The sequence below is a fragment of the Oncorhynchus gorbuscha genome, linkage group LG09, assembly GCF_021184085.1.
Source record: "Oncorhynchus gorbuscha isolate QuinsamMale2020 ecotype Even-year linkage group LG09, OgorEven_v1.0, whole genome shotgun sequence".
NCBI lineage: Eukaryota > Metazoa > Chordata > Actinopteri > Salmoniformes > Salmonidae > Oncorhynchus > Oncorhynchus gorbuscha.
This window is the reverse complement of record NC_060181.1, coordinates 63,476,083-63,620,261: the sequence shown is the minus strand read 5'-3', so window position 1 is coordinate 63,620,261 and position 144,179 is coordinate 63,476,083. Positions and strand designations below refer to the sequence as shown.

Here is a 144,179-nt window from a genome sequence, read left to right as displayed (position 1 = left end):
ATCAGATGATCATGTACAGGTAGAGATATTGGTGTGCAAAAGAGCAGAAAAGTAAATAAATAAAAACTGTGGGGATGAGGTAGGTGAAAATGGGTGGGCTATTTACCAATAGGTTATGTACAGCTGCAGCGATCGGTTAGCTGCTCAGATAGCTGATGTTTGAAGTTGGTGAGGGAGATAAAAGTCTCCAACTTCAGCGATTTTTGCAATTACCCAGGAGACAGGGGAGGGACTATCAATGACATGGACTCAATGCATGGACCAAGCCTTGTGGGAAACCTGACCACATGCAGCCTCCACACACATCAACTACAGTATGGCACAACAATGAGATTGTTGAACCAAACAATTGAGGCCAAATAGGGCAAGTCAACTTGGGATCAGTGATTTTGTCTCAATATATTTCATTCAAAGCCACAAGCACATGAAAATAATCTTCTCATGGATATTTAAAAAAAAAATGTAATGCAATGTTAGGTCATATTAACGTAATATGGTGCTTACCAGTCAAGCACAACATACCCAAGCTGGCACCTGAGTGCAGGTACTGGAAATCACATTCTCCCAGAGATCAACATGTAGGGACACGCTGACATGTATGTGCATCCTCAATATTACATAAACTATTAGTTTCACTAGAACATTGTTTAGACTTAGAATAATACCCATGGAACAGATCTTTACCACACCTCACCAATTTTTGTTTTTAATTTGTTTAATTTGTTTATAATTAAAATAATTCTATCTCTTGAGATGGATAGGCACAAGAGAAGAAACACATGTTATACCAAGGGGATGCAAATGCCAAGCTGTTACATGTCCTCCGTATAATGCATCTTAGCAGCAGGTTTCCACACTATGTGTGGCACAGAGCAGAAGTCTCATAGCAGTCAGTGAAGCTCTCTCTTTCACACGGTCACGCCAAACCAAGCAAAGGGATTTCCAGTCCACCCCTACAGCTGTTATGGTACGTCCCTAGGAGACGAGACAGCACAGTGTTCTGGACTGAAATCAACCATCATTGCTTTTGCTAGGGATCATTTTCGTTGGCATTCCCGAAATGCTATCCCCACCCTCCTCCTTCTCCCTACTGAGCTTCTTACAGTAATCCACAATGATAATGGTGTTGGGTTCCCACCAGTGATGTACAGTATATAAACATGTAATGTACTGTATTTCTATGATTACCAGGTTAGAGTAGTTTGAGTAATCTGCCCAGAGACCATACAGAGTATCTGGAGATTCATCCCTCACTCTGAAGTGCAGTAAGAAGAGGAGGGCCCGGTTTTCAAATAGCGATGGAATTTAGGCTTAGGAGTGTTTTAATGATGCATCGTTCCTACAAATGCCGACGATGTAACATGCGTTTCCCTCAACACCACGGCAGAGAGTGTAACATTAGAGCATGTGTTGATACTAACAGGATCAAAAGAAAGGGAGCGCTGCTCTCAGATCAGCTTTCACCATTCAAATTTTTCCTTCATATTATAATTATTTCACAATACTGATGACGGATCAGCTCCAAGAGAGATATTACTGCATATGGCTGAAAATATTGAGATGGCTTATTCTAAATCCTTACTCAATAAAAATGCATTAAATCACTCATTTGGTACATCATTGCGCACATGTTAGGCCACAGATCATAAAATATATTGAGATAAATTACAGACAGTGGCCTACAAGTAGCATAATAATACTCAATTCAAATGTATGTCAATATGATTGAAATAGCCCTAAAGCCTGCTGTTATTTTAATGCAGTCATCTCGGTTTTCATTTGAAGCATATTTTTATACGTCATTTGTTTGTATCAATTCCAAAGACATTGGCACCTTTGTATTTGTAGTCAACATTGTTCTGAGGTTATCAGTGGTCACCAGTGCCGGTTCTAGCTTGTATGGTTCCCTGGGCGAACCCCCCCCTTCAGTCCTCCCTAAGAGTCAGTATTAAACCAAAGGTAGCATTTCGTAGTGTGACTGATTTTACTAATTGCATTGGTACTGTACTGGTACTAGAGGTGCGCTATTTAATAGATTCTCCGGCTCCCCCTACCTCGGGCTTCCAGTGGGGAGACCTGAGGTCAACTTACCCCCGCCCCCCTCCCCATCTCGTACTTCTGAGTGGGAGACCTTTCCAGGCAATAGCCTGTCTAGCTTACAAACTAGAATCAGGGTGCCCACTCCAACAAGGTTAATTGACCTACAGTCCCACACGGTGACATTATATCATTGACTTGATGTGCAACTGTTTTTGTGCGGGCGCCCTGTGCCGCCCCCCGGCAAGATGCCGCCCTGGGCAGCTGCCCATGTTGCCTATACCTAAATCCGCCACTGGTGGTCACAGAGATACGGATAAACCACCGGATTCTAAGTTTAGTGGAGAACTTCTGTGTATAAACTGACACGGGAGGGCACAAAAGCATCTAACGACCCACTTAGCTGTTCTACGAGTGGTCTGAGGAAGGCAATAGATTACGATCATTTTCAAGTGCAATGTTAATACCAATGGTTTTGGGAAACAGCTCAGAGATTTAACGATGTTCCTATTAGGTTCTAATGATGAACTTAGCCTTTATATGCTTTTGGGAAACCGGACCCAGGTGTGAGACTCTGGATGTGAGACGCTGGAGATGGAATAGATTATATGAAGAGCCTTGAAAGTACTTCTTTGACCAAGAACAGAAGTGGATGTCTTCCTCTCCAAGACTAGGGCTGAAGGTCTTCAATAAATGTGCATATGCCTATCTATAGTCCTTGACCTTTGTAATAGAAATATTCAACACAACAACACATACTATAAAAATACATTACATGGAGTGAATACTGGTGAGTGTTACAGCAATGCCATAGAATATTCATTGTGGAGGTCAAAAATTAAACCCTGCCGAAACTGGAGCGATAATTACTAACCCTTTAATTTCCAGGCTCTCTGTACAGGCCTAGTCTCATACACACCAAGGCTAGTCACAGTTAGCTCTTTACCAGGAGATGGGCAAAAATAACAATCAGGCACCTATAATGGCAGGGCCTTGAACTAATCTGACCATGTCTGAACTGTGTGACCCACCCACACATTTAAGAGTGCTGTTTGCATAGTATAACATACTGTATGTCATGACTAATCCATCAATTAAGGCTAGAAATCAGTGGATGAGAAAATGCTACAAAACAAGACTGATATAAAATCAACATCTCCACACAGGGTTTCCACTTCACTGCGGTGTGCAAAATTTAGCAAAATTCCAAATCCCAACCCCCCACCAACAGTTGACTGAATCCATCTGAAAATGCATACTGTAGCTTCCTGTAGAATGAAGACTGCATGTCATTTACAAGACGCTCATGTTTTTGTGTTTTTCCCCTCTCCTGCATATGGCAAGCTTATGGAGGTTGCCGTAGCAACAGACTATAATGACTCCCCCATCCTCAATCCCCTCAACTATGGCTGTAGAGCCATTACCCACATTCCACTACTCCCCACAATGGTACTGGAGCACTTTACTTCCTCATGCCTGGGGGTGCCATTAGGTTTTATCAGGGCGGGTTGGTTGGGTGGATGCGGTGTGAGAACCTAGGCATCAGCATGGGGGATTCTAGCGGCTAGCAAACAGCAAACAACTTTTGGTTTATCTCACTGACCCCTAGGGCCCTTGCTGGCTACCTGCAATTGAAACAACTTGGCCAAAATCCGCAGTTGTGGCTTTGTTTAGAGCTAAAGGTTTGCTGTTACTTCTGCTTGGCTTGAGGCACTGTGAGACCAATGACATTCTGCCACAGTGGACAACAGCAGGGGAGAGCCTCTCGTTGGGCTTTGATTAAAAAAAGAAAGAAAAGAAGATGTTCTCTATAGTTCAATAAATTATATGTATTTTTGTGCCATATGTAGTCTTGTTTAAGTAGTCTGTTGGAAAACACACACACACACACACACACACACACACACACACACACACACACACACACACACACACACACACACACACACACACACACACACACACACACACACACACACACACACACACACACACACACACACACACACACACACACACACACACACACACACACACACACACACACACAAATGGTTATCAAGTTAATCAAATCCAAAGTTCCCTATGATGCTCTCTGCTGCACTGTACATAAACAATATCCCTCTTGATGAAACCCCTCCTAAGCAGTCTGCCCGGGTCTGTTACATTACCAGTTACTTTCACCCATTAAAAGAGGGTCACTAGACACCACAAACACAATAGCTTAGATTGTTGCTTTTGAAAACCCAAAGAAAAACTGCATAATATAAAGTTTCGTACTCTGAATCAAACCCAGTCATCAGAGCACTCTCTAAACTGGGTCACTAGAGCTGAATGCCCCCTCCCAAAACAAAAGGCTACAAGGCAAGAATAAGCTACTTAAATGACATACTGTAAATTTGTCACTGGAAGGTCCCCTGACTAGATATCTTGAATTCATTTTCTATTCCCTTAACGTTGCAACTAGGGGCAGGATACAGTGTTTTATTGCCTTTGAGTGAAAGGATTGCCCAAACATGAACAAAATTAGAATGTGATTTATCAGTGGGGTTTGTATTCCCATACATGTGCCCCTCCAGTATCAGACAGTTACATAATATCCCATACTGAACATGTACTGGATAAGGTGGTGTGACGATAGTTTAAGCTTTCAAAGGAGAATGTATGTTTTTCCCCCTCATATCTGATGTTAGTTTATCACTTACTGCACTGAATCAGTTCAATGGCTTGTTCTTTTTCAGTCACGGTAAAATAGTATTTGCACTTTCTTTAACCATAACTGACTGTGTCAGATCATGATCCTGATGCCACTCGTACTGTAAACAGACACCGCTTTAGAAAATACCAACATGGATGCGACATCGTAAATGCAAATCCGCCGCCCTCCATTTAGTATCATATGTTACGTTTCAAATGGTATGTATTAATTAGTGGATGTCCATCATTAATTTCGTATGATATGGTACCAAGTGAAAATCGAACAATATGTTATGAAATTGCTAAACATATGATATGTTACAAATTTCAATTTGAATGGGATAGCATTAGCTATGTGGCTAACGTTAGTTAGGATAGGGGTTAGGGCTAAGGTTCGGGTTAAGGTTAAAAGTTAGGTTAAAGGGTTAAGGTTACGGAAAGGGTTGCTAACATGCTAAGTAGTTGCAAAATAGCTAATAAGTAGTAAGTAGTAGCAAAGTTGCTAATTAGCAAAAATTCTAAAGTTGTCCGTGATGAGATTAGAACACACAACCTTTGGGTTGCTAGACGTTTGCGTTATATGCATACCCATCCACACTGTCCAACCACCCTACTTTAGTTTTTTACTTAAGTAACCTTCTGTCTGATATAACCATGCCAAACATAACATATCAAATTAAATTGTGTATCCCGGATTTACATTTACTATGTTACGTCTAGTCAATGAGACCAGGATGAAAATACAGACCATGTCAAAATACCATCACCACACCTGATCAAATCATGCAAAAAAAGTCTCATTCATTACAAAACCTTTAGATATTGCCATGTATAAAATACCTAATAATTTAACAAAAGCAATGTTATTTTGAATTCTGTGAAGTTTTTATTTATTTATTTATTTATTTTATTTAAACTTTATTTAACCAGGTAGGTAAGTTGAGAACAAGTTCTCATTTACAATTGCGACCTGGCCAAGATAAAGCAAAGCAGTTCGACACATACAACGACACAGAGTTACACATGGAGTAAAACAAACATACAGTCAATAATACAGTATAAACAAGTCTATATACGATGTGAGCAAATGAGGTGAGATAAGGGAGGTAAAGGCAAAAAAAGGCCATGGTGGCAGAGTAAATACAATATACCAAGTAAAACACTGGAATGGTAGATTTGCAATGGGAAGAATGTGCAAAGTAGAATAATGGGGTGCAAAGGAGGGAGTTGTTTGGGCTAAATTATAGGTGGGCTATGTACAGGTGCAGTAATCTGTGAGCTGCTCTGACAGTTGGTGCTTAAAGCCAGTGAGGGAGATAAGTGTTTCCAGTTTCAGAGATTTTTGTAGTTCGTTCCAGTCATTGGCAGCAGAGAACTGGAAGGAGAAGAGGCCAAAGAAAGAATTGGTTTTGGGGGTGACTACAGAGATATACCTGCTGGAGCGTGTGTTACAGGTGGGAGATGCTTTGGTGACCAGCGAGCTGAGATAAGGGGGACTTTACCTAGCAGGGTCTTGTAGATGACATGGAGCCAGTGGGTTTGGCGACGAGTATGAAGCGAGGGCCAGCCAACGAGAGCGTACAGGTCGCAATGGTGGGTAGTATATGGGGCTTTGGTGACAAAACGGATTGCACTGTGATAGACTGCATCCAATTTGGTGAGTAGGGTATTGGAGGCTATTTTGTAAATGACATCGCCAAAGTCGAGGATTGGTAGGATGGTCAGTGTTATAAGGGTATGTTTGGCAGCATGAGTGAAGGATGCTTTGTTGCGAAACAGGAAGCCAATTCTAGATTTAACTTTGGATTGGAGATGTTTGATATGGTTCTGGAAGGAGAGTTTACAGTCTAACCAGACACCTAAGTATTTGTAGTTGTCCACGTATTCTAAGTCAGAGCCATCCAGAGTAGTGATGTTGGACAGGCGGGCAGGTGCAGGTAGCGATCGGTTGAAGAGCATGCATTTAGTTTTACTTGTATTTAAGAGCAACTGGAGGCCACGGAAGGAGAGTTGTATGGCATTGAAGCTTGCCTGGAGGGTTGTTAACACAGTGTCCAAAGAAGGGCCAGAAGTATACAGAATGGTGTCGTCTGCGTAGAGGTGGATCAGAGACTCACCAGCAGCAAGAGCGACCTCATTGATGTATACAGAGAAGAGAGTCGGTCCAAGAATTGAACCCTGTGGCACCCCCATAGAGACTGCCAGAGGTCCGGACAGCAGACCCTCCGATTTGACACACTGAACTCTATCAGAGAAGTAGTTGGTGAACCAGGCGAGGCAATCATTTGAGAAACCAAGGCTGTTGAGTCTGCCGATGAGGATGTGTTGATTGACAGAGTCGAAAGCCTTGGCCAGATCAATGAATACGGCTGCACAGTAATGTTTCTTATTGATGGCGGTTAAGATATCGTTTAGGACCTTGAGCGTGGCTGAGGTGCACCCATGACAGGCTCTGAAACCAGATTGCATAGCAGAGAAGGTATGTTGAGATTCGAAATGGTCGGTAATCTGTTTGTTGACTTGGCTTTCGAAGACCTTAGAAAGGCATGGTAGGATAGATATAGGTCTGTAGCAGTTTGGGTCAAGAGTGTTCCCCCTTTGAAGAGGGGGATGACCGCAGCTGCTTTCCAATCTTTGGGAATCTCAGATGACACGAAAGAGAGGTTGAACAGGCTAGTAATAGGGGTGGCAACAATTTCGGCAGATCATTTTAGAAAGAAAGGGTCCAGATTGTCGAGCCCGGCTGATTTATAGGGGTCCAGATTTTGCAGCTCTTTCAGAACATCAGCTGAACGGATTTGGGAGAAGGAGAAATGGGGAAGGCTTGGGTGAGTTGCTGTGGGGGGTGCAGTGCTGTTGACCGGGGTAGGAGTAGCCAGGTGGAAAGCATGGCCAGCCGTAGAAAAATGCTTATTGAAATTCTCAATTATGGTGGATTTATCAGTGGTGACAGTGTTTCCTATCTTCAGTGCAGTGGGCAGCTGGGAGGAGGTGTTCTTATTCTCCATGGACTTTACAGTGTCCCAGAACGTTTTTGAGTTAGTGTTGCTGGAAGCAAATTTCTGCTTGAAAAAGCTAGCCTTGGCTTTTCTAACTGCCTGTGTATAATGGTTTCTAGCTTCCCTGAACAGCTGCATATCACGGGGGCTGTTCGATGCTAATGCAGAACGCCATAGGATGTTTTTGTGTTGGTTAAGGGCAGTCAGGTCTGGGGAGAACCAAGGGCTATATCTGTTCCTGGTTCTAAATTTCTTGAATGGGGCATGTTTATTTAAGATGGTTAGGAAGGCATTTAAAAACAATATCCAGGCATCCTCTACTGACGGGATGAGATCAATATCCTTCCAGGATACCCCGGCCAGGTCGATTAGAAAGGCCTGCTCGCTGAAGTGTTTCGGGGAGCTTTTGACAGTGATGAGTAGAGGTCGTTTGACCGCTGACCCATTACGGATGCAGGCAATGAGGCAGTGATCGCTGAGATCTTGGTTGAAGCCAGCAGAGGTGTATTTAGAGGGCAAGTTGGTTAGGATAATATCTATGAGGGTGCCCGTGTTTAAGGCTTTGGGGAGGTACCTGGTAGGTTCATTGATCATTTGTGTGATATTGAGGGCATCAAGTTTAGATTGTAGAATGGCTGGGGTGTTAAGCATGTTCCAGTTTAGGTCGCCTAGCAGCACGAGCACTGAAGATAGATGGGGGGCAATCAGTTCACATATGGTGTCCAGAGCACAGCTGGGGGCAGAGGGTGGTCTATAGCAGGCGGCAACGGTGAGAGACTTGTTTTTAGAGAGGTGGATTTTTAAAAGTAGAAGTTCAAATTGTTTGGGTACAGACCTGAAAAGTAGGACAGAACTCTGCAGGCTATCTTTGCAGTTAGTGTGGGAAAGGTGGAAAAATGTATAGTTATCCATCAATAATGAGAAACCACCTAGAATTGACAACTTAAATGGAAAGCTACTGAGGATGGCGGCGAATTATATTGCCACTCTTGTTTGTCATATCTTTAATCTGAGCCTGGAGAAAAGTTTTTGTCCTCAGACCTGGAGGGGAGCTAATGTCATTCCGCTACCCAAGAATGGTAATGCTCACTTTGCTAGTTCTAACAGCCGATCAGTCAGCTTGCTGCCCACGCTTAGCAAACTTTTGGGAAATGAATTGATAATAAGAAGATTGTGGGAGCTGTATTATTACGACTCAGTGCAGACGTCGATATTATCGACCATAATCTATTATTGGAAAAACGTATCTGTTATGGTTTTACTTCCTCTGCCATATCATGGGTTGAGAGCTATCTATCCAATAGACCACAGAGGGTTTTCTATAATGGAAACTTCTCTAATGTAAAACATGTCAAGTGTGATATTCCTCAAGGCAGCTCTCTTGGCCCTTTACTGTTCTCTCTTTTTACTAATGATCGACCACTATCATTAAACAAAGCCTGTGTGTCTTTGTACACTGATGATAGTGAAATCCCTTGTAGTCAGTTTTGAAATGGTTGGCAAGTAATAAACTAGTCCTCAATATATCTAAAACTAAAAGCATTGTATTTAGTACAAATCATTCCCTAAGTTCTATGCCTCAGTTGAATCTGGTAGTGAATGATGTGGCTGTTGAGCAAGTTGAGGGGACTAAACTTCTTGGTGTCACCTTAGACTGTAAATTAGCATGGTCAAGACATATTGATTCTATTGGTGTAAAGATGGGGAGATGTCTGTCTGTGATAAAGAGATACTCAGCATTTTAACATCACAATCTACCAAACAAGTCAATCAGGCTTTAATTTGATCTAATTTTGACTATTTCCCAGTGATATGGTCAAGTGCTGCAAAGAAGGACCTAGAAAAACTATGGCTGGCCCAGAACAGAGCAGCAAATCTTGCCTTTCAATGTACACAGCAGGCTAACTGTCACGAAAGTCATCTTGAAAATGACCGGACCAAGGTGCAGCGTGGTGAGTGTAAATTTTTCTTGATTTTTAAATGTCGCCAACATAACAATAAACAACAAAAACGAACGTGAAGCTTACTAGGGCTATACATGCATTAAACGAAGACAACAACCCACAAATGAGAAAAGGCTGCCTAAGTATGATTCCCAATCAGAGACAACGATAGACAGCTGTCCCTAATTGAGAATCATACCCGGCCAAAAACAAAGACCCAGAAAGCATAGACTTTCCCACCCTGCAACACTGATAATTTCTTTCCACGCTCAACAGTTTCCCGTATGTATCAAGACTGGTCCACCACCCAAAGGCCATCCAGCCAACCTGACACAACTGTGGGAAGCATTGGAGTCAACGTTGTCCAGAATCCCTGTGGAACTCTTTTGGCACCTTATAGTGTCCATGCCCTAACGAATTGAGGAACTGTTCTGAGGGCTAAAGGTGCTGCCTCTCAATATTAGAAAAGGGTTTCTAATGTTTTGTACACTCAGTGTGCACGTCTAACCATTTTTGGTTATATTGTTCATATTTTGAATTTGTGTAGTTCAGTCCTTGAGTTAACTAATTTCTATTGACGTTCTGTATTATGTCATATTTTATGTTTTGGGTCGACCCGAGGAAGAGTAGCTGCTGCTTCAGCAACAGCTAATGGGGATCCTAATAAAATATGAAATACTCACATTGTACTGGTGCAGGAAGAAATGTGCAGTTTGAGTGATTATGCATTATATCTCACATGATAGTGTGCCATAGTATTGTGCTGCATATTAAGACAGGAATTAAACTTTGCCACTGACAGAAAAAGCCACCCTTTGCCTGCCACATGGGAAATGATCAATATTTGCTTTCATGTGTGATTTCGCTGCTCAGCAAGCCCCCTTGTTCAAGACTTAAAAGGTTGAAATGTACTTTAGCAGCTTTTCTGGGATGTCTGTGCACGGTAGTACACACACCCTCTGAACCAACTACACCTCAGGAATAAATTCCTCTTAACCGGGGGTTGGCCGAACCCTGCTGTTACCGTCGTTCTAGAGAGAGAGAGAGGTACAGAAGATGAAGGGGTAGAGAGAGGGGTAGTTAGTCTCCTGGCCTTCGCCATTGACCCACTCAGCAGGAGGATGTTGCATGGGAGAGATGCTGTAGCCTATATCTGGACTACAGTGATGGGCACTGACTCTGTGTCAGTGAAACTAAGCTCCACAGAGTGAGGACAGAGTACACTGGGGAGGTGACCATACAGATGTATCTTAATTTTCTGCCAGTTTGCTAAAGCAGGAAAATAATCCTCCAGCAACAGGAAATGTGAATTATGTGGATTATAATTAATGTACGTACATTTTTGAAGAGTTGATACATTTTCTGTTAGGGAAAATCAAGTCTGAAATTTCAAAGTGGAAATTGCAAACTTCAGAAGCCTTTTTAAACTTCAAATACACTATAAGTTTGACATTTTTTTACATTACAAAGTTCTCCTGCAACAGGGAGATCAAATTAAGATTCTACATTTGTATGGATAACAGGTTTATGATTTGTGGCATAAGTACATTTGGCTGGAAAATACAGGAATGTATTTCGAGCGGATGATAATGCAGATAGTGAAGCCCATCTGATAAGTCCTCTCCAGCACAGCTCCATCTCCCAGTGCTGAATCCGCTTCCATCAGCACAGCGGTATTACTGCCCTTCTATTTCAAGCTGTATTTAAATACCGGCCTGACATTCCCCCTATAACTCATGTCCTCTGTCTCGGTCTATCTATAGGATGAGATGTATGGAAGCGTCGAAGCACGTGAGGGGTTTGTCGGAGTCTGGACTATGCAGAACGCTGGACTCTGCATCCGTACATCACCCCCCAAATCAAAAACAACAGTGCATGGGACAGCTGGTCCGAAAATTCCCTGTATGCCTGTCAACTCAAGGCCTTGCACTTGGGAAGGGGGTCAGGTTATTCAAGCAGCCAGAGGCTGAGAGCCTAACTGGATTAGAGCCATTCCTGGTGCTGTGGGGGCTATATATATGGAGGCCGAACCCTCACTCTAAACTTTGTCAGCACCGAGCTGAGACAGAACCCCTGTTACATTCTATCTTTCACCATGCCTCGAAAACTAAAGGATGATTCTAGAACCCTCCAAGCTTGCACTGATACACCCATACCCACTGCTATGATTGCTCAACTCATTTGCACATTTTCAGAAAACTGACTGTGGACAGTATTGCTAGCAATCAGATATGGCTGAAATGAGCAATGTGATTCTGAAACCTTTGTTGGGTATATAGACTATCAATCACATTCTCTCCTATGGCACCTGCCCATTTCCATTGTGTGGATCAAAGATGGGAATGGGTGCTAGGGAGACTGGAGGGGCTGATGTGTGGGGTTGCTCAAAGCTGTGCCAGAGGGGTGACACAATGCCAAAGCCAGATTAATGACAAAGAGTTTGTTGTTTTGGTTAGCATAGATGCTCCATGCAAGGAAATTTGTTGATTACTCATGAACCTATGCTGATCAGACAGACAACGTAGCAGCAAAATCCAAACACACTGGATATTCAATAGACTGTCACCCTCAACTAATGCACTGTCAGTGATTATAAATTAAATAGGATTCAGATGGACCTTTAAACATGTACTCTGATAAAGGCTTATGTATCCCTAATAAAACTGTTCTGTCCTAGCTTGCTTACAACCAGACACACAGCCATGTTTTGAAACGTCTTCAACTGCTGAACAAGCTGTGGCTTGTCTCTTCAGCTCGAACACACGAACACAGCTGTTTTCTGGTCTCACTCCAGTTGGCCTCCCTCAAACCTACCTTTGTCAAAACAACATCATCACCGCACAACAGTCTGTCACATTGTCATTGTATGTTTTGACATGTTTTGGCATCCGTTTGTGCTCTTCCACTAGTTCTCATGGAATTTTGGAGACTATAACAAAATCCTATTCATGCCATGGCTTCTACATGGAACCCAAAAGCGTTCTACCTAAAACTGTCACTACAGCGTGATCCTATATGGGACATACACATTACTATGTTGGATCTAAGCAACACGTCAGAAGAATGATGATCCAGGCTTCTTTGAAAATATGTATAATAATAAAGACTCCAAGCAATACAAGACTCTATTATTATGGTGGGAGACTATAATACGGTTTTAAATAACTCAATGGACTGTAAAGGAAATCACACTACAATCACACTACAAACTATTACCCTTGTGCACTGAAGGAAATCACAAATATCATGGATATATAGTGGATATATGCATTCAGTTTTACAGATGCTTAAATATCCTGACATAGTGAGATATACATGGCGGGGGCTCAATCAAGCTAGCCATCTTGACTACTTTCTTATGTCATTCTCACTGGCACAAAAAGTTTAAAAAGTGTTGATAGGGGCAGAATGTGGTCGGACCATCAAATAATCGGCATATACATTACCATTCTAAAGTTGGACAAACTTTTGTCTGGTACTGTTATTACTCTTACTGAATTCCCACGTGGGCGAGGATATTGGAAATTGAATTAAAGTCTATTGGATTACAACTTGTTTTTAACCAGGACCGAACTATTTACAAGTGACTTTTCTGACAAAACATAGGTACAGCAGATCCCCTTATTGTATGGGACACCTTTAAATGTGCCTTTAAATGCCACACCGTTTAATACTCGTCTTTTTAAACAAATAATTTTAGGTCACAAGATTTCATATTTAACCATGGAAATAGAGGGACTAACGGTACAGATAGATAGTGATACAAATTGTACCATAGAGGCATAGAATAAGTTGAAAAACTAACTTATTTAATAAAGATCAAGTGAAATATATTATAAAACTAAAGCGAACTGGATGGAATACGGAGGAAAATGACAAAATTATATTTTAATCTTCACCATAGAAATGCTACCAAAAATAATTTACTGAAACTTGTTACCTAGATGACAGTCACCCATGGTTCACCAAAATATATTTTGAAAGAGGAAGCAAAGTACTTTAAGCATATGTTTTCATTTCAGTCTCCTCCATTTCCACTAACCAATGTAAACTGTAAAGCTTTTTTATATTAATAACGTAAAATGAACTGCTGTACAGGAAGACTCATGTGAAGGCCAAATTACAGAAGAGAAACTTATTGATGCAATTAAATCTTTTAAATGTGGGAAAACTCCAGGGCTGGATGACATACCAGTTGAGGTACACCAAACCTTTTTTGATGTACTCAGAGGACCGTTATTAGCATGTTTCATCTTTCTGGCCACTCCATAAAGGCCTGATTGGTGGAGTTCTGCAGAGATCGTTGTCATTCTGGAAGGTTCTCCTATCCCCACAGAGGAACTCTAGAGCTCTGTCAGAGTGACCATTGGGTTATTGGTTACTTCCCTGATCAAGGCCCTTCTCCCCTAATTGTTTGGTTCCAAACTGCTTCCATTTAAGAATGATGGAGGGCCCGCTGTGTTTTTGGGGGACCTTCAATGCTGTTACCATTCCACAGATCTGTGCCTTAACACAATCCTGTCTCGGAGCTCTACAGACAATTCCTTCAACCTCATGGCTTGGTTTTTTCTCTGACAGGCACTGACAAATGTGTGACCTTATATATAAACAGGTGTGTGCCTTTCCAAATCATGTCCAATCTATTTAATTTACCACAGGTGGACTCCAATTAAGTTGTAGAAACATCTCAAGGATAATCAAGATGCACCTGAGCTCAATTAGGAGTCTCGTAGCAAAGGGTCTGAATACTTATGTAAATAAGGGTATTTTTTTGTTTGTTGCCATTATAGGGTATTGTGTGTAAATTGCTGAGAATTGTTTTATGTAATCAATTTTAGAATAAGGCTGTAATGTTAAAAAATGTGGAAAAAGTCAAGGGGTCTGTATTTTCTCTGAAGGCACTGTATAATATACAACCATCCCAGTTGTGCTGATTTTGCGAAGAGACAGAATCATTAGATTATTTGTTTTGGTACTGTCCATATAAAGCTTGTTTTTGGTCGCAGGTTTCGTTTCAAGGTTTAAGTTAAGTTATAATGTCATATGCACAAGTACAGTGAAATGCCTTTCAGGAATGGCTGAAGAATTGCAACACCTGGAGCGAACTCTGCAAAAAGTACTGCTGGGTGATTTGAAAAGTCCTAGTCAAGCGATCAATAATATAATAATACTCTTAGCAAAACATTGAATCATTCATTTACAATCTTTAGAAAATATGAGAATAGAAAGGTTCAGAACTTTTGGGAAAAATCACAGCACATCTGAAAACCATACACTACTGTTCAAAAGTTTGGTGTTTGAAGTTTGGGGTTTGGGGTCACATGTCCGTGTTTTTGAAAGAAAATAACATGTTTTGTCCATTAAAATAACATCAAATTGATCAGAAATACACTGTAGACATTGTGAATGTTGTAAATGACTATTGTAGTTTGAAACGGCTGATTGTTTTACGGAACATCTACATAGGCGTACTGAGGCCCATATCAGCAACCATCACTCCTGTGTTCCAATGGCACGTTGTGTTAGGTAATCCAAGTTTATCATTTTAAAAGGCTAATTGATCATTAGAAAACCCTTTTGCAATTGTGTGAGCACAGCAGAAAACTGTTGTTCTGATTGGTCTTCTTTAAACTAGTTGAGTATCTGGAGCATCAGCATTTGTGGGTTCGATTACAGGCTCAAAATGGACCGTAACGAAGTACTTTCTTCTGAAACTAGTCAGTGTATTCTTGTTCTAAGAAATGAAGGTTATTCCATACGAGACACCAGTCTCAAAACACCAATATCAACGACAACAGTGAAGGTGCGACTCCGGGATGCTAGCCTTCTAGGCAGAGTTCATCTGTCCAGTGTCTGTGTTCCTTTGCCCATCTTTTCTTTTTATTGGCCAGTCTGAGATATGCCCTTTTTTTGCAACTCTGCCTAGAAGACCCGCCTCTTCACTGTTGATATTGAGACTGGTGTTTGCGGGTACTATTTAATGAAGCTACCAGTTGAGGACTTGTGAAGCATCTGTTTCTCAAACTAGACACTAATGTACTTGTCCACTTGTTCAGTTGTGCACCGGGGCCTCCCACTCCTCTTTCTCTTCTGGTTAGAGCCGTGCTGTGAAGGGAGTAGTACACAGCGTTGTACGAGATCTTCAGTTTCCTGGCAATTTCTCGCATGGTATAGCCTTCATTCCTCAGAACAAGAATAGACTGATGAGTTTCAGAAGAATGCACTCCATGATATTCAGGCACCTTCTGGTAGATATTCATCTACCAATAGGTGCCTTTCTTTGCGAGGCATTGGAAAACCTCCCTGCTCATCGTGGTTGAATCTGTTTTTAAATTCACTGCTCGACTAAGGGGCCTTACAGATGTACATGTGGGGTACAAAGATGAGATAATCATTAAAAAATCATGCTAAATACTATCATTGTATTCAGAGCGAGTCCTTGCAACTTATTATGTGACTTGTTAAGCACATTTTTACATAGGCTTGCAAATGGGTTGAATACTTTCTGACTGAAGACATTTCAGCTTTTAATTTTTTATTAATTTGTCAAAAATTCAAAAAACATAATTCCACTTTGACATTATGGTGTATTGTGTGTTGGCCAGAGACTAAAATACAATTTAATCATTTTTAAATTCAGGCTTTAACACAACAACATGTGGAAAAAGTAAAGAGCTGTGAATACTTTCTGAAAGCACTGCATATGATAAGTCAGGAAACACACAAAATAATATTACTCAACGTTCAAACTGCTTGGAAACCCCTTGGTGGCACCTTAAATGGGGAGGACGGGCTTGTGGTAATGGAGCGGAATTGGTGGAATGATAACAAATACATCAAACACCTCAGCAGCCTCCAATGGTGTGATCAATAATATAGGAAGTTGGGTGTAATAGCAGCATTATAACTCAGAAGGTCAGTATTTTTTAAATCATATAAAAAAGGAAGCCAGTCCCTGGTGGTGTTCATTTAACCCAGTTTAAGTAGGACATCATCAGTGTTAGATTGTTGTACCCTGGGACTTTTGTAAGCCCAGAGGGGAAGTTATTTTATAGGCCAGGCTTGATCTCAGCTAACAGGGGGCTCCAGCTCCATGCATCCATTCACAGCCTGGTGGTTTGGACAGGTTTGGATTTACGTTCTCCATCTGGGGACCTCTCCGGCCCCCTCCCCTGACCCCTTTGCTCTCACCCCACAAAGGGAGGGTGGAGGAGGGTAGGGTGGGCTCTTATCAGGAGCATGGCTCTGAATAGAAATGTTATCCTGGGAAACCTCTGCTGAAATGAGAGCAGACAACAGGTCCTTTGTGTTGTGGGTTCCCTATACCCCTGACCTCCACCACCATACAGGAGCTGCTGGGACTAACTGCAACTATAGACTGCCTCCCATAGCCCCATACCCGGCCATTCTATCCCAAGGGAGCGGTCTCTCTCTCACTCTCTCACTCTCTCTCTCACTCTCACTCTCTCACTCTCACTCTCTCACTCTCTCCCACACTCCCTCCCCTTTCCTCACTCCTTCTCTCTCAAGTTACTACCTGACTAAAGACCTACCAATACCTCCACTCCCTCACCCAAATCTCCCCAACTGGTAAGAATCCAACAGGGCAAAGTACTCCTCCTGACGGATGGCATTTCACCCCAGGATCAGCCATTGTGATTTAGTCCCGAACTCTTTGCTGTGGAAACAAAGGCGGTAGGTCCACCTGTCCCGTCAAGCACAATGGCTGAATGAGGCTCCCTCTATGTAGGGGATGTTTACACAGGCTCTGTAAAGGTAGCCCTCCCTCAGTGCTTCAGTATTAGTCAAGCCCACAGAGGGCTTACGTTACACAGCATATGTTTCTGGGACAGAGGAAGAAAGCCTGGGAAAGTGTCTAGCAGCTAGACTCAAGCTCGTTCCAGACAATTACCTAACCTTATTGTTATATGCACTTTGGCCCTTTATTGGGTAAGTGTCCAACCAAAAAGCTGTAGTCCACACTATCTACCTGCAGAGTTTTCATCTATATTTTTCATAGCTGTCTACATACCACCACAGACTGATGCTGGCACTAAGACAGTGAGCTGTATACCGCCATAAGCAAACAGGAAAATGCTCATCCAGAGGCAACACTCGTAGTGGCTGGGGATTTTAATGCAGGGAAATTTAAATCTGCTTTCCCTCATTTCTATCAGCATGTTAAATGTGCAACCAGAGGGAAAAAACTTTAGACCATCTTTACTCCACAAACAGAGACGCGTACAAAGCTCTCGTTTGCCCTCCAGTTAGCAAATCTGACCATAATTATATCCTCCTGATTCCAGCTTACAAGCAAAAATAAAGCAGGAAGCACCAGTGACTGTCTATAAAAAAGTGGTCTGATGAAGAAGATGCTAAGCTGCAGGACTGTTTTGCTCGCACAGACTGGTATATGTTCTGAGATTCTTCCGATGACATTGAGGAGTACACTACATCAGTCACTGGCTTCATCAATAAGTGCATTGATGATGTCGTCCCTACAGTGACTGTACGTACATACCCCAACCAGAAGCCATGGATTACAGGCAACATCCGCACTGAGGTAAAGGGTAGAGCTGCTCCGGACAACTGTGTGATCATGTTCTCCGCAGCCGATGTGAGTAAGACCTTTCAACAGGTCAACATTCACAAAGCCGCAAGGCCAGACGGATTACCAGGACGTGTACTCTGAGCATGTGCTGACCAACTGGCAAGTGTCTTCACTGAAATTTTCAATCTCTTCCTGTCTGAATCTGTAATACCAACATGTTTCAAGCAGACCACCATGGTCCCTGTGCCCAAGAACACTAAGGTAACCTACCTAAATGATTTCCGACCCGTAGCACTCACGTCTGTAGCCATGAAGTCCTTTGAAAGGCTGGTCATGGCTCACATCAACACCATTATCCCAGGAACCTTAGACCCACTCCAATTTGCATACAGCCCCAACAGATCCACAGATGATGCAATCTTTATTGCACTCCACACTGCCCTTTCACACCTGGACAAAAGTAACACCTATGGGAGAATGCTATTCATTGACTACAGCTCAGCGTTCAACACCATAGTGCCCTCAAAGCTCATCACTGAGCTAAGGACCCTGTGACTAAACACTTCCCTCTGCAACTGGATCCTGGACTTCCTGACAGTCCGCCCCCAGGTGGTAATGGTAGGTAACAACACATCCGCCATGCTGATCATTAACACAATCTCCTCAGGGTTGAGAGCTCAGTCCCCTCCTGTACTCCCTTTTCACTCATGACTGCATGGCCAGGCATGACTCCAACACCATCATTAAGTTTGCCAATGACACAACAGTGGTAGGCCTGGTCACCAAAAACGACGACACAGCATTAAGGGAGTAGGTCAGAGACCTGGTCTTGTGGTGCCAGGACAACAACCTCTCCCTCAACGTGATCAAGACTAAGGAGATGATTGTGGACTACAGGAAAAGGAGGACCGAGCACATCCCCATTCTCATTAACGGGGCTGTAGTGGAGCAGGTTGAGAGCTTCAAGTTCCTTGGTGTCCACATCACCAACAAACTAACCTGGTCCAAGCACACCAAGACAGTCGTGAAGAGGGCAGGACAAAATCTATCCCCCTCAGGAGACTGAAAAAATTTGGCATGGGTCCTCAGATCCTCAAACGGTTCTACAGCTGCACCACTGAGAGCATCCTGACTGTTAGCATCACTGCCCGGTATGGAAACTGCTTGTCCTCCAACCGCAAGGCACTGCAGAGGGTAGTGCGTATGGCCCAGTACATCATTGAGGCCAAGCTTCCTGCCATCCAAGACCTCTATACCAGGCGGTGTCAGAGGAAGGCCCACAAAATTGTCAAAGACTCCAGCCACCCTAGTCATAGACTGTTCTCTCTACTACTGCACGGAAATCGGTATCGGAGCACCAGGTTTAGGTCCAGAGGCTTCTAAACAGCTTCAACCCCAAGCCATAAGACAAATCTAATCAAATGACTACCCAGACTATTGGCATTGCCACCCCCTGCCCCCTCTTTTACTCTGTTATTATCTATGCATAAGTCACTTTAATAACTCTACCTACATGTATATATTACCTAATTTACCTCGACTAACCGGTGCCCCCACACATTGACTCTGTACCAGTACCCCTTGTATATAGCCTCGCTATTGTTATTTACTGCTGTTCTTTAATTATTTGTTACTTTAATTATTTTTGTTAAGGTATTTTTCTTAAAACTGCATTGTTGGTAAAGGGCTTGTAAGTAAGAATTTCACTGAAATTGATTTGAAATGTTGCTTTTAGAGAAGGTATAGGTTTACAGCATTAGTTTGTATTTTTGCCTTTATTTGAACAAAATAAAGGCACACAGCAATGAAAGCCATAATGCAAATCAAACAAGTCTGATCTCTTGCATTATGGCCACACGGCTAACAGGGAAAATAAACTAAGATATGGTAAACAGGCAGGTGGTACAAGGTCATTCAGTGTTACACACAGCCGATAACATACCATGGGAACTATGCATGACTGACCAAATATTTATTTTGTAGCTGTGGTGCAAATCATTCTCCATTATTGGACATGTAAGGCTTATGCCACTTTTCATTTTTCAAACCTGGTGGGAAAGAGGAAAGAGAGGTCATGGAGATCTGATAAAGTCCTGCTGGAAAAGCATGACTGACCACATGCATATGGTTTACTCGCCCTACATGAGTGTGTGTTTGTGCATACTTGCAACCAAGAAGGAAATAGTGAATGAGAGAGTGACAGAGAGAGAGAGGGTTGTTACAGTCAGAGTAGGGGCAATGGTCCTCTTAGTTCCCTTAGAAAATAACACAGTCCTTGCCTGAAGAGTATGGAAGCTAGCACTGTTTTATAGTTGAACACAGAGCCTCCCCGTCCATCACCCTTTCAGGGACTGGAGAACAGGGAGCTTTGTCTCTGGCTAATATAGGAGTGGAGGGCTAAGACTTTGTGTCCACAGAAAGTCAGTTATTTGGCACTGACAGACAAAATCCTGCTCAAAGCTGTTGATCTCTACGTATTAGGGCTTCAGTCCAGTTCACTTCTACCCTGTCAATACAACGATTTCATAGCTGGATGGTAGTATAAGCCAATGTGGATTCGGATGATGATGACAAATAGATTTCTCATCTGTGAGAGCAGGAATGTGCCAGAGAGGAGGATCAATTCATCTGAGTTGAGTGGAGTTAAAAAAACAGGACTGGATTAGGGAGTAGGTATAATGCAGAGGAGGCTGGTGGGAGGAGTTATAGGAGGATGGGCTCATTGTAATGGCTGGAATAAAATGTTGTTTCCATGTGTTTGATGTGTTTGGTACCATTCCATTGACTCCATTCCAGCCATTACAATGAGCTCGTCCTCCTATAGCTCCTCCCACAAGCCTCGTGTAGCATTAAAGGCATAGGAACAGTACAACGACAGAACTTTGGTGGGGGCTTTCACCGACTTCCATCTTTTGGCAGGAATCTCCATGTGTTCCTCTGTTGCTGTTTTCCAGATAGCGTCAGAGGCATCTCTAGTAGTTGAATAATTTAAACTCTCAGCCGCCGGCATTTAAGGCCCATCTCACAGCTGGGTGGGTAGGGTAGAGGAAGCTTCTGGCAGAGTGGGTCGGGGGGGGAAAGGGGGAGTTCTCGTGAAATTTCTCAATGATTCATGGAGCAGAGCTCATTCAATAATTCAAGGGTGGGCTTTATGAATGTGTTCCCCCTGACTTTGAACCGGAAATATCCCTACTACTCCCATAATCCCAACTACTATTGTGCCGTTGCCACTGTGTGACATCAAATTGCACGCACATCCTGATATTGCCATGCTGGGGGTGTCCCAGGGTTAGCAACAATAAAAACATGGGAAGACCGTCAACAACCAATAAAAACATTGGAAGACAGTCAGCAACCAATGAAAAGATTGGATGCAGTGTGACATCAATGTACATCTCAATCATTTGGAAGAACATTTAAATTGTCCATTTGTGGTATGAATATAATAGTAAAAGGACACTAACAACACCATATAGACTGGACAAAGATATTATTTTATACATCACATGGACATCCATTCCTCATTAGTCATGTGACAAGGGCTCTGTTAGAGTAAATTATGTGAAATTGGTCAGATTACTGCCATTTCCTCAAAAGCCATTAGGCCAGTTTCAAATAATCAATTTTCACATCAATAATTTACTTTGAGAATGAGATCATGCCTCTGTGCCTCCTGAAGTGAATGTAGCGTGTCCCCAGAGGAGGGTGGAGGGTATTTATCACCCCCTCATTTCACCAGACAAACTAGACATAATTTCACCAGACGAGACACCAGCAGACGGCAGGCTCTGGCTTTGGGGAGGAAAATGGCCTCCAGTCCCTAGTCTAAACAAAAATAAAACCATCAGCTTTTAATTGTCAGCGAGAGTCACGTCTATTTTTCTCTTCGATGCGTGTGATTTTCATCTGCATCTCTTCTCATGTTGATTGAAGTACTGGCTACTGTACTTCCCTCCTCATTTCCGTTACTCACGGATTTTGAGAATAGAGTGAGTCAGATGACCACAATGACAATACTTCTGAGGTAGATTAGTACCTTTCATCAAGGAAATTACAGCGGTGTCCACCAGGATATTCAGCATGTAACCTCTAAAGCAACTCTTCCCCTCTTCCTGACAATAGAGCATTGGTGGAGGATCATAACCATATTGGAGAGTGATTCTTGTGCCAATTTCCCAACCCTCTATTCTCATGAGAGGACTGCACACTTACCAGAAGCATGACTAAGAGCAAGTGGATACTTCTTGGTCCAGATGACCACAGCTGTGACTGACTGATTTCTATACCTTATCCACCCTTAAATGCCAAAGAAAATCTCTGCTAAACCTTATCCATATATCTTTTATCTCCCCTAAATCTTGTGCAGTTGGCTGTTGGCGATGAAACAGTTTCCCCTCCTAAAGTTAACCTCACGGGTAAACGGAAGACCAGCCTGAGGTAGTGTACTGTATATGCACCAATGAGTCATAGACTAGCAATTAAACTAACTATACAAGCCAGGATTAAATCCAGGACAATAAAATACTCACATAATCAATTAAAAGTCATAAACCAAATGTGATTCATAATAAACTTAACCAAACAATCCCAGAGGATTTACAGTGAATGATTATGATGTAATGGATTGCATCATGTCCACTCACTGTATATCATTCTTTCTCAAGATGAAGGCAGAGATGCAGAGTAAAATAAAGGTCTTATTGAAGACAGGTTTGTGTCATCAATGACGTGAGGTCCCTTGTTTAGCTCAGCAAAGACCTGGAAGGGTAAAGAAACCTTCAGAACTTTGGATAACCAATTCACTTACATGTGTTTTGCTTGGAATTAACATGATATATTTTGGGAATTAAATCATATTTCATGCCATCTTAACTGCCTGTATAATAGATCCTTTACTACAGCACTGATAATATCCAACTTAGACTTGAAGAACATCTTGTACAATAAATATTTTTCTAGCTAGCTGCCTATTGTTAGCTGTTTCCATCCTGCAGCTAGGCAGGATGGAACTGTATAGCTAGCTAGCATTACAGATCGACAAACAAAGCAAAAAGTATTATGCACACAAGATAAAGCTAGCTGTCAAACTTAACTAGATGGGCTATGAAACTAATGCCTAATTCAAAAATAGTTAGCTAGCTAGATAGTTCGCTGTCTTTGGGTTGCTTGAAAGCTGTAACGTTCAAAATGCTCAACAGCTAGCAGTAGCTTGATCACTCACTTTCAGCCGTGCAGGCCTTCCCAACCATAAAACTCATTTAGGTTATTCAAACCTGATCTGTCATCGACGACAACTAGCTGGCCCGGGTCATTGAAATGGACAAAGTGGTGATGTCGTTTTCTCATAAATAGTTTGGGATTTATGCTGATGAAGAGTGGTACTGCTTTGCCTAGTTAGGTATACATAGCATGCATGAATCATGACACTTGACAAATATTCCTCTTTTTGGTTTTGTCTCGTCAATATTGGCTAGCTACTAGTAGTACGTTTACTTAGCAGCCATTTTCATGACTGGCTGGCTATCCAACCAGTTAATGTGCACAATATATTTCCAGTAAATATACTGCAGTGAAGAAGAAGCAAAGCAAAAACGTTACCAGCCACACTTGATATGGACCCAGCAAATTTGGCTGTTTTTACAGTTTTTACACAGTTTATGATCCTCCACTAATGCTCTATTGTCAGGAAGAGGGGAAGAGTTGCTTTAGAGGTTACATGCTGAATATCCTGGTGGACACCACTGTAATTTTCTTGATGAAAGGAACACAGCCTTTCTAAATTGTCCAATCAATTCAGTTTACCACAGGTGGACTCCAATATAGCTGAAGAAACATCTCAAGGATAATAGATGGAAACAGGATGCACCTGAGGACAATTTCAAGCCTCATAGCAAAGGGTCTGAATACTTATGTAAATAAGGTATTTCTGTTTTTTGTTTTTACTTCATTTGCAAACATTTCTAAAACCTGTTTTTCCATGATCTTTTATACAGTATATACTTTATATTTGTATTAATCATTTAAGTTTACACTCAGTGTTTTTCCATCCCAAAAATTGTATTTCTAAAAAGTTTTTAAATAGTTTTCTATGCACAAAAAATGCCATCCGGTGACCCATCTGGACCCCGACCCACAGTTTATAAACCACTGCTCTATTGGATCACAACAGTGCTCTTTGAACTGGCTGGATGATTAACCAACATGTAGTAAGTCAGTCTGGCTGGGAAGGGGCTTCTATAAACATTATTTAACAGGGTGAGGCTTGACGATGAATCAGACATGCCTCAGGAGAAACCATGACACCACTGTTGCGTCACCTCCCCCTTTCCCTCTACGCACAGAGACCTTGTGAGCATTTAGGGATGTTTGCCTGTCTGTAACCCTGACCTATGTCTATCTGGGATTCTGGGATGGAGATAAGGCAGGACTATAGGCAGTGGTGTAAAGTACTTAAGTCGTTTTTGGGGGGTATCTTGTTACATTTTGAATGCTTAGCAGGACTGGAACATGGTCCAATGCACACACTTATCAAGAGAACATCCCTGGTCATCCCTACTGCCTCTGATCTGACAAACTCAATAAGCACAAATGCCTCGTTGTAAATGATGTCTGAGTGTTGGAGTGTGCCCTTGGCGGTCCGTAAATTAAAAAACAAGAAAATGGTGCCATCTTTTTTTGCTTAATACAAGAGATTTGAAATGATTTATACTTGTGCTTTTGATACTTAAGTATATTTTAGCAATTACATTTACTTTTGGTACTTACGTAAGTATATTTAAAACCAAATAGTTTTTTACTTTTACTCAAGTAGTATTCTACTGCGTGACTTTCACTTGACTTGAGTCATTTTACATTAAGGTATCTTTACTTTTACTCAAGTATGACAATTGGGTACGTTTTACATGAGTAAAATATGTCTCGTGAGTTCTCTCTCTCTTCTACATCAGATTTGCTACCTTTCTGTTTACACTATCCTTGGATGTGGTGTGACGAAAGCCACATTCCTGCTTCATGTGTGAGTGCAGCTATTAGCATACCGTAAATACCATAGTATACAGCCAAACAAAATAAGGATAGCAATTCAAACTATACAAGAGCTTCTCTTCTAAATATTGCACATCCTGCAATGATTCACAGATGTGTGGATATTTTAAAAGCCTGTCATTTTAGGCTAATAGAGCAAAGATGCAGTCTTCTGGTATTACGGTAATGGAGGTAGTGTTGGAGATATCTCTTAAAGAGATATTTGAGTCTAGATCCGTATATTTACACTACACAAGTATCTCCCCTGGACCTAGTTTGTGTCGTCAAAGTAGTGTAAAGAGACCCTAAACCTTTAAAAGCAGACTGGATCAGAGAGCTGTAGTATATGATGTAAGGGATTTTCCTTACACAATCTATCCCTGCAAAAAATCACTTAACAAAATGTAAAAAACTGAACAAAGAGATGCAGTCAGTTTCCGAATGGGTGTGAAGTAATAAACGTAGTCCTAAACATATCAAAAACTAAAAGCGTTGTGTTTGGGCCAAATCATTTGCTAAACCCCAAACCTCATCTAAATATTGTAATGCATAATGTGGCAATTGAGCAAGTTGAGGGGACAAAATTGCTTGGTGTAATCCTAGATTGTAAACTGACCTGGTCAAAAACATATTGATGCAACGGTAGCTAAAATGCGGAGAGGTCTGTCCTTGATAAAGCACTGCTCTGGTTTCATGACATCCCAATCAACCAAACAAGTCCTACAGACCCTAGTTTTATCATACTTGGACTCGTGCCCAGTTATATGTTCAAGTACCACAAAAAAAAGAACATCGGGAATTTACAGTCGGCCCAGAACAGAGCAGCACGGCTGGCCCTTACGTGTACAGGAAGGGCCAAAATCAATAACATGAATGTCAACATCTCCTGGCTCAAAGTACAGGAGAGATTGACCGCATCGCAACGTGTCTTTGTAAGAGGTATTGACATGTTGAAAGCACTGAACTGTCTATCACACAGCTCAGACACCCAGACATATCCCACAAGACATGCCACCAGATGGCTCAACACAGTCCCCCAAGTCCAGAACAGACTCTGGGAAATGTGCAGTACTACATAGAGCCATGACCACATGGAACAATGTGGACCGTGAAAAGACAAACACACACACATTGTAAAAAACTGTTATGTTCTACATTTTGAATAATAATGTCTATTTATTGTTTGATATACTCTGTTTTTGTGTTTTGTTGTGATGTAATTGTTTTAACCCTGTTTGGACCTGAGGAAGAGTAACTTTTTTTTAAACTAGGCAAGTCAGTTAAGAACAAATTCTTATTTTCAATGACAGCCTAGGAACAGTGGGTTAACTGCCTTGTTCAGGGGCAGAACGACAGATTTTTACCTTGTCAGCTCGGGGATTCAATCTTGCAACCTTTCAGTTACTAGTCCAATGCTCTAACCACTAGGCTACCTGCCGACCCAAGCTTCTAATGGGGATCGTAATAAATACTATCCCCATTTGAAATATAGCGAAAAGGATAGTTAATCATTAAAGAGTTAAGATTAGGTGGATGTTAAACCTACTATACATGGCTCACTTTCTAATCCTTCATTGCTCGTTCTCTTTCAAATCTCTTTTCATTAATTAGCTTGGTGCGGCTTAGTGAGAGAGATATCCAGACCCAACCACGGCTCCAGGAGAGATCAGCTCTGCCACCGTAATTAAATTCATAATGAGAGTCCAGAAATCAGTCAAGGACACAAGCACTAATGATGTCCCCTCCACCCCTCCACTTTTAGAAATGCTTCACCACGGAGGAATAGGGATATATATCCCTGTCGAATAAGATCTGTTGTGTCAGATATGCCATTTCATTCAACCTCAACTGAACTATATGCTTACAGCTAGTAAGGGAATGTCCTTTTGCATTTAAAAGCCTATAGGCCAAGCTATGCCTTGGTTGGTCATTTGGTATGTCTTATTTACAAAATGTCCTTTTGGCGATTGGATGAATGACAAGTCAAGATGTTGTCTATCATGCCCTTCTTAGAAGAAAAGCAAGTCCAAACTTTCCGGATCCTATGTGGGAACAGTCCACTCCAAACAGTTTGTACACAGTTGTACTTCTTGGTGTTGGGCTTTGTCTGATGACTGAGTGCAGTGGGGCTGATTGGCTCACTAAACTGGAGATGTCACCATGGAGAGAGAGAAAGGGAGACACACCCACAGAGAGAGAAACACAGAGACAGAAGCAGAGAGAGAAACAGTGAGCGAGAGAGGAAAGAGAGTGAGAGAGAGCGTGAGAGAGAGAGAGAGGCAGCATGGCCTTGCGATTGAGAAAGGTGGCCATAGGCTCTCAAGAGAAGACGGACTATGTGCACGCTGCCCACAAAATGAGGTGGAAACTGAGAAGCACTTCCTAACCTCCTGCTAAGTGTATGACCATATTAGAGACACATATTTCCCTCAGATTACACAGATCCACAAATAACTCCCATATCCTCTGAAGGATCGTACCCTTTTCGAAAAAAAATTGTGCCTAAAATGGCATACCCAAATCTAACTGTCTGTAGCTCAGGACGTGAAGCAAGGATATGCATATTCTTGATTCAATTTGAAAGGAAACACTTCAAAGTTTGTGGAACTGGGAAATAAATGTGGAGAATATAACACATTAGATATGGTAAAAGATAATACAAACAAAAAAAACATGCGTTTTCAATTTTTTTTGTTCCACCATCTTTGAAATGCAAGAGGCCATAATATAATATTGCAGTTTAGGCGGAATTCAGATTTTGGCCATTAGATGGCAGCAGTGTGTGTGTGTAAAGTTTCAGATTGATCCAGTGAAGCATTGCAATACTGCACAGTATTTTGTATCAAGTCTGCCCAAATGTGCCAGATTGGTTAATTGACACATTTTCAAGTACATAACTATAGAGAACATACAAAAATTATATAGGAATACAAAATGTAAGTTTATACAGTCCCAGGAATGTCATACATGATGGATCATTAGCTTATACACTAACTTTCACACATCTAGATGGCCGGGCGGGGTGGGTGTGGAGCCAGAGACAGCAGGGGTTCAAACTGTAGAACCCAGTTCCTACATTTGAATATAAAAATGGATTTTATCAAACAAAACTCTGCCACATTTTATCTCTGGGACCCTCAGGATGACAAATCAGAGCAAGATTACTGAATGTAAGTAAATTATTTACCTTCAGAGGTGAATGTATCAAACCAGTTGCCGTGATAAGTGTTTTGTTGTTATGCACTCTCCTCAAACAATAGTGTAATACCCTTGTTTGAACTAGGTATTGAGTTTATTCTTGTTGGAACCAAGTATTGAGTTTATTGGTTATAATTAATTGGAATTATATTTAACAGGTGATTGAATTGTTACTAAATTGTAATGTTAATGCATTTCTTCTTTTTTTAGCTCCAACGTGCGCCAACGGATTATTAAGCAAGCTTGAACTAATTTGGACACGGGTTGTGCCCGACTCGTTGGGGTTTATTGTTTTTATTTCTTTTGATGTTGTGCTATGAAAACGTAATAATACACATATTGAACCTTATGTATGTTGCATTGGTGGAGTCATGTAAAGTTTCAAATCTAATTTAATTCATGGGATAGCCTATCCTGATACAATAACAGAAACCTATACTCATTTCATCTGAAGTTAATACCCTATTGTCATCACCCTAGATAGTTAACAATAAATGTCCCTCTCACCTAACATCCAATGCTGTTGAGATACTCTACGTAAGTTAATATTGAGAGAGTCAAATTCGAGCCTGGTGAGAGGATTATAATAGCATGGTATTTTTTCACTCTTATAACTACTGTAAATTGGACAGTGCAGTTAGATTAACAAGAATTGAAGCTCTCTGCCCATATAAGATATGTATACGTCCTGGATAAGTTTGCTGTTACTTACAATGTCATTCTAGTCACAGTAGCGCACGTTAGCGCATGTTAGCGCACGTTAGCGCACGTTAGCATCAACCATCCCGGTATAGGGATATCTATCCCACAGAGTAAATACCACAGTGTGCCATCAAAGCAGCAAAATTTGCACAGCGTTACAATTTTTTTTAATTTGACCTTTATTTAACTAGGCAAGTCAGTTAAGAAAAAAAATCGTATTTTCAATGACGGCCTAGGAACAGTGGGTTAACTGCCTGTTCAGGGGCAGAACAACAGATTTGTACCTTGTACCTTGTCAGCTCAGAGAGAGAGAGAGAGATAGAGAGAGAGCCGCCAGGGCACTGAACTCTATTCACTAGTAATCCGCTGCATTCCGACGGCTGCATAGCCTCTCCTAAACACCCCTCCACCCATAGACAGCTGGACTAAGACCAGCTGACTGGTTGCTATGTCAACCTCTTGTACCCTTTCATCCTGAAACAAATCGGGCTGACCACAACAATCCCCCTTTAATCCAATCCTCAGTCTGCCAGTCCAAAGTCATAGACTAAGGGCCCAGACTTTTTAGATAGCCTGTTTTTGAGCTGTGGTTCTGCTCACACCAGTCATTAATTGTATCATTAGACAATTCCAATTCCAATGCTCCACTTTCTACAACAAGGCAATGACATCTCTACAGACCCAAACAAATTGACAATAAGACAGACTCCTTGCTTTCATTTACATTCTTCCTGCTCTATCCCAAACCTCTCTGTTGGTCTGGTTGCTGGGGAAACAACTCTGCTGATCCACTCGCCAGACAGAAAGGAAATCGATAGAAGGCTATATCTAGCATTACTCCTCACTAGTCTTCAGAGGCTGGTTATAGAAGTGCTGGAGCACTAACATCAGTTTTGCATTGCCACAATGCAATACTATAATGGCTCTATGTTTCCTTGAAAAGACAGACAAATATAAGAAATTCTCTCTGCATATTTTTTTTCTTCCCTGCCTAGAAGTGATAATGACTTCTTCTTGATCTCCTCATCTCGCACATGGGAAGTGCGACTCTGGTAATCGCACTTCCGAACTATTGATATCTCCTCTTTACACGTTGGCTTCTTTTTCCACTCTCCACATCACCACGACAACCGCCTGCTGTCAGCAAAAAACAAAGACTTAACTAAGATTAGGAAAACACACACTGTGGGGATGGAAATATAACAGCCAGTCAGTGAATTGGGAAAACAAACTAAAGTCCAATATGTACGCTGCTCAAGAAGCCCCCTGCCTGCGTAAATTGTAAAGCGTGTGGATAGGATATAAAACTCCCAGACCATCCGTTTCTCATTCTTGGAAAATCAAAGGTTTCTGTATGAATCAGTGTCTTTTCTACAAGAATATAATGGCCCCTTTTAGCTCAATTTGTACCTCAGCATGAGGTCCCGAGAGGGATTTATATGAGAGATATAGAGGAAGACCAATCCTAGTGTAATCATCAATTATGCATCTGACACACTGGGCATACATTTCACTCCACTGGTCCATCAGTGGTCAGACCCCTGAGGGTGAACAACAAAGCTTTAGGACAGCAGTTCAATCTGGAAGTTTCAAATCCTTGCCAATTGGTTATCACAGTACAGCTCAATCTTTCAATCTAATATATAATAATAATAAATGCCATTTAGCAGACGCTTTTATCCAAAGCGACTTACAGTCATGTGTGCATACATTCTACGTATGGGTGGTCCCGGGGATCGAACCCACTACCCTGGCGTTCCAAGCGCCATGCTCTACCAACTGAGCTACAGAAGGACCACTCTGGGGCCAATCGGAAATGGTATGCATAGTGCAAGAAGTATATTGTGCCAAAAATAGTGCACTCTGTAGGAAATAGGGCACCATTTTGGACCGAGCCTGGGTGTCCCAGATCCTAGCCCAATTGTCATCATGACAAGCCTCAAGCTCCTGCCCGCACAGACACTCACATACACTTACTGCACTCTCACACAGTGACTAGCTCTCCAAAGACAACGATACATTTTCTCAGACCAAACAAAACCCTGAGATGTTTTCATTTGTCTCACCAGCATGACACATCTGTTGGTCCTTCCGTAAACACACTGGCCTGTAAAAGCTTTCCACTCAACTTCTCTACTGCTCTGCCTGGTCTGGTAGTATGGTATTTCTTTGAAAATCAAGGTTCGTCAGGATGAAATTAAAACAGATGGCCACTTCAACAGACGTGAGACAACTCATGAACACATTTGACATCTTGACATCCATTATGATGCGCATTGTTGCTTGGTGAACCATTCCGTTACAGTACCATAAGAATGTACAATGATTGTTACTTCATTTATATGTCAATAATGTTCACTCATGTCACTACAATGTAGCTCAGGGTTACAAGTAAGAGATTGGACCAGTCAGAGGGGTCAGGGTGTGGGTCTCTAGGGGTTAAAGGTTAAAAACACATTCTGGGTTCATTTCACTGCCATTGCATCCCCTTGTCTCTGTCAGAGACGGATGACTTACATGTGACAGTATGTAACATTAATATATTCATAATGGATGTTATTGTGCTGTCTAGTGTGCGCTCCCGCTGCCTGCCATCACAAATGGGTTTCCACCATCCAGACAAGTGCTTCCAAAGCAGCCTACATGTGCCTCCAATTCTGTACTGTGATGGACACTCTCCTCCATGCTAGCTTTTACCCTCTCCCCCACCCTAGTGTGAAAGGTCGGGGGCTCTGGGCCTGCCACTACAACAACAGATACTTTCAGATTTTTCACAGTTTGTTTTTCAAAGTCTACGCACACACAAAACCACACCCACGGACTCCTCTGGAACATATATAGAGGGACTCACTCTCATGTTAATCTAATTTCAACTCTGACAAACTAGTTACATTAAATCTACTGATCTGGAACCAGACCTCTCAATAGGAAAGTAAGACGATACAAAATGTGTAGCAAAATCTACAATACACGATCTAATTAACAAGAAAGGGTAGCGTGAGAGCATCAGAACATTGTTTTCACAGCTGAACCATTTCATTCTATTCCACAGCCATTCCATGCTCTGAATATTATCATCTTTCACACCGGTTTCACTAAACTACATCTCCCACAGAAATGCTACAATCATTCTTTTTCACAGTAACAGACTGACAGAGAGCAAAGTCAATTATTTGGGGTTAGTGTCCAAATCCATCCCTCCCACCCCAATCACTCCCCTTCATGGTTTAACCTTGTGTTTAACGGACCTTGTTACAACTCTCTGTCTCTACTCAAGTGCTGCATTAAATGGAGTGTCCAAGTTATTTTGGCACTGACCGCCTGTATCTCTTCATTTGATAACCGGAAGAGAAGGGCATGTCACAGCCAATTGTTAAACGGCCCTGATACTGTTCTGCAGCTTCCATGTCTGCTAATGAAAATAACTTGACAACAACCACATTAATCACACTGGTAATGAATCCCAGTTAACATATTTGTTATGTGACTACTTAAAGGAGGACCTTAATTGGATACATTCAAGCTGCAGATTTGAACTGTTCCAGCTTATCCTGTTTCTTGGTCCATCGATTATTGTGTTGGATTTAAACTCCTGTCCCCATGAACACCTGGGAAGATCTACCACTGGAGAAAACCTCTCACTGAAAAAGGAAAGCATTTGTTTGTGAATGTAAATATATCAACCTATTGCTATACATTTTAATGTAAAGTAAACAAGAACGTACAGGAAGTTGCAACACCGTGATAACATTAGAATGCTATATATCAACTCTAAGAGTACTCTTACAAACAGGTGAAACAGTTTAGGGTTATTCTTCAAGTTGCCAAGCACTAGCGACACTCTAAATCTCTAAAGGTTGGTGAGGTTCAGCATGGCCAAATGTTGTTTGTTTACCCAGCTCAAACAGGGCCTCAATGACCTCTCACCTCTGTCCTCTAACCCCTGACCCCTACCCACCCCCGACTGAAAAGCACTTCTCCAGAAGGACTCTGGTCAGAGCCTGTGGAATCCTGCCACATTACTTTTCACCAGCCGGCGCATTCTGAAAGGTGAACCTTGACCTCTCCTCCAATAGGAATGTTCCACCATGTTCCCCACAGAATGAACTGAGTGTGGCATTTAGCACACGGCTCCCAGGGAGGGAGTTCCGGCAGAGACTGCAGCAGACCCCGGCAGAGACAAGGACAAATGAGTTACTCAGAGAAAGTGCAAGGTCACAAGATAGCGACTATAATGAACAGCACTATGTTATGCAACAAGTCAGAATGGACTGAGGGGAGACCAGAGCTCAGCTTAAATGATTTGGACAAAGTCTTAAAAACAGTAAAAACATGGTTTAAAAGGTGTTTTTGTGTTTGCAGCTTGGCTTTTAACAATAGAAACAAAGTGAGCAAAGATTGCATCGATTTCCAAAGGGAATGCTGAGGTGGTGAAAAGATACACAGTATTCAGTGATATGTACTGGATCTTTCTTTTTGGAAATGCTGTCGAACCAAAGTGTACTGCAGCCGGAAAATGTCTGTTTCATTTCTTATATTAAGGTCACACAGGCTTTGATGCAAACACATCACTTCAAACTCAGCGTACATCAAGAGATTATGACAGTTTAGTCTTTGTGGAGCCATTTCAACACACTTTGGTTACACGTGGGGAAATGTTTCAATATCTGTCATAAGCTAAATGCTAAACATGCCATTTTTCGATAAGAAATAACTGCTCAGCAGAAAATTGACATTGGGAACAAAAAGTGTTTAAAATGTGTGATGAAAATTTGTGTGAAAAGTGCTATAAGAAACAAAGGGGCAGGGACTGTCCTTACAGAACATTTTCTAGAAGTGGAACAATTGTTTAGCAATGGTTTGTCTATGTAAACGGATTCAATGCACTAAAGTGAGTCTGGCTTAGATTTAAGACTGGAGTGAGGTCAGTGAAGCTCGTTCAGAAATAGATCTTTCATTCAGTCAGGAGGGAAAATAAGTTAGAACAAAGGTTCCTGTTGTAAACCACACACCTGGCAAGGCAACTGATCAAAGCACTAGAGTTCAGGCCCAGGTGTGAGACAATAAGGCAATAAACCTATCAGACTGGACAGATTTACGAACAAACGTGCTGTGTGTTGATGTGTGTGTGTGTGTGTGTGTGTGTGTGTGTGTGTGTGTGTGTGTGTGTGTGTGTGTGTGTGTGTGTGTGTGTGTGTGTGTGTGTGTGTGTGTGTGTGTGTGTGTGTGTGTGTGTGTGTGTGTGTGTGTGTGTGTGTGTGTGTGTGTGTGTGTGTGTGTGTGTGTGCCTGCGTGCCTGCGTGCCTGCGTGCCTGCGTGCCTGCGTGTGTATGTATCATAGTCGGTGAGTAGGTGTACTTTCTGTAGCAGTAGACAGCTTGTCTGCTTGTGAAAGTCAGTGAACCACGCAGAACAGAGAGTGGCTACAGACATGAACCAACCCACTGTGACTGCTGCAGTTCCTGCCAATGGGCTGGACCTCACGTCACCTTGCCTCTGGGTGACCTGCTCCAAACACAATTCGCCACAATGCTCTAAGTCTGTCTGCCACGTTTCAAACTATGTTGCAGGTTGTTCCACAGGGACATGGATGAAGTCATACTGTACACATCAAAGGGACATCTGGCCATAGGTCATGTACAGTACATAGATGGAGCTGCAGGTCAGAGGAGGAAAGGACATCACTCCATGTTGGGAAGACAAAATTGTCAAAGATTGTCAAAGATAAGGCAAACAACATTAATAAGTGTGTAAACACAAGAATATAATAAACTGCTGTATCTTCTTTCAGATAGACTACCGGAGAATCCATACCAATTGAGGCCTCTCCATCTGTGCACACCTTGGCTGTTACGGATGGGAATACTGCTGTCATTCATGACCAGTTATATTTCACCCAATCCGCTGCTTATCTTGCAGTCACATCTATGTCATTGGAGGAGAGATATGGGAGAGAGGCGAAAGACAGGGAAAGAGATAGTGGTGCAGTGCGTTCCTGAGGTGTATTTGATACACATTCACAGAAAAAATGATATGGACAAATGTTTTCTTATTTGAGGTGAACTACCATTGTTTCTCTGACAAGTTATGCTAAAATGAGGTGCTACTGCAAATCCTTATAAAAACCAAATCCCTTTTTTACAATTAGTGAAGCTAGTAGACTATAGTAGAGTATCAACTAAACTGGCCAAGCATAAGAAAGTTGACCAAATATGATGTGTCCATTTCAATGAATGAATAGGTACTTGCTGCTTGGTGTAGACCGTCATTAAAATGGGATTCCTCTATAAAGGCTTTCATTTGAACTGAGACCACTCTGTCTTTCATCAAGATGTAAAGGACACCATCAGCCCTTAGCAAACTAGAGAAAAATAAACATTTTGTTTTCTTGTAGTAGAAGTAACAGAGGAAAACAGTGATTTGAAACCAAAACACTTGAAAATTATGTTGGTAAGAAGTGTGGATAAGTCAACAGAGATAACAGTAGACAATAGACACTGACTCAACTCCAGCCACTTTAATAATGGAAATTGATGCAAAATATATCACTAGCCACTTTAAACAATGCTACTTAATATAATGTTTACATACCCTTAATTACTCATCTCATATGTATATCTATATACTGCACTCTATATCATCTACTGCATCTTTATGGAATACATGTATCACTAGCCACTTTAAATTATGCCACTTTGTTTACATACCCTACATTACTCATCTCATATGTATATACTGTACTCTATACTATCAACTGCATCTTGCCTATGCCGTTCTGTACCATCACTCATTCATATATCTTTATGTACATATTCTTTATCCCTTTACACTTGTGTGTATAAGGTAGTAGTTTTGGAATTGTTAGGTTAGATTACTTGTTGGTTATTACTGCATTGTCGGAACTAGAAGCACAAGCATTTTGCTACGCTCGCATTAACATCTGCTAACCATGTGTATGTGACAAACAAATTTGATTTGATTTAGACAATACACATCTGTACCAGTCTGAGGAAGAATGAGGAAGGACTGAAATAAATCAGGAAAGTGAGAGAGCGAGACAGAGTGAGTGGGAGAAGAGGGGCGGAAGAAAACAGTGGCAACAAAGAGTCTGCTTCATTTCCATGTGAAAGAAGTTTCCCTGCTTGGCCCAGCAAGACTCATGGAAGGAAATAATTTTTGCCTCAGCTGTTGCTGGGCGCTGACTCAGTGAAAAATGAGGCAGGGCACGACACTACTGGGGTGTGTATCCCCCAACACACACACACACACACACACAACTCCAAAATCCCCCTCCTGTTGCACCAACCCAACCATTCATACCCACCCACTCATTCCCCTCTGCCTCCACTGCAGTCATCCTTATCACTACCAACCACCTCATAAGACTGGTCAATACAATTTCAATTCCAATATAAGGCACTCTCAGGCTTTCCCAATAGGAGGTGAAGGTGGTACAATAAATTGAGGAATAAGGACACTTCAGATGACAAAGTGTGGCTCGTATTTTCACCCAGCAAAAGCAAGAAGTCCGATGATTGAAATGTATTAAGCTGCTGAGCTTGTCTACCGGGTGCAGAAAGTGCAGCAGTATGAGCACTTTAATCTGTTCTGTACCCTCACATACATATCCGAACACACCAAAACACATTGACAACACAACCATAAAGGAGAATTCTCCCCTCTCCTTCTTGTACATTTAATTTGTAGGTTCAGTGTGCACTTTAGCTGAGTGACCAGCCTCTGCCCCAGCCGATGACTGATGTTCCCAGTCAGCCATGCTGATCGGCCGTTTCCTTATTCACCGTTTGACAGGGTCCTTTTTGTCACCAGATGAAATGTATTATTCATCCACACATTGGCCCAGAGGGAAGGACAGGAGCAGAATAGATACTGATTTCCCAGTGTGTGTGTGTGTGTGGGGGGTTTAGAGGAGAGTGTTGGTGCTAAGATGGATGTGCTGTAATGCTAGCTTTTGTCCATAGCGTAGTGTTAGCACAAGGTGCTAAGATGAATGGGTTGTAATGCTAGCTTTTGTCCATAGCGTAGTGTTAGCACAAGGTGCTAAGATGAATGGGTTGTAATGCTAGCTTTTGTCCATAGCGTAGTGTTAGCACAAGGTGCTAAGATGAATGGGCTGTAATGCTTGCCTGTGTTAGCACATGTCCCAGAAGCCTCTTCTCTCGCCATATAAAGAGGCATGATTCCCAGAGCACAGCTTTGTGCACGACTCTCTGACAGACTAAACTGTACACCAGCAGAAAACATCATTCACTCTCCTCACTGAAAACACTGCAGTGGGATCTCCAAGTAGAAGGAGAGTCAAAAACATGCATGTAGTCTAATATGAATGCACACATACGCACACATACATGCCCATATAAAAAAGTAATATATTAATCATTGGTCTAAATACTGTAGTATTACTATATTTACATACTATAGCATTCACATAACCTGTAGGTACAGTGCCTTCAGAAAGTATTCAGATTTTGTTATGTTACAGCCTTATTCTAAAATTGATTAAATTCAACAATTTCCTCAGCAATCTACACACAATGCCCCATAATGATAAAGCAAAAACAGGTTTTTATAAAAATGTAAAATCTATAAAGATAAATAAAAACATAAATATTTTATCTACATAAGTATTCAGACTCGAAATTGATCATTCTTGAGATGTTTCTACAACTTGATTGGAGTCCACCTGTGGTAAATTCAATTGATTGGACATGATTTGGAAAGGCACACACCTGTCTATATAAGGTCCTACAGTTGTCAGTGGCCTCCATCATTCTTAAATGGAAGAAGTTTGGAACCAACGAGACTCTTCCTAGACCTGGCCGCACGGCCAAACAATCGGGGGAGAAGGACCTTGGTCAGGGAGGTGACCAAGAACCCAATGTTCACTCTGACAGAGCTCTAGAGTTCCTATATGGAGATAGGAGAACCTTCCAGAAGGACAACGATCTCTGCAGCACTCCACCAATCATGCCTTTATGGTAGAGTGGCTAGAAGGAAGCCACTCCTCAGTAGAAGGCACATGACAGCCTGCTTGGAGTTTGCCAAAGGGCACCTAAAGACTCTCAGGCCATGAGAAACAAGTTTCTCTGGTCTGATGAACCAAGATTGAACTCGTTGGCCTGAATGCCAAGCTTCACGGCTGGAGGACACCTGGCACCATCCCTACGGTGAAGCATGGTGGTGGCAGCATCATGCTGTGGATATGTTTTTCAGCGGCAAGGACTGTGAGACTAGTCAGGATTAAGGCAAAGATGAACGGAGTAAAGTACAGAGAGAAAACCTGCTCCAGAGTGCTTAAGACCTCAGACTGTGATGAAGATTCACCTTCCAACACCTTCCAGTAGTTGCTTCAGGACAAGTCTCTGAATGTCCTTGGGTGGCCCTGCCAGAGCCCGGACTTGAACCCAATCTAACGTCTCTGGAGAGACCTGAAAATAGGTGTGCAGCAAGGCTCCCCATCCATCTTGGCAGAGCTTGAGAGGATCTGCAGAGATTAATGGGATTAACTCTCCAAATACAGGTGTGCCAAGCTTGTAGCGTAATACCCAAGAAGACTAGATGCTGTAATCACTGCCAAAAGTGCTTCAACAAAGTACTGAGTAAAGGGTCTGAATACTTATGTAAATGTGATAGTTTATTTTATTTTATACATTTGCAAACAATTCTAAAAACCTGTTTATTGGGTATACTGTGTAGAATTATGAGTGGAAAAAACAAGTGAATCCATTTTAAAATAAGGCTATAAAACCTTACAAAATGTGGAAAATGGATCAAAGGTTCTGAATATTTTCCAAGGCACTGTAGGTAGGTAGGTAGGTAGGTAGGTAGGTAGGTAGGTAGGTAGGTAGGTAGGTAGGTAGGTAGGACTGGGGTCTGAACAGGTAATTCAATGCTTCTGCTCTTTAATATAATCTGTAAGAACACAATATGGTCTACATTTGGCATGTATGTTTCTCCCCCCCCACGCACACCACACACACTGCATTTCCCACTAATCCTGATGCCAATCGAGAGGATTAAATGGTAGAGTGGGTGTGCCGTAGAGTTTACCCAAGACTTGCAGTCAGGGCTCTGTAAACACTTCATCCTCCCCCTGTGGCTCGGCGTGATTTGTACCTCCAGCCTTGACAGACTAGACTAGATGCCCTTGGCCATGTCTGGGAGTGTGCAGGCTGTAAGCCAGTGGAGGCTGCTGGTTTGATATCATTCAATTCACTCCATTCCAGCCATTATACTCCGTTCCAGACATTATTATGAGTTGTCCTCCCTTCAGCAGCCTCCACTGCAGTCAGCCATGTTGCGAGTGGAGAGAGAGAGAGAGAGAGATCACACTTACACTTACTGGCCTGATGCCAAACAACATTGGACACTTTATGGAACACAAAACATACACTATATCATCCTGGAATATCCAAGGCCTGAGGTCATCTGCCTTTGGCCTAAAGAGAAGGAACCCGGACTTCACCAAAGAAATCGGTAATACAGGCATTGTCATCCTGCAAGAAACCTGGTATAGAGGAGACGGACCCACTGGTTGCCCTCTAGGTTACAGAGAGATGGTAGTCCCAGCCACCAAACTACCAGGTGTGAAACAGGGTAGGAACTCAGGGGGTATGCTAATTTGGTATAGAGCAGACCTAACTCACTCCATTAAATTAACCAAAACAGGAACATTTGGTTGGAAATTCAAAAGGAAATTATCTTAACAGAGAAAAATGTCCTCCTGTGTGCTACCTATATCCCCCCACTAGAATCCCCATACTTTAATGAAGACAGCTTCTCCACCCTGAAGGGGGAAAATAATCATTTCCAGGCCCAGGGACATGTACTACTCTGTGGTGACCTAAATGCCAGAACCGGACAAGAACCAGACACCCTCAGCACACAGGGGGACAAACACCTGCCTGCAGATGACAGCATTCCCTCCCCCATATGCCCCCCTAGGCACAACTATGACAACATAACCAACAAAAACGGGTCACAACTCCTGCAGCTCTGTCGCACGCTGGGTATGTACATAGTCAATGGAAGGCTTCGAGGGGACTTCTATGGTAGGTACACCTATAGCTCATCTCTTGGCAGTAGTACTGTAGACTACTTTATCACTGACCTCAACCCAGAGTCTCTCAGAGCGTTCACAGTCAGCCCACTGACAACCCTATCAGACCACAGCAAAATCACAGTCTACTTGAATAGAACAATACTCAATCATGAGGCAACAAAGCCAAAGGAACTGAGTAACATTAACAAATGCTATAGATGAAAGGAATTCAGTTTGGAAACCTACCAAAAAAACAATTAGGCAACAACAAATTCAATCCCTTATAGACAATTTCCTGGGTAAAACGTTCCACTGTAATAGTGAAGGTGTAAAGTGAAGGTGTAAACCTGGCAGTAGAGAATCTTAACAGTATATTTGACCTCTCAGCTTCCCTATCAAATCTAAAAATCTCAAATAGAAAACCGAAGAAAACAACAACAATGACTAATGGTTTGATGAAGAATGCAAAAATCTATGCAAGAAACTGAGAAACCTGTCCAACCACAAACATAAAGACCCGGAAAACCTGAGTCTACGCCTCCACTATGGTGAATCACTAAAACAATACAGCAATACATAACTGAAAAAGAAGCAACAGCACATCAGAAATCAGCTCAATATAATTGAAGAATCTATAGACTAACCACTTCTGGGAAAATTGGAAAACACGAAACAAGCAACAACACAAATAATTATTTATGTATGGGTAAACCACTTTTCCAATATATTTGGCTCTATAACAAAGAATAAAGAGCAAAAACATATACATGATCAAATACAAATCTTAGAATCAACTATTAAAGACTTCCAGAACCCACTGGATTCTCCAATTACCTTGAATGAGCTATAGAACAACATAAAAATCCTCCAACTCAAAAAGGCACGTGGTGTTGAAATGATCAAATATACAGACAACACATTCCAATTGGCTATACAAAAACTCTTTAACATCATCCTTAGCTCTGGCATCTTCCCCAATATTTGGACCCAAAGACTGATCACCCCAATCCACAAAAGTGGAGACAAATTTGACCCCAATAACTACCGTGGGATATGCGTCAACAGTAACCTTGGAAAAATCCTCTGCATTATCATTAACAGCAGGCTCATACATTTCCTCAATGAAAACAATGGGGCGGCAGGATAGCCTAGTGGTTAGAGTGTTGGACTAGTAACCGAAAGGTTGCAAGTTCAAATCCCCAAGCTGACAAGGTACAAATCTGTCGTTCTGCCCTTGAACAGCCAGTTAACCCACTATTCTTAGGCTGTCATTGAAAATAAGAATTTGTTCTTAACTGACTTGCCTAGTAAAATAAAAAAATAAATTAAAAATGTCAAATTACCGTACAACAGACCATGTATTCACCCCGCACACCCTAATTGACAACCAAACAAACCAAAGGCAAAGTCTTCTCATGCTTTGTTGATGTCAAAAAAGCCTTCGATTCAATTTGGCATGAGGGTCTGCTATACAAATTGATGGAAAGTGGTGTTGGGGGTAAAACATACAACATTATAAAATCCATGTACACAAACAACAAGTGTGCGGTTAAAATTGGCAAAAAACACACACATTTCTTCCCACAGGGCCGTGGAGTGAGACAGGGATGCAACTTAAGCCCCACCCTCTTCAACATATATATCAACGAATTGGCGCGGGCACTTGAGAACAGTCTGCCTCACCCTACTAGAATCTGAAGTCAAATGTCTACTGTTTACTGATGATCTGGTGCTTCTGTCAGCAACCAAGGAGGGCCTACACCAGCACCTAGATATTCTGCACAGATTCTGCCAGACCTGGGCCCTGACAGTAAATATCAGTAAGACCAAATTAGTGGTGTTCCAAAAATGGTCCAGTCGCCAGGACTACAAATACAAATTCCATCTAGACACCATTGCCCTAGAGCACACAAAAAAACTATACATACCTTGGCCTAAACATCAGCGGCACAGGTAACTTCCACAAAGCTGTGAACGATCTGAGAGACAGGGCAAGAAGGGCATTCTATGCCATCAAAAGGAACATAAAATTCAAAAATACCAATTAGGATCTGGCTAAAAATACTTGAATCAGTCATAGAGCCCATTGCCCTTTATTGTTGTGAGGTCTGGGGTCCGCTCACCAACCAAGACTTCACAAAATGGGACAAACACTAAATTGAGACTCTGCATGCAGAATTCTGCAAAAATATTCTCAGTGTACAATGTAGAACACCAAATAATGCATGCAGAGCAGAATTAGGCCGATACCCACTAATGATCAAAATCCAGAAAAGAGATGTTAAATTTTACAACCACCTAAAAGGAAGAGATTCCCAAACCTTCCATAACAAAGCCATCACCTACAGTGAGATGAACCTGGAGAAGAGTCCCCTAAGAAAGCTGGTTCTGTGGCTCTGTTCACAAACACAAACACACCCCACAGAGCCCCATCACAGCAGCACAATTAGACCCAACCAAATCATGAGAAAACAAAAAGATAATTACTTGACACATTGGAAAGAATTAACAAAAAAACAGAGCAAGCTAGAATTCTATTTGGCCCTAAACAGAGAGTACACAATGGCAGAATACCTGACCACTGTGACTGACCCAAATTTAAGGAAAGCTTTGACTATGTACAGACTCAGTGAGCATAGCCTTGCTATTGAGAAAGGCCGCCGTAGGCAGACATGGCTCTCAAGAGAAGACAGGCTATGTGCACACTGCCCACAAAATGAGGTGGAAACTGAGCTGCACTTCCTAACCAGGAGCCCAATGTATGACCATATTAGAGAGACATATTTCCCTCAGATAACACAGATCCACAAAGAATTCGAAAACAAATCCAATTCTGATAAACTCCCATATCTACTGGGTGAAATTCCACAGTGTGCCATCACAGCAGCAAGATTTGTGACCTGTTGCCACAAGAAAAGGGCAACCAGTGAAGAACAAACGCTATTGTAAATACAACCCATATTTATGCTTATTTAATTTCCCATGTGTACTTTAACCATTTGTACATTGTTACAACACTGTATATATACAGTATATATAATATGACATTTGTAATGTCTTTATTGTTTTGAAACTTCTGTATGTGTAATGTTTACTGTTAATTTTTATTGTTTATTTCACTTTTGTATATTATCTACCTCACTTGCTTTGGCAATGTTAACACATGTTTCCCATGCCAATAAAGCCCCTTGAATTGAATTGAGAGAGAGAGAGAGATGGGGAGGGGAAAAGAGATGGCGGAGAGAGAGATGGGGAGGGGGAGAGAGAGAGATGGGGAGAGAGAGAGAGAGAGAGATGGTGCTGCCTGCATGACCATTCATACCGTGTGACTCAGCAGCTATCTGTCAGACCCGAAAAGGTCATGGACAAATTAACTGGTGAGAGGACTAGTGGTCGCTGGGCCTTGACAGATGATGTTTGCTTAAACACCCGGCTGGCTGTATCCTGGCCACCTCACCCCTTCTCACCCCTCCCCATCCCCCTTTGCTGTGCCTGTTTGCTCCAAATGCTAATTTCACCCAAAGTGTTCTCAGCCTCTGTCAGTTTCGCTGGCTGTTCTGCCTGCACCAGCACATTAGTATTTTAATTGAGGAGGCTGTGTGGTTGTGCATGGTGGTGTGTGTGCATTCAATCTATCCATTGTCTTTGTCTGCATTCATTACCTGTTACCTATGTCAACTCTGCAGTTTACCGAATATTACAAACTAATGTTAGTGACTGCCACCAATCTAAACACCATTTAGTCTTCAGTTGGTCAACGGCAAGTTAAAACTACACCAGTCCAGCTCAGTAAAATAACTTAGCATTCAAGCATCACACCACATCTAGTTCAACAGATCATTGTCCCTTACCAGTGTCCATACTAATAGTGTGTACTTAACCAGGGGCGGCCGTAGCTTTTTGGGGGTCCTAAGAGAGATTTGGTGGACCATTTCTTGATGGCAGAGAGATTTCTTTTCTTTTTTTTTACATTTCCTGTAATTCTCTCCACACACACACACACACACACACACACACACACACACACACACACACACACACACACACACACACACACACACACACACACACACACACACACACACACACACACACACACACACACACATCATACAGTGTTTATATAGGCTTCTGAACACACACACACACACTGACCTACATATACCATGCAGGGACAACCCAAATATTATGTGTTTTATCACCCCTGCAGGACATAATGCAGCTGAGAAAACATGCAGTCACAAGAGTCGTTGTGTTGGCACAGTCACATAGCCACATATCTACAGTACACACACACCAGGGATAATGGTTTTCCATGTGCTATCAGACAGGGTCATGGAAAAAAAATGTTTCTGAATGAAGTAATGCAATTGAGGAACAAAGGAATGAGGCAATGACGGAATGCTCCCAGCCAGCAGCATACCACCCTGCATCCCACTGCTGGCTTGGCTCTGGAGCTAATAAGCAGGGTTGGTCCTGGTCAGTCCCTGGATGGGAAACCAGATGGTGCTGGAAGTGGTGTTGTAGGGGCAGTAAGGGGCTCTCTTCCCTCTGGTCTAAGGAAAACCCAATGCCCCAGGGCAGGGAAGGGGATGTAGCCCTGCTTAAGGTGCTGTCATTTGGATGAGATGTTACAGTTTTTTACGATTGCTTACATACTGAAATTGAACTTTTCCCACAATTAGCAAAACCTTACACTCAAGGAGCAAAACACAAGGCTAGATTTGCACAACTGTAAGCACATTGTCAGCTTCACACTATTTGCAAAACATTACACACAGTGATTTGCAAAACACTAAACACATGATGTCACTTCCTTGCAATTCCAAAACACTGACTGTCAAATTACCACACCTATGAGCCAATCTGTTAAACACAGCCATCAGGTGCACAAACACATGATTGCTAAATTGTAGACACACCAATCAGGTTTAAGCACTATAAAAATGCAGCAGTTAGGTTCACCTGCCTTCAACCAAAATGGAAGGAGTCAGAAGAAGAGTGAGGGTGAGAGGAGGAGTACACAGAGGAGGAGAAGGAGGTAGAGGAAGAGGCAGAAATATCATTGGCCACAGGGCTATAATCAATGTCCCTGGGCAACGTGGGGGTAACATCACCCTTTGCGCTGCCATTTCACAGCATGGGCTTGTCCTCCGTCATGCCAAAATGGGCCCTTACAACACACCTCACATTCTCACATTTTTGGCCCGATTGCACCACATCGTCACAGCAGGTAATGAAATGCACCAGATGCAATACACGGTCATCTGGGTCATTGTGTCATTCCACCTCTGCTTTGGTCCAGAACTGGTTTCTACACCATCCACAGTTGACAGTACTATACCTTCCACCATACTCTCAGTTTCTAAACCCTATCGAAGAGTTTTTCTCTGCATGGCGGTGGAAGGTTTACGATCTCCAGCCCCAGGCTCAGGTAGCCCTCATTCAGGCCAGGAAGGTTTACAATCTACAGCCCCAGGCTCAGGTAGCCCTCATTCAGGCCAGGAAGGTTTACGATTTCCAGCCCCAGGCTCAGGTACCCCTCATTCAGGCCATGGAGGTTGTGACCAAGGATGGATTCGACATTCAAGACGATTCTTCCCACGTTGTCTTGCTAATGACGATATTGCTTGTGATGATGAAATTCTCTGACAGATCCAGCTAGGCGAAGAGATAATGTATAGTATGTTTACTGTAGTATTTTCTGTACAATATTGTCAGTTCTTTTCAGATTTTTTAAAATGTTTTTGTTGTTATTTACTGTAATTGTAACCTGTACTGGATACAGTATTTTATGCTTATTGTTGTTGTTATTTACTGTAATTGTAACCTGTACTGGATACAGTATTTTATGTTTGTCTGTTGTTGTTATTTACTGTAATTGTAACCTGTACTGGATACAGTATTTTATGTTTGTTGTTGTTGTTATTTACTGTAATTGTAACCTGTACTGGATACTGTATTGTACGTTTGTCTGTTGTTTGCTGAGCTAACAGTGTTATGCACACTACTGTAGTAGCATGAAAACTGGGACATGTTTTGTTGTGATTCTCCATGTTGACAGATTTGGGTATATGGAGAGAAATAAATGATATTTTCCTCAGTCTGCAGCATTGGTCTTGTGTAGTGTTTGTATAGTTGCACTTTCTCTGTGTACTTCATTTACAGCACTCTAATCACTGACAATTAGACTTGCTGAAAGTGTTTGAGGTTAGCAACAGCAGTGTGTAACTGGTTCAAAAAGATTGAAGTCATATGAAATGTGTGTGTTTCGTATGGTAACAAAATATTATTTTTATGAAGTTGTGTATAGTTTTGACAAAAGTGTTCCATTTTGCAAATGATCTGAAGTGTTGTGCTAATTGTGTGTCGTGTTTTGACAAACCGGGCCCTGTTTTCAAAATTGTGCTTAAACAATTGAAAAAATCTACATGGGTGGGTGTCCCGACTCTCTGTGGTCATTAAACATCCCATGGCACTCATCGTAAGAGTATGGGTGTTAACCCTGGTGTTCTGGCTAAATATTCAACCTGGCCTCTTCCAATCATGTCTACCTAATAATTTCCCCAATTTGCATATATATCCTTTCTTAAATATCCCAACATGATAGCAAATGGTGAGTGTTGGTGAGTGTTCTGGCATAAAATAGTTGCTGTGCATCATCCAAGTGGGTGCTACACATTAGTGATGAGTTTCACCCCTTACTATGTAAAGTGCTTTGTGCGTTTATGTAGGTGGAAAGGTGCTATATAAAATGCAATCAGTTGTTGCTTATGGTTCATGAGAGACAACTGAACCCATGGGAATTATCAACAGTGAAAGATTCAGTGGTATTGATTGCAGGTTGAGTGCAAAAGATTACACTTAGGAATCTGGAATAACACAACCGGCACGTTAGCCTTACTTTTTCTCAGAAATGGAACCACATTTCTATGAACAATAAGAACAACACGGCACCCCAAAAAAAGGAAAAGAAAGACTGTCATGTTGCTGGATGGTTATGCAGTGTGTTAATCCTCCTCACTCCTGTTGAGGCGGTTTCTTTTGCCCTGACACGACGACTCCTATTGCTGTAAGTGGGTAATTAGAGAGCTAGCGGAAAACAACAAAGGAGGAGGAGGAAGAAAAAGAAACAAAGAAGAAGGAGAGCCGAGTTAAGAGGCAAAATTGTGTAGTTGTACTGTGGCTAACAAAGATGAAACGTTTCTAATTTGGTCACCAACTTAGTTCTTCTGACCCTATCTGAATGTTATACAATTGTACATACCGTCCTTGAAAGAATAATACCGTATCTGCGAAGGGAGTGCTATGTCCTGCACAAACATGCCTGGGTCACATAAGAGAAAATAGCTACTTCATAAGAGCACAATGTCGCGACAGAAAGGAGTGTACACTGTGTTTGTTTTTGCATTGAACCCTCTCGTCTCCAGTGTCCTCTCCCCTCACTAGATGTTATTGTTGGCCTAACTTTACATCTCCGTCAGCATGATCTTTGCTTCATAAGGTTTATTATACCAGGAGGTTAAGGAGTGTCTTTTACACAAACACCCTAACTATTAACATCCTGGACTTCCCCCTCAGATATCCTTTTAAATATGGGAGTTCAAATTGGGAATGTGCATGGAGTGCATGTGTATCCAACTGTTAAGACGTGTGCAACTAACTAACTGCGTATTAGCCTGATTAACCTTCCCCTTGTATATTTAGACACAAGGTAATAAAACAACCATGTCAAATGTCTCGGGATGTTCTGAACTTCTCCATTCACTATCTCTGGCTTCTTTGCATCCTGTGTCAACTAACATGTGTCCTGTCTGTCAGCCACCATATAGGCTATTGAAGGAAAACAAGAACGGGGAAAAAGATCAATAATTCGAAATTGCAAAACGTTCATGATCATCGTCACCGTAGAGTGGGTTGTGAAGCATTGTCTTTGGATTGCAGCATACTGTGTTGTTGTACTGACATATCCCTCTTCCCCCACTACCTCAGCATTACCATCTTTCCTTGTCGAATTGAAGAGTAACTTTTAAAATGGATTACCATTAATATTGAATTTCCATCAAGTTTAGGCCAGGGGCCACCATCCACCTCTTAACCCTCTTCTCCAGTATCAGACAAGAGGCTGAGGTGAGCCCCTCACACTCCTCAACAATTATACACAGTTCATTAAATAATAATCCCTTTATTAATAGATGTTTGTTGTTACCGTAGGTATTTTGGTAACCGTCTCCCCGGCAACAGCGAGCTATTGACACAACTGTGCCTCCCAAAATGGTAATGTGGATTTCACTGATTTTTTCTCTCTCCTTCTGTGTCAAATGAATGGAGAATAATTATTAGAGCAAAGAAGACTCAAGCTAAGCAAATATGAACAAACTGATACATTTAGCACTTCATTAGCGCCCAGTTGGAGAGTAGGCCCTGTGAAATAAGGAACCATCTGCTATACTGGTGGGGTGGAGTAATTGTACACTACTGCCTTGCCATTGTCTCTCTTGACCCGTGAAAAGTCTTTGTAACAGTATAACTAAGTTCTTATCAACAGAAACTAGCTTAAAGAAGGGACAAAACAAGCACTTTTGGAGGTCACATTGTTGTCTAGGCTCAAATGTACAGCAAATCCCCTTTCTGAATTGCAGATATGATGTCAGCTAATTTCATTTTTATTAACATTTGCATAATCTTGGTATGTTTTGGCAAAAGAATGTTGTTGATTCTCATTGTTTCTCATGAATTGACATAAAAGTGAGAGACAACATAAAACAGAAGGAAACAGCAGTAGTTCATTAGCAGGCATTAAGAGTGAGGAGACAAATGAGTATTGGGTTCGCTCCTGTCACCTCTGACCTTTCCTATCATTAGCACTCACATCTGTTCAATTGAGTGTAAAATCTATCACCTGACAAATAACCTTTGTATATACAATCCATTTACGATGATCAAACTCCGGTAAACCCTCAAAGGCCAAACATTTAGACTTTTTAGATGAGGAAATTGATAATAAAATGTGTATTTTTAATAGTGAACAATAGTTACAACCAAACCAAAGGGTTAACAAAATGGCCAGGTCTCTAAAACCACTGAGGGTTTGCCCATTGCTGTTCTTGCCATAGAACTTGGATGTCCTAAGAAAACCACCTCTAGCTGTGCTTTAGTGCTTTCACAATGGCTTCCTTTGCTCAGTGTGGTCTCTCTCTTTCTGGGAATACACCAGTTACTATTGAGTCATCTGTCAGAGCCCGTTTACCCAACAGGCAAACATGTGCTGTATCTACAGTGAAGACTAAATAACATCAAAGGACATGCACACATACTCCCTCTGCACTTCACGCAAGTCGTGTCAACTTATGGAAAAACACCACACAGCCTTTGAGTGAGGGAATATACTGTAGTAAGAACCGCTGGTTACTATACCCATACTCATGAGTCATGACTAAGAAAACTATTTTCATAGTGTTAATGGTCAGAATATGGCAGTGCCATGGTCTATACATATACATACATGGCAATGATGATTGCATAGTAGGAACATAGCTACACACAGACGGACTGATCAAACAGTCTTGCCAATATCAGGTAACCATCCCCTCCTGTGACCTGACCTATAGTGCAAATACACTACCAGGGTATGGCTGGCTGGGTCACACACAAAGTACTGGTACTGTTACCTCTGACTCAGGGGAAATGTTCACCTACCTTGAAGGGACACAGCTTTTGTCCAAATAACATCAAACGTTTTTGCATTTGATCTAACCCTAACCCTTTTCCTAACCTTAACCTAATTATCCTAACCTGCTATGTTAATTATCCAACGCTGTTGTGTAAGTTCTCCTAACCTGCAACAAAATGTCAAATTTGATTGAAGCTGTATCACATCTAGTCAAATCCCCTCCCAAAGAATCTCTTTTCTTCTTTCACACTCCAATGGATATCCTAATCACTAACAGAGAGAGGGGATGAGGAGGTGTGTGTGTGTGTTTGAGAGAGAGCAAATGCACGTGTATGAGTGCAAAAGAGGGAGAAAGACTGCTGTGTGTGTATGTGCGTGCCATAGCTGAGAGTGATTGAGTGAGTGAGAGTGATACAGCATGCTAGGAAACTCAAGTTTCCAAACTCTGGTACACACAAAGATAGTTACTGCTACCCAACAGTGAATTGAATGACCTCTCCTAACAAGGTCTGTGCACAAATACATATGACAACGCATTGCAGCTCTAAAAATGACACACAAATTAACCCTTGCTTTGCTTGATATTGGACTGTGAATACAATAGAACGTTGAGACTCATCCAACACCAATGGGTAGGCCTATCCAAAACACCTACATTCTAACACCAACGGGTAGGCCTATCCAAAACACCAACGGGTAGGCCTATCCAAAACACCAACGGGTAGGCCTATCCAAAACACCTACATTCTAACACCAACGGGTAGGCCTATCCAAAACACCTACATTCTAACACCAACGGGTAGGCCTATCCAAAACACCTACATTCTAACACCAACGGGTAGGCCTATCCAAAACACCTACATTCTAACACCTACATTCTAACACCAACTCACAAACCACGATAGGCTTGAGCATGTGTTAAATAGAGACATTTTGAGAGATCAAGTGACAACATTGAATAGATTCCCATTAGTTCATTGATAGACTGTGACCGCCCCTCCTGTCTTCCTCTCCTCTCCCCAATACACACCTTCGAAATGTGAGGGTCTCTCAGGGGAGATATAGAGACAAACCAGTCCATGTGTTCAGGTCGACAGTTCACCAGGTTTAAAATACATCTCCTGTTGATCACCGTCATCTTGGCCAGCTGTTGACATTATCCTCTTACTGTAGATTACATTTTACATTCCTCTATCACATCATGGAAATAAAAGTAATCAGTCACCATGCATTTTGTATACATTTTAATATTCAAAAAATAATTCAATTTGGGCTTTTTGGTACATACACAGCCTGTTTTTTGCTATACAGTGTAGTACTCTACTATTTTGTTAGGAAATTAAAAGTGCAAAGTAGTGGACCACGTTGCAGACAATGTTATCCTCAGTCCACCACGCATAGTAAACTTCAACGCTCCAAAGCCTTGTTGACCTCTGCATTAATAAACCCATACAGGGACTGAGGTGTGACTTTCATAATACAGATATCTTGGTTTCAGTTTTTTTCTTCTCCATGAATGAACAGGGTCCATTTCATTGTGACCCACATCCACTTAACGTGCAAAGTAAAACTTGCTGTCCAAAGAAGCATTCCGTCAGAATGTCCATAGTCCATCACAGTATAGGCCTATACTGTATGAGATGCTTCTTCAAAATAACATGTTGAGCTACAGATTTATAGTCCGTGGTAAAGCAGGAAATGACGGGCCAGCCCGCATTCATGTAATGCTTTTGTTCCTATGATAAAAGTAATATCAAGTTTGTTTTGGTTAACCTTAGTAAATATCTTGCACCAATAGGATCACCCTCTTGCGTGCAAAAGCATCATTCAGCTATAGGATTCACAGCGTCAGCAACTTTTACAACCCAATGAAAGGAAATACAACAATCACCGCAAAGTAAATGTCATTTTAGGGCAACATTGGCATACCCAAACAGCATTTAGATACAGTAATGTGGCGTAGGTTTAGGTTAATGAACGGTCCATAGGCTACGACCCATAGGCGGCCGTTATCGTTTCTTCTTTTGCTTTAAAGACCTTCTCCGCTTTACAATCATCTCATATAGTTTGTCCATACCCTCGTGGAGTCCCTCGCCAATTATGGCGCAGCAAGGTTGGACGTGGTATGTGGTGGATGGGGTGAGCTCGTGGAGAGCCAGCTGTTTTTCAATGTCCGCGACTGGAAGAGATTTGGGCAGGTCCTGCTTGTTGGCTATCACCAGCAGCGGTGTCCCCTGGTTCTCCGCGAATTTGGTAACTTTATGCAGTTCCGTTTTAGCCTCCTCCAACCGATCGACGTCTACCGAGTCCACCACATAGATGATGCCGTCCGTGCACCGACTGTAGGATTTCCATAGGGGTCGGAGCTTCTCCTGGCCTCCGACGTCCCAGAAGTGACAGCTGATCCCCTTTGCCGTACCATTACTGAGTTTGATTTTCTCAGTGTTGAATCCAATTGTTGGCACGGTGTTTACGAATTCGTTGAATTTCAGACGATAAAGAACAGTCGTTTTGCCAGCCGAATCCAACCCCAGCATCACAATGTGAAGGGATTGGAAAGCAGATATGTTGGAGAAACTGTTGCCCATTTTCAATAGCAGGTGAAGGGAACGTCTAGCTTCTCTACAGAACCAATGTGATGACCTAAAACAGCGTTTCAATGTTCAATAGGCTCGTCGATGAATCCACAACAACGATAGCCTATCAACAAACGTAAAGTCAATGTGTCTACAGGCCCGACGTGCGCTTTGGATGGTTCATCCTCGTTTTCCCCTCAGAAGCATTGGGGAACAGTGTCCTCATCTGTAGGACGCAGCGCGGGGTTCATTAGAATTCTTCTCCACACTCCAGTTAATATTCATTTCATTACGCAACTGTCGAACTCCCCACACTCACCAGACAGCTAAAGGAAGACCCTGGTGGGTTTACAACAAACACACTGCTTGCTGTCTCTCTCTACTATTTCCTCCGTGAGCACTGCGCACTTGTCTCCCGTCCCCACGTCTCCTCTATAGGCACGTTGGCTGTCCAAAAAACGAGCCTCCGTTCAGGGATAGAAGAAAGAAAAAAATCCACCTGCGATTCGTGGATGAGTCCAAATTATCGCGAGAAATGGCTACACTGCGTCCATAAACAAAATTACAATTATTGCAGCTATGAATTTGGGTTAATGTTATGAGCTCTATGGTAGGCTACGTGACGGCATATGCGGTCCGACTCCTACCACTGCGGCCGCAGCATACACACTGATGAGGGAGCAGAAAGCAAAACAGCGCAGTAGCCTGCCTGCCATAACATACGCTCCACCCATTCGGGCCATGCCAAACAAAGTGCACATGTATTATTATTGTGGCCACATGCACGTTGCTATGGCCACATGTACGTTGTTATGTCGTGCTTATCGACATGCATATCGAAATCCATATAGCTAGAAATGTATATGCGTAATAAATAGCCTACCCCTTTGCGTATTTCTAATTTGATTCGATTCACCAATAGGCCTGTGGATTAAAGGGGTGAGAATATTCCAGATAATGATAACTAAAATGTACACAGTGCAAATAATAGGCCTAGGTTTAAAGCATACGCCTATGCAGCCGTGCAAGCTATTGATCAATTAGAATCCTATTAGTTAATACATTAGTAGGTATTTTAATATTGAGAATGAGCACCTTATTGTAGGTATTGGCTACGAATTACTATTTCGATGTCACTTTATGTGCATAACATTAGTATAACGTAAAAAACAATTGAACTGGTTCTAGTAATATGCCTAATATCCTAAATACATGCACAATTAAACGATTAACTATAACTGACCTATATTCAGTAGAGAGCATTTGTATAGGTTTAACCATTTCAGAATTCCCTCCTGAGATTATAGTGCAACATTTTCACAAGGGTAAAGAGGTTTTTTGATAGAAGTCAATACACGGAGGACGACGCCACCTTCTGTCGAAGCCCAGAAACAACAGACCGTAAATAAATAGAAGCACGCTTAAGCGCATGCTATTTTGTGGGGACTGGGGACATTTCAATGACACCTATATCATGTCATGTTTGAATAGGTTCATAAACAAATCCAGTCATGTGATAAGCCTCCCCTAACCTATATGATAGAATAGGTTTATGTTCAGAAAGGGTAAAGCATTTGCCTTGGTGTTGGTTAAACCTCGTTTACTAATCCAAGCTACTAGAGCATTCGTTTACTAACCATGATACAGGAATTTGAGGTGACATAAATTCCAGCATGGCACTAGCAGGACTACACCTACCTCATGTGAAAAGCATCCATCCAGCTCAGCAACACTCCAAACATGCTGTTCCAGGTTTTGGTTGTCATTCTCAATTCTGCCCCTGAAAAAACACAGATTATTGAGTGTTATGGGACTGGGTTTACTATTTCAAACCATAGAAATCCAGGTATCCAAATGGTGATTTAGAACTGTGGACAGTGTTGAAAAAGCAAGTGTGAAAGCTGTGTTGTAGAGGTAGAGGATGTCCTATATAGGTGTAGTAGGGATACGGTAGCTGCTTTTGGCCTGATTCCACACAATAATAACCCACCTACACACCCATATACATTTGGGTACATAATACATACTGGGTCATACATACTGGGTCAGAACCCCTTTCTGTGCAACTGGGTCCTGGACTTCCTGACACGCCAACCCCAAGTGGTGAAGAGAACAACACCTTTGCCACGCTGATCCTCAACACAGGGCCCCATATAGGTGCGTGTGCTCAGCCCCCTCCTGTACTCCCTGTTCACTCATGATTGCGTGGCACTGGTGGAAAACGTACCCAATTGTCATACTTGAGTAAAATTATAGATACCTTAATAGAAAGTTACTCAAGTAAAAATGAAAGTACCCCAGTAAAATACTACTTGAGTAACAGTCTGAAAGTATTTGTTTGAATATTAATATTCTTGTTTCTCATGGTCTGAGAGTCCTTTAGGTGTCTTTTAGCAAACTCTATATGGGTTGTCATGTGCATTTTACTGAGGAGAGTCTTCCGTCTGGCCACTCTACCTTATATGTCTGATTGGTGGAGTCCTGCAGAGATGGTTGTCCTTCTGGAAGATTCTCCCATCTCCACAGAGGAACTCTGGAGCCATGGTCACCTCCCTGACTAAGGCATTTCTCCCCCGGTTGCTAAGTTTTGTTTGGCGGCCAGATCCAGGAGTCTTGGTAATTCCAAACTTTTTCCATTTAAGAATGATGGAGGCCACTGTGTTCTTGGGGACCTTCAATGCTGCAGAAATGTTTTGGTAACATTCCCCAGATCTGTGCCTCGACACAATCGGCGCTCTACAGACAATTCGTTTGACCTCATGGCATGGTTTTTGCTCTGACATGCGCTGTCAACTGTGAGACCTTATATAGACAGGTGTGTGCCTTTCCAAATCATGTACAATCAATTTAATTTACCACGGGCGGACTCCAATCAAGTTGTATAAACATCTCAAGGATGATCAATGGAAACTGGATGCACCTGAGCTCAATTTCGAGTCTCATAGCAAATGGTCTGAATACTTATGTAAATAAGGTATTTTTCTAGGTTTTATTTTTTATAAATTTGCAAACATTTTTAAAAAGCTTTTTCCACTTTGTCATTATGGGGTATTGTGTGTAGATTGCTGAGGGGACTTAAACAAAAATACATTTTAGAATTAGGCTGTAGCATAACAGAATGTGGAAAAAGACAAGGGGTTAGAATACTTTCTGAATGCACTGTGTCTACTGTATTTTCGACATAGCTTATTCAAATGTTTATACTACTACTGTACAGTGCATTTTAGTTACACTGTTTATACACACCACACATTTATTTATATACAGGATTCTTGACATAGCTCCCGCTAATATATCTACTACTGTACATATAATTCATAGAATTCATCCGGCGTAGATGCGTGTTGATTGCATGTGGATTGCTATTACAGTGCTATTTGGGTTTTTAATTGGATTTGTTCCGACATTTCCTGATTTCTTGTTGCTCTTTCTGTTTTTTTCAATTGATTATTTGTGTACGTGTTTGACATTTTACTGCATTTTTAGGAGTTAGTAACATAAGCATTTCGCTGCACATGCTATGACATCTGATAACTTGTGTACTTGACCAATAAACTTCTATTCAATTTTTCACATTTAGAACTGATAGGCTTACAATACATGAAACTGTCAAAAACAGTTGAAAAACATTGGTATCGTCATTCACTCTGACCCAAGAAAACCAACTGTAATCCTGTTGTATTCTAGTAGCCTTCATTCCACAAATACACAGAGATAATGTAATGCTCTGGGTGTCGTGGGTGTGGAGTCAAACGCAGGAGACAGAGAGTTCCGGGAAGGGAAACCACCCTCGGTCTGACTCGTGACAGTACCCCCCCCTCTGACGCGCGGCTCCCGCAGCGCGCCGACACCGGCCTCGAGGTCGTCCCGGAGGACGAGGTGCAGGGCGATCCGGATGGAGGCGATGGAAATCCCTCAACATGGATGGATCCAAGATGTCCCCCACCGGTACCCAGCACCTCTCCTCCGGGCCGTACCCCTCCCAGTCCACGAGGCAATGCAGACCCCTCACCCGGCGTCTTGAGTCCAGAATGGCCCGGATCGTGTACGCCGGGGACCCCTCGATGTCCAAAGAGGGGGGGGGGGGAGGGACCTCCGGCACCTCACTGTCCTGCAGGGGACCAGCTACCACCAGCCTGAGGAGAGACACATGAAACGACGGGTTAATACGATAATAGGGAGGGAGTTGTAATCGATAACACACCTTGTTTATTCTCCTCAGAACTTTAAAGGGCCCTACACACTGCGGACTCAGCTTCCGGCAGGGCAAGCGGAGAGGTAGGTTTCGGGTCGAGAGCCAGACCCTGTCCCCCGGTACAAGCACAGGGGCCTCACTGCGGTGGCGGTCAGCACTCCTCTTCTGCCGTCCAGTCGCTTGTTGTAGAGATTCCTGGACGGCCCTCCAGGTCTCCTTGGAGCGCTGTACCCATTCCTCCACCGCAGGAGCCTCGGTCTGGCTCGGATGCCATGGTGCCAGGACCGGCTGGTACCCCAACACACACTGAAAAGGGGACACGTTAGTAGAGGAGTGGCGTAGTGAGTTCTGAGCCATTTCAGCCCAGGGAATGTATCGTGCCCACTCCCCTGGCCGATCCTGGCAATACGACCGCAGAAACCTAGACACCTCCTGGTTCACTCTCTCCACCTGCCCATTACTCTCGGGGTGATAACCGGAGGTCAGGCTGACAGAGACCCCCAAGCGTTCCATGAACGCTCTCCATACCCGAGACGTGAATTTGGGGCCCGATCAGAAACGATGTCCTCCGGCACCCCGTAGTGCCGAAAGACATGGGTGAATAACGCCTCCGCAGTCTGTAGGGCTGTAGGGATACTGGGCAACGGGAGGAGATGGCAGGACTTAGAGAACCGATCCACAATCACTAGAACCGTGGTGTTCCCCTGAGACGGCAGAAGATCGGTCAGGAAATCTAAGGACAGATGTGACCATGGCCGCTGTGGAATGGGGAGGGCTTGTAACTTCCCTCTAGGAAGGTGCCTAGGAGCCTTACTCTGAGCGCACACTGAACAGGAGGAGACATAACCCTTAACGTCCTTAGCCAAAGTAGGCCACCAATACCTCCCCTGAAGGCTCCCCACTGTCCTCGTCACCCCAGGGTGACCCGAGGAGGGTAGGACGTGAGCCCACCGAATCAGTTTGTCCCGAACACCAAGCGGCACGTACCTTCGCCCCGCTGGACACTGAGGAGGTGCGGGTTCAGCCCGTAACGCCCGCTCGATGTCCGAGTCCACCTCCCATACCACTGGTGCTACCAGCTTTGAGGCGGGAAGGATGGGAGTAGGTTCGGTGGACCCATCCTCCGTGTCGTAAAGGCGGGACAGTGCGTCAGCCTTTACGTTCTGGGAGCCCGGTCTATAAGACAATGTAAACCGGAACCGGGTGAAGAATATGGCCCACCTTGCCTGATGTGGGTTAAGTCTCCTAGCTGCCTGAATATACTCCAGGTTCTGGTGGTCGGTCCAAATGAGAAAGGGGTGCTTAGCCCCCTCAAGCCAGTGTCTCCACACCTTCAGAGCTCTAACCACCGCTAGCAACTCCCGGTCCCCCACATCATAGTTACGCTCCGCTAGGCTGAGCTTCCTTGAGAAGAAAGCGCAGGGGCGGAGTTTTGGTGGCGTACCCGAGCGCTGTGATAGCACGGCACCCACCCCAGCCTCGGAATGCTAGAGAGGGGTCCGGATGCGCCAACACGGGCGCATCAGTGAACAGCGCCTTCAACTTGTTGAATGCTCCGTCCGCCTCTGCTGACCACTGCAACCGCACCGGGCCCCCCTTCAGCAGTGAGGTAATGGGAGCCGCTATCTGGCCAAAACCCCGGATAAACCTCAGGTAGTAGTTGGCAAAACCCATAAACCGCTGCACCTCCTTTACCGTGGTCGGAGTCGGCCAATTACGCACGGCCCTAATGCGGTCTCCCTCCATCACTACCCCCGAGGTGGAAATGCAATATCCCAGAAAAGAGACGGCTCGTTTAGAGAACACGCATTTCTCAGCCTTGACTTATAGGTCATGCTCCAGCAGTCTACCAAGCACCTTGCGCACCAGAGACACATGCGCGGAAAAACGGCTGGAGCATTTTTTAACCCATACGGCATGACGAGGTACTCATAGTGGCCTGATGTGGTACTAAATGCGGTTTTCCACTTGTCTCCCGTCCGAATACGCACCAGACTATACGCGTTCCTGAGATCCAGTTTTGTGAAGAACTGCGCTCCGTGGAATGATTCCACCACCGTAGCGATGAGAGGTAGAGGGTAACTATACCCCAATGTGATGGAGTTTAGACCTCTATAATCAATACACGGACGCAAACCTCCCTCCTTTTTCCTCACAAAAAAAGAAACTCGAGGAGACGGGTGAAATGGAGGGCCGAATGTACCCCTGTCCCAGCGACTCCGTGACAAATGTCTCCATTGCCAACGTCTCCTCCTGGGACAGCGGGTACACGTGACTCTTGGGAAGCGCAGCGTCTACCTGGAGATCTATCGTACAATCCCTTCCCGGTCGATAAGGTGGTAATTTAGTCGCTTTCACTTTACTGAAAGCGATTGCCAAATCGGCATACTCGGGTGGAATGCACACCGTGGAACCCTGGTCTGGACTCTCCACCGACGTGGCACCGATGGAAACTCCCAAACACCTTCCAGAACACTCCTCTGGCCACCCCTGGAGAACCCCCTGTCTCCACGAAATTTTAGGATTGTGCCGGGCCAGCCAGGGAGTCCCCAGCACCAACTGGAAACGCAGGCGAATCAATAATAAAAAAAACTGATACGCTCCCTATGATTCCCCTGCGTCACCATGTCCAGTGGGACCGTGGTATCCCTGACCATCCATGACCCTAATGGCCGGCTATCTAGGGAGTGCACGGGGAAAGGAGAATCTATCGGCACCAGCGGAATCCCTAACTTAAGGGCGAGTCCGCGATTCATAAAGTTCCCAGCTGCGCCTGAATCGACTAGCGCCCTATGCTGGGAAGATGGAAAAAAGTGAAGAAAAAAGGTTAAGACAAACATGTGGCCAACAGGGGGTTCTGGGTGAGTTTGATGCGGACTCACCTGGGGTGACCGAGAAGCGTACCGCCTGCCATCTCTACTCCCAGACAGACCCCTCCAGCACCGATCAGACGTCTGTCCTCTCCGACCACAGTTGGTGCAGGGAAGGCCTCCTCCTCTGGTACCCCTCGGCGCAGCCCCTCCCAACTCCATCGGAACGGGAGCGGAGGGGCTGGGTGGTGGAACGCACAGGACCCTCTCTGAACGCCCGCGGGCAGCCAGCAGATTGTCCAGTCGAATGGACATGTCAATTAGCTGATCCAGTGACAGAGTGGTGTCCCGACACGCTAACTCCCGGCGGACGTCCTCTCGGAGACTACACCTGTAGTGGCCCATAAGGGCCCTGTCGTTCCACCCAGATCCGGCTGCCAAGGTCCGGAACTCCAGCGCGTAATCCTGGGCGCTCCTCCTCTCCTGCCTGAGATGAAATAGTCCTCCTCTCCTGCCTGAGATGAAATACTCTGGGTAGTGCTCCCGCGCTGAGTCTGGGCCATTCCAGAGCACGACCCGTGAGGCAGGAGATGAGGACACTCACCCTCTCCGCTCCTGATGGAGGGGGTCTGACGGTGGCCAGGTATATCTCCAGCTGAAGCAGAAACCCCTAGCAACCCGCCGCCGCTCCATCATAAGCCCTCGGTAGCGTCAGACGGAGGGTGCTGGAGTCGGGAGATGGGGAGTCCGGAGCCGGGGGTGCCGAAGGTGGAGAGAGGAGACCACTCCTCTCCCATCGGTCCATCTCTCCATCACTTGATCTATCGTGGATCCGATCCGATGGAGGACGGTGGTGTGGTGGAGACAGAGAGTGCAATGCTGTGCGTCTTTAATAGCACCAACGCACCACAGGGTGCTCACAATAGTAACGGCCCCAAACACAGGGAATGAAAATGTACAATGGAAAAATCACAACCAGGCACTAACACGTACAGTGCCTTGCGAAAGTATTCGGCCTCCTTGAACTTTGCGACCTTTTGCCACATTTCAGGCTTCAAATATAAAGATATAAAACTGTATTTGTTTGTGAAGAATCAACAACAAGTGGGACACAATCATGAAGTGGAACAACATTTATTGGATATTTCAAACTTTTTTAACAAATCAAAAACTGAAAAATTGGGCGTGCAAAATTATTCAGCCCCTTTACTTTCAGTGCAGCAAACTCTCTCCAGAAGTTCAGTGAGGATCTCTGAATGATCCAATGTTGACCTAAATGACTAATGATGATAAATACAATCCACCTGTGTGTAATCAAGTCTCCGTATAAATGCACCTGCACTGTGATAGTCTCAGAGGTCCGTTAAAAGCGCAGAGAGCATCATGAAGAACAAGGAACACACCAGGCAGGTCCGAGATACTGTTGTGAAGAACTTTAAAGCCAGATTTGGATACAAAAAGATTTCCCAAGCTTTAAACATCCCAAGGAGCACTGTGCAAGCGATAATACTGAAATGGAAGGAGTATCAGACCACTGCAAATCTACCAAGACCTGTCCGTCCCTCTAAACTTTCAGCTCATACAAGGAGAAGACTGATCAGAGATGCAGCCAAGAGGCCCATGATCACTCTGGATGAACTTCAGAGATCTACAGCTGAGGTGGGAGACTCTGTCCATAGGACAACAATCAGTTGTATATTGCACAAATCTGGCCTTTATGGAAGAGTGGCAAGAAGAAAGCCATTTCTTAAAGATATCCATAAAAAGTGTTGTTTAAAGTGTGCTACAAGCCACCTGGGAGACACACCAAACATGTGGAAGAAGATGCTCTGGTCAGATGAAACCAAAAATGAACTTTTTGGCAACAATGCAAAACATTATGTTTGGCGTAAAAGCAACACAGCTCATCACCCTGAACACACCATCCCCACTGTCAAATATGGTGGTGGCAGCATCATGGTTTGGGCCTGCTTTTCTTCAGCAGGGACAGGGAAGATGGTTAAAATTGATGGGAAGATGGATGGAGCCAAATACAGGACCATTCTGGAAGAAAACCTGATGGAGTCTGCAAAAGACCTGAGACTGGGATGGAGATTTGTCTTCCAACAAGACAATGATCCAAAACATAAAGCAAAATCTACAATGGAATGGTTCACAAATAAACATATCCAGGTGTTAGAATGGCCAAGTCAAAGTCCAGACCTGAATCCAATCGAGAATCTGTGGAAAGAACTGAAAACTGCTGTTCACAAATGCTCTCCATCCAACCTCACTGAGCTCGAGCTGTTTTGCAAGGAGGAATGGGAAAAAATGTCAGTCTCTCGATGTGCAAAACTGATAGAGACATACCCCAAGCAACTTACAGCTGTAATCACAGCAAAAGGTGGGCCTACAAAGTATTAACTTAAGGGGGCTGAATAATTTTGCACGCCCAACTTTTCAGTTTTTGATTTGTTAAAAAAGTTTGAAATATCCAATAAATGTCGTTCCACTTCATGATTGTGTCCCACTTGTTGTTGATTCTTCACAAAAAATACAGTTTTATATCTTTATGTTTGAAGCCTGAAATGTGGCAAAAGGTCGCAAAGTTCAAGGGGGCCGAATACTTTCGCAAGGCACTGTACCTCTACAACAGAGCCGAAGGTTGCACTGAAATAATCCTGCACAACAACCAGGCGGGAGGGCTGTCTAATAAAGACAAACTAATCATACATAAACAGGTGCTACCAATAAACATACAAGGAGGGGTGGAAAGACAATCAGTGGCAGCTAATAGGCCGGTGACGACAAACGCCGAGCGCCACCCGCCCGGAAAGGGATACCACCCTCGGTAGGACTCGTGACAGATAAGCCCCTTACTTAACAGAACACATGCACATACTGTATCTGATAGCTGCCCCATCCTATATGTTCCTGGTTGGGTCTGAAATTCAAAACATTAGCAGAGGGCATGAAAGGGCATAGGCTATACAAATGAATGCTCCACTTGACCCTAATAAAAACATAAAATAGCCTACTCATATTCAATTTCAGCAATTGATGTTTGATTAATTTCATTGTGAACATATGGGAATACGGAAGTGATTGTTAATTGCCATTAGCAGAGTTGCTATGAACCCAGATTTATATTAATGTTAAAGGGATCCTCGTTAGCCACTTTATCATTTCATCAGAATTTCTCTGTCCTCCACAGGCCTTGTTTTATATAATCTAATGAAGTAGCAACAGAGGAGTGCTCACTCTGATTGATGACTGGAGGGGAGGGGGCCTCACTCTCTTTTCTCTCTCTCTCCCTATCTTTTACATCTTCAGTCCTCACCCTCCATTTCCCTTTCACCCAGCAGACATGTGTGCCGCTATCCTTGTGGGAACCAAATAATTGATTCCCATCCACAATTATATTTTTCCTAACCCTAATTCTAACCCCTAATCCTAACCTTAATTTGAACACTAATCCCAACTATAACCCTGAAACTAACCCCTAAGCCTAAAATAGTATTCTTCCTCGTGTGGACTTGCAAAATGTCCACATTTGTCCGAATTTTCCTCGTTTTACTATCCTTGTGAGGATTTCTAAACAAACACACACACATACACGCACACTTTCTTCTCCACACCCCCCTCGCACACACAGGCGCACACACACACATTCCTTTCCTCCTGAAGCCACCAGGAGCTCTTAACAACAAAATCGGACAGCCCTAGTCTCCCTCAACCTATACAGCCACTGCTCTCACTGTGGTAATGGGCACTGGTTAATATCTCATCTCTCTGGGCCGCCCCTCTGCTGACCCTGCCAAATGGAATGGTTCTCTGAGCTCCAGCCTGCACAAGCCTGGCATGATGCTTCAAGCCTGCTAATGGACACACAATCCCCCACAGAGAGGCACGGGGAGGAACAGGTTACCTAGAAGATGGCTCATTATCGTGGGAGTATGTTGGAATGTATTTTCTCTACCTTTCAAGATTGAAAGGCTTTTGTGACGGACTGAAGATGTTTTAGTTCACAACTCATTATCACTGCCTGATCAGGGTGAAATTGTCAGGGTTTTAGCACATTATGCTTCAGGTTTATGGTAGAGATCAGCAATGTGACATTAGGTTGGGTGGTAATAACTTCATACATTTATGATGGCAGTAATGTTTTTGTACTTCATCACTTCACTGAAACTTTAATGCTCAAAGAACAGAACCCAAATACATTTGAATATTTGTCCACTAGATGGCAGACTCTGACTCCAAACCCTTGCATCAAATTCTCGCTATCTTCTCCAGAGGTTATTACAATAAACTAAAATCGCACTATTTACACAAGCCAGGATCAGAGATTAGGGTCAGGTCTAGTTCACAACTGAAATAGATGGATGGTTTAATACCATCTGTATTTTCTATTTTCACAGCCACAGCAAAATATACATGCATACACACTCTAAAGTCAACCACCGCGCCATGTAACATCAGTCAAAGCAGCAAAAGCACACACTCATGCTAACACTCACTCTCCCCCCAGGTACAACTGTTTATCACTATTCCTCGGTGTGCCAGTCACTAAAGAAACATTGCACCACCCCCTCTCTCTCGCACAGATGCACGCACGCACGCACGGACGTACCAACGAGCGCACACACACATACTCCCAGGTGTGTTTCATCCTGCAGCAGGAGTTAGAGGGAGGGAGGGAGGGAGGGAGGGAGGGAGGGAGGGAGGAGGGAGGGAGGGGGAGGGAGGGAGGGAGGGAGGGAGGGAGGGAGGGGGGGGAGGGAGGGAGGGAGGAAGAGTTTTTTTTCAACCTGGAATCTTAGAGGAGACCCAGCAGATGTGCTGTCAGTAATAATCCATCTCCTTTTAGTTACCTCCGCTCCTCCTGCTTTTGATAAGACTTCAAAGATTCATTAAAGCTTAATTTCAGGAACCTGCAATCATTGAGTGCTTTTGGAGTAAATCCTACAATTTCCAATGAGAGTAATAAAAACTAGCATTTTCTTACGTGATTTGTTCAATCCACCAAGCATTTTGTTTTTAGGGTTTTTCTTTGTGTGGGACTGAGCCTTACCCCAGATATTTGGACTGTGCTTGGACATGTTTTTTTGTTAGTTTCGGTCAGCCCAAGTCTTTAGAGTACACCACAAGGTGTGGTTAAATCGTTTTATTCTACACTCCCGTTACCACATTGACTTGTGCAAATTTCATGCTAAGTTGCAGCTCATCATGTCTAGACATGGTATGGTTGTGACGCAAAGATAAGATATTAAACATTCATGACTTAAATGAATGGAACTAGGTCACATTGAACTGTGTGCCATGGTACAAACCAATGGCCAGTGCTGGAAAAACTACCCAATTGTCATGAGGAAAAGTAAAGAAACTTTAATAGAAAATGACTCAAGTAAAAGTGAAAGTCATCCAGTAAAATACTACTTGAGTAAAAGTAAAAAAGTATTTGGTTTTATATATACTTAAGTATTGGAAGTAAATGTGGGCCTAATTGCTCAAATATACTTAACTATCAAAAGTAAAAGTAAAATAATAAATAATTTCAAATTAGAGAACCAGACTGCTCCATTTTTAAAATGTAATTTACGGATATCAAGGGGCACACTCCAACACTCAGATATCCTTTACAAATGAAGCATGTGTGTTTAGTGAGTCAGCCAGATCAGAGGCAGCAGGGATGACCAGGGTGGACTCTTGATAAGTATGTGAATTTTACCATTTTTCTGTCCTGCGAAGCACTCAAATGTAACGAGTGCTTTTGGGTGTCAGGAAAATGTATGGAGTAAAACATTCATTACTTAAGGAATGTAGTGAACTAAAAGTTGTCAAAACTATAAATAGCAAAGTACAAATACTCCAAAAAACGACTTACAGTGAGTAGTACTTTATGGTATTTTTTTACTTAAGTACTTCACACCACTGCTACAAGTACCATTTTACCAATCTAGATCCAATACCAACACACCAGGTTTTCCACCATCTAGAACCAGTAACAAGACCAGCACACCAGGTTTACAACAAGCTATAATTTATGAATAGATGTAGGAGGAAAAGATCATGAGAACATTAATGGCTAGGTTTGAGGACAAAAATACATCATGTTCAGTACTGATAATAGGGTGGCAGCTTTTAGGTCCTGGTAATCTATAGCCAGTTTACGCAGTTATCTTGTCAGATACACAACACACACACACACACACACACACACACACACACACACACACACACACACACACACACACACACACACACACACACACACACACACACACACACACACACACACACACACACACACACACACACACACACACACACACACACACACACACACACAACCCCCTATACAGTGCACCATTTATCTCTAGAAATGTCTATTGCTATTCAATAAGGCATACCTGAGACTTCTTTCAACCAATGCTCCTTGAAGACGTTCTCAAGCTGCCATGTTAGCCTATGCACCTTTTAATGTCCATATTTTTCACCATTCACTACTATTGCTGAGGTTGAAATTAATACAAGTGAGATCGTATCTATAATACACTGAAATGACTTCTGATTGAAATATAATACACTGAAATGACTTCTGAAACTAGAGACGTTTAACGTGTAGCCCTCCAGATTCATTTTCACAAGCTTCCTCATTCATAGACAACTACCACCCATATTTACCCCACCCATTAAACAACACATCATACATTCTTACACATTGAACAAGAGGAACAACAATTCTGCGTCTGAATGGCTATCCATAGACTTCTGGACATGCTTAGGCTGCTACCTTATCACAGGCACACAGGACCACCCACCCATGCTGACCTTAAAAGAGGTCCATGTTGACATTATTCTGAGGCTGACAGTTGCAGATAAAAGCCTGGGTTATGTCATGGTAGATACACCTCGCCATAAGCTGTAATGGGGGATAACGGTAGCAGACATCCCCAGCTTGCTGAAGAGAGCATCCTGACTTCTATTCTCAGGTGGAGCACGAGAGTGCTTTCTGGGGGTTGGGAGAGAGGATGTATGGGGGATAGGAAGATTGAACGAAATCCCACTTTCATGCTTCATGTATCAACAAAAGCATTGAAACGCTTTGATGTAAAGGTGGAGGATGTAGAGTGCGCGCGTGTGTGTACTCAAACATTTGGTCTCGCAGTTTGTGTACTCGCACATTGTACGTTCAACAGAGACAAGGCAGAGGAGGTTAAGATGGGCAAAAAAGCTACCCAATGTATGGCGTTAGTGTATACGTTGTGGAGGGTTGATGTTATGGCATTACATGATCTGAGAAAGTAGAGCAGACATGACATGGAGAGCCTTTAAGCCTATACACAAAGCCAAACAGCCCATAAAGTGGCTTCTAATAAATGATACTACCTCACTCTTACAATGAGTGCCATCTGCAAAGCCAATAGGCTGGAGGATGGGAAAACCGGTGAAGGTAGTTGAGTCCCAACTGTGACAGATACAGTTCTCATCTTTCTACAGAGAAAGAGATTACTGATATGGTGAGTTAGGGCTCATGCTTGGGAGGAAAGCCACTAGGTTACTGCTGTTGATGTCAAAGCTTGTCCTAGTTCATCAACCTCCCATCGCATTGCACAGAAAAATACAGTAGTAGCTGAAAGGGAAGCTGTGCCAAAGAGACTCTGGGATGATGGCATGGATTCAGGCTGTGGCCTATTTCCCCAAGTTGACATGGTAAATGTTTTACGGGCAGCACGGTGGCAGACAATCAAATCAGCTGATTCACCAGGGCCTTGTCAGAGAGGGGCTGCATGGGAACGGAGCTGGCTTCTGTTTGACATGGGCTGGCCTACCAGAGAGCATTCTGGGAAGGTTGTAATATCCATTAAGATCATGGTTTGGATACAGGAGAAGGATGCCATTTGTAACTTTCTGCCCTGCACTTTCACACTTCAAGCAGAGTAATATCATCTCAATGCAGAGATAAGAAATTCAAGTTTCAGCAAAGAAAATGACCCTGGTATTCGAAGCCATCAGCCTTTCCAAATGTATGCCAACCAAATCAACATAAGCTGGTCACACACTACACCATTTTAAACTGCGATTTTGAAACCATTTGGGATCCACAAGCAACTCCTAGGATCACTGGTGAATTGTGTCGTCGTAGGCTCTGACCAAGATGTCATAGGTCACATAATGTGAGTGGATGAAAGATGTGCAAAAGGGTTTTTGCTCTCTCCTGATCCGCATCTTAGGTCCCGATAGTTTTTCTGACATGCTAGCCATTTTCGTAACGTGTGTAGTGAGGGAGCTGCTACAATGCAACTTGTGCTCCTTTGCTCGGCTGCAACCACATAGTAGAAGGGGTAGAAGGGGACACTTCTTAAAGCCATGGGCAGTCGTATATTGTATAGGTCATTATCAATAAAATGTCACAATACGGTGCAAAGCGTTCGATTGGCCTGCTGGGGGGTAAGGAGACTTCCAGCTATGCTAAAAACCATTGACAACTGCGTGCCGTTTTCAAGGGATTGTTAAATTCATTTGAACTATTTGGTTGTAATATCATCGCCTCTTCAAGAGGATAGTCAGAACTACAAATGTTTGACTATTCCGTGCAAAGTAACTGCATGCTTTCATAAGTAAACATCAATTGATCATGTAAATTCCGATTGGTGAGGGTAGGCTCACGATATCTCTCAATATTGGCCACCATTAGTTGGAGATTTGAGTGATATAAAATAAAAGTGAACTATACCTGACAAATATGAGTGGTTTAGGTTAACTTCCCATCCTTGTGGACTGGCTGCAAAGCAGCAGAAGGGCACATTTGCCGATGTAGCCTACTGTTAGCTGATCATGTTTGCTTTGCAAGCTCAGCAGAAACTTTGTACAGTTGGCTAAACATAGTGGTATGTAAACCGAATGTACTTTTTTCTCCAAACAATGTAGGCTTACCCAGCGAAGTTACCTAACATCCTCTTTTCAACATTGTTTTTGAGTGTTTAAACACAATTGATGCTGGCAGACATGATAGGCAACATTGATTGATGGACCACGTCAAATTGGCTAGCTAGCTAATAACAGATCACGTCAATTTGGCTAGCCAACAAGCTAACTTTCAGGGGATAAATTAGATGGCTATGTCCAAATATTACTTGATTTGCATGCCATCTTGCTTGCCATCTATAGTGGTGATGACAGTAGTCCAACAGACAACTTTACCAGGATGAGGACTTGATGGTGTCAAGCTCTTTCCAAAAGCCGGATCTCTGATGAAACAAGCTAAATGGCACGTGTTGTTTGTTTAGCTAGCTAGCTACATGCCAAATGAACAGGTTACCCTCATGTATCTGAATTTGCATGATCAATTGATGTTTATTGATCATGAAAAGCAGGCAGTTACTTGCTGTATAACTGATAGAACTAAATGTGGAACAATCGTATATGTGTTGTTCTGACTATGCGATGCAAAAGGTGAGGATATAAAAACCAAATAGTTAACATGCCAAATCAAACGCTCTGCACCGTATTGTGGCGGTTTTTTCGATAGCGATCTACAGCTCCAGGGCCACGACACATCTGGAAATCCCAGGAAAGGGGAGGGGTCTAGACAGGTCGCAATGTGAGAAGATGTGGATAATATGAGCATACATGTCAGCAGACTTCAGGATAACACCATTTGAATGTGAGTGCTCCCAAGATTTTGATTGTCGCCTCATGCATGTCTAGCTGTAGCCGTCACTCAAACTGGGGGACATAATAATAGACTCTGCCCTCAGGATGCAACAAGTTTACCGCTGATTTATTTGACCCTTCCACACAACTGTCTGCAGAGATGGCTTTCTCATAGGCATATACTACTCCTCTATTAATGTGAATGTGCTAAGCCATCTCGCAGCCACAGTTTGCTGATTTCATGTACATACATACCACGTTGCGTATAAATAAATGGAGGGGCTAAAAATGCGTTAATAGTGCCAGTTAATGGTGTCTGTGATGCCAACTAATAATGAACATTCATGCTCTAACAAACCCCATCACCCAATGTTTCGATATTTTAGTTTACTGGTACATTGTTGTTGTTCATTAAAGCCGTTTGTGCACTTTGTATCACAAATGCGAGTAATTGAATACATCAGTCACAGTCACTAGTAATACATCCTGTAGTTCTCATTTGCATTCTCAGATTCTGTCGCTAGGGACAGCATTTTGCACCCATTTTGCACCACTCTCTCTCTCTCTCTCTCTCTCTCTCTCTCTCTCTCTCTCTCTCTCTCTCTCTCTCTCTCTCTCTCTCTCTCTCTCTCTCTCTCTCTCTCTCTCTCTCTCTCTCTCTCTCTCTCTCTCTCTCTCTCTCTCTCTCTCTCTCTCTCTCTCTCTCTCTCTCTCTCTCTCTCTCTCTCTCTCTCTCTCTCTCTCTCTCTCTCTCTCTCTCTCAATTCAAAGGGCTTTATTGGAATGGGAAACACGTGTTTACATTGCCAAAGCAAGTGAAATAAACAATAAACAAGTTAGAAGACACAAAACAAAATTAACAAAAACAAATACAATTTAAGAGTAAATATTGCACTCCCTTCTCTCTCTCTTCTCTTCTCTCTATTCCTTTCCCCATCTCTCTCACCAAGCACTCACAAACACACAGACTCAACACAAAGGCTAAGGAGATTTGCTAGTGCATTCTGGGGGTTGCCATGGCATCACTGTTTACTAGGAGCACAATAACTGTGTTTCCTTCAATAGGTGTTCTCTTTAGTCCCCCTGCCTCTAGTAGCAGGGGAGAGAAAATAAGATTGGTTTTCATGTTCTCTGATTGCATTTCCATTTACAGCAACAATATAATTGTTGTTCGATGGATAACGTCTGAATAGGAAAGAGATAATAATGACAGAGGGAAGCTATAATCAATTGTATTGCTTTAGCTCTTCTCACCTTCATTTCTCTGTTTCATCTCTGTGTATCCCTTCATCCCACTGTTAGTCCTTACACTCAATTACCTGCCACCTCAAGCAACATATAGATGATACACCACATTAGACATAGAACACAGAGAGAGAGAGAGAGAGAGAGAGAGAGAGAGAGAGAGAGAGAGAGAGAGAGCTAGAGAAATATAACTAGAGAGAGAGAGATAACTAGAGAGAGTTAGAGTTAGAGTTAGAGAGATAATGACCGTTAGAGAGAGTTAGAGTTAGAGAGATAACGATAGAGAGAGAGAGAGCAAGAGAGAACAAGAGAGATAACTAGAGACAGTTAGAGAGATAACTGAGAGAGTTAGAGAGACAATGAGAGAGATAACTAGAGAGAGTTAGAGAGATAATGAGAGAGAGTTAGAGTTAGAGAGATAAGAGATAATGAGAGAGAGTTAGAGAGATAACGAGAGAGAGAGTTAGATAGATAGATAACAAGAGAGAGGGAGAGTTAGAGAGTGAGTTAGAGAGAGAGTTAGAGAGCTAGTGAGAGAGCTAGTGAGAGAGTTAGAGAGATAACTAGAGAGAGAGTTTGAGAGATAACGAGAGAGAGTTAGAGAGATAACGAGATAGAGAAAGAGTTAGAGTTAGAGAGATAACTAAAGAGAGTTCAGAGTTAGAGAGATAACAAGAGAGAGTTAGGTAGAGTTAGAGCTTTAACGAGAGAGATACAGAAAGACAATGTCAAAGATAACGGCATAAAGAGAGAGACACATGACAGTACACATTGATCCCTTACATTCTTCAGGCCTAAGCTGCAAGCCCCATAAGAATTCATGAAACAAGACAGGGTCCTCTCTCTTTGGCCTTATGTGGCAACAATCTACCTCCTTTATCCTGAGATAAAAAAGCAAATGTCACTGCCACACAACACAATTATTATCCCCTTTCACCAATGTTTGGAGATTATCATTTGCAAGTAATATATTAAATGTAGTCTCTATTTTACTTCATATTTTTGCCTATTGAGACAAAGTGTTGTTTTCCAGAGAGATCTAGATACGATACCAGGCTATCAAGAATATTACTTTTTTCATGGCTGGATACCTCTGTCTTGGGATAAATTAAAGGGAAGAGCAGGTATTAAAGAGAATGTCTCTGGAGGAGAAGGCAGAGAGAGAGAGAAAGAGGGAGAGAGAAGAGGGAGAGGGAGAGGAGAGAGAGAGAGAGAGAGGGAGGGAGGGAGAGGGAGAGAGGGAGGGAGAGGAGGGAGGGAGGGAGGGAGGGAGGGAGGGAGGGAGGGAGGGAGGGAGGGAGGGAGGGAGGGAGGGAGGGAGGGAGGGAGGGAGGGGATCGAGAGAGGAGAGAGAGAGAGAGAGAGAGAGAGAGGGGGGGGAGGGAGAAAGAGAGGGAGAGGGAGGGAGGGAGAAAGAGAGGGAGAGGGAGGGAGGGAGAAAGAGAGGGGGAGGGAGGGAGGGAGAAAGAGAGGGAGAGAGAGGGAGGGAGAAAGAGAGGGAGAGAGAGGGAGGGAGAAAGAGAGGGAGAGGGAGGGAGGGAGAAAGAGAGGGAGAGGGAGGGAGGGAGAAAGAGAGGGAGAGAGAGGGAGAGATGGAGAGGGAGGGAGGGAGAGAGAGATGGAGAGGGAGGGAGGGAGAAGAGAGGGGAGAGAGAGGGAGAGATGGAGAGGGGGAGGGGGAGGGGAGGGAGGGAGAGAGAGGGAGGGAGAAAGAGAGGGAGAGGGAGGGAGGGAGAAAGAGAGGGAGAGAGGGAGGGAGGGAGAAAGAGAGGGAGAGGGAGGGAGGGAGAAAGAGAGGGGAGGGAGGGAGGGAGAAAGAGAGGGGGAGGGAGGGAGGGAGAAAGAGAGGGAGAGAGAGGGAGGGAGAAAGAGAGGGAGAGGGAGGGAGGGAGAAAGAAAGGGAGAGGGAGGGAGGGAGAAAGAGAGGGAGAGGGAGGGAGGGAGAAAGAGAGGGAGAGAGAGGGAGAGATGGAGAGGGAAAGAGAGAGGAAGCAGCCATCTGAACCCGGTCAAATCCAGCCTCTCTCAGACCATTACCCCATATTCACAGATAATGACACAGTGAGAAAATACTCTTTCCCCTCTCTGCTCATTATAAATCATCAGTTTTTCCCATATTCTTTTCCATTGTTACTTAATTCTATCCTATATCCTGTACAGCACTTTGAGATATCAGCTGATGTACGAAGGGCTATATAAATACATTTGAATTGAATTGAATTTATATCCCTTTTATAATCCATCTTTAATGAAAAATAAATACTTGTGAGTTTGACTTGAAATGAAGTGATTGTGGTCAACGTGTGTTGGAAAAATAGGCAGTGAAGTCAGGTAAATATATGCATCGTCTCCACAGGAACATAGCACTTAACCAAGTAGTGTGGCAGTTTGTCTGACTATTGTGTGGGTAGGCTAGAATATAACCTACATTTATTATGCAGTGGAAATTTCAGGAGCATCTCTCACACACTCTCACTCCCTGTAGCCAATAACATTAGAGCTGTTTCCTTGGAGACCAACAATTCACCCCTACATCGTATTATGCCATTTCTGTCATCTAAGGACTGAAAAATGGACACTTGACTGGCCTTCGGGTGGAGAGGAGTCAGCTGTGGCGAAACTGACAATGACACATAGGAATTTGACGGAATACAAAGCCAAAGCCTTTTAGCATGTCTCTCACCTCGAAACTATTGCACAGGTTAGATGGTTAGATGGCCTATCGATTAGAAATATTATTAATCTCTCTTTGAAAGACCATAGAAAGAGTTAAGCGGGTCCATCACACTAAGGCGATGCCAAAAGGGGGGTCTACACAGGGTCTTATGTACACAGGCAGGAGCAGGACAAGGTTTCGATAAGGAGCAGGAGGTTTCGATCTTGCTCACCTTTTGATACACACACACTCAGAGACACAGAGACACAGAGACACAGAGACACAGAGACAGAGAGAGAGAGAGAGAGAGAGAGAGAGAGAGAGAGAGAGAGAGAGAGAGAGAGAGAGAGAGAGAGAGAGAAAACAAGCAACCTATTGTTCACCTAATGTCAGATTAAATTAAAAATACAAATTCAAGGGGGACCTGTCTGGGAAAATGTCTGGAAAATGTCAGCGGCTGACCCGCTGTGAAATTGATGAGTATATATCGCTCTGTCTCAATCAACAGCCATTTTAAAGCCTCTGGGAGAAAGAGAAAATATAATCACACTCACCACAACTGAGTTCTGCTTGATAACACTGGCTCACCCTATTGTTCAAAGCCAGCCAGTTGGACCTTCATAGACACATTAAAGGAACAGGTTTTTATTTGGCTTTAGCAATGATCTCTGATTCATATGTCATTTGGATAAGCAGACAGTGGGTGCGATTGCAATGCCTAAGTAGATCTGTGCCATTATATATAGGTGAAAGGGTGTTTACTTACCTCGTTAGGTTGATTGGGTGAATGATGGTCCGGATTGAATGAGGAGTCAATAACAAGTCGTACCTGTGAAATTCAGCCACACACACTTAATTGCCAACAGGAGGATCATAGAAAAAAACATTCCACTTCCAAGGCCACTAATCTCGGTCAATAACAAGTGAGTGGCTATCTTAGCCTGCGTCAGATGTCAAACTGAACAAAGACATTCTTCACACTTTGATATTTCCTTGCAAAGATGATGGAAAGGATACAGTGCATAAGCTATGATTTGACGCCTTTCTATGTACAATTTTTTTACGCGTAAAATGAAATAGTCCCAATACCTTTTTCTGAGACGCCCTCAGCGTGCTCAGTTTGAGAGGATCATCCAGGGGCAGACCTTTATTTGGTTCTCCTGACAGCTGCCAAAATATAACGACAGAATGATACAAAAATAAAAATGGACTCAGACAAATTATACTGTGCTTTTCCTTTTATAAAGTAAACCTTCCTCTATGGTCTGGTTCAGGTTTACAGCCTTGAGCCAAACGATGTTGATGTCCATGGTGGCTGTGTACTCCTGCTCGCTGCAAATCGTTCATGACCGAGTTAGAAGATTCATTTGAGTAATCATGTTTTACTTTTTTAATTTGGTGTGCAGACACTATCTTCATTCATTTCTGTGGGTCTTTAGAAGTCTTCGAAACACAGTGGGAGTGTGTAAGGAATAGCGATGCGGGGTGAAAATGTCACTGGCAGGCCAATCAAAGTCGGACCTTTCTTTGCTCTATTTTCACAACCCAACTGTGTTCCTTCTGTTTTTTCCCCTCATAAAATGTGACCAAAGATGTGTTAAGATTAAAACTAGGCTGTCTACAGAGGTCAGGCGCATTTCTTGGAAATATAGTTGTTGTTCGATGGATAACGTCTAAATAGGAAAGAGATCATAATGACAGAGGGAAGCTATCATCAACTGTATTGCTTTAGCTCTTCTCACCTTCATTTCTGTTTCATCTCTGTGTATCAATTCATCCCACTGTTAGTCCTTACACTCAATTACCTGCCACCTCAAGCAAAATATAGATGACACACCACATTAGAGGCCTAAACTGCAAGCCCCATAAAATCTGCTCTTTGATTGGATGTGTTTCCTGTCTGGTCACCACAAAGGGCCACATTTAGATCAGAGCTATGAGAGAAATATACAGAGCTATGAGAGAAATATACAGAGCTATGAGAGAAATATACAGAACTATGAGAGAAATATACAGAGAGAGAGAGAGAGAGAGAGAGAGAGAGAGAGAGAGAGAGAGAGAGAGAGAGACATACAGAAAGAGAGAAATATACAGAGAGAGAAAAATATACAGAGAGAGAGAGAAATATACAGAGAGAGAGAGAAATATACAGAGAGAGAGAGAGAGAGAAATATACAGAGAGAGAGAGAAATATACAGAGAGAGAGAAAGAGAGAGAAATATACAGAGAGAGAGAGAGAGAAATACAGAGAGAGAGAGAGAGAAATATACAGAGAGAGAGAGAGAAATATACAGGGAGAGAGAGTGAGCGAGAGATAGTAGCAGGGATGGAATTAATAAGGGATCACAATTATCCCTCTCAAATGAGGAGAGAGTATATGGGTGTGTGTAAAAAGGAAGGAATTATGTTTTCATCCCTCAGATCTTTAGCGCCCAAGACAGTAATGATCTATGCATTTCCATTACTCCATCAGCTCAGACTAAAAGCTTAACATTTCTGTCCAGAGTCACTGGTTAGACCCAAGACACGTCTAAAACTGAGCAATCTCCATACTAGGCAAAATAAATGCTATGCTAAACATTAGCACGAGGAGCTAAATCACAGGCAACTGACTAATAACAACTGAACACCAAGTGGGATAAGAGTCATTTCAAAACACCAAGACAAGCTTAAACTTGACTCCCAGAGGCACACCAAGAACTCGCATCATTTTATGGATTATCCAAGATTAAACACACATTTAGAAAGTGTATACAGAAAGTTGGCTGTGCTATGCGAAGTGGCAAACTGTATTTTCCCTGCCATTGCCCGGGGGAGCTCATTACCCACCCTCAAAGCAGGGTTTTGATGCATGTCTGCCCATATTCTGTCGTAATTAATTCCAGTCCTTTTGGCTTTTTTTTCTCCTCCATTAATCTGTGTATTTAATTAAGGCCCTCCTTGCTTTTATGGGACACGGAGAGAGAGAGAGACACCCCTCGGAACCGTTTTGCTGGAGCTGTAAACGGTTTCATGGTTGCTTCAACATCAGACGTATCGAGTGATGGGAATGCTTGGCAAAGCAGAAAGTTAGATAAGCAAACCGGCTGCTGGAGGTCATCCAGACTGAAACTTAAACATCCCCCATTTCTTCCTCTTTTCCATACGTGTCTCTATCTCTACCTCTTCCTCTCTTTCATGGGTGTCTATCTATCCCCCTCTCCGGTGTATTTTGACCTCTCTTTCACGCCGTCTGTATCACCCAGTTAGCCATTAGACAAAGGGAAGATGGGGTGAGAGATTATCTCCCTGTGTGCCAGTACCTTTATTTTGTTCTCAGCAGAACATGCAGTATTCTCTGAGATGTTGTTGAGTGGTCTGCGCAAACTGAATGCTGATTAGAAACTAAACAGTGCCTGTCACATACCTTTCTTGTCATTTCCTGCATCTTTAACATGATTTGTGTGCTTGTAAGGTAAAATTGAAATAAAATAAATTCAAACAAATCTGACCTGAAGACAAAATGTGGCTACTGAGGTAATAAATCCAGTTATTCAGCAATCAGCATAATGAATTGTGTATAAATATTTACATTTTATTCATATTATTCTCCACAAAAGTATGCAGTCAAAACGGATGCTAAATGTGGATGAACATGAAGCAAGCTATACAGTACTCATCACGGAAGACAACACATACAGTGGTCGAAACATATACATGATCTTTAACATAGAATGAGCATTGCACAACAGTGGTTGGACATTGAATGAGGCCATCTACAGTAGCTATATGTGGAACCATATGAACTGCTGACAAGCTTTGGTACAAAATATCTTTAAAAAAGGAGTAAAAAAAACAAACAACGGCAGGCATTTAAGGTTCCTTTTAAAAGAACGAGGTGATGAAGAGGCGAGAGAAGAAGCAGAAAGACTATTTGAAATATACACAGTTCTCAAACAAATGAGTTGAGGAGGAAACCCTGAACAACAAGAGTTCATCGTAACAATTACAGAGCATTTATAAATAAACGTATTCAGCTTGTTTGACACACGCGACAAAGACTAAAGAACATGGACACCATTTCAAAAGTTTATCCTCTTAGTAATGGGTCGAGTCCACAGTCATGAACGGAAGGTGTCAAAGAGTCTTAAAAAAAATGGGGTGCCATATTTAGAGTACAAAAATACATACCACGCCAGGTAGTGACAATTAAAATAGTATTTGTGAATACTGAGACTGTAGCATTGTGTAGTTTGGCTGGTGGCAATACGAAGGTTGGTGGGTGAGGGGGGCAGTCGAGTGCTCTCGTCCTCCCGGGGGTGAGAGAACTGAAGGCAGATTTGGAGGAAGCAGGACTCAGAGGGAGCAGACAGACAGGCAGCTGTTGTGCGGAATCTCCAATACAAAACAGGGAATAAGGTATGTTCTACATTTTAGGTAGATATGCAAAATGATCCAGAAGGGTAGGGTCAGGGGTTGGGTTAGGATGGTGATAGACATTGGAAGGACAGCAGACGGAGTCTATAGGTCCAACTCAACAGTATAAAGGGCTTTCTCTCTTCCTCGTTCTTTTATCTATACTGATGGGAAATAAATTGAAAGGGGAGGAGACAAGTTGTAACCTGTGAGGGATGACGATGGTGATGATGATGGACAGTTTGGTCTAGATGGCACAGTCGTCCTGAGAGGCGGAGCTGAAGGCGGAGCTCCGGAGCATATCCAAGCAGTTGACGAGGATGAGCGTGCCCGTCAGGTGTTTCCAGCGCTTGGTGATGGGGCTCTTCATCTTGTCTAGGCCCATGTGCAGCTCCTGGATCACGTCCCGGTAGCTGTCCCCGATTTGGGCCGCCCACGTCAGCAGGAAGTCATAGGCTGGCTTCCACATGGCCTACACAGGGAGAGAGTGAAACAGAAAGAGGTGGAGATTGAAACGACCATATTTAACTGAAAGAAGATCACATGGGACTTCCATGCTGTGTCCTGATGTTTCTATGGTCATAATTATGTTGTTGGCATATAGCCTAGTGGTTAGCGTGTTGGACTTGTAACCAAAAGGTTGCAAGATCAAATCCCTGAGCTGACAAGGTAAAAAAAAAATATATATATATGTGTCGTTCTGCCCCTGAACAGGCAGTTAACCCACTGTTCCTAGGCTGTCATTGAAAATAAGAATTTGTTCTTAACTGTCTTGCCTAGTTAAATAAAGGGTAAAGTAAAGCAATTGCACATGAGAGAGCTGGCTAAACAGCTCAATGAAAATACAGGCCTAGTCCCGACACATCTATGGTTGCTAGCTGGCTGCCAAAGACTTGACCCAGTCGTAAAGTATTTTTTGTCCTATATCCAGTCGTTTATTCTAAATGTTCCATTACCATGCTGGCGGGCAATGCTCTTACCCCTTGCTAGCTAGCTAACTATGGCTAGGTCAAACAGCTAGAATAACCACAAAGTAGCTGCATTTACGTTTGTTGAAGCTGTTTTGGACACATGTATAACAACGAGCTAATGATGCGCGATTTCACCTCTCGTCGGGACACTGTTCAGAGGAGCTAGCCAGTGACAAAGCTAACGCGATCACTTCAAACTGAAGCTGGCAAGACGGCAAGCTAGCTGCATTTCATGTCATTTGACGTGTTTTTCTGTTGACATTTATTTGTATATATCCATAATGAGTATGCTGATTCATGATTTCGACTGGCTGAGAAAAGATGTCTGTCTCTTCCTGACACATTCATTCTCAATAGGACAGTGGAGATCGAATTTCAACATTGAAACAATGTTGCAAATGTCGAGAGACAGACAACATCATCTGTACAACCCCGACCGTTGTTGCAAACCAAATGCTAGGCTAGACGCAAGGGGAAATAATGTGTAGATGCTTTTTACAGTGTAGATCAAGATAATGAATTGACTGGCAGGGCTGATGGGACAGTAGCTGCGCAGGGATTTATCAGATGGAACAGTTTTGACCAACCCGTAGTAGAACACACAGTACAGGGTGAGATAAGGTCAGAGGACAATGAGGGGTGGCAATTGAAGACAACATATTGAACAGTGTGACAATAAATTGCATGCTATGTTCTGCCAGTTTAATTTACTATGGTCAAGGTTATAGGGGTGACATTCACTGTATATCATTCCAAAAGTATAATTAAAAAATGAATAAGCATGTCGCTATCTATAGATCGCAGGTAACATAATTTCAAACAGCTATGTCTAGTGTTCCATTTTTCAATATGGTGGCCAACGATGTTTCAGTAGGATCGTGCCATCCGAACCACTTACCTCATTGTCCACTACTCCATTCTTGTTTCTGTGGGGTGCCTCATATGCATCCATCTGCAGACGGGACACCTTGGCTAACCTCTCAGCCAGCTCCCTCCATCGACCGGCCACCTCCACTGCTGTGGTCAGCAGGACAAAGTCCATCACCAGCCTGGCCACCAGGCCCTGGCAGTCCATCTTCAGCAATGCCTGAGAAGGAAGACAGAGACAGACTGGTCAGGATACAAAATAAACACACTGTACATTCTTATCAATGCAATTCCATGAAATGACTGGCTCATAGACAAGGAGACGCTGGTCAGGACAGGATAACATACAAAACCCACATAAACAAACACACAAGAACACATGCATAAGAGCCCATGAAATTCCATGACTTCCTCCTCTGCATTTTGTTTCTTGGCTATGCTTCACATTGCTCCTAAAACATCCTATTTTCCATTATCTCAAGTCTGTGTCATTTCTTCAGATGTATTCTAGAAGGCCTGACGGGAACTGAGCCGCTAAGCACCACCTCACCAGGAGGGCTACAGCATTCCAAGGCCATGCAGGGTCCAACTCTCTGGCTCCGGCTAGCTAGCGGTTTGATTAACTCAGCGATAGGCAGGGGAGCTGAGCAGGGGACTACGTGCCATTATGGAGCACAGCTAACAACAGGGAACCAAAACTACACTACTTCAAATGGAGAAAGAGAGACATTTGACTGACTCGTGTGGCTTATGTTTCTGTATGTCTAATTTGTTTGGAGTGTCATCCAGACCAATCCTTCACCCTTTAACCCTGCCCCCCCCCCCCCCCCACCACGTCTTATCAAGTTGGGGTGAAACTAAACTGTGCTTGTGTTGTGCTCATTGAATCTGAAAACACTATGGAATATTTTCAATATAAGCACAACCTCAGGCAAAGAGAATCATAGCGCAGGACTGAAGTGCTGCACACGTGTACATTTGCAAAGTCAAATGCAGCCACACAAACACATGCAAATACATGAACTCACAACAAACCCATGCACACACAAAAGAGCCTTCCCGTAAATGATACTCGGCAACCACAGAATACATGGTTAGACTCAACAGAGCCAGGGAGAATAAATGAGACATTAAAGTGCAGCCAACTAAAGCTCTGATTTGGGCTTTAGTTCCATGGGCAGGAATGCATGGAATGACAGGAAACGGGCAGGGGGGGGGGGTTGAGGAGGTGAAGGAATGTGGCGATGCTTGTCTCTCTTGCACACACACCCACCCACCACACACACAAAACCAACACACACACACACACACACACACACACCCACCCACACACACGCACACACCCACACACACAGACACACGAGGATGAAATAGTGTGCTGGATGCCTGGAGCTCCTGTTAACAGTTAGCCAGGAATGCACCGTTTCGGCCCAGATCAGAGTAAAAAAGCAGAGGGGATTTCCACTTCAGCCCAGACTACATTATATAATCTGATTATTTCTGCTAAAGCAACATGGAGTTCATTTCCATTTGAGTATATATATAACTATACAAACATTCTTATGCAGAATGATTTAGAATAAGGACATTGAACGATCCCATCTGTGTGCATTTGTTAGTATTTATTTCCGTACGTGTGTTCCTGTGTGTTTGTGTATGTTGTGGAAGGAAGTCCAACTGAAAGATAAGGCTTCAGACAAGCACCTGCTTCCTCTCCGGGTAACAGCAACAGGAAATCCCTGCAGAATTCAAGGAGAGTACTGCCCATGTCACCTCGAGCTAGATCTCGACACAGCTAGGAGTCATGCTAACAGACAGACAGACGATGCTCCACATATAAAACCAGTTGACTGTACAAACAACGCACACAAAGAGTAGTTCAGTGCTGACCTACTACACTGTTTGCCTGGGTTGACAAAAGCAAATAATTATTGAGATCTAGGCCCTCTTCTGACCACAAAGCTAACAGCCTGTTACTGGTTCATTAAGAAAACAGTCAGGAACAAAACAAACATTCTTATTTGGTTTATATATATTCGTGTGCTGAACTCCCGCCACACGACTGCGCCTTCACATTATAAACACGTCTCTCGTCCTTGTTAGAACTGAGAGATGGATAAATCATTGACAGAGCCAGTAAGCCCATTCCACCATGCTCCGCTCTCATGTGCCTCTTTGTTCGCCTCACACTGTTAATACTGCAAGCTCCAGTCAAATTGCAGGGTAATCTGTGCCTGATCCCTCCCCTTCACTGTGACTTGGTGCTGAACTGCGAAGGCTTTTGCCAAGTATTACCAAAGATTATGAGGGCAAGAACGGAGATCCAGAAATGACATCTATTCACACTAAGGGTTGGATATAGTCATCAATATGTCCACTGTTGAGGGGTGAGGGGTTGCATGGATGTGGGGTGAGCGTTTAAGATCACAGAATATAATGAATATAGCAAAAGGCTTTAAGACGGAATAGGAGATGCAGTGTTACTACTGTAATGACGCATGACACACTTGACATGTCATAAATTCATGCTGTCAAGAGTTGTATGATAACCACGTCGGCATTGTGACCAAATTCAAGGAAGTTTGAGCTAACTGCTATTTACACAGCTTTAGGCCAAAGACCATCACAGACAGCTGAAGAGGAATTATAAACGGGGTGGTTTCGAGCCCTGAATGCTGATTGGCTGACAGCTGTGGTATATGAGACCATATACCACGAGTATGACAAAATATCTATTTTTACTGCTCTAATTACATTGGTAACCAGTGTATAATAGCAATAAGACACCTCGGGGGTTTGTAACATATGGCCAATATACCATGGCGAAGGGCTGTGTCCAAGTACCCTGCATTGTGTCGTGCATAAGAACAGCCCTTAGCTGTGGTGTGTTGGCCATATACCACAACCCCTCGTGCCTTATTGCTTTATTACATACTGAGTATACAAAATATTAACAAAACTTGATCCATGACAGACTGACCAGGTGAATCCAGGTGAAAGCTATGGTCCCTTATTGGTGTTACTATTTAAATCCACTTCAAATCAGTGTAGATTAAGAGGAAATGACAGGTTAAATAAGGATTTCTAAGCCTTGAGAAAGATTGTGTATGTGTGCCATTCAGAGGGTTCCTGAGTGGCACTGCGGTCTAAGGCACTGCATCTCAGTACTAGAGGTGTTACTACAGACCCTGGTTCGATTCCAGGCTGTATCACAACCAGCTGTGATTGGGAGTCCCATAGGGCGGTGCACCATTGGCTCAGCGTCGTCCGGGTTTGGCCGGGGTAGGCCTTCATTGTAAATAAGAAGTAGTTCTTAACTGACTTGCCTAGTTAAATAAAAAGAGGGTGAATGGGCAAGACAAAAGATTTAAGTACTCCTGAAATGGGTATGGTAGTACGTGCCATGTGCACCCTTTTGAATGGTCCACCACACAAAGGATATCCAGTCAACTTGACACAACTGTGGGAAGCATTGGAGTCAACATGGGCCAGCATCCCTGTGGAACACTTTCGACACCTTGTAGAGTCCATGCCTGACAAATTGAGGCTGTTCTGATGGTAAAGAGGGAGTGGCGCAACTCAAAATTAGGAAAGTGTTCCCAGTGTTTGGTATACTCAGTGTATATGCTGTGTTTTTATTCTCAAAATGTCACTGAGGCACAAGGGATTGGTGTATTGTGTGTGTGGGTGTGTCCGAGTGTGTGTGTGTGTCTGCCTGCGACTTAGCTAAATGTCACAAAGACATCAATGCAGACATCAGTGCATAGAGACATCAGTGCATCTTCTCAACTCCATAAAAGATCTCACTGTCAAAGTGAGAATGCAACTCTGTCAGGCATATTTCTGAAAGGGGCGGTCGGGGGGGGGGGGGGGGGGGTCTCTGCGGTATGCGTCTTTACATAGTGTGCATCAGTCTTCGAAGGTATCGTCTTCTATTTGAAAACAAAATGTATGAAAGCAAGATAGCTCAGAGTGAGGATAGCTCAGAGTGATCATTGTCAGGCTGAGAACTGAGGGACTTCATTTGATAAATGTGATGCTTCTTGAAGAATAGCAATCTATTGTCTCTCCAGTTTCCTCCTCCTCATCCTCCCATTCCTTGGCTTTGTCTATACTTCCATCTTTTTTCCCCTCTCTTCTATCATCTCGCTCTCCATCTCCATTTATGTCTGAAAGGTTCCCGTGTCGCTCTTCCCATCTTAGCCACTCACTCTAATCTGCATCTCAGTCACAGTCTTGCCCTCTACATCAGGGGTTCTACTGCCGGGGTCTGCGGCCAGATCTCAAAATAACATTTCATATCTTTTAAGAGTATTTCTACCAACAGACGAAACACATTTTGGCTAAAGTATCCATAGAATAATTTGAGGGTGTAATGAAATACAATGAAATACAATGTAATATTATTAATCTACTCATATACTCTTAACCTTGGGAAACATGGGACTGGGAGGGTCACATGGGATATTGGTATCCACAGTGCTTCACCAATTACACATTTTTCAACCCGTTATAAGATCATTTTACCTAAACGCACTGTAATTTAAAGCTAGAATCCTTAGTTGCTACATGCATTTTTGGTATGATATAGCCCATTTATTCTTATGCCTCAGGAGCTTAGTTCAATTGGCCTACCCAATCAGAAACAGAAATATAAGCAGAACCCAAAATATAACCCAATGCTTGTAAACAATGTAAATGTAAACAAACAATATATAGCCTGAAACATTGCTAAAACTATAATTTCGATATTATGGATGGTCCGTCCTTGCATCCATAGTCCTGTCTCTGAATTTGAGAGTGGTTGCATTTCTCCAGGCCCATCCCTCAGCTTTTAACCAAAACAGAGGCGTGTAGAATTAGCTTAAACTGCTAAATGTTAACTCCAATGCCAAGAGGTGGGCCTTTAAAATGTTCCTTCGAGGGGCCCAAGACTTTGTTTGTCCTGCCGTGCACTGCCAAAGTCATAGTAAAACTCCTTTTATGCTATTTTTTCTCTCACTGGAGTTATGAGGGGTCTCTGGTGAATTAGCTATTACAAAAGGGGTCCCCAGCCCCAAAAAGTTTGAGCACCCCTGACTACTAAGTTCTACTTTTCCCTTTCAACTTGTACTTTCAACGTGTACTTCTCTTACGGTTTTCCTGTTCTGAATACACAAATCCACCTGATCACCTTTATACCCTCAACCAAACAGTCTGCTGAGCTGAGATGAGAGAATTCTGGGTTCTTTTCGTGACACTCCGCCCTCTGTGTGAACCTCGTCCATTCTACCCAGACTGGCAGAAAATGAAAAACACACAAACAACGTGTCTCCAGAGTGAGACAGAAATGTCGTGCTGTCAACTGTACCAGCACAGCAGTTGGCCACACCCTACTGCTGAAGGAAGGAGGAAGGGAGAGTGTTGAGCAGGAAGTGAAGAACAGAAGATGGAGTCTAGGGATGCAGAAAAAAACAGGGTCTGTGTTAAAAAATGGCAACACAGAGCTAACTGCACATGATCATCCCGATGGCCGCTCCCAAAGTCATCTTCCAGAAATAGATTGTTATTATTACTCCCAAGTGCTATCAACTTCAGGGATCTCTCGCTCTCGCGCTCTCTCTCCACAAATAATTCAAAGCGTAGGATGAGGATTGGGACTCGGGAGGGTCTGCTACAGAGTTGTGTGCGTGAGTGGGAACTAAATCCCTCTTAGTGCAGGACACAGTGGGGTGCCCACCGCGCAGTTTAGAACCTCCTCCAGATTTTTCCTCTTTTTCCAAATCCTATTTGAGGAATGGGTGCAATGGTGGCTCAGAAACCGCCTTAAAACTGAAGTCAGTATATATACACAAAACAGTACATAGCACACTCACTGGCCTACAATTCGTGGCCCAATAACACAAGACAGAACAGGTCCGTAGAGTGTTTCTGCATAGTTGTCTGGTCATAGCTGAGTTGAGGTAGAGGGGCTATGTGAGGGGCAAGGGGAGGTGGTGTGGAATGTAGGCGCCACTTGGTCCATAACTGGCACTTCTGTTTAGTCTCAACAATGAGACAGGAAACATCTGTGGGGTAATGATCCTCCACAGAGACATGTCTTTGCCCACGTCCATCAATCAGACGCCAAACGCGACGGCCATTTCACACAGACCTCTAGTCCTCTAGACTGGGGTTGATACAATCCCACTAGGAGTCTAAAAGACTCAATACACACAATAAACAACAATATGGTGTTTCTGCTTATTTTAGTCTCTCAGTCAGTGACAGGGCTGGATGTTTGATGTCAGAGCAGAGATTCCAAAGCTGGGGCTTGATTTCATACATACAGTAAGGCAGGTCTGACAAAGTATTGGGTTCTTTCTATTCGGGATTACATTAAACTGCCGGACAAAACAAAGCAGAAGAGAGTATATGTGTCAAGTCAACCTTGGGAATTGTTTAAGTATTATTATTGTGCTGATGATCTTGTCCTACCCTGAATGTTTAATGTTGGGAGACATAGCTGAAGAAGCTTAATGCTGAGGAAAATTTACAGTTTTCATTTAATCTAGACTCAAGTGCATTTGGCTGAAATGGTGAAATCCATAGAGCTCACTGACCGCCAAGCGTTAATGTGGTTATTATTGCACACATACTATGCAAGTGGCCATTTTGTAAACACAGGATGCATGTGCAGTTTAAATGCGTTTTGGATTAAAAACGTTCCCGTTTTAAACAAGATATTTTGTCACGAAAAGATGCTCGACTATGCATATAATTGACAGCTTTGGAAAGAAAACACTGGCGTTTCCAAAACTGCAAAGATATTGTCTGTGAGTGCCACAGAACTGATGTTACAGAAAAAACCCAGATAAAAATCCAATCAGGAAGTGCCACATTTTTTTGAAACCGCCTCATGCCAATGACTCCTTATATGGCTGTGAATGGGCCACAAATGAGCTTAGGCTTTCTGTCGCTTCCCCAAGGTGTCGACAGCATTGTGACGTATTTGTAGGCATATCATTGGAAGATTGACCATCTACCAGGCTTGGTGTCCTCCGTCGCAATTATTGCATAATCCCCAGCTGCAGTATTTTTCTGTTTGCTTCTGATGAGAAGCCAACTGCTGCCACTGATAGATTATCGAATAGATATGTAAAAAACACCTTGAGGGTTGATTCTAAACAACGATTTCCATGTCTCTGTCGATATTATGGAGCTAATTTGGAAAAAAGTTTGGCATTGTAAGTGACTGCATTTTCCGGTCTTTTTCTTAGCCAAAGGTAATGAACAAAACAGAGCTATTTCGTCTACACAAATAATATTTTTGGAAAAAATGAACATTTGCTATCTAACTAAGAGTCTCGTCATTGAAAACATCCAACGTTCTTCAAAGGTAAATTATTTTATTTGAATGCTTTTCTTGTTTTTGTGAAAATGTTGCCTGCTGAATGCTAGGCTTAATGCTATGCTAGGCTACCTCTTCAACCTATGGGGGAGCTATGTCATTATTGGATAAAAAGACGTGCCCGTTTTAAGCACAATATTTTGTCACGAAAAGATGCTCGACTATGCATGGAATTGACAGCCTTGGAAAGACAAAACTCTGACGTTTCCAAAACTGCAAAGATATTATCTGTGAGTGCCCCAGAACTAATGCTACAGGCGAAACCAAGATGAAGTTTCATACAGGAAATGCCCCAGATTCTGAAGGCGCTGTGTTCCAATGTCTCCTTTTATGGCTGTGAATGTGCCAGGAATGAGCCTGCCCTTTCTGTCGTTTCCCCAAGGTGTCTGCAGCATTGTGACGTGTTTGTAGGCATATCATTGGAAGATTGACCATAAGAGACTACATTTACCTGGTGTCCCGCCCGGTGTCCTGTGTCGAAATTATTGCGTAATCTGTAGGTCCATGCGCTTTCCATTTCTTCAGAAGAGAAAGTCAACTGCCACAAAGGATTTTATCATCGATAGATATGTGAAAAACACCTTGAGGATTGATTCTAAACATCGGTTTGCCATGTTTCTGTCGATATTATAGAGTTAATTTGGAAAAAAGTTTGCGTTTTAATGACTTAATATTTATTTTTATTTTTTTTTCTTAACCAAACGTGATGAACAAAATGGAGCGATTAGTTGACACAAATAATATTTTTTTTGTAAAAACGGAACATTTGCTATCTAACTGAGAGTCTCCTAATTGAAAACATCTGAAGTTCTTGAAAGGTAAATGATTTTATTTGAATGCTTTTCTGGGTTTTGTGAAAATGTTGCATGCTGAAAGAGAGGCATAATCCTATGCTAGGCTATCAATACTGTTACACAAATGCTTGTTTAGCTATGGTTCAAAAGCATATTTTGAAAATCTGAGATGACAGTGTTGTTAACAAAAGGCTAAGCTTGAGAGCAAATATATTTATTTCATTTCATTTGCGATTTTCATGAATAGTTAACGTTGCGTTATGGTAATGAGCTTGAGGCTATGATTATGCTCCCGGATACGGGATCGACGCAAGAAGTTAAGGACAACAAAGTCAAGGTATTTGAGTGGCCATATCAAAGCCCCGACTTCAACCCCATAGAAAATTTGTGGGCAGATCTGAGAAAAGCACGTGTGAGAAAGCAAGCCTACAAACCTGACTCAGTTACACGAGCTCTGTCAGGAGGAATGGGCCAAAATTCACCCAATTTATTGTGGAAGGCTACCCGAAACGTTTGACCCAAGTTAAACAATTTAAAGGCAATACTACCAAATACTAATTCAGTGTATCTAAACTTCTGACCCACTGGGAATGTGATGAAAGAAATCAAATCTACTATTATTCTGACATTTTAATACACAAATCCACCTGATTTGACATTTCACATTCTCAAAATTAAGTGGTGATCCTAACTGACCGAAGACAGGGAATTTTTACTAGGATTAAATGTCAGGAAAACTGAGTTTAAATATATTTGACTAAGGTGTACGTAAACTTCGACTTCAACTGTATGTGACAACCTTTGGTTCCTTCGCCAGGCGTTATTGTTTCTGTTTCAGTTTCATGTCTGTACGTTGTTTCTGTTTTTTGTCTTGTATTATGTTTCATTTATTGATTCAATTATTTACTCCTTAAACTTGCTTCCCGACTCCCAGCAGAATAACATTACAGGATAACCCCTCACCCTAGGGAAGCATCAGGGAGTGTTTTTTCATTTTTTTTATGGTGGAAGTTATGTCAGGTCCGGAGCTACCGGGGAGTCCTCACCTTCAACTGGCTCGTCGGGCTCTCACGCCTCAGCTGGATCGTCGAATTCTCAAGCCTCAGCCGGATCGTCGAATTCTCAAGCCTCGGCCGGATCGTCAAATTCTCAAGCCTCAGCCGGATCGTCGAATTCTCAAGCCTCAGCCGGCTCGCTTGGTTGGCGTCCTGCGGGTGGAGCTGGGCACCAGGGAGGGGGTACTGTCACGTATACTCCCTCTCAGGCACTCTAGGTCTTCAGGCTCCTGCGCCTCAGCAGAGGTTACCGGTCCGCTCCTGATCCCCGGGATTGTCCCTTTGGTCAGTGTCCTGCGGCTGGAGCTGCACGTTGGGGAGGGGATACTGTCACATATACTCCCTCTGGCACTCTAGGTCACCAAGCTGCTCGTTATGGTGCACACCTGTCACCCAAGTTACACGCACCAGCATGCCATTAAGCTCACCTGGACTCCATTACTTCCCTGATTACATTCCCTATATATGCCACTCCCTTTGGTTCCTTCCCCAGGTGTTATTATTTCGGTTTCAGTTTCATGTCTGTGCGTTGTTCGTGTTTCTTGTTTTGTATTAGGCTTTCGTTTATTGATTAAATGATTCACTCCCTGAACTTGCTTCCCGACTCCCAGCGCACCTGTTACAGGCTTGTTCTCCAAAGCCTAGAGGATTGTATGTATGTACCTGGGAAGGAATACTTTCTGGTTGTGGTCGGCTTAATTATCAGGCTCAAAATCTGTTTTGTTTTTTTTGTTGTCAAATGTAGATTCGACTGAACAACAATTAGTACTTGATTAACCCAGCTCTGAATTATACATCCATAGCTCAACTCCTACACAATCAGTCATGGGCAAATTAGCTAGATCACAAAAGCATATCAGGGCTGAGTCTTGAATGAAATAAAAATGCAAAATTAACAGAATGTACAAAACATACTTGATCATATGTGGTGATTAGATAACCTCATAGCCATTTCTGGTTTCATTAAAACAAAGTTTAATTCACAAGCTCGCTCCTAGAGTTGGATTGAATATGGGCACTACTGTTTTGTGGTTTCGCAGTAGAGTTCAATGTGTTCACCATTACCATATGCAAAATCATTTTCCATATATTTGTTTTGAAATAGAAAGTGTTAATTAATTGTGATTATGTTTCAATAGGCAATTACTACAGGCAATGCAGTTCTACCAACTAAGACAGGGACAAAAGGGGGAAGTGGAGGGGGCAAATAAGAGGAATCTTTCTCTATTTGGGATGTGTGGATATAGGCCCATGCCTAACACTGCTGATAATTCCTTTCTTCCTGAACAATGAGATAAAATGTGCATGCCTTCAGATACTCAAGCACAAAGGCTGTCATCTCCCTCTGAGGTGCACACAATATTTTATTTCCTTTGCATCTAAAAATACACTCTTAGCTCTCCGTCAAATGATATGCAAGCGAATCAGGAGGGATTATTTTCAGTGTCAGAGAAAACACTTAATTGCCGAGACGTAGGAGACGGTAATTAAATTGACAGCCACATACAAAGCCTCAGAAGACCGCAATTGAAGCCCACCACTATGTAAGTAATCTATTGTTTGGGGGATAAACAGTTGCAAAAAAAGTCAGTACACAAAACTCCTCGAGAAAAACCAGGGTGAACAAGCGGCAACTGTTTTGTTATTGTTGTGCACACAGGAACAGCGGTTACCTACATTGGATTAGCCTAACCTAGATGTCAATCCTAATCTGTGAAGCTGGATAGGTGGGTTGGTGTAGACACACTGGTTGCAAACAGTTATCCATCCGGTATGCGTTGGTTCCCTTGTAGCCTGCCGTGGAATGTGAGGATATCTTAGCTGGGCTTAAATAACACTAACATCCTCTCAGTGGAAGGAAGTGGATTCTAACTTTATAGTGCCCATTTCAACTCTTGTTGCATAAGTACCACATAACCTTGTGTGAGGTTGTTTAGATTGCAGTATTTTCCATAACTAAACTAAAAGACTGTTTGTTGATGTCGTTGGGAGTTATTCATCAGGAGTTGTCCATTCTATGCATGCAAGGCTGGAGTTTGAGTATGCCACTTGCTTTGTGAATACTTTTGAATTCTGTAAGGATATCAGTATGACTGGTTGCTGCACCATCGCTTCCTAAGGTCCATCCAATGAAGTGCATCCTATTTGCCAAGATGTTTTATGTAGATTTGAAAAGGGGAAAACACACCCAATTAATAGTACTGGTTCTATCACATCATTACGTAGTGTACACCAAACAACTGAGCCTGAGAAATGGGAAGTGTTGTGGAGGACATGTCTTCTCCACCACAGACTCGTCTTTATATATAGTTCCTCTCCTCACTGAAGCTCCCCCATGTCTATAAATGGTTGTAATTGGTGTTTACAACCCGGCGTAAATGATATAGTGTTTATGTTCCATCCTACCTCAGAGCCTGTTCTATTATGACCATGACCTCTAAGAGACTTCAACAAAAAGATGTTATGTTGGCACTGAGAGCGAGTGAGGCTGACGTTGAGTATTCTTTCTCTTTAAGTTTGTGAACGTTCTTACCCAACACACACTATATCGAACTTGGAATGATATTGGCACGCAGATGACAAACAAATCAATGATTTCAAATCAACATCACATCTCAGAGGTTGTCAACACTTTGAAACATGAAGGAGAGACTCTGTATAGAAACTTATTGCAGGGCCTGCTGCCAATTTTGCCAAAAGCAATACTGGGAAATACTGAATGAAACTGTCTTGAGGACAACATCTTTGCACACAATAATGTGAGAAAGGGAAACAGACAGACAAGGGTTGGGTTTGCAGGAAAGTTTCCAAGTCAGGCCTAAACCAGCTGGTTTCTGGTCTATTGGTGGGTGGGGTGAGACTGCAGTGTTAACGAGTCTTGACACGACAGGGTCACCAATGGGGACAGAGCCGACTGAATAGTGCAGATGTTTAAAGATTACAACAAAAGTTATATCTGGTGTGTGCCCTCTCTTCCGTCTCAGACACTTTTGAGGGCAAACCGTCTCACCTCATATCAATGTCATAGTTACGGTGTGACATGAACTTCACCTATCAAAGAGAACAGAGAGCAAAGTGATACTCTCTGCACTCCCTCAGAAACATGAGGTGAAAAATCGGATATACTGCTAATCCATACTGTATGACATGCTTCTATGGCTCTATTCTTCAATCATGTTCAGTGTTTCCTCCATATTCATTGAAAAGTGTCAGGGCTAAATTGCTGACCCCACACCCAAAAATGTTTTATCGGGACGACTAAAACATGATATAAAGGATGAATAAAAAGATAATGGAGCTACACTATATATTTTTTTAAACAAGATCTTTAAGAACTAAAAATCACCAAAATAAAAACTAGACAGTCAGGGAGAATCTAAAATGTAAAAAAAATGTCATGGCAGATACATATTGATTTTTGTTATAACGTTTGAGTCACTCAGAAAGCATAAGAACATCGAATAAGCCATGGTAAAATGTGTACAATTGTATGAAATTAGCTTTAAACCTGTAAAATGTTCTCTCCGCCCCATAGCAAAATGTGTAGAATTACAAGAAAATAAGCATTTTGTGTCTGCGTCCAAGAGGAGGGCTTCTAAAACCACGCCATTGGCCGTGCCCACTACCACGCCCTCTACCACTACCACGCCCACTACCACGCCCTCCCCGCTAACTTTGCAACTGCTGCTAAAAAACATCCTAGGGGAAACACCGATGCTAAGTCACATATTATTCTCGACACCAGCGGAGGCTGCTGGTGTGAGGACGGCTCATAATGGAGTGAATGGAATGGTATCAAACACATGGTTTTAATATGTTTGATACCATTCCATCCATTACACTCAATTCCAGCCATTATGATGAGCCATCCTCGCCTCAGCAGTCACTGCTTGACACCATCTACAATGGTCAAAACACTGATTATCACTTCCAAAATCAAACCAAGGACTTTTTCATAAAAAGTGTTTGACAGTATGGTTGTATTCCTGTAGGTTTTGATTGACACATTATGACTAGAAATGAAGACGGAGCATTATCACCACAGGCTGAGCCATGATTTGGATTTACGAATGCAGCACGTACAGTATCTCTAACTCAATGTTTTCGAGACAGAGGTGTGGGTTTGTGCTGTGCCAAAATATTCTGCTGCTCTCCACAACTCTCTAGTCCCCATAAGACCGTGATGCCCACGCAGCACTTATTGACTGCACACTCAACAGAATTAGCCCACTGGACCATAGCCTCAGGCAGCTGTAAGTAGATAAGGAACCAAAGCCACGACTGACCTGAAAAAGACCTTAGCTAGACACACAAGTATAGAGACAGATGCAGGCACAGCGCACACACAAGACCAAACACAAGACACAAATATGCACACTAGAACAAACAGAAGAAAGAAAAGTGCTAAACACATAACCTCGGTTTCCATCCATTTGGCGACAGATTTTCATGCAAATATTATACATATGCGCATTTTCCCAACCAGCGAAGCGTTTCTATCAAACTGATTGGTTGCAGATAAAAGGCTGTGCGTGATGAAGTGAACAAAAAATGACTTTTGTGGTTACATTCCCATGTACGGAATAACAAATACTAGTTTAAATGGATTTCCATCACATTTTCAACTCTACTGATGGTTTTGTCCCAAAACAATGTGTTATATAGCAAATGTGCCCACTTTGGTCTTAGCACTTGCACTCTAGCCAACAACTTTCAGATACAGTGTGGGTAAAGCCTACGTCTGTGTTTCCCAACTCCAGTCCTCCAGTATTCTCAACAGCACACATTTCTGTTGAAGCCCCAGACAAACTCATCTGATTCAACTCATTGATGGCTTGATGATTAGTTGACAAGTTGAATCAGGTGTGCTTGCAGAGGGCAACACCAAAAATGTGTGCTGTTGGGGATACTTGAGGGCTAGAGTTGGGAAACACCGGACTACATAATGAGATTATTTGTGGACAAATAGAGCAATATTTTTTTATGTCAAATGGCAGCCAAGCATCAATCATCATGTCATCAGAATAAAACGCTCAATATTTATTTGAAAGACTCATCAACCTAATCACCATGCACTTTCATCACCCTGTGAAGTTCATCAGAACTGATTTAATATGTAGACTAATAAACTGCATGCTTTCCCAAGTCTTGGTGGGAGGAACACACAATGTCATTGCGTGACTCCAAATTTACTTTGATATGATGGTTATTTTATCAATATTTGAGCAAAAGTGTTACCACTACCATTTCTCGTATATTTAATTTTACCGGCACAAAAATATCCGACCTTGATGAGAGTTTACTGGCAAATTAGTTGTTTCCATCAGGCCTGTCGTGAAATTTTTCTTTCAGAAATGTACTTGACTCACGTAAAAAGGTTGGATGGAAACCTGGTTATAAGCAAACAAAAAAGTGAATCACGCAAAAAAAAGATTGACAGATATAGACAACCATTTAAGACTGAAGCCCAAACAGATAACATTGAACTAAAATAAAATAATTTCAAACATTGCTTAGATTCGTATATGATCACGTCTCTCTATTATGCGTGGGAATACTTGGGAACAGATTTCCAAAATTGAAAATCACTTGATACTACTTTGCTGGTGTTTTTAAAAGTATTTAATGTCCAACAATAATACAAAAAAGTGTGTGTATTTATATATAATATATACACTACCATTCAAAAGTTTGGGATCACTTATAAATGTCCTTGTTTTTGAAAGAAAAGCACGTTTTAGTCCATTAAAATAACATCAAATTGATCAGAAATACAGCGTAGACATTATTAATGTTGTAAATGACTATTGTAGCTGGAAACGGCAGAAGTTTAAGAAAATGTAAAAAAATATATATATATATATTTTACATACAGTTGAAGTGGGAAGTTTACATACACATTAGCCAACTACATTTAAACTCAGTTTTTCATAATTCCTGATAGTTAATCCTAGTTAAAAAAAGTGGATATAGTTACTTTTATAGAGATGATCGTACGTTGGTGTGAAAAGTGCAAATCAATCCCAGAACAACAGCAAAGGACCTTGTGAAGATGCTGGAGGAAACAGGTACAAAAAGTGTTTATATCCACATTAAAATGAGTCCTATATCGACATAACCTGAAAGTCCTCTCAGCAAGGAAGAAGCCACTACTCCAAAACCACAAAAAAATGCCAGACTACGGTTTGCAACTGCACATGGGGACAAAGATTGTACTTTTTGGAGAAATGTCCACTGGTCTGATGAAAAAAAATAGAACTGTTTAGCCATAATGGCCCTCGTTATGTGTGGAAGAAAAAGGAGGGGGGCTTGCAAGCTGAAGAACACCATCCCAACTGTGAAGCACGAGGGTGGCAGCATCATGTTGTGGGAGTGCTTTGCTGCAGGAGGGACTGGTGCACTTCACAAAAAAAGATGGCTTCATGAGGGGGTAAAATTAAGTGGATATATTGAAGCAACATCTCAAGACATCAGTCAGGAAGTTAAAGCTTGGTTGCAAATGGGTCTTCCAAATGGGCAATGACCCCAAGCATACTTCCAAAGTTGTACAAAATGGCTTAAGGACAACGAAGGCAAGGTATTGGAGTGGCCATCACAAAGCCCTGAACTCAATCCCATAGAAAATGTGTGGGCAGAACTGAAAAAGCATGTGCGAGGAAGCAGGCCTACAAACCTGACTCAGTTACACCAGATCTGTCAGGAGGAAAGGGCCAATTTATTGTGGAAGGCTACCCGAAACGTTTGACTCAAGTTAAACAATTTAAAGGCAATGCTACCAAATACTAATTGAGTGTATGTAAACTTCTGACCCACTGGGAATGTGATGCAAGAAATAGTTGAAATAAATCATTCTCTGTACTATTATTCTGACATTTCACATTATTAAAATAAAGTTGTGATCCTAATTGATGTAAGACAGGGAATTTTTCTTAGGACTAAATGTCGGGAATTGTGAAAAAATGAGTCTAAATGTTTTTGACTAAGGTGTATGTAAACTTCTGACTTCAACTGTATGCACACACACACACACACACACACACACACACACACACACACACACACACACACACACACACACACACACACACACACACACACACACACACACACACACACACACACACACACACACACACACACACACACACACACACACACACACACACACACACACACACACACACAACCAGTCAAAAGTTTGAACACCTACTCATTCTGGGATTTTTCTTTATTTGTACTATATTGTAGAAGACATCAAAAACTATGAAATAACACATATGCAATCATGTAGTAACCATAAAAAGTGTTCAACAAATCAAAATATATTTTAGATCCTTTAAGGAAAGAAATTCCACAAATTAACAAGGGAAACCTATTCATTGAAAGTCATTCCAGGTGACTACCCCATGAAGCTGGTCGAGAGAATGCCAAGAGTGTGTAAAGCTTCATCAAGGCAAAGGTTGGATGCTATATATTTTTTTGTTTAACACTTTTTTAGTTACTACATGTATAGTAAAACTAAAGAAAAACCCTGTAATGAGTAGGTGTCCAAACGTTTGGCTAGTACTGTATATTTTTATATTTTTTTTGCTCAGAAAACTTTGAGGTGGAGGGGGGGAATAACACCACTCATGAGGCAAATTCGGCTTGCGGGCCTCCAATTGGGGAACCCTGCCCTAGGCCATTACTTACAGTCATCAGTTCCTTCTGGAAGGACTTCCTCTCCTTTCCCTCTGCATTGTTGCAGTCCTCCTTCAGCTTCTCCAGAACAGATGCCACCCTCTCAGGCTCACTGTCAGGCTCTGTACGGCAGAAATGTGTCAGTGGTAGGTTGACGTAACCCAGGGCATCAGCAAATGCCCTCCAGCTTCCTACGTTCTCCATCAGTATAGTCCTTACAGAGGCATAGATGTACGTCAGGAACTTGCTGGGCTTAAGTATCTGCTCCAGTAAGAGTGTCGTGGTAAGTTCAGCACCGCTGAAGTATATGGGTTTCACTTTCCCCACCACCAGAACATTTTTTGCATGGACAAGTCCTGTCCTACCATGATAGTAACCAATGTACCATTCCTTAGTCCACAACTGTCCTTTCAGTTTGATTTTCTCCTCGCTCAGAAGGGCAACGTAATCCCCCTTTTTGTACTCCAGTAAGTATTGGTTCTTGGTCTGACGGATGACTGTTTTGATAAATTTACCAAACTTCAGGTTGTGGATTCGTTGGTCATGGAACACAGGGTACTTGTTAGTGATGGCCAGAGGGGACAAAACAATTTTCCCTACTTCCTTCTTCTTCAGGAAGCGCCTCTGCGCAGACGTCCGTGGACCAGTCTTGGGTGGAGGTGTTGGTGTTTGAACGCAGAACTGGGCGAGAATACAGTCCTGGTCATCCTTGACCTGGACCCGCAATGTGAAATCTGAGACATCGTCAGCAGTGCGTGAGGCAATCATATAGACAAGCCGGCTAACCTTTCCCAGTTTGACCTGGAACCCCCTGACCACCCTGGCCTGCTCACTGTCCTTGACCTCATAGTTGGCCATATTGGAGTAAACCCCGACCCGAAGATCCTGTGGTCTAGCCAGGACAAACTGGTGCTTCCCCCAGAGCTGAAGGGCCACTGGAGGAGCAGAGTGGGCCTGCCTCCCCACCTCACTCACCAGTAATGTCTTTGGGGCACAGTCATGGCCGAAGATAGCCACCACAGTCTTAAAGGATGGGTGAATGTGCTTAGGCCCATAGACGCCCAGGGTGACCTTTTTCACCACGTTATCCCAAACTGTGGTGCCTGGAGCAACCGACTGTGCCTGGGCCACAACAGATACATACATGCAAGGTTCAAGATAATCCAGACAGACCTGGACGGTGTCCCCATACATGTACGCCTGTGGGATTGGAGTGTAGGGGCCCTCCTTGCAGTCACTCCTCACACACATGACCTCTGTCGTCTGTCTGCTCTCCTTCTTCACCACAACTGACACGTTCATCTCAAGGGTGACTGTGGTTTTGGTCTCCATGTTGCTGAGTTTGATCTCCACAACGGGGCTCACAGTGGTGCAGCGGTCATTGTTGAGTTCCAGAGGCGGGTCCAGCAGGGCCTTCATGGAGATCTGCTGGGTGTCTCCAGGGGCCACATGGCCCTCAGGGATGTGAATGCTGATGCTGGTGTCTGGAAGCTGGACAGCTCCTCCAGAACTGTCTAGACGGCAGACAATGTTGGTCTCTACCGGCTGTGTTTGGCCCCAGCCTGGGTTCTGGCCCAAGGAGTCCAGGTCATGGCAGGACCTGGCTTGCTTGCGGTGATTGAGCCATGCTTCCCGGAAATCCTCTCGGCTCTGGAACTGCTCAGGCGCAGGTGCTTTCAGGCCTCCAAAGAAACTGGAGGATGCCTTTGGGGCGTCATTCTGAGCCTGCAGGATGGAAAGTTCTGAGAGACTATAGGATCGCTTGCTCCTGAAGAATGGGTTGTCCCTGCGTAAGGTCTGGCCCACTCCCAGGCTGGGGCTGATTTGGTTCAGATCAAAGATGTCACTGCCAAAGCCATTGATGTTGACAGTGCTGCTGGTGGAGTTTGGTGGGACAGAGGGTGCTGTGTCAAAAAGAAGAAGATCCACTGACTTACTATTTTCATTACTGTTCTGATCCAGCGAACCCTGAAGGGCTCCATTGAGGAAAGGGTTGGTGGCGCTACGACTAAGGGGCTGGTGATGGGGGGCAAAGGGGTTCCCGTTTTGGGGGGCAGTGGGTTTCAGGAACACCCCGGTCCAATCTTCAAGGAGGTCCAGCTCCTTGGCTCCCTCCTCAACAGAGCAGTCTCCTAGGCTGTCGATCATACCGCTGTCACTGAATGAGGAGTCCCGGTAGTTGATGGGTTGGACGTATGCTGCAGGGATGTAACCCATCTCAGTGCTGTTGTGGGCGTACCACCACTCTCCACCCGATGTGTCCAGCACAAAGAGATGTTCTCCCTTGGAGAACTTGAGGGTGGTAAAGCTGGAGGGACAGTAATCCTTAATTGCAATGACTTCCCTGGCAGTGCCAAAGGAGGCAGTGGCGTCCAGTCTTAAGGCACTGGGAGAAGGCACTGCAACAACAAAAAGAACACCAAAAAAGTACATCTGTTAACAGGTAATCAATACTACAACAAAATATCTCAAATATGAATCCACTTCATTAGCATACCTTTGACATCTGTGAGGCAGTTAGATTCAGAGACTCCATCACTGAGATCAATGAGTGTCCCCTCTGACTTGCAGCGTGGCAGTGCAATGTTGTTGGTCGCCCTGATTCGATGGGCGGCCATTGTTGGTTCTTTCCCTGCACACACAACCTACGTGCTCAGGCTGCTCTCCTGGGTTCCCTTTCAGCCAATGGCAGAGTTAGTCGTCAACAGCCTTTCATAGTCTCTGGAGATGAAATAGAAAAAAAACAGGATTAACTAAATGGCTTATTTATATCTAATTAGCTTTTAGCGACACTTGACAATCTCATTAAATGGGCCTGATGCATTCTGATTAGAACAATATATCTTGCAACCTGCTCACTAATATAATTAAGAGGCACAAATAATGGATTGCCAAAATGGTGACAGAATGTAAATATCCCCCAGATATTTACAAGTTCCACATCCCAGAAGATAGGATTTTGGACGTGGCAATTACAAGAAAACACAAATCCCTAGTGTCTCTGTGTGTCTGTGGTTGGGGGTGGGTCTGACCATGTAATGTCTGCACACACAAAACACAAATTCCTCTACCTTGAGGTGGGTGGAGAGGACATTCAACGTGAGATTTCAAGGTATGCATTACTATTATTGGAATTTCATGTGAAACCCTATAGACACTGAATTGTATTAACCTCATCTCTATTTGGTCTGCAACCTTGACATTATGCATTATGTTATACTATACCAAAGGCAGGTCGCCCTGAGAGAATGCAACGGACAGCTTAATAACTTTTTTGCCTCCTCTCGTCTTTGAAATATATCGTGTTGATGTTAGCAGGGCCCTTCATTACGCTATGCTTGAAATAGTAAACCCTTGGGTCCTCCAAATGTTGTTTTAACTTTGAAGCGTTTGTGGGTTTCACTCCACTCAGTTAGTTCTCCTGTACTTTGAAAAAAAAATAATCAAACGATCAAGGAGATATCAGTGAAAGCAATTTCTAGAATATGTACGTTACAAATAGTGTGTAGAGCTAATTTCCATATCCATTCCCTTCCCTGTGAAACTTTTTTAAAATCCTTGATCATCCTTTGGAGAGGATAGTTCTGCACTGAGGGCCATCAAAAAGGACCTGGAGGAAGAAAGGGGATAGCTAAAGACCCATACGGAAACAGAATGATAAATGAAGTGCATATCCAAAAAGCTCCATTTGAATTCAAGTAAACATTTTAGCCCACAGACTTCAGACGGGAGAGTAGACAGCAGTTTGAGCTGCAGCCTAAAATAATCGGACAAAATAGGCGTGAATCACAACATAACAACTTTTGTTATAGCCTACTTTTTGGCTAAAAACAATGTTTTGGTCAAGACAACCTACATGAAGCATTGTATTTATTACTGCTTTTAACAAAACAACAGACCAGGAGTTGCTACTCGCTGATGTCTTATGGGAAAATCCAGACCTTATCTCAGCTAGTCTCCATTCTCTTTCCACATATTTGTTTGATGACCCAACGGCAATACACGTAAAAAAAACAGTCACATCTGCTGCCTCTCCCACACTCAAGGAGAGGTGGTTTGTGTAAAGTGCCAAAACCCCCTGCCTACTCTCCTGTGCGGTATGAAGGCAACAGCACACAGTGGCTTCTGACAAATGAATAGGCTTGTGGCAAAGTATACCATTTGAACTGTAATATAACTTACAGCAAGTGGTCAACAACCTTTTCTTAGTCCAGATCTAAACCTCAGGATTATTTTTTAAACATGACATAGAAGATGCAACATTAACCTAATAAAAATAGTTATGTAGGAATGAGGATTGTGCAGTAGGCCTAATATATTATCACAGCATATTGGCTGTACGCCTGGCCTGAAATATTGTTATTCTCAGACCATATTATATTTCAAAACTTGACCTTTGATTACAAAATAGATCAGTTGGAGTAGCACTTGCGAAGCACAGCGGAGCATGAATTGAAATAGTGAGATTTTTTATGTTACTGGTTGACCTGCATCTGATGGCCATGGTGCTTTCAAGACAACTGGGACGTCAGTGATCTTCAGGTCGGAAAATCAGAGGTCTAGAAAGATGTCAGAGTTTCCAACTTGGAACTGGGAGTCCCATAGGGATGCGCACAAATGGCCCAGCGTCGTTGGGGTTAGGGTTTGGCCGGGGTAGGCCGTTATTGACTCACCTACTTAAATAAAAGGTTAAATACAAATAAATAAATTAAAACAATAAAACATTTTTTTAAATCCCCAGTTGGATCACGTTTTTTCCCAGTTGTCTTGAATGCACGGAAGTCGGAGATATCTGAGTCCCCGGTTGTTTTAACACACCATTAGTCTCATCTGGAAGGAGGGAGAAGCACGTTTTCTGTTTTGTAATCGTGTTGAATAAAAACAGTGTTGACAGTGCTGAATATTTTTTTTTACATGAACTCTTAGAAAAACAGCAGCTCTTTGCTGTATTCTTTGACAGTCTTGCTGTGGTTTTAAAAGTTATTAAATCTTACTTAGGCTAGTGTCAAACTTTGCTGTGGCCGGGATCGTAGAAGCTCTGTAGGCACTGTGATTTGAGCTATCCGATTGGCCAGCGCAGTAGATGCACTTAATTTAGCCACAGATCCTCCGGTCCGCCTGGTAGGCGGAGTTCCTCTTTTCAGACAAATTCAATGGTTCAAAATAGAAAATACTTTGATTACCAGGTGCGCAAGGCTTCTGAATCAAGTGCATCTACCGACAACAGTGCAACATGAACGATAAAATCAAAGAAGAGCAAGCCTTTATCACAGCCTTTATCGTTGGCTTTCCCACTGAAATGTTTGGTGATCGACTAGGAATGGTCGACCCGTTGGTGCCCACTGGCTTTCAGTTGTGACTATGATAGATGCTATCCTGACAAAGAGATTATGTACCAATAACACCAAACTCTAAAACCTCTTTGAAAAATCAGACTAAAGAGGTCAAAATGCAGTAGAATACAATAAACAAAACGTACATCTCAACTCTTTTGCTCTATTCTTGTAACCAGATGTGGGTCAGTAGAACACAGCACTGTTTCTTGATACACAACAAACTACAAATCATCTATAATTCAGTACCTTCATAGGTTCTGGGGAAGGGGTGTTCATGGAGGAAAAGGCTCATGACACCACTGACATGTTTTTACTAGAGCATGAGTGATTCTAAGGTTGCTCCGCCAGACGCCAGCAAGAGAAGAAAAAGGTATGATGTGAGGAATGCAACATTGCTTCACAAAGTGGTGAAGATGAACTCCTCTGTCCTTAAGACTGCCAACACAAGCCATTGATAAAGAGTATGGGGGAATTTGATTGTCATATGTACAGTGAGGCAAAAAACGTATTTAGTCAGCCACCAATTGTGCAAGTTCACCCACTTAAAAAGATGAGAGAGGCCTGTAATCTTCATCATAGGTGCACTTCTACTATGACAGGCAAAATGAGAAAAACAAATCCAGAAAATCACATTGTAGGATTTTTTATGAATTTATTTGCAAATTATGGTGGAAAATAAGTATTTGGTCACCTACAAACAAGCAAGATTTCTGGCTCTCACAGACCTGTAACTTCTTCTTGAAGAGGCTCCTCTGACCTCCACTCTTTACCTGTATTAATAGCACCTGTTTGAACTTGTTATCAGTATAAAAGACATCTGTCCACAACCTCAAAACCAAAGAGCTGTCAAAGGACACCAGAAACAAAATTGTAGACCTGTACCAGGCTGGGAAGACTGAATCCGCAATAGGTAAGCAGCTTGGTTTGAAGAAATGAACTGTGGGAGCAATTATTAGGAAATGGTAGACATACAAGACCACTGATAATCTCCCTCGATCTGGGGCTCCACGCAAGATCTCACCCGTGGGGTCAAAATTATCACTAGAACGGTGAGCAAAAATCCCAGAACCACACGGGAGGACCTAGTGAATGACCTGCAGAGAGCTGGGACCAAAATAACAAAGCCTACCATCAGTAACACACTACGCCGCCTGGGACTCAAATCTTGCAGTGCCAGACGTGTCCCCCTGCTTAAGCCAGTACATGTCCAGGCCCATCTGAAGTTTGCTAGAGAGCATTTGGATGATCCAGAAGAAGATTGGGAGAATGTCATATGGTCAGATGAAACCAAAATAGAACTTTTTGGTAAAAACTCAACTCGTCGTTCGACACAATATTTTGCTGCCTGTGCCATGTCCCATAGCAGTCTCTTTCTGATGTAAAGCAGAGGCAAACTGAACAAGTGGTGCAGTCCATGCGACACAGAACACAACGACGCCGCCATGCTGTGCCCTTTGGGCCCTGAGGCACAGTCATGCCTGCAGCAATGAACTGTGGCTTATGAACACCACTGGGGGCAGAGGTAGAGCGGGCAGCTTGGCACCGGGGGCTCCCAGTCGGAGTCGCTATCACTGTGAAAGAAAACATTTAAAAAATATTTGTATTGTATGAGCCTTTTATCATCACATAAAATAAACAGATATGTATTGTATAGAGCAGAGGGAACAGTCACTAAGGTGAAGTTCCATTCCATTGTTGTGGGTCTGCCCTCCCCTGAACAGCACCCAATGGCTATTTCATATGGAAATGGAGAGGAGTAGCAGGCGCAGTGGCCAAGTGTGTATTTGCTGTTCTACTCCATACCATTTGAAAAAAAAATTGGAAAATATATATATCTGACATGAAAAATATATATATATCTGACATACCCCAAGCGACTTACAGCTGTAATCACAGCAAAAGGTGGCGCTACAAAGTATTAACTTAAGGGGGCTGAATAATTTTGCACGCCCAATTTTTCAGTTTTTAATTTGTTAAAAAAGTTTGAAATATCCAATAAATGTCGTTCCACTTCATGATTGTGTCCCACTTGGTGTTGATTCTTCACAAAAAAATACAGTTTTATATCTTTATGTTTGAAGCCTGAAATGTGGCAAAAGGTCGCAAAGTTCAAGGGGGCCGAATACTTTCGCAAGGTACTGTATATATTTATTTTTTTGCAAAAAAAGGGGTTCAGTGCATTAGCACTTACCCGTCCAGAAATACATCCTGTCCTTGCAGAAACAGCTCCCCAGTTCGTTTGAAACATAACACTCCAAGATTCCTCAAACAAAAAATCTCTCTCACTTTCAATTTTTCACTTTCACTTTAGACTTTGACTTCGCTTTTCCTGATTTATTCGCCATGACACAGCGGCGCGTAACAAGCCTCACAGCAACTCCTCTGATCATCAAGGCGAGAATGGAGTTTGTTACGCATGCGTTTACAATCAAGGAATGGTGGTCCAACCCAAAACCATTACATACTGGCGTTTACCTCAGCTCATTGGCTATCTACCCAGCTCGATTTCAAGAAGATCAGTGGTCATTGGGCAGAAATACAGTCCATCAACGAAGCTTCGCTAAAATGATTGGTGCGCAAGGTAGTCATTGCTCGTTGTCTTCAAATCTGTTCACTTCGGTCAATACTCCACGCAAAACAACAATGACGTTTGGCTGTGTTGCAAACATCCAGAGGAATGCACTGAAACCAACCATGACTAGATAAACGATGGTTTACCGTGTGTAATTACGGTGAATGCTCCGTAAAAAATTGATAGAGATGGAATTCATGGCACAAACGGGTTATAAAATGTTTCGATTTAAGCTATAAAAATGGATTTTATCAAAGGAAACGGCACTTCATTTGATCACTGGGACCCTCAGGAAGAGAAATAAGAGCAAGATATTAGAACGTAAGTCATAATTTTACCTTCAGATGTGAATGTGTAAAAACTGTCATGGCGGAAAATGTTTCTGTTGTTGATTGCTCTTCTCAAACAAAAGCATGGTATTTGTTCTCTGTAATAGCTATTTTAAATTGGAAAACGTAGTTTGATTACCAAGATTCTAATCTTTTGAAGGGTGTAAGACACTTTCAAGAATGTTTAATGTTACGACGTTGTATTTTTAGTTGTCACTCTGAAATTTCCCCTGATGTTGATCCCTGTACAGGGATCGCAGCCATATGTTAAGTCTACCTCCTACTTTTTCGAACATTCTGTTAAAAATCGTGCAACATTTCAGCGCCCTGCTACTCATGCCAGGAATATAGTATATGCATATGATTAGTATTTGTGGATAGAAAACACTCAGACGTTTCTAAAACTGGTTGAATCACGGCTGTGACTATAACAGAACACTTGAATGTTATGTTGAACAGAAACCAAATTACCTGGAGCCGAGGTTGCAATACCTACAGCTTCCACACGATGTCAACAGTCTTGTCATTTTCCTAGGATTTTTTTCTTGGTCAAACGGACAAGAGACAGCCCATTTCTTCCGGTCTCCGACCGGATATTTTGGTTGAGATTTATCCGGACATTATTTCAAGACGTACAGCTATAGAATATACATCACCTCGTGATCAATTTGATCGATTATTAACGTTTACTAATACCTAAAGTTGCATTACAAAAGTATTTCGAAGTGTTTTGTAGAAAGTTTATAGTCGACTTTTTTAATAAAGAAAAAAATTACGTTGCGTTATAAAATGGTGTTTTTTTCCTTGATCACACAGTCTTCATAGATCGATATCTAGGCTATATATGGACCGATTTAATCGAAAAAAAAGACCCAATAGTGATGTTTATGGGACATCTAGGAGTGCCAACAAAAAAGATGGTCAAAGCTAATGAATGTTTTATATTTTATTTCTGCATTTTGTGTAGTGCCGACTATGCTAATTATTTTGTTTACGTCCCCTGCCGGTCTTTAGGGGTGTTGCATGCTATCAGATAATAGCTTCTCATGCTTTCGCCGAAAAGCATTTTAAAAATCTGACTTGTTGGCTGGATTCACAACGAGTGTAGCTTTAATTCAGTCCCCCGAATGTGTGTTTTAATGAACGTTTGAGTTTTAACGAGTGCTATTAGCATTTAGCGTAGTGCATTTGCATTTCCAGATGTCTAGATGGGACGCATGTGTCCGGGGTCGACTCAAGAGGTTAACTGACGTGCCTAGTTAAATAAAGATTAAATCAAGGTGTAAAAAAAGGTTGTCAGAAAATTCTGATTGTTATGAAAACCTCTATGTTAAATAGCTTGTATAAAATACACCTAATGACACTGTCAGGAAGACTTACGACCATCATAAATATATAAGCCAGATAGGCCTATCACGTACATGCCCTTATATCAGTCATCAGTCTAAAAGAGGGTGTCTTGTCCTGCTCCTGAAATCTGCTCCTACATTCATGATTCATATTTAATCATCAACAAAAGAGCATTGGGTAGGTGCATGTCTGACATCACTGTGTGCGCAATTACAATGATAATTTAATATGGTTAATAAAAAAATGTTAGATAGCCTACATGTCAACACTATGTTTGTTATGTTGTAATAGAATGTTTTTCCCTGTGTGGTAGGTTTGGAGGCTTTTGACACTCTTGTGTCATAACCAGACATAAAATAACGCAATATATGTCAAAACAAGTCTAAATATACAGTACTCCCAATTGAAATGGTTTGGGATGAGTTGGAAAAATCAATCCAGGTGAGACTGGTTGAGAGAATGTCATGAGTGTGCAAAGCTGTCATCAAGGCAAAGGGTGGCTACTTTAAAGAATCTCAAATATAAAATATATTTAGATTTTTTTTAACACTTGTTCGGGTTATTACGTGATTCCATATGTGTTATTTCATAGTTTTGATGTCTTCACTATTCTACAATGTAGAAAATAGTTAAAATAAATAACAACCCTTGAATGAGTAGGTATGTCCAAACTCTTGACTGGTACTGTATGTGTCATGACAGTGGTAAGACCATAAGACCACAGGTTATGTAATTTGATATGGCATGGTTATGTCCGTGTCATAATGTGTTATGGCACTGGGTGCCAAGTAAAGTGTTTCAAAAATGTCAAATGTAAATGTGACATTAACCCATGTTGCTATCCAATTCACAACATAGTGTCTACTGTAGATGTAATGGATTCAAATATATTTCACACAGTTTGTGTGTGCCAGAAGAGGGGTCATACTAGACTCCATCGTCTCGCTTTCTATTTAGCCAGCCGAGGCATGAGAGAGTGTCTTACTTCGCTAGCGGGTGACATGGAGATCAGACATTTTCGTGGTATTGTACTGTATGCTCTTCAGATATCTGAAGACATGTATCAGTCAGCAGACAGACATATTAATATCAATGGGGGCTCCTCACAGGACGAAGTGGAGGACCATCCTACTCAGTGAATTTCAGAAAAAAAATTGTGAAACATTTAAAATGATCTTTTTTTAGATAAAACAAATCTAAATATATATAATATAAAGTGTGGTGAGTAGTTGACTCGGAGAGAGAAAGACAATAGTTGAACAGTTTTAAACAAAGTAATTTCTTAAAATAATGAAAGTGGTTGAAGTGGTTGAAAGTGGTTGAAGTGGTTGAAAAATAAGTTTTAATGACTCCAACCTAAGTGTATGTAAACTTCTGACTTCAACTGTATATCCACAGTAAATAGAGTCCTATATTAGCGTAACCTGAAAGTTCGCACAGCAAGGAAGAAGCCCCTGCTCCAAAAGCTAGACTACGGTTTGCAACTGAACATGGGGACAAAGATCGTTCTTTTTGGAGAAATGTCAACGGTATATTGTCTTGATATGCAACCATTGTCAATGGTAGAGGATGTCTGCTTCAAAACCCTAATGACATACACTTCTTTTAAATTATTTGTAATAATGAAAATTAGAACAATACAGAATGACTGAATGAACACTTATTTTAACTTAATATAATAGTCGGAAGTTTACATACACTTAGGTTGGAGTCATTAAAACTCATTTTTCAACCACTCCACAAATTTCTTGTTCACAAACTATAGTTTTGGCAAGTCGGTTAGGACATCTACTTTGTGCATGACACATGTCATTTTTCCAACAATTGTTTACAGACAGACTACGGTTTGCAACTGCACATGGGGTCAAAGATCGTATTTTTGGGAGAAATGTCCTCTGGTCTGATGAAACAAAAATAGAACTGTTTGGACATAATGACCATCGTTATGTTTGGAGAAAAAGGGGGAGGCTTGCAAGCCGAAGAACACCATCCCAACCGTGAGGCACCGGGCTGGCAGCATCATGTTTTGGGGGTACTTTGCTGCAGTAGGGACTGATGTACTTTATGAAATAGTTGGCATCATGAGGGAGGAAAATTATGAGGATATATTGAAGCAAAATCTCAAGACATCAGTCAAGAAGTTAAAGCTTGGTCGCAAATGGGTCTTCCAAATGGACAATGACCCCAAGCATACTTCCAAAGTTGTGGCAAAATGGCTTAAGGACAACAAAGTCAAGGTATTGGAGTGGCCATCACAAAGACCTGACCTCAATTCTATAGGAAATGTGTGGGCAGAACTGAAAAAGTGTGTGCAAGCAAGGAGGCCAACAAACCTGTCTCAGTTACACCAGCTCTGTCAGGAGGATCGGGCCAAAATACACCCAATTTATTGTGGGAAGCTTGTGGAAGGCTACCCGAAACATTTGACCCAAGTTAAACAATATAAAGACAGCGCTACCAAATACTAATTGAGTGTATGTGACCTTTTGACCCACTGGGAATGTGATGAAAGAAATAAAAGCTGAAATATATAATTCTCTCTACTATTATTCTAACATCTCACATTCTTAAAATAAAGTGGTGATCCTAACTCACGTAAAACAGGGATTAAATGTCAAGAATTGTGAAAAACGGAGTTTAAATGTATTTGGCTAAGGTGTATGTAATGTTCTGACTTCAACTGTAGGCCTAAAGGCAGAGACAATTAGAAGACACAGTGGTAGAATAAATTCAACCACACCTTTGTTTCGTCACAAAACTGGAGAGCAGCCTCTGTCCGGTGAAGTCACAAAGCATATAACAAACAGTTACATGACCTATATATATTATATATATATATGCCATTTAGCAGACGCTTTTATCCAAAGCGACTTACAGTCATGTGTGCATACATTCTACGTATGGGTGGTCCCGGGGATCGAACCCACTACCCTGGCGTTACAAGCGCCATGCTCTACCAACTGAGCTACAGAAGGACCACGTCATGGACCTACATCATGGTCAAGCAATTTAATGTTTCCGATGTTGTCGAACCACTAAACGACTATTGATTTAGAACCATATTGAGTTACCGCAAGTCGCGAAGATCAGCTAAAATGGTGCCGGAAGTAATGGCAGCAGTTTTATGTGCGCCCAACCAATTGTGCAATTATGTGGGGGTTTTTTTTTTGCTTTATTTGTAACTTATTTTGTACATAATGTTTCCGCAACTGTATCTTCCGGCAAAAAATAGCTTCTGGATATCAGGACAGCGATCACTCACCTCAGATTAGACAAAGATTTTCTTCTTCAACAAACAAGATGCACAAGACATCCTCCAAACACCCGGCAGGGCTGACATCCACAATATTTGCAAGAGGAAGCGACGCAGGTACAGAGGACAAAGAGCCGATTGCCTGGTCAGGACCCGCCGAAGGCGATTGGGAAAGCTGCCGTTACCGTCAATACAATAAATTAGACGAGGTACGATCACGAATATCCTACCAACGGGACATCAAACTGTAATATCCTATGTTTCACGGAATCTTGGCTGAATGATGATATGGATATTCAGCTAGCGGGGCACACGCTGCACCGGTAAGATAGAACAGCACACTCCGGTATTGTGATAAATTGCAGGCCACACGACTTGCTTAGAGAGTTTTCAGCTATACGTTTCGTGGCTGTTTATTTACCACCACAGACAGATGCTGGCACTAAGACCGCACTCAGTCATCTGTATAAGGAAATAAGCCAACGGGAAACCACTCACCCAGAGGCGGTGCTCCTAGTGGCCGGAGACTTTAATGCAGGGAAACTTAAATCAGTTCTACCAAATTTCCATCAACATGTTAAATGTGCAACCAGAGGGAAATCCGACCACAACTCTATCCTGCTGATTCCTGCTTACAAGCAAAAATTATAGCAGAAAGCACCAGTTACTCGCTCTATAATCAAGTCGTCAGATGAAGCAGATGCTAAACTACAGGACTGTTTTGCTATCACAGAATGGAACATATTCCGGGATTCTTCCGATGACATTGAGAAGTACACCACATCAGTCACTGGCTTTATCAATAAGTGCATCGAGGACATCATTCCCACAGTGACTGTACGTACATACCCCAACCAGAAGCCATGGTTACAGGCAACATTCGCACTGAGCTAAAGGGTAGAGCTGCTGCTTTCAAGGTGCGGGACTCTATCCCGGAAGCTTACTAGAAATCCTGCTATGCCCTGCGACGAACCATCAAACAGGCAAAGCGTCAATACAGGGCTAAGTTTGAATCATACTACGCCGGCTCTGACGATCGTCTTACAGTGAGGGAAAAAAGTATTTGATCCTCTGCTGATTTTGTACATTTGCCCACCGACAAAGAAATTATCCATCTATAATTTTAATGGTATGTTTATTTGAACAGTGAGAGACAGAATAACAAAAAGAAATTCCTAGACCCACTCCAATTTGCATACCGCCCAAACAGATTAACAGATGGTGCAATCTTTATTTCACTCCACACTGCCCTTTTCCACCTGGACAAAAGGAACACTTATGTGAAAATGCTATTCATTGACTACAGCTCAGCGTTCAACACCATAGTACCCTCAAAGCTCATCACGAAGCTAAGGATCCTGGGACTAAACACTTCCCGCAGCAACTGGATCCTGGACTTCCTGACGAGCCGCCCCCCAGGTGGTGAGGGTAGGTAGGCAACACATCCATTCTCATTGACAGGGCTGTAGTGGAGTAGGTTGAGAGCTTCAAGTTCCTTGGTGTCCACATCAACAACAAACTAGAATGGTCCGAACACACCAAGACAGTCGTGAAGAGGGCATGACAAAGCCTATTCCCCCTCAGGAAACTAAGAAGATTTGACATGGGTCCTGAGATCCTTAAAAGGTTCTACAGCTGCAACATCGAGAGCATCCTGACTGGTTGCATCACTGCCTGGTCGGCAACTGCTCGGCCTCTGACCGCAAGGCACTACAGAGGGTAGTGCGTATGGCCCAGTACATCACTGGAGCTAGGCTGCCTGCCATCCAGGACCTGTACACCAGGTGGTGTCAGAGGAAGGCCCTAAAAATTGTCAAAGACCCCAGCCACCCCAGTCATAGATTGTTCTCTCTACTACCACATGGCAAGCGGTACCGGAGTACCAAGTCTAGGACAAAAATGCTTCTCAACAGTTTTTACCCCCAAGCTATAGGACTCCCGAACAGGAGTCTACCCTATGCCTACCCGGACTATTTGCATTGTGTTCCTCCCCCCAACCTCTCTTTTTTACGTTGCTGCTACTCTCTGTTTATCATATATGCATAGTCACTAACTATACATTCATGTACATACTACCTCATTTGGGCCGACCAGCCAGTGCTCCCGCACGGTGGCTAACCGGGCTATCTGCATTGTGTCCCACCACCCGCCAACTCCTCTTTTACTTTACTGCTACTCTCTGTTCATCATATATACATAGTCACTTTAACCATATCTACATGTACATACTACATCAATCAGCCTGACTAACCGGTATCTGTATGTAACCTCGCTACCTTTATAGCCTCGCTACTGTATATAGTGTCTTTTTACTGTTGTTTTATTTCTTTACCTACCTATTGTTTACCAAATACCTTTTTTGCAGTATTGGTTAGAGCCTGTAAGTAAGCATTTCACTGCACGTGACAAATAAACTTTGATTTGATTTGAAAGAAAACAGGAACTGTTTCAATTATTCCAGCACCATTTCAACTTCAACATTTCAACATCATCAAATCACCAATGCTTTGTCTAACACAGTGATGTACCAAAAGCTATTTAGTCCAATCAACATAAGCTAAATCTGATGTGGCTCTCCATGGTTCATGGCTAATTTACAGTATATGTGTGCACATTCAAGCAAGTAGAAAAAACATATTGACTCACCCCACTTGTAGAGAAATGCCAATGCCATCCTCTTTCATTTTAATGAAAAGGTCTATCACTCTGTCATAGAGTACATGCTTTTATTTTGTTTTGTCCTAGCCTACCTGGCTAAAATGCTTGCTCACTAGCCTAACTTCCTTTCTACATCTAGCTACATATTGAACTTCCATCCTCTTAGGCCAGGGGCACAATATATGAATTCATGGTTGGATCAGAATCGCCACTATAATCATTGGCCAGTACGGAGAATTAAGTAAAACCACAAGTCCAAATCCCCATCTCCATCCATGGCTAATTTAGGAAAGGGACAATTTTAGTTAGCTAGCTAGCCACCGGAGGACAACAACACAATGAGATGCAACAATTCAAGTTGTTTCTGTCAATGACGTATGTTCTCAATGCGATTTGATAGGAGTGATGCCAAATCCAAACTGGATTCCCTTGACACTTTTTTTGGTGCACCAGGACAATTCACAGTTGATTTCACTCAGTTTAGCTCAACGCTTGTTTGGCTATTTGTTTTATACTTTTTTTTAACAAGAGAGGCCAGATGCTTGCTGGCTTCCCTTGCATTCAATGCTACAGTCGGCAACAATGTCATACACTTTTGGACCAGACAGCATCACATAGATGGCCTACAGAGACAGAGGGGTTCTGTTTCACTCGCTTGGATGCTTTCTCTGGTGACGTACATTCAGCCTCTGCGAATTTAAGGAACATTTTGAAACCCAGAGAGATGAAGGATACATTATTTTATATGTTTATTTTTGCTTGGTCAATTATTTGGGATAGCCTGGCTTCCCTTGGCATCCATGAATATACGCCACTGGGAATATGAAAGACAGTAATGGAAATAAGGCCATGCTCATTAATAAAATCGTCCTCCCTAATCTTAAATGGCACTGACCGCCACTGATTGATACACGATATCAATGGCAACATAGTGCAACCAATAATGAGTAGATGAGGACATTTGTTCTGTGTGACATTTGAAATTGTAATTTGGTGATACCATTTCATTTCTGATGGATGGAATTTATCTCCATCTCCCATCTTCAGCCTACTTTCTGATGTTCTGTTCAGGTCATCTGTTTAAATGCCAAGTCTCTGCCCAAGAATAAGTTATTTTTCCTTCTCTTAGCTCGCTCTTGAGTGACAACTGGATTTAGTTCATTGTGTGAATGAATGTGCATGTGATTCCAGATAAGATGCTCCCAGAGTGAGAACATGCCACAGTCTCTTGGTTTATGATAGTGCTGAACCGAGAGTCCAGTTGGTTAGTTACATGCATGCATTACAACATAGAGGGCACACTGGCACAATTGGCATGAGACAGTGCAGCTGCGTTGGCCCCAGGGCAGCCTGGCACTCTCTGACTCATTGGATCATAGCCAATTATTACCAGGTGTGGCTCATGCGAGAGGTTAGGTTGGCTCATTCTGTATCGTGGGTTTTAAGTGGACGTGTTCTCCCAAGTGTTGAACCGTTTTAATCAACATTGATTGCCGAAGAGGGAGCAGACCAACCTTCCCTGTAGCTTCTGTTTTTTATTTGTTCCAATATTTTGAATGCCCATCTCCATAAACTATATTAACTGGATAACTTTTCTCTCCACTTTATTTGTATAGCCTCTGAAATTCTGGGTCTTTGTGCACAACCAGAGTGTTATCAACCTGGAACATGCAGAGCAGGTTGTTGAAAGTGAGATTAGGAAGAGAAACCAGAGGGTACATTTTCCCTTTCATTCCAATGTTTCTGTACCATTTGTCATACTCCATGCATGGCAAGACTGGCGTTATGATGAGAAGTCCACTGAAATGTCTGATTATATTGCCTGAAATGACAGTGGGAACACACCCTCTAAGCCTGACCTTGTTATTGAAAAAATATATATGTTTTCCCCGTCTTCTCCTCTTTACATGTTTAAGGCATGGTATCTCTTTGAGTCCAGACATTCTTGCCATTCCTTTTCACTTCTTCCCTTGCACAAATGTACAATGATGTGTTTATATTCAAAGCTTGCAAGTGGATTGAATGAAGTGGAGAGTGATAGCCAAAGCTAGCAGGAAATATTTTCCCTCAGTATATTTTCCCTCAGTTTTCCACAACCATTTAAGGAATAATGCCAGTTTTAGAATCTGCAATGTGATACACAACCACAACATAGTTTTAATGCATTTTTTTGTAAAGTTCTGGAAGTAAGTTGTATTACCATGTCTGATTTGCAAGACAGGTGTTTGCATGCAGATAGATGTTTGGCTATTAGTCAAATGTTTACCAACCAAGTAAAATCTCTTTACTGTCTGTAAGATTATCTCAGTAGGGTACTAAGGGGTAACTAGCCCCCTCTAAGAACAATGTCTAATTGCTGACACAAAAAAGCAACGTTTGTAGAAAATAAATGCTACGTGGATCAGTAGAGGTCGACCAATTCATCGGAATGGCCGATTAATTAGGGACGATTTCAAGTTTTCATAACAATCGGAAATCGGTAATTTTGGACACCGATTTTGCCTATTTTTTTATTTTTATTATTATGATTTTTTTACACCTTTATTTAACTAGGCAAGTCACACATTTTTAATTTCAATGACGGCCTAGGAACGGTGGGTTAACTGCCTTGTTCAGGGGCAGAACGACAGATTTTTACATTGTCAGCTCAGGGATTCCATCTTGCAACCTTACGGTTAACTAGTCCAATGCTCGAACCACCTGCCTCAATCGGAGCCCGCCTGTTACGCGAATGCAGTAGGAAGCAAAAGTAAGTTGCTAGCTAGCATTAAACTTAATCAATCATAATCAATAGTTATAACTACAGATGGTTGATGATACTCTAGTTTATCTAGTGTGTCCTGCGTTGCATATAATCGATGCAGTGCGCATTCGTGAAAAAGGACTGTCGTTGCTCCAACGTGTACCTAACCATAAAAACCAATGCCTTTCTTAAAATCAGTACACAGAAGTATATATTTTTAAACCTGCAAATTTAGCTGAAAGAAATCCAGGTTAGCAGGCAATATTAACCAGGTGAAATTGTGTCACTTCTCTTGCGTTCATTGGACGCAGAGTCAGGGAAATTGCAACAGTTTGGGCCGCCTGGCTCATTGCTAACTAATTTTGCCAGAATTTTACGTAATTATGACATAACATTGAAGGTTGTGCAATGTAACAGGAATATTTAGACTGATGGATGCCACCCGTTAGATAAAATACGGAACGGTTCTGTATTTCACTGAAAGAATAAACATCTTGTTTTCGAGATGATCGTTTCCGGTTTCGACCATATTAATGATCTAAGGCTCGCATTTCTGTGTGTTATTATGTTATAATTAAGTCTTCGATTTCATAGAGCAGTCTGACTGAGCGATGGTAGGCACCAGCAGGCTCATAATCATTCATTCAAACAGCACTTTCGTGCGTTTTGCCAGCAGCTCTGCTGTTTATGACTTCAAGCCTATCATACTCCCGAGATTAGGCTGGTGTAACGATGTGATGTGAAATGGCTAGCTAGTTAGCGGGGTGGGCGCTAATAGCGTTTCAAACGTCACTCGCTCTGAGACTTGGAGTAGTTGTTCCCCTTGCTCTGCATGGGTAATGCTGCTTCGAGGGTGGCTGTTGTCGTTGTGTTCGTGGTTCGAGCCCAGGTAGGAGCGAGGAGAGGTACACAAGCTATACTGTTACACTGGCAATACTAAAGTGCCTATAAGAACATCCAATAGTCAAAGGTATATGAAATACAAATGGTATAGAGAGAAATAGTCCTATAATAACTGCAACCTAAAGCTTCTTACCTGGGAATATTGAAAACGTATGTTAAAAGGAACCACTAGCTTTCATATGTTCTCATGTTCTGAGCGAGGAACTTAAAACGTTAGCTTTCTTACATGGCACATATTGCACTTTTACTTTCTTCTCCAACACTTTGTTTTTGCATTATTTAAACCAAATTGAACATGTTTCATTATTTATTTGAGGCTAAATTCATTTCATTGATGTATCATATTAAGTTAAAATAAGTGTTCATTCAGTATTGTTGTAATTGTCATTATTACAAATACATTTTAACAGTCCGATTTAATCGGTATCAGCTTTTTTTGTCCTCCAATAATCGGTATCGGCGTTGAAAAATCATAATTGGTCGACCTCTATGTGGATGAAGGTCATGCTTAAGCGAATAAACTCTAAAGGGAAATAAATGGCTACACTTTTTTAGTTATTTCATTAAATTCTGTTTTTTAGAAAAGGGCGTTTTTTTTTTAAGCACCGAGGTAACTCCCAGTAGTCTTTTAAAATTACATTCAGGAGCAAAAGGTTTTCAATGGTTGTTTTTAGTTCCCCCCCAAAAATATGAATTGGAATATAGAATTGGAATTGAATATAACTAATAGTATGAAATAACATTGGAATATAACATTTAATAAAAGTAACTTAACTAATGAATTCAGTGTAACATTGTGACAATTCTCTTATGCTCTGCTATTGCACAATTCTAATTTGTACATAGGTCACAAATAAAGCTATCCCCAGTAAAATTTGAGTACAACTCATGAGCCCACCTCCTGCACTGCTCACACCAAATCCAGTCCCTACCTTTGAGAGATGCCAATTGAAAAGCTCGCTCTTAAAAATGTAGCTATCTAGCTATATGACATAACATGTTATGTAAATAGCTAAAATGCTATAAAGTAACATTAACTGTAAAGCTATCAGTTACTAGTGGAAACATTTACAATTGCTATTAAGTTACGTTTTACTGTATTTTACCTCAGACAATCTGGTGGTAAGGTTGCTAGCTAGCACTTCTAGCAGTTTATGCTAACAAGTTAGCTGGCTAGCATTTACTGCTAGTGAAGTTGCTAGCTAGCAAGTTAGCATAAACTAGCTTAACTGGGCTAGGTATTGTCTAAATGACAGGTAGAAACACATTCATAACCATAAAAGGGTAACTAAACCCCCAGTGGCCAGTTACCCCCTCTCTCTAAACAGGTGGATTATTTATCTTAAGGCCTTCCCACGTGTATATAAAAATATATATTTATATAGATACAACGCCATTGGAATATATCTACAACATTTTGAAAATGTCCCAAAAATGTATCAACTTGCCACAAAATCGTTTGTTGAAGTATCGACGCAATTTGTGGTGACACAGACAAAAAAAAATGTTGAGCAAGAGCAGTGGGAAAGTCTTGGCAAAACAAATTGCATCTCACCAAAGTCACATCTTTTTTTATTTTACCTTTATTTAACTAGGCAAGTCAGTTAAGAAAAACATTCTTATTTTCAATGATGGCCTTAGAACAGTGGATTAACTGCCTGTTCAGGGGCAGAATGACAGATTTGTACCTTGTCAGCTCAGGGGTTTGAACTTGCAACCTTCTGGTTACTAGTCCAACACTCTAACCACTAGGCTACCCTGGCACCCCATCTTGTGGTCTTAATGTGAATTACAGAGAGGGGGTGGGGAGGGGGCAGTTACCCTAGGAGGCTAGTTACCCCATATTTCTCTACCATGCAAGACTGAGTTGATGTCACTGAAGAATCCAGATACTGAAGCTGTCAGAGCTCGCAGACAAAATCAGTCAATGAAGACAGTGAGGTGTCTGTTATGGTTCTCATCAACATGTCTTGGATGACATTATCTTTTAAAGACTTGCCAATGGTCAATATAGCCCCACATGGTACCATCAAGAGTGTATGTCTGTATTATGTTTGAGCTCTATTTTTCTGCGGACTATAAGGACCACAGGCTGGTTATAAAACTTACGACACAGAGGAGTCTAGACACATACTGAAACGTTTACACCTATTATTTAGTGCATGCTTTTAGTACATTTGAGGCTGAGTGGTAGCCACAGGTATTCACGCCTCAAAGGTAGTAAAATGGTTTACAAAAATAAATTCCATCATATTCCCGTGAATTTAGCTTATAGTACTGTATCCATTTAATTGCCATATTCCATTGGTTTTGAGACAAAGTAGAGTCAAAGTAGAGTCGCAATTCAACGGCTCAGACACAAGAGGTATGTGGCGGGGTCTACAATTAATCACGGATTACAAAAAGAAAACCAGCCCCGTCGCGGACCAGGATGTCTTGCTCCCAGACAGACTAAACAACTTCTTTGCTCGCTTTGAGGACAATAGAGTACCACTGGCCCGCTACCAAAACCTGTGGACTCTGTGGACCTTCACTGCAGCCGACGTGAGTAAAACATTTGAACGTGTTAACCCTCGCAAGGCTGCAAGCCCAGAGCATGCGCAGACCAGCTGGCTGGTGTGTTTACAGACATATTCAATCAACCCTTATCCCAGTCTGCTGTTCCCACATGCTTCAAGAGGGCCACTATTGTTCCTGTTCCCAAGAAAGCTAAGGTAACTGAGCTAAATGACTACCGCCCCGTAGCACTCACTTCCGTCATCATGAAGTGCTTTGAGAGACTAGTCAAGGACCATATCACCTCCACCCTACCTGACACCCTAGACCCACTCCAATTTGCTTACCACCCCAACAGGTCCACAGATGACACAATCACACTGTCCTAACCCATCTGGACAAGAGGAATACTGATGCGAGAATGCTGTTCATCGACTACAGCTCAGCATTTAACATCATAGTACCCTCCAAATTCGTCATTAAGCTCGAGACCCTGGGTCTGTGCAACTGGGTGCTGGACTTCCTGATGGGTCGCCCCCAGGTGGTGAGGGTAGGTAACAACATCTCCACCCCGCTGATCTTCAACACTGGGGCCCCACAAGGGTGCGTTCTGAGCCCTCTCTTGTACTCCCTGTTCACCGACAACTGCATGGCCATGCACGCCTCCAACTCAATCATCAAGTTTGCAGACGATACTACAGTGGTAGGCTTGATTACCAACAACGACGAGACGGCCTACAGGGAGGAGGAGAGGGCCCTCGGGAGTGTGGTGTCAGGAAAACAACCTCACACTCAACGTCAACAAAACAAAGGAGATTATCGTGGACTTCAGGAAACAGCAGAGGGAGCACCACCCTATCCACATCGATGGGACAGTAGCGGAGAGGGTAGTAAGTTTTAAGTTCCTCGGCGTACACATCACGGACAAACTGTTTTGGTCCAGCCACACAGACAGCGTGGTGAAGAAGGCACGGCAGACTCAGGAGGCTGAAGATATTCGGCTTGTCACCAAAAGCACTCAAACCTTTACAGATGCACAATCGAGAGCATCCTGCCGGGCTGTATCACCGCCTGGTATGGCAACTGCTCCGCTCACAACCATAAGGCTCTCCAGAGGGTAGTGAGGTCTGCACAACGCATAACCGGGGGCAAACTACCTGCCCTCCAGGACACCTACACCACCCGACGTCACAGGAAGGCCATAACGATCATCAAGGACAACAACCACCTGAGCCACTGCCTGTTCACTCTGCTATCATCCAGAAGGCGAGGTCAGTACAGGTGCATCAAAGCAAGGACCGAGAGACTGGAAGAAATGTTTCTATTTCAAGGCCATCAGACTGTTAAACAGCCACCACTACATTGAGTGGCTGCTGCCAACATACTGACTCAACTCCAGCCACTTTAATAATGGAAAAATTGATGTAAAAAATGTATCACTAGCCACTTTAAACAATGCCACTTAATATAATGTTTACATACCCTATTTACATTTACATTTAAGTCATTTAGCAGACGCTCTTATCCAGAGCGACTTACAAATTGGTGCATTCACCTTATGACATCCAGTGGAACAGTCATTCTACAATAGTGCATCTAAAACTTAAGGGGGGGGGTGAGAGGGATTACTTATCCTATCCTAGGTATTCCATATGTATATACTGTACTCTATACAATCTACTGCATCTTACCATCTTTATGTAATACATGTATCACTAGCCACTTTAAACAATGCAACTTTTATATGTTTACATACCCAACATTACTCATCTCATATGTATATACTATACTCGATACCATCTACTGCATCTTGCCTATGCCGTTCTGTACCATCACTCATTCATATCTTTATGTACATATTCTTCATCCCTTTACACTTGTGTGTATAAGGTAGTTGTTGTGAAATTGTTAGGTTAGATTACTCGTTGGTTATTACTGCATTGTCGGAACTAGAAGCACAAGCATTTCGCTACACTCGCATTAACATGTGCTAACCATGTGTATGTGACAAATAAAATTTGATTTGATTTGAAAGTGCTTGAATTTCTGTTTAATCACAATAACTGAGTACAATGCACAAGTCAAGAACAAGTCAAGCTGAGTCAATGTTGAAATTAAGGTATTGGAGGGATGGGAGGGAGGCAGTGGGAGGCATGGGGGATCTTGTTGCCACTCATCAGAAAGGCATTTCCTCCTTATTGCTGCTCCTCAGGAACTTCCTGTTCACGAACAACCCTCAAACACAGAGGCAAGAACCTCCTCAGTTCCTCTGTACTGTGCGCCAAAGAGAACATGAACCGAAATCTCTCAGCTATCAAAGTCCTGCTCTCACACAGGGTGCTAGCATGTACTGTCTGTGCATGGCCGTGAACACAGATTTACTACAACTGTAATGACGATAACTGTCAGTGTTCGTCCTCTGTTTTTTTTCATGTACACAGACTGATTAATGTTCTGAGAATGCTTCCCAGTCTTACATACAGACAGTTAGCCTTCCTCTTGTGTGGAACAGTGTCATTACTCAAAGTGATCTGCAGTACAACAGAAAGGAAGTCATAATCTATTTTCATGATATTAAAACTAGCATTTTGAAATTGTTGCTCATTGCTCACTCATTTTTACAGCTGTGATGACAAGTGATGTCAGGCAACTTCATCTGCAAGTCAGCATTGTTCCACACATGTCTGATGTGCACTTTTATTGCCAAAACAGGTCAGCAGTATCTCAAGCCTAGAGTTGAAATGAATAACATCGGCACATAACCAAATATTCTGTATGACATATTTATTACAAGCGGTTTGGAACCTAAATTAATTTCCCATCGTTTTGTTCTGAACAGAACCATTATTTTTCGGGGACGGTAGGGATATCCTTGTCTCATCGCGCACCAGCGACTCCTGTGGCGGGCCGGGGACAAGTTTTAATATAGTAGTGGGCTAAGATGAGAAGAACTTTGGCGCGGCCAAATGCAGGATACTGTGTAACTCGCTATTAAGGTAGAATGATAATTTGTTTTATCATTATTATTGTATATCATTGTTATTACTGTAAGCCTATTTATTTATCGAAACCAGTTCTTTAAATATGCTAAATTGTAACATTTTTGTTGGCTAAATTAAGGTTGATCTATAAGTAGGCATATAGCACCATAAATCTAAAATTTGGACTCATCAGGCCTAAGAACAGATTTCCACCACTCTAATGTCAATTGCTCGTGTTTCTTGGCCCCCAGCAAGTCTCTTCTTCTTATTGGTGCCCTCTCACCCCCCCTTAAGATTTAGATGCACTATTGTAAAGTGACTGTTCCACTGGATGTCATAAGGTGAATGCACCAATTTGTAAGTCGCTCTGGATAAGAGCGTCTGCTAAATGACTTAAATGTAATGTAAATGTGTCCTTTAGTAGTGATTTCTTTGCAGCAAATTGACCATGAAGACCTGATTCACCACAGTCTCCTCTGAACAGTAGATGTTGAGATGTGTCTGTTACTTGCACTCTGTGAAGAATTTATTTGGGCTGCCATTTCTGAGGTCGGTAACTGTAATCAACTTATCCTATGCAGCAGAGGTAACTCTTCATTTCCTGTGGCAGTCCTCATAAGAGCCAGTTTCATCATAGCGCTCGATGGATTTTGCGACTCCTGAATTTTTTTTCGGATTTACTGACCTTCATGTCTTAAAGTAATGGTTAACTGTCATTTATTTTGCTTATTTAAGCTGTACTTGCCATAATATTGACTTGGTCTTTTACCAAATAGGGCTATCTTCTGTGATGTTGGCTTTCGCCGACTGGTCGAGCACCGGTACGCACTGCCAAGTAACTTGTCACATATATATATTAGTGATGCACTAATACTAATATTAGTGATGCACACAGTGGACACCTAAGCCTATAGGCCCTATGCATGCAATGCCTCATCTGACAGCTGAACCGAGGGGTGGGAAATTATTACTTTAGGAAAGTAAAAAACAAAACATAAAATAGGCTATAAAGTTTTACATATCCTACACATCAAATACAAGAAAGTGTTTTTGTAATTTGTTATATGCTGTTTTTATGGACACGTAAATGTGGCTCATTTGGCCAATATCCCTCGTTTGTTGATGGCGCTGGTCGCATCTGAATGCATATGGATGTCCGGTAAATTTCTCAAATGTCTGGTAAATGTAAATCTTCCCGGTCATGTGTCTGGTGATACATTTTACTTAGGAAACCCTGGCACACACGCTTGCAAAGATTTTCTGGCTGGCAGGCACACAGTGGAACAGGCGTTTTTTGTGGGGCGGGGAAAAAATGTTGGGAACGTAAAAGCACATTATTAACCGGTTCCCATGATTTAAAAATAATGTTTCTGTTTCGCAACATTTAAGATCACTTTCGTTTGCGGTTCTGATTCTGTTCCCCGTCAAATTACATTATTTCAGGTTTTCGGTTCTTTTCCCTAAACCAGTTCCAACATCTGATTTTACAAACGCGGTACACACCAGTGAAACCTCATCATAGGACTGCCCGGTCCATCTGGTGTCAGTAAACATTTCAATATAATTAATCATGCTAGTAAATTTATCAACTTCATTCTTTAATCAGATCTGGAGTACAATGTGCACAGTCAATCAGGAATGCAATGCCACTGTCTATAGGGAGACAACACAATGCCCCGTACTCTCCTACAGTGGGACGACTCTACATTGAACAGTAATCACATCACCTTGGTGTCTGAGTCCATATCCTGTGTGGAGGATGATGATATATTGAGAATATCTTTATAGCTGAATACATTATCTTGAAAAAGTAGAGGCAGTTAGCAAATGACAGTGGTTTTGATGTAGATGGCTGATTACACAATGGCTATTACACAATACACAATGTCATTTGTAGGCATTGTTTTACTTGGGAACTCTTTCCCTTTGAAACTTGAAAGAAAGGTCAACTCCCTTCCCTATTTCAGTTGGTCCACTTGAGTTCCACACTAATTCTCAACTTCACACCAAAGCAATGAAAACTGTAGAGCCCTTTTTCAATTTTCAAATTCAGCAGATTGTCTGATAACAGAGAGTAGCCTAGATTTTGCAGTAGAGTGGAGAATTAAGTGCCAATTCAAGAAGCACACATTTTGGGATTATTTTAATTATGCAGCCTGTCTCTTCTTTTCTTGCACTTCCATGGTAGGACAGATATACTGTACTACTGTTGGGCGGTATACTGTATTTTGAAAAACCCACAAGAGTTTTTCAATATATGTGAATATTTGTAGCAATCTTGTAAGTTAATACCTGCAGTCAAATGGTGCAATACATTAGGCAATAAAGCAGATTGCGTTCTTAATTTCACCTGTCACAAATAGTTTACATTATTAAGCTTACTATAGTGCCCCAGAACAGTTGAGCCAGTCACGTGTTCGTTTTAAAGAGCACAATAAGAGAAGCATGAGCTGGTGAGTCCATAGCGTTCTATTGGAGAGTGTCTGTTGTGTGGAGGTAATGAAGTTACACTTGTATGCAATTTACAACTAAATGTTTGCCGTCAGATATCTTATAACTGCTTTCTGCCATGTTTTAGAAGTCAGAGAGCTCTGTTAAAGGCACAGCTGCCATTTTTCCCTGTGCTTCCTACTAGAGTTTTTTCCTCCCCTCTGCTCCCCTCTTCTCGGTGTACACATATGGGTCTTACTTAAGAAAGGCATGCATCAAAACTTTGTTCATTTGCACAATTTCTCTCATTCACTTCCGCTTGCAAATGTCCACACTCACCGAAAATGACATTTTTAGCTACTAGATATGCTTGTATAACTTTAGAAGATGGATTTGCCTATCTTAGCAATTATTTCATGTTAGTTTTCACTTGTTAACATTTAGCTAACAGTATCTTGTGCTAATCTTATTAGCATTTTAGTAATAGAGGCCCAATAGTATTTTTGTGTGTTTTTAGCGCATCCTTGTGTGCGATGTCAGTGATACCGTAAATCCAGGGATGGCAGAAGAACGGTATGAAAATCTCAATACCGCCCAAGCCGATTAACTGTATTTAATTACCAAAGCCCATTCATTTACACTTCAGTGAACATATTGATTGCTTTTGTGTTTTTGCAGGATGTATTTAACTTAATGACATGTTACACCTTAGATGAGGTTTATGAGCACATGTATCTGACCTGAATGTAAAAGACAGACGTAGTCTGTAATAAAACCATTTGCACCAGCCCTCCCCTGGGGGGCCTGAACACAGTAGGAACCAAATCACTGGATATAAGGAGTGGTGTGGATGATAGATTCATAGTGCATTTCCCCTGTAGGGTTTTAAGAGAAAGGGCATTTCGGTTGTTCTGTCATGGCCTCAGCACTGTTTCAGAATGTGATAGGCTAATCCGCATACAGTGCCTGGTGCTGCAGTTGAGTTACCTGCCACCAACGCATGGTGATGGTAGGCTCCTTGGAGCAGCAGAGGTTAAACTTATAACAAATGTAGTGTTTATATTCATGCTGTGGTGTGTCTATGCCAGGGTCTGCGTATGTGGGCAAGTTGCACTAAAATCAGCCTATCCTCTGCTGATTGCACCCCATCTCTCTCGCTCTCTGCCTCGCTCTCTCTGCCTCGCTCTCTCTCTGCCTCGCTCTCTCTCTGCCTCGCTCTCTCTGCCCATCTCTGTCTCTCTCTCTCTGCCTCGCTCTGTCTCTCTCTCTCTCTCTCTGCCTTGCTCTCTCTCTGCCTCGCTCTCTCTGCCCATCTCCGTCTCTCTCTCTCTGCCTCGCTCTGTCTCTCTCTCTCTCTCTCTGCCTTGCTCTCTCTCTGCCTCGCTCTCTCTCTCTGCCCATCTCTGTCTCTCTCTCTCTGCCTCGCTCTGTCTCTCTCTGCCTCGCTCTGTCTCTCTCTGCCTCGCTCTCTCTCTCTGCCTCGCTCTGTCTCTCTCTCCCTCTCTGCCTCTCTCTCCCTCTCTCTCGCTCTCTCGGTCTCTCTCTCTCTCTGAAGTTGAGAATGTTGACAGGAGGTATGGGTAAAAGTATGAGTCAAATTAGGGCAGCACACAAGGGACCATCTGATTCATATAACCTGCAGCCACGTAGACTAACCAACCCAACCACCCATAATATTATGGCAGTTTGTCACTCATAAATAATGTTGTTCATTGTTTCTTTATGTGACTTTAATGATGTAATTAATTTGGCAGGTGAGGTTTAGAAATAGATGGCCTGCAGTAATGGTACTTATCAGGGTTTAACTAAAGGTACCACCTGTAGGTTGATTGATTTGGTTTAACCTGATTTTAAAGACAGATGAAGAAACCTCATGAATGCAAACCTCACACCCCCTTGTCATTCATTAGTCTAATGGCACCATCTGTCACGGTTTTCTGTATGTGAAGGAGAGTCAGACCAAAATGCGGCGTGGCTATTGAGATTCATGTTTAATGAAACAAAGTAAACATGAATCAAATACAAAAACGTAACACGAAAACCGAAACAGCCTAATACTGGTGCAAAGTAACACAGAGACAGTAACAAGGACAATCACCCACAAAACCCAACACCAAACAGGCTACCTAAATATGGTTCCCAATCAGAGACAATGACGAACACCTGCCTCTGATTGAAAACCATATCAGGCCAAACATAGAACTAGACAAACTAGACATGTAACATAGAATGCCCACTCAAGCTCACACCCTGACCAACCAAAACATAGAAACATACAAAGCAAACTATGGTCAGGGTGTGACACCATCAGCAGTGGCAAAAAATATTTGCTTTTTGTTTGGTTTACATTGGCTTCTTCCACTGTTTTTGAGAGATATCTTTGGCGATAGTCAGACAGTGTCCCCTCCCTTCCTTCAACCCCCTTGCGCAACCTAATGCTGGAAACAAATATCTTTAGGTTGTCATCCAGATTCACATGTATCTATTTTCCAAGCTAAAGCACACTACATTTTACAAAAAAGTTTGCTCTGCTTCGTGTTTTCAATTTTGCCATGGAAAAAATATTGTGATACTAGTATCATCACAGCCCTACTGATGAATGTGTAATATCTTGCTAAAGCATCTGCGTTTGTTCGATTCCTCACAAAACTAGATACATTTTTGTGGGATTTGCATGGAATTTCATCGATTAGAAGGGTCCTTTGGAGGAAGGATAGTTGACATCTATCTGACATTTGTATCATACAGCTTATTTGAGAAATAATTAATTGAAGTTGGAACATTTGACAATTTAGTCTTACCAAGGCCTCCTTTAAGACTCCATAATGTTTCATCTGTAGGTGCTAAAAAGCAAAATATGGGGTCATATGACGCTTTAAACCTTGCTCTATAATACGAGTCATTTGTATTTCAATAAAAACATTCTTACATTTATTTATGAATATGAAAAATATGAATATTGAAAATAAACCATTTTAATTTGCCAAATGTTTCAATATATTGTTGAACATAGTATACTCTAAGGACATATCAAAGTTCCAGTGTGGGATCTCTGCCAGTTACTTTATACAGAGAAATTGGAATTATAGGCCATGTACCCAATCACAGCCCTCCTTTTACTTGCATCATTGCACATCCTGCAAATCACCAGCAGAGGATGATCATTTTGAATACATTTAACTCTGTTGACAATGCTTACAAATTGGATCATAACTCTAAAAGTAGCAGATATCCCACTCTGGAACTTTAATATACAGTGCCTTTGGTAAGTATTCAGATCCCTTGACTTTTTACACATTTTGGTACGTTACAGCCTTACTCTAAAGTTGATTCATTAGTTTTTTTCCCCCTCATCAATCTATACACAATACCCCATAATGACAAAGCAAAAACAGGTTTTTAGAAATGTTTTCTAATAAATAAAAAATAAAAATGAAATAACACATTTACATAAGTATTCAGACTCTTTACTCAGTAATATATTTAAGCACCGTTTGCAGTGATTACAGCCTTAAGTCTTCTTCGGTATGATGCTACAAGCTTGGCACACCTGTATTTGTGGAGGTTGTCTCACTCTTCTCTGCAGATCCTCTCAAGCTCTGTCAGGTTTGATGGGGAGCGTCGCTGCACCGCATATTTTCAGGTCTCTCCAGAGATGTTTGATTAGATCCAAGTCCTTGCTCTGGCTGGCCACTCAAGGACGCTCGGAGACTTGCCAGTCCTGCATTGTCTTGGCTGTGTGCTTAGGGTCGTTGTCCTGTTGGATGGTGAACCGTTGCTCCAGTCTGAGGTCCTGAGCACTCTGGAGCAGGTTTTCATCAAAGATCCCTCTGTACTTTGCTCCATTCATCTTTCCTTCTATCCTGACTACACTCCCAGTTCCTGCCACTGAAAAACATCTCCACAGAATGATGCTGCCACCCCCATGCTTCACTTTAGGGATGGTGCTAGGTTTCCTCCAGACGTGACGCTTGGCATTCAGGCCAAAGAGTTCAATCTTGGTTTCATCAGACCAGAGAATCTTGTTTCTCATGGTCTTAGAGTCTTTAGGAGCCTTTTGGCAAACTCCAAGCTGGCTGTCATGTGCCTTTTTTAACGAGGAAAGGCTTCTGTCTTGCCACTCCACCATAAAGGCCTAATTGGTGGAGTGCTGCAGAAATGATTGTCCTTCTGGAAGATTCTCCCATTTTCACCTACTTGACCAAGGCCCTTCTCCCCCCGATAGCTCAGTTTGGCCGGGCGGCCAGCTCTAGGAAGTCATGGTTCCAAGCTTATTCCATTTAAGAATGATGGAGGCTACAGTGTTCTTGGGGACCTTCAATGCTGCAAACATTTTCTTCCCTAGATCTGTGCCTCGACACAATTCTGTCTCGGAACTCTAAGGACAAGTCCTTTGCCTCATGGCTTGGTTTTAGCTCTGATATGCACTGTCAACGGTGGGACCTTATATAGACAGGCGTGTGCCTTTCCAAATCATGTCCAATCAATTGAATTAACCACAGGTGGACTCCAATCAAGTTGTAGAAACATCTCAAGGATGATCGATGGAAACAGGATGCACCTGAGCTCAATTTCAAGTCTCATAGCAAAGGGCCTGAATACTTATGTAAATAAGGTGTTTCTGTTTATATATTGAATGCATTTGCTAACATTTCTAATTACTCATTTTCCCTTTGTCATTATGGGGCATTGTGTGTAATTTAATACATTTTAGAGTAAGGCTGTAACGTAACAAAGTGGAAAATGTTAAGGGGTCTGAATATTTTCTGAAGACATTGTATATATGTATTTGTAAGGGATAATCAATGAGGGCTAATGCATTCTATGGGAAATAATGAACGACGTGGAAGGTGTGTTCCACGAACTGCTAGCGGAGTGGAACTAACCTTCCATGGATTTGCATTATTTTACTGAGATCGCATAGAGACCTGAGTTTATCCCTTTAATAACATGGCTATAATTTAACACATTATCCATTATAAAAGTAGAAATGTGCTCAACATCTACTCAAGTAGCTAGCAAGTTTACTAGATATACAGTAGTTGCCTTTGTAACCAAACAAATAGACTTGCTAGTTTAGCTAACCAAACCATCAGTCCTAGCTTGCTATTATGAAAATTGAATTCAACAATGCCAATAATGTCGACTTTTGCTTTCAAAGCAGCTCAAACATGTACGAATGAACTAAAGCTATTGAATTCCACCGTGCTGATATACCGTGCGTTATAGGAAAATAATGCACACTCTAGAATGCCCTTCAAGCCAATCAGAACCGAGTACTGAACTGAAGCAGCACACTTGTAGTTTTTTATTTGGAACAGAGCCCTGTCTCCCCACCATCACACAATTACTGTTGTTATTTACGCAATCCAAAAACGTTCCATTTATAAATCTCAATCTGGGACATTTGAAAGCGTATTCTATTGTCAACATGTCTATCTAAGTTATAAAATACAATCTTACAGTGTCAGGCTTTTAAAAAGGCACTTCAGACAAACCGATTCTAATTTTGCTACGCATTGAATGGGGAGTCATGAATGCTTTCAAGCGTGTGGTCCACAGCAAATTTTCTTCACAATACAATAAACCTGGGCTCATTCTGTTCAGGACAACCCAGGGTATAACGCATGTCATCCTTCTAACTGTGGATCAAACAAGCAATCATAAACATTGATGCTGCAAATTACATGAGTTTTCAAATATGGAAATGTTAAGTGCACATTTTGGACTCATGGGTGTGTGGTTTGCATGTATGACATCAATGCGGTATTTATTATACTCCTCAATGTCTCATCATTCAGAACATACTGACTCCTCTTGATTTACAGCATTTCCCTCACTCAGACAACAAAACATTTGCATAATTAGCGGGAGGGATGGCGGCATCTTCTTGTCGTGAGCGGCGCTCGAGTTCATAATGGCTGTCAATGAAAACCAATACAGCGCATAGAACTGGAGAACCTGAGCTCTAACCTTGTGTATAGCATGTTACTGTACAGCCACTGGGTTCCAATTTAGGCGCTTATCAATGACAAAATCTGCCATTTTCAACCAGTATGTATACCAGTGTTTTCCACAAGCACATGGAGTAGCCAGCCGTATAGAACAAGTAGCCAGCCAGGATCCCCGGGGCATTCTAATGCCTTGATTCCATCAGAAATACACAGCTTAATTATTGAATGAAAACCTTTCTTGTGGTATTGATTACAATTGAAATGACTTATGTATCAATTCAGTGTATTTTAGGGATATTGTCTAGGGGTATTGTCCCCTGAGATTGAATCATTTTACTGGATGATATGAATTGCCATATTTATGTTTGTTCTTCAAATTAGGTATTTTATGAAATCAGAAAATTGTTGTAAATTGTCCAAGTTAATTTGACAAAATGTTTTAAAAGGTTACATATCAAATCAAACAAATTGTGTGATGGGCACCTTTTAAAAAAAAATGGGTCTCTAAAATAAACAGAACAGATGCTCAATTAAGTTCTGGGTCCATACGTGTTAAGAGAAGCGGTCCCAGTTACATTAGTGAAAGAATGTCAACAAGTGTTTGCAATTCTCTTTTTGAATTGCTGTATTTCATTTATTTAAAAAAGACTTGTTTTAACAACTGACGCACAGAATTCTTCTTAATGGATTGTGTAAGAGTCTGCTGATTTCCACAGCCTTCTAGCTTCCTTTTAAGAGGCCTTTTCTCAGCAACCTAAAATACATGTATGATCAAAGAATGAAGCAGGTGTTAATCGTGAGCTTTGCAGAAAGCAGCAGTTGACTACTCCATTGTCAACACTTTGATTAAATCAGTAGACCTATGTCGTTATATGAAATTAGGGAGCCAAATTAAGGTGTCTCTGAACAATGTGATTCATTATGCTACAGACGAGTCACTCACTTTAATGATACTGTTTGGAAAGTTCTAAGTTTTTCGGATTAGGCCTATCATTAGTGTCACTTTATTTTTCCTGTTCTTTCATTGTTTGAAACCTCTACATTTTACTTCATATTATGATGGATGTCTTACCTTGCTTCAAAGTAGCCTATAGCCCACCATAGAAACATGAGGCAATTATTTTATAAAGGGGGATTCAATCTTGCAATGTTACAGTTAACTAGTCCAACGCTATAACCACCTGCCTCCCGTTGCACTCCAGAAGGGGCCTGCCTGTTACGCGAATGCAGTAAGCCAAGGTAAGTTGCTAGCTAGCATTAAACTTATCTTATACAAAACAATCAATCATAATCACTAGGTAACTACACATGGTTGATGATATTACTAGTTTAACTAGTGTGTGACTGAGCATACAAGCATACAAGTATCTGACTGAGCGGTGGTAGGCAGGAGCAGGCTCGTAAGCATTCATTCAAACAGCACTTTTGTGCGTTTTGCCAGCAGCTCTTCGTTGTGCGTTAAGCACTGCGCTGTTTATGACTTCAAGCCTATCAACTCCAGAGATGAGGCTGGTGTAACGAAGTGAAATGGCTAGCTAGTTAGCGGGGTGCGTGTTAATAGCGTTTCAAACGTCACTCGTTCTGAGACTTGGAGTAGTTGTTCCCCTTGCTCTGCATGGGTAACGCTGCTTCGAGGGTGGCTGTTGTCATTGTGTTCCTGGTTCGAGCCCAGGTAGGAGCGAGGAGAGGGACGGAAGCTATACTGTTACACTGGCAATACTAAAGTGCCTATAAGAACATCCAATAGTCAAAGGTTAATGAAATACAAATGGTATAGAGGGAAATAGTCCTATAATTCCTAGAATAACTACAACTAAAACTTCTTACCTGGAAATATTGAAGACTCATGTTAAAAGGAACCACCAGCTTTCATATGTTCTCATGTTCTGAGCAAGGAATTTAAGCTTCCTTTAGCTTAACTTAGCTTTCTTACATGGCACATATTGCACTTTTACTTTCTTCTCCAACACTTTGTTTTTGCATTATTTAAATCAAATTGAACATGTTTCATTATTTATTTGAGGCTAAATGTATTTTATTGATGTATTATATTAAGTTAAAATAAGTGTTCATTCAGTTCTGTTGCAATTGTCATTATTACAAATAAATCAAATAAATCAAAACAAATTGGCCGATTAATCGCTATCGGCTTTTTGGTCCTCCAATAATCAGGTATCGGTGCTGAAAAATCATAATCGGACGACCTCTAATTTAATATGCGATGAAAAAAACATGGCTGTAAATAATCCATGGCAACAATAAAGGATTTAAGACCAACTTTCGAACAAAAGAAAAGTTCTTTACCGGGAAAAATATAATTTGTCTTAACCAGCAACAAATTAACACAATATATATCACAAAAGGTCTAAATACATAACAATCATGACATATTATGACTGTCATAATGTGTTATGACACTGGGTGTCAAGTAAAGTGTTACCTGCATAGTAATTTAGCAGATTTACAGTCATGTTTTTCCAGCAGTGAGTGCATACATTGTCATACTGGTCACCGGTGGGACTTGAACACACAACCCTGGCATTATAAGGGCTCTGCTCTACGAACTGAGTCACACAGGACCCATTGCACAAGTTTTAAGTTATTTATCTATAAATGGTCATTTGAAGAAACAGCTGTGCAAACTAGTTTTGTAGAGATTTTGCTCCAATTATAAAGCTTGAAGGTGACTGACATTACAATGGGAAAAGGCAAGCATTTTAGATTATATGCTGTTCCGCAGGGCAGGCAGATGAATTATGCACACTGACTGTTATTCTCCAAGGTGTCCCTCTAATGTAGATATGTGAAAGTAAACCAATAGAACAGAGGACAGACATGACAGCAGTCATCCATGGCTACAGTTTTTGTTTTACTGTTTGTACTGTGCGTCTATTTGCATCAATGGTCCACAGAATTCAGGTTGGTCTCAGACTATATGTGACATAGTTACGACACTCAAATGTGTATCATATGTTATGTTTGGTATGGTTATATAAGACAGAAGGTTACTTAAGGCAAAAAAAACAAATGATGGTGGTTGGTGGGGGTGGATGGGTGGGTGTTTACTACTTTTTAGCTACTTTACAACTACATAGCATGTTAGCTAACCCTTCCAATAACCTTAACCCAACTCCTAACCCATATCTCCTAGACTAGCTAACATTAGCCACCTAGCTAACATTAGCCACAACGAATTGGAATTTGTAACATATCATATGAATTGTAATTCGTAACACATCACACGAAATGAATGATGAACAACCACAAATGAATACATACCATACCAAATGTAACACATAATCATTTGAGTGTCCCGTATTTTTGTTTACCATGTTACGCCTACCCTAGCACAATAATGGACTAAAGGAGCCTAACGTTACTCCTTATAGTCCAAGAACCATACATGTTCTGTTTAGAAGCGAATTGGCTCTGGCAGCCAAAAACAGACAAATACTCCATCGAAACGTGAATCGATTCTCAATTGCGGTACGGTTCTAGAAACATAAAGCCCTCTACTTTCATCCCCTCAGCAGCCTCCGCTGCTGTGCACTGTTTCAACCCGTTTGTAACACAGATGCAGCGCCAGTATTTTTCAGTGACACGTTTGTGGCGGCAGTCTTCCATATACACACAGGTGTTAGGAGACGTAGATAGCTAATTTGCACAGATAGTCAACTCTGTCTTCCGTCTGTTTTCCATTAACAAGCGCCGTAACATGGAAATATGGCTGTGTGGGAACCCTATAAAAAGGTGTGTAGTAATTGAACCTTTTTTCATTTTTTATTATTTCTTGCTGATATGGAAGATAAATTCCTTACGTTTCTAAAACCATACCGACAGTGTCAGGGCTCTTAAAACTCCCCCGACCAGAAGACACTATCGTCAATAGTCACTAAAGGTTATTAGCATCTACGAATGGGCAACATCTACCCCAGTTTGCAGAATCACACCATACCTTGTTTAGAAGCACAGTAAGAGCAAATTTATGCTTGATTCGAAATGTGGTCGGAGGCACCATATGGATATTTGAAGCAAGGCACGGCCAAATTGAGCTCTGTAACACATGGCTGTGAGCCTCTCAAATTTTAAAACAAAGTGAAATGATTGGTTGACAGTAGGTGAGGGCGGGAGGTCCTGTATGAACACAAACTAATTTCCATGACAACTTCCTTGTTGTCCTGGCACCACACTGCCAGGTAACTGACCTCCCCCATATAAGCTGTCTCATCGTTGTCAGTGATCAGGCCTACCACTGTTGTGTTGTCAGCAAACTTAATGATGGTATTGGAGTCGTGCTTGGTCACACAGTCGTGGGTGAACAGGGAGTACAGGAGGGGACTAAGTACGCACCCCGGAGGGGACCCCGTGTTGAGCATCAACGTGGCAAATGTGTTGTTGCCTACCCACCTGGGGGCGGCCAGTCAGGAAGTTCCGGATCCAGTTGCAGAGGGAGGTGTTTAGTCCCAGGGTCCTTAGCTTAGTGATGAGCTTTGTGGGCCCTATGGTGTTGAACGCTGAGCTGTAGTCAATGAACAGCAATCTCACATAGGTGTTCCTTTTGTCCAGGGGGGAAAGGGCAGTGTGGAGTGCAGTAGAGATTACGTAGACAAAAAGCACATGAAGGACTCTCAGACCATGAGAAACAAGAGTCTCTGGTCTGATGACACCAAGATTGAACTCTTTGGCCTGAATGCCAATTGTCACCTGGCACCATCCCAATTGTGAAGCATGATGGTGGCAGCATCATGCTGTGGGGATGTTTTTCAGCAGCAGGGACTGTGAGACTAGTCAAGATCGAGGGAAAGATAAACGGAGCGAAGTACAGAGAGATCCTTGGTGAAAACCTGCTCCAGAACACTCAGGACCTCAGACTGGGGCGAAGGTTCTCCTTCCAACAGGACAACGACCCTAAGCACACAGCTAAAACAACACAGGTGGCTTTAGGACAAGTCTCTGAAGGTCCTTGAAGATCCAGAGCCTAGACTTGAACCCGATCTAACATCGCTGGAGAGAGCTGAAAACAGCTGCGCAGCGACGCTCCCTATCCAACCTGACAGAGCTTGAGAGGATATGCAGAGGTGTGCCAATCGCTGCCAAAGGTGCTTCCACAATGTCAAGAGTAAATGGTCTGAATACTTATGTAAATGTGATATTTATGTTTATTATTTTTGCATACATATTTTTGCATATACATCTGCATACATAAATAAAGCAAAAAAGGGGGGAAAAGTATTTAATACATTTTAGAATAAGGCTGTAATGTAACAAAATGTGGAAAAGGTCAAGGGGTCTGAATACTTTCCGAAAGCACTATATCAAGAGAACATCCCTGGTCATCCCTACTGCCTCTGGCGGATTCACTAAACACAAGCTTCTTTTTAAATTATGTCTGAGAGTGTGTGTATATATATATATATATATATTGTGCCACCTGTTTAGCTAAATATAAGGAATTGGAAACAATGTATACTTCTACTTTTAATACTTAAGTATATTCAAAACTAAATACTTTTACTCAAGTAGTATTTTACTGGGTTACGTTTTCTATTAATTAAGGTATCTTTACTTTTACTCAAGTATGACAATTGGGTACTTTTTCCACCACTGGCAAAAGAGCATAGAGGAACGAACAGATAAATAGGCCTACTGTTTAAAAAGGTTGTGAGATATCCCTCTTAGCATCCAATGCATAAATGAACATTCTGACCAATGACGCTTTCTCTGCTATCAAGGTTTTAGAATAGAACGCAGTGACTCACAAAGGAAAATTGAATAACACGAAGAGCAGAAAGCGCACCATATCCACCCAACATAAATTCAATTTACATATTGGGTGAATTTACAATTTACATATTGGGTGAGTGCGATTGTTTGAAACCATGGCGATTGCCAACGAATGTCCCGCATGCGAACCCAGTGCCGTTATACCAACTTTATATGGCGGGGAGAGACATGATTAAGATACATCAATGTTGCATATGCACCACTCATAAAACATTGCAAATTGTGTTCAATGGATGATGCTGAGTGGAGTCAATTCTACTCAAGAAGGCAAAACTGTTTTTCTAACTGATGGGAGCTAAACTTGAGAGGTGGCAGACATACATTGTATTAGTAACGTATAGGACGCGTGTCGTGGTATAAATAAAAATAAAAAGCAACAATGTAGCTAGAGCTAGTTATAAATTGTTACAAATTAGGACCGCAAAAACAGAAAAACCTTTGCGTAGTAAAGTGGCTGCTCTGGGAGTAACGCCGCGTTCATGTGATAGTCGGAGCTAGATAACTCGGACATATCTGACTTGATAACTGGATGGACGCTGCACGTGAAAAACTACAAACAGTTAGCAAGTCTCATATAACCGAGTTTTCTAGTTCCGACTACCTATGAACGCGGCATTACCCCTCACCGAACACAGCTCCTAAAAATGTCCCAGCATTAAAAACGACAACAATTCCCATTGATAGAGCATTACAACTATATGGTCCACAATCTGAATGTATCTAAAGTTATTCATAAAATGTGGTAATAACCTGAATCTAATTGTACATTCAAGACAGTCGGAAAGTCGGTGCACTAGAAATAGGTCCGAGTTTCAAACATGGAATTTCGAGTTGGATGACCGTTCAATACGATTTTTTCCCAATCGGTATCGTTTTTTCCAGAGTTCTCTTGTTGTCTTGAGCACATTGAAGTCAGAGAATTTCCAGTTCCGTGTTGTTTTGAACGCGGCATAAACTACGGTAACGCACCTAGATGATGCAAACAGTTTTGTCGACGTGAGCACTTCTGTTTGGGTGAGATAATACTTTTAACATTTGAAAACAATGGAATAAGAACTTTAAAATCTTAGCTCACCTTGTAAAAGTCCTGTGAATAAGTCCATTGAAATAAATGCATCAAATGGGCGTAGTTTTGCGTGCTCCGACTATCCAGTTGTAGCCTAGTGTGAGTCCACAGTCTTTGGCGAATGACTTCGCGATGGGAAGAGAGAGCGAGAGCAGGACCCAGGTGACGTCATGGCGAGAGGGAGGGGCGAGGATCTGAGGAGTTTCATATGGAAACGATGTCATTAGGAGTCAGATAACTTTTCACTGTCTTGGCTTTAGTGTACAGAAGAAATATGATAATAGGCTGGCCTACTATTCTCATTCTCACCATACTACAATCTTGATAATCACCACATAACAGATACGTAAGGTCAATACGCAGAGTTCTCAAACTGATGTGAAAAGCCATGCCATTTTTTTTATGCCATTTTTTTTAGCAGACGCTTTTATCCAAAGCGACTTACAGTCATGTGTGCATACATTCTACGTATGGGTGGTCCCCGGGGATCGAACCCACTACCCTTGCGTTACAAGCGCCATGCTCTACCAACTGAGCTACACAGGACCACCAAGCAAATGTGTGAAATCAAATCAAATGTTATTTGTTACATACGTCGAATAGAACAGTTATAGACCTTACCGTGAAATGCTTATTTACAATGAAACATATTTACTAAATAAACTAAAGTAAAAAATAGAAGAGCAAGAATAAAATAACAATAACGAAGCTAAATACATGGTGGAGTACAGGTTAGCCAATGTAATATCTACAGTACCAGTCAAAAGTTTGGAAACACCTACAATACTGATTCAAGGGTTTTTTCTTTATTTTCTTTTACTATTTTCTACATTGTAGAATAATAGTTAAGACATCAACCTATTAAAAAATACATATGGAATCACTTAGCAACCAACGAAGTGTGAACAAAAATCTAAATAGATTTTAGATTCTTCAAATTAGACACCTTTACCTTGATGACAACTTTGCACAATCGTGCCATTCTCTTAACCAGCTTCACCTAGAATGCTTTTCCAACAGTCTTGAAGGAGTTCCCACATATGCTGAGCACTTGTTGGATGCTTGTCCTTCACTCTGCTGTCAAACTCATCCCAAACCACTCTCTTTCTTGGTCAAACAGCACTTACTCAGCCTGGAGGTGTGTTGGGTCATTGTCCTGTTGAAAAACAAATGATAGTCCCACTAAGAGCAAACCAGATGGGATAGCGTATTGCTGCAGAATGCCTTGAATTCTAAATAAATCATAGACAGTGTCACCAGCAAACCAGCCCCACACCATCACATCTCCTCCTCCATGCTTCACGGTGGCAATCACACATGCAGAGATAATCTGTTGACCTACTCTGAGTCTCAAAAAGGACAGATTTCCACTGGTCTAATGTCCATTGCTCCTGTGTCTTTGCTCAAGCATGTCTCTTCTTATTATTGGTGTTGTTTTGTAGTGGTGTCTTTGCAGAAATCCAACCATGAAGGCCTGATTCACCCAGTATTCTCTGAACAAATCAAATCAAATACAATTTTATTTATCACATGCGCCAAATACAACAGGTACAACATTTCACCTTACAGTGAAATGCTTACTTACAAGCCCTTCACCAACAATGCAGTTAAGAAAAATAACTTTAAAAATAAATACAAATAAAAGTAACAAATAGTTAAAGAGCACCAGTAAAATAACAATAGCGAGGCTATATACTGGGGGTACCGGAGCATCGGCTCTCAGACCAACATGCTCCTAGACAGCTTCTACCCTCAAGCCATAAGACTGCAAATAGCCAGACTGCTAAATAGTCTATTAATGGTACTTTTCTGTCTCATTGAAGCCACGGAAGTTCAAGGCCGACCACGGAAGTTCAAGGCCGACTGCAGTACTGCAAGCATTGTTAGGAGAAAACAGCTTCCCCATTACAGTGAATGGAAAAATGACCATTTTCGTGGTCACATTTTTGGTCAATCATGGTACCAATATTTACAACAATGACATATTGACATGGTAAAATAAGTAAAAGTGCATTAAAAAAATATAAGGATATTTCCTTCTCAAACCCTCATAATAAGCATGAATGGTATCCACCAAGTTTAAGGTTTATTTTAAGGATAATGTTTTACAACTATGCCATCCTATTTTTTTTAAAATCATCTTATTTAATTTGATATATTTTCCATGTATAGAGGAGATGTATAGAGGAGTCTAGTGCCCAGAAGCCTGTTTTAGCATCGGTAGGGCCATTGAGGACTTTCACCATTTTGAAGTAGTTAACTGGGTGGGATTTCCTATCGGTTAAGGAAGGATCACATAATTCTATCCAGGGTCAAAGTTAGAGAGGCAGCGAGGACTGTGAATGTGGAAGAAAGTGCGCTTGTATGAAATGAGAAGCTCCTCCTCCACTCGTGCGTCATCAGGAAAATGACATTTACATGAGTGGATCACAAAATAAATGTGTAAAGTGATAAAAACACATTAAGTTAGTTGTGCACAACATTTTATAGATAAACAAAGTAGCATATTGTTTATAAGTGTGTGCATGGTTTTCTCCTCCGACAATACAGCTGACTCAAAGGAGGTGTGGCAGATATCAAAGCGACCGAGGCAGGATACAATTGTGCTTCTTTGCCAAAAGGAGGCGATCAAGGAGGGTAGGACCGTCTTTCGTTTGCCTATTAACAAATTGACACACTCCTCGACCACTCGACCACTTATCGGTTTCCAGGTCACGGAGGAGAGAGGACGGAGGATGGACTTTTACCCAAGCGAGAAATCAGCCAAAGGGTTATACTTGTGAGCAAATATTCCACAACTGCAGGTGGCAGTAAATTGCCAACCTTGGCTTTATACCTGTTCAAACAACACACTCCAGGTGGCAGTATGCACCCTTTCAGTTTGTTGACAAACCCATATATGTTGTAGAAGAATAAAATTGACTACTTCAAAATTGAGATGGCCTCAATAGTTCTGCTCGTGCGCTCATAGACACCATAATGATACAGATACAATGTTGCGATCTATACACATCCCTATGGATAAGGCCACACAGAGGTCCAGAGATAACTACAGACACCTGTGTCATGTGATATAATTCCCCCCAAAACTTGAAAGTTACCAAAAAATCTGGTAGTTTGCTGGTAAACATCGAACGTAGGCCTACCCTCCCTTTGAAACCCTAACCTGTGTGTAACGGAATAAGGACTTATAACAGAAAAATACTGTCAGCTGCAACTGTGTTAAAACAGGGGACTGTATATTTGCATTTCTAAAAGTATTTTGATGTGATATGAAAGTAGATGGGTTTATGTTACTAGAACCGTATTGCAATTGAGAATCGATTCAAGTTTACATGGAGTATTTGGTTGTTTTGGCTGCCAGTGCCAGTTTACCTCTAGTCTTTGGACATTAACGGAGAAGTTATTTTGTCAGTAAATCCTTCCCTAGAGTCTTATGAACTTGTGGATACCATTTTTATGTCTCTGCATCCAGTATGATGGAAGTTAGAGGTAGTTTCGCGAGCCGATGTAACTAGCGTTAGCGCTAGCATAGCACAAATACTGGAAGTCTTCGGGTGGCTGTACCAAAAGACTTACAGTCTTTGCAGATTTCCATCAAACTGGACGCAGAGACATGAACATAGTATACAAGAGTTCATCTGACTCCCTTTAGCAGTATATCTTGGGCTAGGCAGGCACAGGAGGAAAGATGATTTCCAGACTAACGACTGCATTCATGTGTTTAAGACAACGTAAAAACGTATTTACAAGAAAATAAGCTTCTGTGTGCTTGTAGCAAAATATATTGGCCCAGCCCAAACTTCAAATTACGCACCATACACATCTGTTCCCCTCCTTCACTGTCGAACTCAACTAAAATACCCACCTTACCACCAGAAATCCTGGGCTATTGGAATATGCTACTGCATCTACGTGTATAATACTTGATGTGGATAGAGTTCAATGTAGTCATGGCTCTATGTAGCACTGTGAGTTTCCCAGAGACTGTTCTCTGGGAAACTCCTGGTGGCATGTCTTGTGGGGTATATATTGGGGTCTGAGCTGTGTTAGCTGTTTGAACAGGCAGTTTGGTGCTTTCAACATGTCAATACCTCTTACAAACACAAGTTGTGGTGCAGTAAATCTCTCCTCTACTTTGAGCAAGGATAGATTGACATGCATGTTTTTGATATTCGCCCTCTGTGTACGGGCCAGCCGTGCACAGAACTGTCAAGACAGCAAGGTTGGTAGACGGAATGGAGAAGCTAGCTAGATATAATGGGAAGAATAGAAGGATGACGGTTTGGATGAATATGGAAGGTGGATGGACAAACTTGAATTTGAGAAGTGTTGAGCAAATATAGTGAAAAGGAGCAAATATAGTGAAAAGGAGTGGAAGGCGGTAATAAAGGAAAATGGAACAAAAGGAGTAAAGTTGTTAATGGAATCTGAGGATATACGGTGTTGCAATTGTGCTGGAAATCACATTCCCAATTCCCCTGAGAGCCCATTTAGGGTAATGAAGTTTTAAGTGGTAAGGGTCAGGGTCAGGGACATACAGCAGGTCTCCTACACGGAGGCACGAGAAGTAGCTGAAGGAGCGAGTGGAGCTGAAGATATTGCAGTGGATGCCCCACAGCCTGTGGAGGTTCAGAGTGTCGTTAAACAGTTGAAGGAAATTGATATGCAGAGGAAAGTACAATTGCGTGTTTACTTGCCAAGCTCGTACATGTGTGGTTCTGTGCATGCATCAGGTGATAGAAATCCGAATGCACTACCAGTGCTTTGAAAAGTTGATTTAATTATACTTTCCTGTGTATACAGTGCCTTGCGAAAGTATTCGGCCCCCTTGAACTTTGCGACCTTTTGCCACATTTCAGGCTTCAAACATAAAGATATAAAACTGTATTTTTGTGTGAAGAATCAACACCAAGTGGGACACAATCATGAAGTGGAACGATATTTATTGGATATTTCAAACGTTTTTTAACAAATCAAAAACTGAAAAATTGGGCGTGCAAAATTATTCAGCCCCCTTAAGTTAATACTTTGTAGCGCCACCTTTTGCTGCGATTACAGCTGTAAGTCACTTGGGGTATGTCTCTATCAGTTTTGCACATCGAGAGACTGAAATTTTTTCCCATTCCTCCTTGCAATCAAATAGAAGTTTCGTAATGATTCAAAATCAAACCAAATCAAATGTTATTCGTCACATGGGCCGATTACAACAGGTGTAGTAGACCTTACAGTGAAATGCTTACTTACAAGCCCCTAACAAACAGTACAGATACGAATAAGAGATACAAGTAACAAGTAATTAAAGAACAACAGTAAAATATTACAAATAAAATAACAATGCCTGTACAGAGTCAATGTGCAGGGGCATCGGTTAGTTGAGGTAGTATGTACATGTAGGTAGAGTTAATTAAAGTGATTATGCATAGATGACAACAGAGAGTGGCAGTGGTGTGGAGAGGAGGGGGGCAATGCAAATAGTCTGGGTAGCCATTTGACTAGATGTTCAGGAGTCTTATGGCTTGGGGTAGAAGCTGTTTTGAAACCTCTTGGACCTAGACTTTGCGCTCCGGTACAGCTTGCCGTGTGGTAGCAAAGAGAACACTCTATGACTATAGGGTGGCTGGAGTCTTTGACAATTTTTAGGGCTTTCCTCTGACACCTCCTTGTATAGAGGTCTTGGATGGCAGGAAGCTTAGCCCCAGTGATGGTCGAGCAGTTGCCATTCTAGGCAGTGATGCAACCAGTCAGGAGACTCTCAATGGTGCAGCTGTAGAACTCTTTCAGGATCTGAGGACCAATGCCAAATCTTTTCAGTCTCTTGAGGGGGAATCGATTTTGTCGTGCCCGCTTCACGACTGTCATGGTGTGCTCGGACCATGTTAGTTTGTTGGTGATGTGGACACCAAGGAACTTGAAGCTCTCAACCTGCTCCACTGCAGCCCCGTCGATGTGAATGGGGGCGTGCTCTGTCCTCTATTTCCTGTAGTCCACAATCACCTCCTTTGTCTTGATTACGTTGAGGGAGAGGTTGTTGTCTTGGCAACACATGGCCAGGTCTCTGACCTCCTCCATATAGGCTGTCTTGTTGTTGTCGGTGACCAGTCCTACCACTGGTTGTGTCATGGGAAAATTTAACGATGGTGTTAAATTTGCAGATGACACAACAGGTTACAGGTTAGGTTGTTACGAATGCACTGATGTAAATGGCATTCCGGTAACTTCAAAAAACCAAACTTGAGATCAGAGTTGTGCCTTTTGTCATAAAAATAGATAGAGGATTCATGGACGTTACCCATTTTAGCGTGGACATTGCCAGTGAGGGCTTCCTAAGTCATGCATAGATGCTAACTCCCTTTAGTGCCTATTGACAATGTATCTTCTGGCCTGGGGGAATTTTGTTAAGAGCCCTGACGTTCATTCTGAACGTTGAAATACATCGCTTGTGGTATAGTTTTGAAAACATAAGGATCATACCTTTCATGACAGTGAGATGTAATTTTCAGAAAATAAAGGTTAAATTACTACTCACCTTTATATGGTTAGGGTTAGAGTCCCCACACGGCCATATCTCCATTTTACAGTGCTTGTTTACGTAAGACAGAGGTCGCCACCTGTGCTAGTTAGCTATCTTGTTGGCTCTAACACCTGTGTGTAAGTGTAACTGGCGAGGAATTGTAGTTCGTCAACTGGAGGCACACACAGCACATGGATCTGTGCAAAACTCCTACAGTAAGTGTACATTTTGGATTTGAAAGATTCTTTCTCGATATGAAATATAAGGGGCATATCAGCATATGCCAGTAATGATTATTGACGATTCTTCATGTTAAAACAGTGGCGGAATGAATAGTTCACACACTGCTAACTGTGAGCAAAGCTAACTGTTGAAAACCCTACAGAGAAGGGTTTTCGGGAGCTATGGGGCTTCCACAAATTTAAAGTAGTCAACTGGGAGGGGATTCCTATGAGTTGGGAGCAATCAGTCAATGAAGAAGATGAAAATGTGGTACTTTAAAATGGAAATAGCCTCAATGGCGCTGCACATGCTGTCACAGACGTTATAATGGCACAGATACAAAGATGAGTTCAATGTCTATCTCTATGGCCCTTTCACTTGCGTATCTGCCCTCTCATTGGCTAGAATGGTCCCACCTGATCTCGCCTCCTCCCGCCTGCCTTCCACATGGAATAGTATCAAACACCGGGAAACCATGTGTTTTATCTATTTTTTACCATTTGATAATGTTATGCAGGTGAATGAGGACCCAAAAGCGACTTAACGAAAACAGAGTCTTTATTCCAGTTCTAGACAAAAGTGATAATCCTGGATATTATCAAGGTGAAAACAAAACAGGAAAACTGAATTCCACTCGTCAGTAGAGAGGACTGACTGGAGACTCGACCACAGACTGCAGGTTGCTTCGGGAAGGCACCGGCCGTAGCAGACCTTGACACCTGCTCACACGCAGCATCTGAAGAAGGTAAAACACGACAGGGCGAGACAAGGACACAGAATAGCGAACATCATACAAGGATCCGACAAGGACAGAAGCGGAAAACAGAGGGAGAAATAGGGGCTCTAATCAGAGGGCAAAATAGGGGACAGGTGTGAAAAGAGTAAATGAGGTAGTTAGGAGAATGAGGAACAGCTGGGAGCAGGAACGGAACGATAGAGAGAGAGGGAGAGAGGGAGGGGAAGAGAGGGATAGAAAGAGGGAAAGAACCTAATAAGACCAGCAGAGGGAAACGAATAGAAGGGAAGCACAGAGACAAGACATGATAACCAATGACAAAACATGACAGTACCCCCCCACTCACCAAGCGCCTCCTGGCGCACTCGAGGAGGAACCCTGGCGGCAACGGAGGAAATCATCAATCAACGAACGGTCCAGCACGTCCCGAGATGGAACCCAACTCCTCTCCTCAGGACCGTAACCCTCCCAATCCACTAAGTACTGGTGACCACGTCCCCGAGAACGCATGTCCATGATCTTCCGTACCTTGTAAATAGGTGCGCCCTCGACAAGGACGGGGGGGGAGACGAACGGGGGCGCGAAGAAAGGGCTTGACACAGGAGACATGGAAGACAGGGTGGACGCGACGAAGATGTCGCGGAAGAAGCAGTCGCACAGCGACAGGATTGACGACCTGGGAGACACGGAACGGACCAATGAACCGCGGAGTCAA

The 144,179-nt window shown here is 42.3% G+C and overlaps 2 protein-coding genes across 2 annotated transcripts; both read right to left on the bottom strand.

Annotated features, from left to right (window-relative positions):
• Positions 1-51,114: 51,114 nt before the first annotated feature.
• On the bottom strand, positions 51,115-53,150 carry LOC124043927 (ADP-ribosylation factor-like protein 4C). The gene has a single exon (XM_046363084.1). The coding sequence runs from the start codon at positions 52,471-52,473 to the stop codon at positions 51,895-51,897; it is 579 nt and encodes a 192-aa protein (XP_046219040.1). The 5' UTR covers positions 52,474-53,150; the 3' UTR covers positions 51,115-51,894.
• Positions 53,151-76,559: 23,409 nt separating this feature from the next.
• LOC124043926 (SH3 domain-binding protein 4-like) lies at positions 76,560-136,124 on the bottom strand. Its single transcript, XM_046363083.1, has 5 exons — positions 136,002-136,124; positions 98,635-98,858; positions 96,150-98,536; positions 79,271-79,459; positions 76,560-77,873 (listed from the first exon to the last, which is right to left on the bottom strand). The coding sequence occupies exons 2-5, from the start codon at positions 98,753-98,755 to the stop codon at positions 77,649-77,651; spliced, it is 2,922 nt and encodes a 973-aa protein (XP_046219039.1). The 5' UTR covers positions 98,756-98,858; positions 136,002-136,124; the 3' UTR covers positions 76,560-77,648.
• Between the last annotated feature and the right edge of the window lie 8,055 nt (positions 136,125-144,179).

Excerpts from the sequence above, each read along its gene's own strand:
- LOC124043927 (XM_046363084.1), bottom strand. The coding sequence starts at position 52,473 with ATGGGCAACAGTTTCTCCAACATATCTGCTTTCCAATCCCTTCACATT.
- LOC124043926 (XM_046363083.1), bottom strand. The coding sequence starts at position 98,755 with ATGGCCGCCCATCGAATCAGGGCGACCAACAACATTGCACTGCCACGC. Across the intron at positions 98,537-98,634 it reads CTGCCTCACAGATGTCAAAG|TGCCTTCTCCCAGTGCCTTA; the intron begins GTATGCTAATGA and ends TTGTTGTTGCAG. Across the intron at positions 79,460-96,149 it reads TCCAGAAGGAACTGATGACT|GCATTGCTGAAGATGGACTG; the intron begins GTAAGTAATGGC and ends CTTCCTTCTCAG.